The sequence below is a fragment of the Polypterus senegalus genome, chromosome 10 (assembly GCF_016835505.1).
Source record: "Polypterus senegalus isolate Bchr_013 chromosome 10, ASM1683550v1, whole genome shotgun sequence".
NCBI classification, from domain to species: Eukaryota; Metazoa; Chordata; class Cladistia; order Polypteriformes; family Polypteridae; genus Polypterus; species Polypterus senegalus.
In genome coordinates, this window is record NC_053163.1 from 174,968,320 (window position 1) to 175,112,498 (window position 144,179).

Sequence of the window (144,179 nt, forward strand, 5' to 3'; positions counted from 1 at the left end):
CCATAAGATTAAATAAAGGTATGGTCTGCCAGAGACCACCAATGCTAGCAGCAAGAAACCCAAGCAGTTACTCAAGTCCAAGATCATGGAAGGCGAGGATGCAAGTAGAAGCCCCAGCATGGCATGGGGAGTTCCTGCCCACCTGAAGAGCTCTTGGTACTTTGTCTATTTTCTCTTCATACATTTTCCTGTACAGCTGAGTTAATCCCAGGCATCACGAATGCGCTCTGGAGTGGGAGTCAGCCCCGTGTCGGTCGTGGTCTCTCTCTCACACACACTCACTCACTCACACACACACACTGAACCAATATGAGGCTCCGGTTATTCTAACATTCGTGTCTTTGAGGTGTGAGATGAAACCAAAAGTGACCCTTTGATGCAGAGTGAAGGTGTGAATGTTGGGAGGCCTTTGTTCCTTCAGTTTGTGAGCTGCTTTTTCCTTTAGTTCACTCTCTGGTGCTCAGCACTCAAGCTGGGGTCTCCTCCAAGCGTTTATTGTCTTCTGAGGGCTTTCCTGAGATCCCCTCGATTGACTGACCGTGAGTTTAGTGTTTGTCTTCAGATCATTTTGAGAAGAGCTGACAGGGCTGAGGGTGGGCTCAGGGGTGGCCCAGTGGAGATTTTCAGTGCACCACCTTGAAGACCTGAACTTACTGCGTTCATCTAAATGGCTCAGTTTGACAGATTGACAGCAGGGCTGATGCCCACCCATAATGTCCTCGCCCACCTTCCCTCTCTCTGTACTTGAGAAATGGGAACTTTTTACTTTCTGTGTGGTTTCTGAAGATTGCATCTGCTCTCAGCGTCTATTTTTGGAAAAGGGAGTAACATAACTTGCAAAAAGTAGAAATGGCAAGTACAGTAGTTCTAAATGTGCAAAATGAATTGCGTTGTCGGGCTGAGCACTCGGTTGTATAATTAATTGTGTTAAGGAAAATAAGTCAGGGAGTTTGGAAAAGAGCGTGAGAGGGAGCCGGTTACACCAAGTAACAAAATGGAAACTTTTTTTTATTTGGGGAGTCTTACCGGATTTTCCATACTGGATTCAAATATCTAATCAGACTTTCTTTATCACACAAGGATTTCAAGTGACACGCAATTCAAATTTACATTAAATGTTGTGGTTGTGGGAAGACATGGGTAGGCCCAAAAAAATGTTGCAGTGCCAGTGCAGGCAGACACGGGGGCAAAACTAATGAAGACAATAGGCAAGGATTGGACAGACTTGTTGGTGAAACAAGAAGAACCCACGATGGTCTCTGCAAGAACTTGAAACTGACAAAAGTAATGGGCACCCATCATTGTTCATTCCCTATTCAACAAAAACTCAGACTTTGCTTTAGAGTTTTGATTCAACAGAATATTTCAAATAATAACACAAAAGAAAATGATGAGACGAAAATGATGGGAACCTTAACCTCATAAGTTGTTGCACAACCTTTAGAGGCAATCACTGCACACAAGCGATTCCTGGAGCTCTCCATGAGACGTCTGCACCCGTCCACAGGTCATTTGACCCACTCGTCCTGAGCAAACCTCTCCAGTGGTGTCAGGTGTGAAGGGGGGCTTCTCCAGACTGCAGGTTTCAGGTCTTTCCATAATGTTTGATGGGATTCAAATCTCTTGGAAGGCCACTTCAGAGTAGTGCAATGCTTTGTTCTTAGCCAATCGCGGGTGCTTTTAGTTGTGTGCTTTCGCTCCTTGTCCTATTGGAGGGTCCATGACCTGCAACTAAGATGGAGCTTTCTGACACTGGGCTGCCTGTTAAACTCCAGAATGTCTTGATTGTCTTGGGATTTCATTGTTCCTCACACAGACTCAAGGCACCCAACGGCAGACGCAGTGAAGCAGCCCATAAACATCACCAGGCCTCCTCCATGTCTCAGAGTAGGTCTGGTGTTCTTTCCTTTGAAGGCTTCATTTTATTGTCTGTGCACATTGTCTTGACAAGAAGCTCCAGGTCTGTCTCATCTGTCCAAAGGACATTTTCACAGAAGCATTGTGTCTTATCAATATGCATTTTAGTAAATTCCAGTCTGTCTTTTTTATGTGGAGTCTTCTTCCATTGGGGCGGAGTGGTGCCTCTGAGGTTAGGGATCTGCACTGGCAATCGGAAGGTTGCCAGTTCGAATCCTGTAAATGCCAAAAGGGACTCTGCTCTGTTGGGCCCTTGACCAAGGTCCTTAACCTGCAACTGCTCCATCCTGGGTATGACGTTAATCTTCATGTAGGCCCTCCAATCTGCAGGGAAAAACTTGGGGGTTCAAATAAGACTTCACCTCACACTGTTCCATTCCATCTGAACCAGTGTGGTGCTGAGGTGTCACCCGCTGCATGGCTGCACTCGGGTCCTAATCTGCGATCCTGAGTTGGTTTGTTGTGTGGTGGGTGCGGCAATGCGCTGTATCAGCGTGTTCTCCTAATGTCTTCTTCCGTTGAGCCCACTGTCACTCAAAAAGAGACAAATGGTGCAATCAGACCCTGATGGACCTCGACCTCGGAGTTCAGCTTGTATGTCTTTGGAAGTTCTCCTCTGCTTTTTGTCTCCCATTCTCACTGTTCTTCTACCCGTTCCGGGGTCGATTTTCCTCTTAGGGCCGAATCCAGAGAGGTTGGCCACAGTCCTTCATAATAATATTTGCAACTGTTGTCACCAGAACATCAAGCTACTTGGAGATGATGGTCTGCTAGCCTTTGCCTTTAACTTCTTTCTGATCTCCTCAGCCGACTCTCTCCTTTAGTTTGTTCAATATGGGATACACGATGACACCAAACAGCAGAGTGAAGACTTGTCTCCATTTAAATCGGCTGATGACTGACTGCACGATTGGAGACATGTGTAATATTAAATAAAGAAAACAGCCAGTTTGAAAAATCACTCAAAGCCAACTATTGGTGACCTTTTCTAGGGCTACCAATGAACATGTCCAGCGCCATTTTAGAAGATCTTTGTAGAATAAGCAACGTTTAATCTCTTGTCACAGTTGCTTTGTTTTACTCGATGACCTGGTGTGGTGGAGCTCCGTCCTGCAGTCAGCTCTGGTCCAATTGAGACGCCTCCTTCTTGGGATGGATGACTTTTATAAATGACGTGGGATTATTGAAGCTAATGTATAATACTCCTTTGTTTCCAATAATTCATGTTAAGGTTTCTGCAATCAACAAAATGTAACTTTGCTTACTTCATGCAAAAATATCTGAAGCACTACACACAAAACCAAACTTTACTCTTCTATCCATTTATTAGATGGCACCACTGCCTACAATGCTCATTCATAAACAGTGAAATAAGGTTAAGTTGGAAATAATTTAAGAAACATTAATTATAATAAACATATGCAATTTAAGTATAATGAAAGGGATTCCGTTTCTTTAATCCTACACAAAGACATTCATTTAAATTACCTTAACTCTGTTATGTTTCCCGAACACAAAGTAAATGCATCGAATTAAAAAGAAAGAATATTTCATTAAAAAAGGTACTCAAAGTTAAGTCACATAGCTAATACTTGTAATGTCACAGCAGATGATGTGAGACTCTGCTGATGGAAAAAGAGTTGTTACTGACTTTAAGAGGAAGAAAAGTAGAAGGAGGCGTGTCACACCAGTCGACCAAAAGCGGTGAAGAAAGAACAAGCGTAATATTATCGTACGTGGGGGACATACAGTACATGATGGCCAGATGTATTTCAATGTCCTCCTTGCATTCTAAAGACCTGTTGCATCACATTCAGCCCTTTGTTTATCATTCTGGCACCCGCATAACCAGCCTCTCCTTGAAATTCAACATTTTGGATACACGGTCGCCTTGTCCCCTGCATTGCTTAGTCAAAAAAATTACTGTTACGAAAACATGGGGCGTGTCTTCAAATTTGACGTCATGTTCGCCACACGGCCCTCGCGCTCTGCTTGGATACGTCAAGTATGAACTACTTTAGGCTTAACCGTGTGGAGCCTCTGTCCTTGACTGAATTATGTTATTTCATAATGCCTTAAAATGACAGATTTGATTTAATTTTGTTTGTTAGCATTAACCTAAATAATTATATAGTGCCTTTCATGTCTATCTATCTATCTATTTTATAGTGCCTTTCACATCTATCTACAGTGGGATGCAAAAGTTTGGGCAACCTTGTTAATAGTCATTATTTTCCTGTATAAATTGTTGGTTGTTACAATAAGAAATGTCAGTTAAATATATCATATAGGAGACACACACAGTGATATTTGAGAAGTGAAATGAAGTTTATTGGATTTACAGAAAGTGTGCAATAATTGTTCAAACAAAATCAGGCAGGTGCATACATTTGGGCACCACAAAAAAAAGAAATGAAATCAATATTTAGTAGATCCGCCTTTTGCAGAAATTACAGCCTCTAAACGCTTCCTGTAGGTTCCAATGAGAGTCTGGATTGTGGTTGAAGGTATTTTGGACCATTCCTCTTTACAAAACATCTCTAGTTCATTCAGGTTTGATGGCTTCCGAGCATGGACAGCTCTCTTTAACTCACACCACAGATTTTCAATTATATTCAGGTCTGGGGACTGAGATGGCCATTCCAGAACGTTGTACTTGTTCCTCTGCATGAATGCCTTAGTGGATTTTGAGCAGTGTTTCGGGTCGTTGTCTTGTTGAAAGATCCAGCCCTGGCGCAGCTTCAGCACTGGCACTGATTCCTGGACATTGGTCTCCAGAATCTGCTGATACTGAGTGGAATCCATGCGTCCCTCAACTTTGACAAGATTCCCAGTCCCTGCACTGGCCACACAGCCCCACAGCATGATGGAACCACCACCATATTTTACTGTAGGTAGCAGGTGTTTTTCTTGGAATGCTGTGTTCTTTTTCCTCCATGCATAACGCCCTTGTTATGCCCAAATAACTCATTTTAGTTTCATCAGTCCACAGCACCTTATTCCAAAATGAAGCTGGCTTGTCCAAATGTGCTTGAGCAGACCTCAAGCGGCTCTGTTTGTGCTTCCTCTGCATCACTCTCGCATACAGCATCTCCTTGTGTAAAGTCGCCGAATGGTTGAACGATGCACAGTGACTCCATCTGCTGCAAGATGATGTTGTAGGTCTTTGGTGCTGGTCTGTGGGTTGACTCTGACTGTTCTCACCATTCGTCGCTTCTGTCTATCCGAAATCTTTCTTGGTCTGCCACTTCGAGCCTTAACTTGAACTGAGCCTGTGGTCTTCCATTTCCTCAATATGTTCCTAACTGTGGAAACAGACAGCTTCAATCTCTGGGACAGCTTTCTGTATCCTTCCCTAAACCATGATGGTGAACGATCTTTGTCTTCAGGTCATTTGAGAGTTGTTTTGTGACCCCATGTTGCTACTCTTCAGAGAAAATGAAAGGAGGAGGGAAACTTACAATTGACCCCTTAAATACTCGGATTCACCTGTGTATGTAGGTCAGGGGTCACTGAGCTTACCAAGCCAATTTGAGTTCCAATAATTAGTTCTAAAAGTTTGGAATCAATAAAATGACAACGGTGCCCAAATTTATGCACCTGCCTGATTTTGTTTGAACAATTATTGCACACTTTCTGTAAATCCAATAAACTTCATTTCACTTCTCAAATATCACTGTGTGTGTCTCCTATATGATATATTTAACTGACATTTTTTATCGTAACAACCAACGATTTATACAGGAAAATAATGACTATTAACAAGGTTGCCCAAACTTTTGCATCCCACTGTATCTATCTATCTATCTATCTATCTATCTATCTATCTATCTATCTATCTATCTATCTTTGTTATATAGCGCCTTTCACATCTATCTATCTATCTATCTATCTATCTATCTATCTATCTATCTATCTATCTATCTATCTATCTATCTATCCTGTCATTCCTAGCTAATGTTACGTAGTCCCGTCCATATCTATCTGTCTGTCTGTCCAAGCTGTAGCCGAGATAAGCAGACCTGATTTAACGCTCAAGTAAAGTGCACTGTAATAACCCAAGCTTGATGTAATAAAGGCACAAATGGTTATCTCTTAAGTCCTAAGGTTTTTTTTGAGATGATAAAAGCTGCTCCTGACAACTCAGTTCAGTTGAGCAACTAACTTGAACTCCAAACTGGGAATAAAACCCAAGCTCTTAACAGTCTTGTTTTGTATAATGCATTGTAGGAATGAAATCCGAAAGATCATGAAGATTTGAGTGCTGATGTGCTCCCCATATAACTGAAAGGTCTTAAACAAAAACAAAGTAAAAACGAGTCTGTCTTCTTCAGACTGAGGTCGATCACAGACTGCTTCAAGATGGCGGAGAAGCCGTTTTTTTACCATAGACACAGAATTACTAGACGGCGCATGACCAGCAGCATTGTACGTCAACATCGCCGCCATATTGCGAGTGGCACTGCTGTGGAGTGAATTAATGAATGATGTGCTGCTTGGCATTGTACAAACCGCTGCACGCTCCGAACCAGATCCCGGGGGATTACATTTCATAGGTAAGGCTGAACAGTTGTTTTGGTTATATTTGGCCATTAGAAAATGCCGTTTTATAATCTTAACTTTAGCTACGCCAGGCTAAGCTAGCAAAGCTATGCATTTATGTGCTCAAGTGAGCCTCCAAACAACATTTTGGCTAAACGTATTTAGTCACTAACTATGTAGATTGTTGTTAGCTGTTAACATTTCTCAGACTTTGAAGGTTTCCCAAAGAAATCCACCTCAGGAAGCAGTGGGAGGTCAGGTAGCCCTGTTTGAGAAAGCTGTCCTGTGACGTGTGCCGTGCTGGTCTGGTAGGAGGTGCTGTACCGGCATCATATGATCAAAGCTACCACTCGCTCACATTAAAACACAAAGGAGGTCTGGTGATTCCCTCTGAGGGTCCAGTCAAGGTGGTCAAAGCAGCTGAGCGTGTTATTTTAATGTTGACTTATGTTTATCTTTTATTGTGTCTTCTATTACTCTATTCATTTTGTAAAGCACTTTGAGCTACATTTTTTTGTATGAATATGTGCTATATAAATAAATGTTGATTGATTGATTTGACAGTCGACATGAGGGCAAGCTGTCAGTGTATCTTTGATCAATCAGTTTGTTCAGGCTGAGATTGGTTCAGATGAACGAGCACTTTGAGGAAACACAGTTTGAAATTGACAGCCATCACTTTTTGCTCATGTCTTTAGCTGTGTCCGTCTTCCACAAACTAAGGCTGAATACCAGACGGCTGAATTGCCAGACTGAATACTCTCAAATTACAGAGTGGCAACACACGGAAAAAGCTATGGAAGATAGTTCTGTTGCAAGGATTTGAGATCCTATCCTGTATATATTTAAGTAACCACATTGTGTGTGTGTGTGTGTGAGAGAGAGAAAGAGAGACTGAGAGAGAAATGTTTTCAGAAATTATTAAGCCAATTTGTATCCAAGAAAATTGTTTATTTTTGTCATTGAGTGCAACATTTCACTGTTAAAAGAAAGACCAGACTGCCAGTTGCAGTCTTACTATTTTGACTTTCAGACATTGGTCAAGTTTTTGTCTCAATAATTAATAATAATAATACATTTTATTTAATAGGTGCCTTTCTTAACACTCAAGGTCACCTTACAATAAAATTAAACATCCATCCATTATCCAACCCACTATATCCTAACTGCAGGGTCACGGGGGTCTGCTGGATCCAATCCCAGTCAACACAGGGCACAAGGCAGGAAACAAACCCCGGGCAGGGCGCCAGCCCACCGGAGGGCACACACACACACACCAAGCACACACTAGGGACAATTTAGGACCGCCAATCCAACTAACCTGCATGTCTTTAGACTGTGGGAGGAAACCCACGCAGACACGGAGAGAACATGCAAACTCCACACAGGGAGGACCCGGGAAGCAAACCCAGATCTCCTAACTACGAGGCAGCAGCGCTACCCACTGCGCCACCATGCCACCCTAATTGCATTAAACGATTCGCCAAAATCTGTTGTATGTAAACTGTTTTAAACGTTATTGTTTTTTCATCAGAAAACCCGCTCTCCACGTCTTCCTGTATTAGTTTAAATGGCACTTTTGCCACTCGCAATATGGCGGACGCTGACGTATCGTGTCGACTGAGCAATACAGTGAATGCGGTGTCCACCTATATATGTCTATGGTTTCTACAGGCTGGGAAGTGGAAGAGGCGGGTTCAGGTGGCCAGAAACTGGAAGTGACATCATCAATGGTGGGCGTGTCAATCACACTTTCTGCAGCGGGAGGACAAGTTAAGGTGTTAAGTGACAGCATCAAGCCCTGGTTCAATCAGATGAGCCCCTGCGTGTCCCCCAAATGTAGGTGTGTGGCAACATCAAACGCCTCAACTGAAATTCACTTTTGATTTTCATTAAGCTGAAGAAAGTCACTAAAACACTCAGTAAGCGACTCAGGGTGGTGAGCATCCTCAGAGGTCAGGGAAACCCACATCTGAGTATCCTCAGCAGCAGTCATAAGTGACCTTGTGCTTCTTCAGGGTAGTTGCCAAGGGGGGCTGTGATGAGAGGGGTCCGTGACCGTGGAATCCTTTTAGTGGTGGCAGATCCCGCTGAAGAGAACACACAAGGTCACATTTGAGTGTGATGAGGAGTATCGAAGGGAACAAGTTAAATACAGAAGGGGGGGGGGAATGGGAAAGGGGGGCCAAAGAGGCAGGTGAAGGAAGGGGGTCCTGATGTGATGGCATCTAGACAAGGGAACAGTGCACACAAAGAAGTTGTGGTGACCATCAGAGGTGGCAGCTCCTGATCCGTGTGTACCGACACAGGTAGAGGATTAGAAGGAGTGCGGTGGGCTCTGTCCAGGGGACCCCTGATCCTGATGTGGACCAGGAAATAGCGGCAAGAAATGTGTTAAAATCCCCATCCTGTGTTAACTGTTTGGATTATTTATTGTGACTTTTACTCTGCACTAAAAATCACTGGATTTTATCATGGGGTATTTATTGATTTATTTATTGAAATGCATAGCACAGTTTTGCCACTTGTGTGAAAATGAAAGCTGGAAGCCCTTCTGCACCGTAATTTTGTTGAGTTATATGTCCTCATTGCCCGGCTCGTCTCCATACTTGACTATTGGGGGTCCCGGGTTCAAGGACGTTATGGAAGCTGTAGCCAGCTTGGACCATCACAGAGGCAAATGAAGAAAGAAAAATACCAAGAGCAACTCCAGACGCCAAAATGTTCACAGACTTTAAAACACCATTAAACATTAATAAAGGTTTAGATAATAAATATACCCAGAAAAATAAATATTTAGTATGATAAGTAAAAGACCCCAAACTCTTAAAACTCTGGGTGATAAAAAAGATTCAGAATGTATTTCTGAAACCAGAACAGAAAGTCCTGTACTTTTAAAACACGCCTAAGTTGTTCTCTGACAAAATCTTTGTTACGTGACAGGAGGAACTTCTTTCGGTCACGTATCTCAGTTTTGCTCCTCTCGACTTATCTCGAGCTATAAAAGCGCCTCCTTTTCAGCTTCTGTGAGTGGAGGTCTCACTAAACTGCAGACATCATCTGCTTAGCTTAGCGACACTCCGACTTCAGGACCTTCACGTACGCACATTGCTACCTGCCGGGCGGCGTCGTCTCGCTGTGGTGCTGTGCAACCGCGAATGTCACGTCAACTCTGCGCACTGAATTAGAGCAGAAGCGCCGGCGGGAGGTTTGCACTGCACATTAGCACAGGAAACGGCGACACGCTGAGCTAAGTGGCTCTGAAAGCGCAACACACAGAGGAGCGACATGGACGAGCTGGGTGAGTCTCAAAGCTTCATTGTATAGCGCCTGGCGAGGCGAGCTGGCAGGTGGGCACAGAAGTGGAAAGTGCGGAGAAGCAGCCCTCACCAGGAGGGGGCTTATGTGGTCAAGAGAGGAGAAGGGAGACGTCAAACCAGCAAAGAGCTGAAACGGTAGACCGCCGCTGTAGGACGTGTTAAGTGACAGGGGGGCCATGGGATTGACAAAACTGGCAGCTAAGGGCATCGATACATAAAGAGAGACATAGGCTGGAAAGGTCATTTTATTAAGAATATGGCTCTTTTATACCGAGCGTCTCCTATTTTATTACATCGTGCTTTCCACACCTATCGATCTGTAATATTGTGCGTTTTATTTGATGTAGTAGAGTACGGAGCAGCTTTCATATCATTGTGTTATGGTGTGTCTTCCATATCTATCTATCTATCATATAGTGCTTTTCATTCCTAGCTAAATTTTATATATTGCCTTTCATATCAATAATAATAATAATAATAATAATAATAATAATTTTTATTTATATAATACCTATGCTCAAAGTGCTAACTATATTTTATATAGTTCATTTAATTCCTAGCTAAATGTTATATAGTGCCTTTCATATCTATCTATCTATCTATCTATCTATCTATCTATCTATCTATCTATCTATCTATCTATCTATTATATAATGCCTATCTATCTATCTATCCTATCTATCTATCTATCTATCTATCTATCTATCTATCTATCTATCTATCTATCTATCTATCTATCTATCTATCATATGAATCATTTCAGATCTTTTAATCTGGTAAATTGCACATTTTGTTTCTTCTTGTATTATTAGTACAGTGATGTGTCTGTCACCTTTCCTATTTATCTATATCCTTCTCATTTTTATATTTTACTTATTAGGCATACAGTGCAGGAAACACACTTCTCTCTTAGCTGAGGTGAGAGAATGACATAGATAGATAGATAGATAGATAGATAGATAGATAGATAGATAGATAGATAGATAGATAGATAGATAGATAGATAGATAGATAGATAGATAGATAGATAGATAGATAGATAGATAGATAGATAGATAGATAGATAGATAGATAGATGTGAAAGGCACTATATAATAGATAGATAGATAGATAGACAGACAGACAGACAGACAGACAGACAGACAGACAGACACTTTATTAATCCCAAGGGGAAATTCACATCTTAGTTTATTAAAATGATAAAGAGGTCCCTTGGACAGGGGGCCTTCACAAATCCTGAATCTCCTTTTGTGAATGTCATGGGTTGGATTTCTACCTCGGCCCCCCGCTGCTCCACATCATGTCCTGTGTGCAGAAACCTCAGACAGAACAGAAATGTCACACTTTGATCAATTCAGTTAAACAGCATGTCCTACTAGTAAAACACATGGAGCTGGAGTCCTACAATAAAATGCAAATTAAAACAAACCTAAAGATAAGAAGCTACTGAGAATTGTTCCATTTTCTAAACAGGTAGTTCATTATTAGTGTATTTCATTACCTCTGGTGGCTCATCTACAACAAGCAGAACTTCTCTATTTTGTCGACGTGTTTTTGACATCCAGGTTGACGTGACTTTGCTAAGTGGTGCTTTTCAAAGAAACACCAATGTGATGATGCAAAAGTGATACTTTCATGGTGTGGGACGTTTTGACAGTTTGTTCGATGGTTGCCATACGTTTCTGCCCATGGTGGGCATTCTTGGTTTGTGTATCTTGGACTTTGTCTTGCATGCCGTGTTTGTCTTCTGCTCCACCGCTCCGTGTTCAGGATTACTTCTTGCTTGGCATTGGCTTTCAGCATCTTATCTTCTTATTCTTTCTCATTGTCTGTCACTGAATTACCTTTGCAATTTGTTTGACACTCAGCAGATGTTGCTGCTCTTATTTATTTTATACTATTATGGTGTTTATTCATTTGTGGTTATTGTTGTTATTCGTGGTATTTCATTCACTTTGCCATAAACACCCTAAGTATTTTTGGCCACCAGTTTGATGAATGAAATGAATGAAAATTTGTAGATATCAATAATAGGTGAGTTTGTTTCCAAGCTTTCAGGGTGCGTCTTTGTTAAATAACCTGATTTAGAAAAACCTCTTGTGTGACACTTCTTGATTTACGTTTTATTCTGCTCTTGTTTTGTGCTACGTAATGATTTTATTTAGACTCATTATGGAATTTCTTTCCTTGTAAAATCCATTTTGACCACCACTTTCTGTTTAGCCTAAGCTATTATAAATTTGAAAATGTATTTGTAACACATCAGTCACCATTTGGGGTTTGTCACAAGCATCGCCATCTTGGGAGATTCTTGAAAAGCTTGTCACCGTGAAGTGTGATGTCACTAGCGTCACAGGATAAAAATTCATACTTTACGTCAGAGATTATGGTTATAATTCTAATAAAACAAACCGTTTATGTTTCATTTTCCGATTTTTCTTTACTACTCGCTTTGTTCACCAACCCCCGGATGGGCGCCATGCGCTAGTCACTTCATGGATCTGCCGCTCGCTTATGTGGATGTGGATGTACAATTTAAACAGATTGTTACTTTCATGGGAATTGTTACATATGCATAAAAAAGCTAAGTATTTTTACATTACAGCGAGTAAAAAAATAGTAAAACGTAATAAATTGAAAGAAAATTATGTTTCATGTTGCGTTAGAGGTTTTTGTTGCATTATACGTTTACGTTCTGTTTGGCTTTGAAATTAAAACGCAAATACTTTTTAAACGTACACGTTTACTGTAAAACTTCAGTTAACACAATATTTGGAATTAAATTTTCATCAATTTCACATTGAATTTTGATTCCGTGTTTGGACTGACATCTTGACAACTGCCCGTGAGTGAATATTGTTTGTGAATTTCCCCTTGGGATTAATAAAGTATCTGTCTGTCTATCTCTCTCTCTTTATCTCTTTCTCTCTTAAAAATAAACCGAGTTTTTCAAATGTTTGTCCCTGTGATTTGTTAATTGTCATAGGAAAAGCTATTGTTAAAAGCTAAATGTTTTAATACGAATGACATATCAAGATCTCCTTTGGTGTCTAATGTTATCCGTGGAATTTCTATACTAATAAAAGGCAAAGCCCTCACTGACTGACTGACTGACTGACTGACTGACTCACTGACCTGACTGACTGACTGACTGACTGACTGACTGACTCACTGACTGACTGACTCACTGACCGACTGACTGACTCACTGACTGACTGACTGACTCACTGACTGACTGACTGACTGACTGACTGACCGACTGACTCACTGACTGACTGACTGACTGACTCACTGACTGACTGACTGACTGACTCACTGACTCACTGACTGACTCACTGACCGACTGACTGACTGACTGACTGACTGACTGACTGACTGACTGACTCACTGACTGACTCACTGACTGACTGACTGACTGACTCACTGACCGACTGACTGACTGACTGACTGACTGACTGACTGACTGACTCACTGACTGACTGACTGACTGACTGACTGACTGACTGACTGACTGACTGACTCACTGACTGACTGACTGACTGACTGACTGACTGACTGACTGACTGACTGACTGACTGACTCACTGACTGACTGACTGACTGACTGACCGACTGACTCACTGACTGACTGACCGACTGACTGACTGACTGACTGACTCACTGACTGACTGACTGACTGACTGACTGACTCACTGACCGACTGACTGACTGACTCACTGACTCACCGACTGACTCACTGACCGACTGACTGACTGACTGACTCACTGACTGACTGACTGACTGACTGACTGCACTGACTGACTGACTGACTGACTCACTGACTCACTGACTGACTCACTGACTGACTGACTGACTGACTGACTGACTCATCACTAATTCTCCAACTTCCCATGTAGGTAGAAGGCTGAAATTTGGCAGGCTCATTCCTTACAGCTTACTTACAAAAGTTGGCCAGGATTCATTTCGAAATTCTACGCGTAACGGTCATAACTGGAACCTACTTTCGACCATATACTGTATACGGCCATGGCCAGCGGCTCGGTCGGCATGTGAGGCGGAGTTGCGTCCCACATCATCACGCCGCCCACGTAATTGAGTGCCTGCCCATATAAGGTAAATATTCTCGGGTGAAGGACTGTGCTTATGCAAACGGAGATGAGATGGTCTACTGTTTGGCACAAACTCAGCGAAAGTGCGAGAGAATCATTTAAGGGCCGGGTCTTAGCTAACATTAAATAAAGCCGTGGACATCGCAAGATTGCATGAGATAGCACAAGCACAGCTGAGAACCTTCGATGCATGTACTCCGAGCGGCTCACGTGAACTGACTTGAACGCAGTACGTAGAGAACAAGGAAGAGCTCCAAAGAGTGCTGAACAAAAAACGCATTACACAATTGAGAAGGCAGCAAAAGAATATGAAGCGAGTGACGCATACAAACATATTCATAAGTGTAGCTACTGTGGAAACAAAGCACGGTGTAAACCTTAAGTTTAAATTAAGTTCATAGACACGCTGCCGCTGGTGTTTGTCATGCCTACGAAGAATAGAATATTCGCGAGATACAAGTTTAATGAGAAGACACGAGGTATGAACAAGACTTTTGATCACTGTCTAACTAATTTAAAATTGCTGGTGAAGGACTGTGCTTATGCAGACGAAGATGAGATGGTCAGGGATAGACTAGTGTTTGGCACAAACTCAGCAAAAGTGCGAGACACTTTTAAGTGCCGGGTCTGAGCTGACATTAAATAATTGCTGGTGAAGGACTGTGCTTATGCAAACGAATAGAAAGCAAATGTTGTGTTATTTTAAAAACGTTTCCTTTTCTTTTTCATAACTTCTTTAACGCACTTCTTCTCCGCTGCGAAGCACGGGTATTTTGCTAGTATACTATATTACCTTTCTTGTCGCCTGTTAAAATTATACATGTCAGAATCGTTCGACCAATTTTAAACACAACTAATCTTGTCCGATTGCAAAGTTCATCACTCAGACATAAATTACGCAATAACATCACGATACGTCCTTCTTTCAACAGTAATTCAGTGGGCGGAAGACTGGACGGTGTTAACGGTTGTAGATATTCCACAGGATATTATAAGTTGGTGTTTTCATCTTCCGCATGATCACCACCAACTGTTTCAGCAGAGTCTATTGATACACATTTAACCAATCTGCCATGTAACCAATTGACAATTTTCACATTAATTCGTTTGACTTCATCGTTTCTTGGTGCTAGGATTGTCTGTGTGCTCATTTTTTCTGTTGATAACTATTTGGGATGAAATTCTTCATTAAGATTTGGACATAATACGTCTTCTTTTATTGGGAACTTAATGTGAGGAAAACATAACAATTTATAAGAGCTTGTATTGAGCTTTCATCTTTCATTTCGAATACAGTGGTGTGAAAAACTATTTGCCCCCTTCCTGATTTCTTATTCTTTTGCATGTTTGTCACACAAATTGTTTCTGATCATCAAACACATTTAACCATTAGGCAAATATAACACAAGTAAACACAAAATGCAGTTTTTAAATGATGGTTTTATTATTTAGGGAGAAAAAATCCAAACCTACATGGCCCTGTGTGAAAAAGTAATTGCCCCCTGAACCTAATAACTGGTTGGGCCACCCTTAGCAACAATATCTGCAATCAAGCGTTTGCGATAACTTGCAATGAGTCTTTTACAGCGCTCTGGAGGAATTTTGGCCCACTCATCTTTGCAGAATTGTTGTAATTCAGCTTTATTTGAGGGTTTTCTAGCATGAAGCGCCTTTTTAAGGTCATGCCATAGCATCTCAATTGGATTCAGGTCAGGACTTTGACTAGGCCACTCCAAAGTCTTCATTTTGTTTTTCTTCAGCCATTCAGAGGTGGATTTGCTGGTGTGTTTTGGGTCATTGTCCTGTTGCAGCACCCAAGATCACTTCAGCTTGAGTTGACGAACAGATGGCCGGACATTCTCCTTCAGGATTGTTTGGTAGACAGTAGAATTCATGGTTCCATCTATCACAGCAAGTCTTCCAGGTCCTGAAGCAGCAAAACAACCCCAGACCATCACACTACCACCACCATATTTTACTGTTGGTATGATGTTCTTTTTCTGAAATGCTGTGTTCCTTTTACGCCAGATGTTCAACTTTTGTCTCATCAGTCCACAAGGTATTTTCCCAAAAGTCTTGGCAATCATTGAGATGTTTCTTAGCAAAATTGAGACGAGCCCTAATGTTCTTTTTGCTTAACAGTGGTTTGCGTCTTGGAAATCTGCCATGCAGGCCGTTTTGCCCAGTCTCTTTCTTATGGTGGAGTCGTGAACACTGACCTTAATTGAGACAAGTGAGGCCTGCAGTTCTTTAGACGTTGTCCTGGGGTCTTTGTGACCTCTCGGATGAGTCGTCTCTGCGCTCTTGAGGTAATTTTGGTCGGCCGGCCACTCCTGGGAAGGTTCACCACTGTTCCATGTTTTTGCCATTTGTGGATAATGGCTCTCACTGTGGTTCGCTGGAGTCCCAAAGCTTTAGAAATGGCTTTATAACCTTTACCAGACTGATAGATCTCAATGACTTCTGTTCTCATTTGTTCCTGAATTTCTTTGGATCTTGGCATGATGTCTAGCTTTTGAGGTGCTTTTGGTCTACTTCTCTGTGTCAGGCAGCTCCTATTTAAGGGATTTCTTGATTGAAACAGGTGTGGCAGTAATCAGGCCTGGGGTGGCTACGGAAATTGAACTCAGGTGTGATACACCACAGTTAGGTTCTTTTTGAACAAGGGGCAATTACTTTTTCACACAGGGCCATGTAGGTTTGGATTTTTTTTCTCCCTAAATAATAAAAACCATCATTTAAAAACTGCATTTTGTGTTTACTTGTGTTATATTTGACTAATGGTTAAATGTGTTTGATGATCAGAAACATTTTGTGTGACAAACATGCAAAAGAATAAGAAATCAGGAAGGGGGCAAATAGTTTTTCACACCACTGTACATCTCATCTTCTGATCCTAAAAACCAATAGCTGAATCTTCCATCTCTGTGGTACATTAACATCAAAAGTTGCCCAAGCCGCTGGACCTCGAAGTTACATGAACAAATGTGGCCAGACTTGCTTGACAGACTGAGGACAGACTGAGCTTCCTCAAGTTGGATGTTCTTCCACAATCACATGTGGTGTCTCTCATATCTGTCTTAATGTTATATAGTGTCTTTGAGCATGAGAAGGCCGCTGTATAAATAAAATGTATTATTGTCAGAGGTGGGTAGAGTAGCCAAAAATCATACTCAAGTAAAAGTAGCGCTACTTCAAAATAATATTACTCAAGTAGAAGTAAAAAGTATTTGGTGAAAAGACTACTCGAGTACTGAGTAACTGTTTGATCATAATAAATGATTTATTTTTTTAGAAATGTAATAAGACAGACAAAAATATAAAATAATGTGCAAATTCTGCTATTTCCAAATAATAAAATAAAAAATGAGTAAAAATAAATAACATCTTTACAAAATAAAGATGCACAAATAACACAAAGTTCCAAATCTCAGTATTTCACAACAAAGCTTTTGAAGCCGATACCTCAGTAGGTGACATGGATGTCTGAGCAGTGCAGACTACTTACAGTGACGAGATCTCCTGTGCACTGACAGTATAATACTGCGTATTCACGTGCCCTCCAAATAGCACAGCTGATAGAAAATAACATCAGAACAAGGCAGCTTGTGCACGTGCAACAAGTCTCACTTTACCAGGACTGTCTGTGTCTGTGCATGTCTGGTTCTTCAATCAGTGAAGTGACGTCTAAGCTTCAGTTGGCTCTCAAGGTTCCTGCAGTGAAGCTGTGACCGTTTAGCAGAGATCAGGAGCCCTGTATGACCAAAAAGTCTCTCACAGGCTGCAGACGCAGGAAGTTTGTGTGTGGTCATGTGACTGCATGGCTACGTCTGATTTGTGAAACGGGGTCATGTGATTGTTGTTGCTACATCTGATTGGTGAAACGGAGTCATGTGATTATTGTTGCTACATCTGATTGGTGAAACGGAGTCATGTGATTATTGTTGCTACATCTGATTGGTGAAACGGAGTCATGTGATTATTGTTGCTACATCTGATTGGTACAAGCGAGTGAGTCATGTGATTATTGTTGCTACGTCTGATTGGTGAAACAGTCATTCAGTAGATCCACTGGCGACTTCTCTCTGACTAAAATATAGCGTATATAAATGTGTAATGAAAAAAAGTAACGAGTCGAGTGTTACCCAATGTAGCAGAGTAAGAGTAGCGTTTCTTCTTTACAAATGTACTCAAGTAAAAGTAAAAAGTATGGTGCAGTAAAACTACTCGTAGAAGTACAATTTTTTAAAAAAGTTACTCAAGTAAATGTAACTCAGTAAATGTAACTCGTTACTACCCACCTCTGATTATTGTTATTATTATTGTTATTTTTATATCAGCCATTTTCAACCTGTCTTTGAGACCTCATCTGGCTTCTGGATTTTGTACCAACCAATGTACTGTACAATACAACCCAACTTGTTTTTGTATAGCACTCTTCACTAAGTGCAGGCGCAGAATGCTGCTGGCAATTCTCAGTTAAAAAACAATAGTAATTACTAAATACAGATGCACATTAAAATGTAAATTTGCTAAAACACACAATGGACAAGGGAGAAACTGATTAAACATAAATGGACACCAACAATATCTGTCCATTAATTAATGGATTACCTACAGCCAGTTGACAATGGTGGGGACTAAAATCATACAAGAGAAACTCAAAAATTAAGTCAGTGTCCTGGAGACCTCAGCCAACTGGCTGCCCACCTAATCCTGGGTTTTCAATAGTGGAGTCTGTGCTGGCCATCCAATCTGATGAAAGAATCCTTCCATCTGATGATTCCAATTCTCTTTTATCCGAGATGACTTTTCTATAATCAGGAGAGCAGCCTGGCAGTAGAGGAGTGGCACCAAGTGTCACATCCAGACACAGATAAGAGAAACAGAATAAAGGAGGGTTAGTAATGGCTTAAACACATTATATTACTGATGATAAACTTCAAAAAACATGAATGTTAAAATCACCTAAGATCAGTATTTTATCAGACATAGTCATGACCAGCGACAAAAAAATTAGAAAATTCCCTAATAAAATTTAATATAATAATTTCGAAGGTCTAAATGCAACGTCGATGAGCAGCACACATCTGAACTCAGCTCTTAATCGTTGTATCTCTTATGTTGAACACATTTCAATAGGAGGTACGTGACATTTAAAGGCATTTTTATAAACCATGGCCGCCCCGCCTGCCCTACCAGTAATCCTCGTCATGTTCACAAAGCTGCAGTCAGCAGGAGAAACTTCTAACAGTGGCCTGGACTCACCAGCTTCCACCCGCGTCGCTGTGAGAAATCCATGAGATGCAAACAAGTTGTGCTCTTGAGTGATCTCACATTAAACAAATCCATCTTCAGTGAAGCGGTCGCTACAGTAGGGGTGATATTTATTCAAGTTTACAAAGATTACGACGATCGATCCCTCATTTGTGATCAAGCCTGGGGGACAAACAGTAGCCTCTCCAAGCGTACAAGTAAAAGTGAGTTTTCCAGTCGACGAAGGTTACACTGATCAGTTGTCACAACCACAAACATGTTGCCTCGGTGATGGACAACAAGGAACTAGTTATGGCAGCAATTATAATTAGATTTTAAAATGGTTTATTGGTTATGCAGACTCAAATAGGGAGACTCTATTTTTAAAGAGATGGACCAGGAATTTAGATGTAATCAGAAATGCACACCAGCCGCGCTTTTGCCAAGCCAAAAATAAAACCCGGAAATAGAATTTGAAAAATATTGTCAAAAATTCATATCTCTGAGACAAAGAAAAGAAAGAATCTCAGTGATCCTCTTTTAGGAAGTTATCCGGAAACTCGGATGCTAAATGGCTGACCATTAACCCATCATGTAATTGACATCAGAGGCCACAACTTCTGAAATTCCATGTCCATCTGGCAGCCGGGAATTGCGTCTTGATGCTGGGTCTCGTGAAATGACGGCGCTCATAACAAAACAAAATGTACTCCAAAATGGGGTAAACATGAAGGTAATGAATTGAGTTTTCTTATTTGAAATGTGAATTAGGTATTTTTTTCTCTTCGGGTGAGTTTATTTTTTATTTCCTTTATTTAGTATAATTTGTACATTATTTGTTGATTGTTAAATTAATAAAATTCAATTCAAAGCTCAATGAAATGCAAGGGACTGTGGGTTGTCACCACCTTTATAGGACAGTCCTTGGACAGGCGGCCCCAACTATAGGGGGATCCAACCAAAATGCACCCAGAACCCAACAGAATACACAAGGATATGAACTAACACAGAATATGAGCAAAAATAAATATATCTAAATACTGTATATATAGCCATGGGGGAGATCCCTGGTGAAAGCATAACAATAAGATTAGCAACCATTAAGCAAGTCGGACAGTCCCCGCGGCTATAAGTTGCCAAATGTAACATCAGCTTTAGTTGACTCTCAGCTGTAGATGACCAGTTGAAGTGCAGCTGTCCACATTGATAAGTAAAGGCTGGACAGCTTGCAGTGACTCAGAAGTTTGTAGTCTGTGTCCATTAGGGGGCGCACACTCCCTGGGATTGTGTTCTTTTAAGAAATGCAGCTCATACTTTGAGCCTTCATGCTTTATATATATATATATATATATATATATATATATATATATATATATATATATATATATATATATATATATATATATATATATATATATATATATACACACACACAGGGTGGTCCAGATCTAATTATGCAGATCCAGATCGTCTGCAGGGACAATTCCAGTTCGGCGCGAAGACGATTCTTCATGTCGTCAGTTTGCACACTTCTCAATGGTCCGGGATTGTTAAGGTGATTTTCTATGTAATAAACTTAATAAGTTATAGTAATATGAAAATTGCATAATTAGATCTGGACCACACTATACACACACATATATATATATATATATATATAAGGTCCTGTAGTGTAAATAAGCGCAGAACATCATAAGAATGAAGAGTTACACCAGAGGTGACGACTTTAATTTAAAAGACCTGAAGTGTTGCCTCAAATTGACTGGAAACATTTACTTAAATCATACAGCGATCACAGGTGACATGGTGCCCCCCTTACAGCCCCTAGGACAGATGAGGATTCATATCTTGGTGTATTTCTGCACGTTCTCCCAGTGCTCCTGGTTTTCTCCTGATGTGTCAAAATACTGTTGGGTTAGCTGCCATCTTTACATTGATTTGCGCCCACGGGGTTGGTGCCACCATTAAGGTGAACTAGGCACTCTCTTAGGGTGCAGATAATAAGGTGGGGGGCATCTGCACAAGTTATCTAACAAGCAGTTGGTTGGCGCACCAAGAAGCTTGGCCTAGGGTGCAAAATAACCTAGGTGCCCATTCAAAATGCAATTCTTGTCTTTATTCAATGTTGGAACCCTGGAGTGGCAGAAGCACACTTGGTAAATATGTGAGTGGATGGATAAATTTATGGTACATGAAATTCATCCCTTATCAATGCCTACCAATCAGGTTTTTTCACCTGACTCTGACAGCCACACATACCTGTATCTAACCTGGCAGTGGCATACAGACAAGTGACATACCAATCATGTGGGCAGAATGATGATGGTGGACACCCCCAAAGGTTTCAATTTGTAGAGTGTTGGGAGTCTGGAGTTAATCTAAGTTCATTATCAGCAAAGGCGATGTAAAAATGGGTCAAGTAAAAGGTGGAAAGGAAATACAGAAAGGGGTCACCACAGGAGGGCTTTTAAGGTGGGCTTTCTTCAACACTTCCATGATGCCAGACACCAAAAAAATCTCAAAAACCTGATAAATACAAAATGATGCTCCACATGATGTCTACCTTCAAGTGCCCATACAAAGTAACAGGCTTTTACTTTTAAAGTTTCAGAGTTTTTATTAAATATATAAATATGAATATTTAATTTTGTTGTGTAATTAATAGTCCTACCTTATACTATGCCAGCCGGGGGGCTACGTCCACTTTTCCACTTTTGTTTTTATGTTTTTGTGTAAGTGTTGTGCGTTCTTCTAACAGGATGTGCTGAGGTGACCGCTAGCTTCATTTCCTGTCACGTCGTCATGGCAACAGTGGGCTGTTCAGAAGTCAGCCGAGTTTCGTTTACAAGTCTGATTCAATTAAACCCAAAAACAGCATAGTCACGTAATACGGATGTCGAAAACATATGCAAATATCTTTCAGTTTTATCATAAAGTCTGTGAAAACTTCTAGAACTTCTAAATTTAAGAACTACAGCCTGGTGACAACACAGAAATGTTACCAGAAGTTTTCAACTTCATGTTTTCAGATGGAATCAAACCTCAAGCGTGTGTTAATATTCGAGATTTCCTCTTCTCTACCAGCACTGATAAGAGGGTTTTACTCCTACGTGTTCACTTTGTCATGGCAGGTTTTTGAAGTATGGCTTCACCCCGCACCTGTAGCCAACCTAGCAGTGGCATACAGACCCGTGAAAATGTGCGGATTTATTAAAAATCAGAATCTGAAATCTTTCATTCACATAAGTATTCGGACCCTTAATTCAATGTTTCATAGAAGCCCCTTTGGCAGCAATTCCAGCTTTGAGTTCTCTTTTGTAAGTTTCTACAAGCTTTACACTCCTGCTGTGGAACTCAGAGGGCCGCGCAGCTCCCCAAATACCTGACACAACAGACGCCAGGACACAAGTTCCGCACAACACACGTTTATTCAGCTGTGGGAAACGCTTTTGTCTCATTCCCCACCCATGCAGCACAGTACAGTAAGCACTGTCACTACAAAGACGTTCTTCCTTTCTCTCTCTTCTGCCTCTTGTCCACCTCCACTCTTCCTCCTGCAAGCTTTGTCCTCCACCTCCCGACTCGGGCTTCTCGAATGGAGTGAGGCGGCTCCTTTGATAGGACCCCTGGAAGTGCTCAAGATGTCCCATATTCTCCTTCTGGCCACACTGTTCTCCATGCCCCCCTGGTGGTGGTCAGCAGGTTTGAGCTTCCATGCTTCAAAACCTGTGGCACCATAGTAAACTGGGGGCTGCGCTTTATTATCTCAGGGGAGGTAATGCCCTGTGCAAGCTCCTTCCCTTACGAAGGCGTCCCGGCTGTCCATTACACTGCATTTGGGCGGTTTATCCCATTCTTTCTGGCAGATCCACTCAAGCTTCGTTAGATGGGATGGGACACATCTGTAAACTGCAATCTTCAGATCTCTCCACAGATGCTTTATGGGGTTTACAGTAAGTCGGGGCTTTGGCTGGGCAACTCAAGACCACTCAGAGACTTGACCTGAAATTGTCCAGAGGAAGGCAATCCAAACCAACAAAGTCACAAACGTTCTCTCAGCTGTACATTTCTGGTCATTGTATGTTTGAGATGGTGTGTAGGGTTTCTTCGAGGACCTCTCTGTATTTATCTGCATTCGTCCTTCTTTTACTTCTGACCGGTCCTTCTGTCCTTGTTGCCGAAAAGAGCCTCCACAGAATGATACTGCCACCACCTGGCTTCTCCGTAGGTTTTGTATTAATCAGTTGATGAGCAAGTGCTTGGTCTTCACCATGAAGTTCCATGAACACACAGACTCTTCACCCTCATGCTCTCAGAGTCTTTCCGGTACATTTTACTCAAGAATGGCTTCCGTCTAGCCCCTCTATCATAAACGCCAGATTAATGGAGTGCTCCTGAGATGGTCATCCTCTTCTCAGCAGAGATCACTTTAGAGTTACCATTAGATTCTTGGTTACCCTAAGGCCGTTCTTGTTCGGTTACTCCGTCTGGCTGAATGGCCAACTGGAGGAAGAGTCCTGGTGGTTCCAAACTTCTTCTGTGTCACTGTGCTGTTGGCAACACTCAAAGCTTTAGAAATTGTTTCACCCTCTTGCCCTGATCTGGGCCTCCCCACAATGTGATGACGGAGGTCTACAGAGAGTTCCCTGGACTCCATGGCTTGTTTTTGTCCTGACATGCAGTGTGAATTTTGGGACCTTCTACACACCGATGTGTGTGTGTGTGTGTGCCTTTCTTAATGATATCCAGTTAATTCAGTTTGTCAGAGGTGGGCTCCAATCAAGTTCTAGAAACATCTCGAGGAGAACTAAAACAAACAGGAGGCACCTGAGCACAACCTGGAGTGCCACAATAAAGGTGCTGAATATGTAAACGGATAAGAGATTTCAGTGTTGGATTTTTGATAAATTTGCAAACTCTTTTCAAAACGGGTTCTCACTTTTTTCATCATGGGACACCGAGTGTTGATCAATGGGCAAAAATGGTAAATGTATCTATTTAAAATGAACTCTACAACACCATAAAGGGCATACAAAGTGACAGGGCCTGAGAGCACCATATGATTAGCAGATGGAGATTTTCCTGGCTTGCATTGCACAATTTCCTGTCCAACTTGTACTTTGGTGAGATGAGGTCATCACAAGCTACAACGTGAGCACTGCAACACACTGCTGACCTTTGTACATTTGTTTTTTTGAAAAACCACAGTAATGACCCAAAAGCAAATCTAATGCAAACCAGTGACCACCATCACAAGTGACATCAATACCTTGTATGTCGAGAGGCATGGGGCTGGCTGGACTTGCTACCAGTGACATCACTTTTGTTGTAGTCACCCAGTGTGGTAACCACAACTGGATGAAGAACTCAAAAGATTCTTGGATGACTTGATGAACAGAACTCCTTAGCAGAGACTTGAACAATGCAGAGCACGGACAACTGGTTGTTTAATGCAGCCCTGTAATGTCCACAATTAATGGACTCAACCATTGCAAGAAGCGAGAAGTAGAGGTTCATCCCCCTGTGAACATTAGGGGTCGCTGTTGCACCTTTAACCCCAACAGACAGTCGCTCAAGACATAAGATAAAAGCAACAAAAAGTATTTTAATAATCGTTCCCAAAGCAACTCCCCCACTAATACACAATCAATAAGCACAATAATACAATAATCTTCTCCTCCATACCTCCCAGCGAGCTGTGTCCTGCTCCTACCGACTCCGGCTCACCTGCTGGGTTGTCAGCAGTCCTTGATATAGTGCCTGACCTGGAAGTGCTTCTGTTCTTCCTTCCACATGACTTGCCAGCATTTCCGGGTCAGATGGAGAACTCCAATTCTTTAATCAGCCCGGAAGTACTTCGGGGCTCCTATGCACATGATCCATAGAGAAAGTACGACTCCCCCGCTCCATCGACAGCACTCCCTGGTGGCACCCACGGCATCCAACAGGGCTGTGAAGCCGCACTCCATGTCCTAGGATGCCCTGTTGGAATACTCATGGGGAGCTGCCATCTAGCATCTTGGAGACAGTGTCCAAAAGTTGCTGCCTTCCCCCATCTTTTCCTTCTTGGGACGTCTTAGCCGGGTTGAGCTGCTGACTGTCCGTCACACCCCTTGGTAATTTCAGCCTGTAGAGACTTGACCGTTTTCATTGACTGGTGAAGACATTTGACCTTTTCATCGAGCGGTGGAGTGGGAGTGGGGGGCACTTGATCTTTTCATCGAGTCGGGGGCAGAGTCTCTTGATCTTTTCATTGAGTGAGAGGGGAGACACTCAGATGTTTCATCAAGCAAGAAGAGAGACACTCGACCTCTGCATCAAGTGGAGGGGGCACTCGATCCTTTCATCGAATGGGAAGAGAGACGGTATTTTCATCGAACGGAGGGGAGACTCTCAATCGTTTTATCTAGCAGAGGGAGTCATTCGATCGTTTCATCAAGTGGAGGGGACACGTTGGTCATTTCATCGACGGGAAGAGTGACACTCAATTGTTTCATTAAGTGGAGGGGGGTTACTCGATCTTTTCATCAAGTGGAGGGGACACTCAAAGGTTTCATCAGAGGGAAGGGGTCATTCGATCGTTTCATTAAGTGTAGGGGGCACTCAGTCATTTGTGGGGGGAGTGGGGGGACATCCTGGTGTTTTCAGCACAAAATATTTTATAGACAGTCATTTGTGTGTCAGCCCCTTTAATGGTGTCACCCAGTGTGGTCCGCAGCCCCTAAGCTCCCCTAGTGACGCCACTGTAGACTACCAGGGATTGTGGGAATTTGAGACATTAGTGCTCGGTTTGCAGGTGTTGTATTTCAGTCAGGGTCCCAAAATCAGCTGGGGTTCAAATTCTTATTTCATTATTATTTTTGTGTCTATATATGTAAGCTGCTTTGGTTGTCTGCTGTGTGTTTTGTGGGTGAGTGAGTCCCCAAGTGGTGGGCCCACCTCTGGAATTGCCCTCCATACTGTAAATCTGGAGGGTCTCCCACAGTTCCCGGTGGTTCGTTTCAAATGCGCTAGGGTGTTTTGGGGAGTTCTTGTGTTTGGCTGTTTTTGTTTCTGATTTTTCTGGATTCCCGACCTTTTTTTTGCTCTGTTTTCTGACCATTCTCTGGATTTGTGACTTTATTTGCTTGGTTTGTCTATTCAGTAACTCCATTTTGCCATTGTGCTTTTTTGAACTTCACAGAGCATCTTTTGTGGAAATTAAACTTTCTTTATTTTTATAAAGTTTCTCTCTTGTCCATTTTTATTAGAAGCAATTCCAGCTTTGAAGGTACATTGATCCTAAATTGTCCCTAGTGTGTGTGCTTGGTGTGTGTGTGAGTGCCCTATGGTGGGCTGGCGCCCTGCCTGGGGATTTGTTCCTGCCTTGCGCGCTGGGATTGACTCCAGCAGACCCTCGTGACCCTGTGTTAGGATATAGCGGGTTGGAGACTGACTGACTAAATACATACTACTGACTAATACATACAAAACTGAAATTTTGGTAATTGGCAATAATGGATTCAGCGAGGTTATCAGAAATAAACTTAATGCACTAGGATTAAAAGTTAAGACGGAAGTAAAAAATTTAGGGGTAACCGTTGACTGTAATCTGAATTTTAAATCGCATATTCATCAGACCACTAGGACAGCATTTTTTCATTTAAGAAACATAAGTAAAGTTAGACCTCTTATATCATTGAAAGATGCTGAGAAATTAATTCACGCTTTTGTTTTCAGTAGACTAGATTACTGTAACGCACTCCTCTCAGGACTACCCAAAAAAGACATAAATTATTTGCAACGAGTGCAGAATGCAGCTGCTAGAATCCTAACTGGGAAAAGAAAATCTGAACACATTTCTCCAGTTTTGATGTCACTACACTGGTTGCCTGTATCATTCAGAATTGACTTTAAAATACTGCTTATGGTTTATAAAGCCTTAAATAATCTCGCCCCATCTTATATATCGGAATGCCTGACACGTTATATTCCAAATCGTAACCTTAGATCTTCAAATGAGTGTCTCCTTATAATTCCAAAAGCTAAACTTAAAAGAAGTAGTGAGGCGGCCTTCTGCTGCTATGCACCTAAAATCTGGAATAGCCTGCCAATAGGAATTCGCCAGGCTGATACAGTAGAGCACTTTAAAACACTGCTGAAAACACATTACTTTAACATGGCCTTTTTATAACTTCACTTTAACATAATCCTGATACTCTGTATGTTCAATTCTTCATAATAACTATTCATGGTGGCTCTAAAATCCGTACTGACCCCTACTCTCTCTTCTGTTTCTTTTTCCGGTTTCTTTGTGGTGGCGGCCTGCGCCACCACCTACTCAAAGCATCATGATGCTCCAACATTGATGGACTGAAAGCCAGAAGTCTACGTGACCATCATCATCAGGTCCTTCCATGAAAATATGATGATTTATGTTAGGTAGAATGCCCAGAGGGGACTGGGCGGTCTCTTGGTCTGGAACCCCTACAGATTTTATTTTTTTCTCCAGCTTTTGGAGTTTTTTGTTTTTCTGTCCACCCTGGCCATCGGACCTTACTCTTATTCTATGTTAATTAATGTTGACTTATGTTTATTTTTTATTGTGTCTTCTATTTTTCTATTCATTTTGTAAAGCACTTTGAGCTACATTTTTTTTGTATGAATATGTGCTATATAAATAAATGTTGATTGATTGATTGATAAGTAGTATGCAACAAAAAACAGTTTGTAATAGACTGAATCATTTGCACTCACATATCATTCAATTAGGGGTGGCACAGTGGCACAGTGGGTAGCGCTGCTGCCTCACAGTTAGGAGATCTGGGTTCCCGGGTCCTCCCTGCGTGGAGTTTGCATGTTCTCCCCGTGTCTGAATGGGTTTCCTCCCACAGTCCAAAGACATGCAGGTTAGGTGCATTGGCGTTTCTAAATTGTCCCTAGTGTGTGCTTAGTGTGTGTGTGTGTGTGTGTGCCCTGTGGTGGGCTGGCGCCCTGTCCGGGGTTTGTTTCATGCCTAGCGCCCTGTGTTGGCTGAGATTGGCTCCAGCAGACCCCTGTGACCCTGTAGTTAGGATATAGCGGGTTGGATAATGGATGGATGGATGGATGGAAGTCTTCTTTGGTAAAATCTACAAGCTTTGGTGGTTTGGTATTGGAAGTGTTTTGGCAACTTGTGGGTTTTGTGGGCTTTGCAGCTCCTAGTTCACAATAACAGGCAGGTCATACTGTGTTGTGTTGCAAATTCTCAATTTACTTTGGAACAAAAATCCGTTCCAAAATTTGCTTGATCACTCAATTTTAGGGGTCTGCAGAGTTGGTCCTGTTAGGGTCTTAGTGCCTGTCGGTTTTTGTTCCAACTCAGTTGCTTGATCTGGAGTTCTTGGCCACGGCGGATCTTATTTAGTTGTATGGCTTATTAGTGTTTTCCTTTTGCCGTGTCAGCTCAATCTTACCATATCGTAGATTTTTTTTCCCTTTCTCAGGATATCACCTGTGGTAGAATAAACGTCACAAATACAAAAATAAAGTTTTGGGGACCGTCCCCGTATATTGTCATCCAGACAATATGAGAAAATGCAGTGATTCAAAGTCTTGAAAGTACAATGAATGAATTAACTGATACAAAATGGCGGTTATATAGCAGAACAAAACATGTGACAGGAAATGGTTGGCATTGCAGCAGGAACCGGAAACAATGTCATTCTGATGAGTCGGAAGTGAGGTGGTTTGTGGGTGCCGGAAGTGACGTCATAAAGGTTGGCCGGAAGTGACGTCATTGCGGCCATTTTGGAACTCGGAAGTTGCTGGATTATTTCTCTTCTTGTTTTCTGTTGATGAAAGAGAGTTCAGGTAAGCACCACGTGACAACCCCTTATCTCGCGATGTTTTACTCACCTTTAGGCTCTTTGACTGCCTCCTGATCGCACATGTCTGACACACCCTAATGCTTTCTAGTCTGAAACATGTGAGTCGTTTTCTTTTTCCACTTCAAAATATTTTATGAGACCAGATCACCCAAGAGGAATACATACAGGTGGAAAGGGAAACAGCTGACATGGAGAACTGTTAGTTCTTTTGCCATTTTATGTTGTTACCAATAAGGAGCCTTTCAAAACAGCGAATGCAGCTGTTTATGACTACACTAAGTCATTACACGTGGGAAATCTGAACAAGCGAGACCACTAAAATGAAGCAGGAGCAGGACGGGCTTCAACAGCAAGAACTGACTTCTCATTTAGAGATTGGGTTGAGGCAACAGTCTGCCTGCTTGTCCCTGCAGGACCGACATTATCACAATTATACTCACAACCTCCACTAGAGCAGGGGTCTCCAACTCCGGTCCTGGAGGACCACCGTGACTGCAGGTTTTCATTCGATCCCTTTTTTTTTTTTAACGAGTTCCCTGTTTGTGCTGCTAATTAACTTCTTGTGAATTCACTTAAATTGAATTGCTTTTTTAAGATTTCTTCATCGTTCCTCTGAGTTGCTTCATTTCTTTCCTTAATCGGCACTCAAACAGAAATGAAATGTGAAGTGAGTGAGCCAGGAGAAGACCAACAAAGTCAGGGCCTCAAACCCCAACCAATTTCACTCCAACCAGTTGCTTCATTAGGTGCTGATTCTTGTCGTTAATTAAACCCGTTCTTTAATTCCATGGCTTGTTGCTGCTCTCGTGGTGCATTAGCAGGCATTTCTGAAATTGTTGATTTTCTCTTTTCTAAAAGCTCTGGTCAAATGTTTTAGAGACCTGAGCAGACCAACATTCCTGAGACCATCTTCATCTTTCTTTATTTTCAGATATTGTGTGATGGACACCAGTTGTTTTGGCTCATTTTGTATCTCATTATTGTTTGGCTGCTAATTAAGAAAAAAAAAACAATTAAGGGGTCTGAGTCTTCAAGAGCAAGTCAATTAAAATGAATTAAAAAGAAGTTAATTAGCAGCAAAAATGGGACACTAATTAAGAAAAGGGTGAGAATGAAAACCTGCAGCCCATGGTGACATTGGGACAGCTGCACTGCCACAACAACATGGAAAGAATGGCAGAGTAGCACAGGCTGGTCAGCACTAATTAGCACATGAGTTGAGTTGAGTTCAGTTTATATATAAAGCATATTTAAAATGACCACCGTAGACCAAAGTGCTGTACATCACCATACAGTAAATAAGGTAAATAGAACTACATGCCAAGAAAGGATAAAGTTAAACAAATGTATTAAACATAAAAGTCTGCACAAATATTAAAGGAACTAATTCTAAATAAAAGCCAAAGAGAAAAGATGTGTTCTAAGTGTAGATTTAAAAATGGCCACAGTTGGTGTAGACCTGACATGAGCCGGAATATTATTCAAAAAGCTTAACGCTTTAGATAGATAGATAGATAGATAGATAGATAGATAGATAGATAGATAGATAGATAGATAGATAGATAGATAGATAGATGAAAGATAGATACATAAGATAGATAGATAGATAGATAGATAGATAGATAGATAGATAGATAGATAGATAGATAGATAGATAGATAGATAGATAGATTAGTTTATTAATCCCAAGGCGAAATTAACAAACTCCAGCAGCAGCATACTGATAAAAAACAATATTAAATTAAAGAGTGATAACAATGAAGGTATAACAGACAGTAACTTTGTATAATGTTAACATTTACCCCCCCGGGTGGAATTGAAGAGTCTCATAGTGTGGGGTCTCCTCAGTCTGCCAGTGGAGCAGGACGGTTACAGCAGTCTGTCGCTGAAGCTGCTCCTCTGTCTGGAGATGATCCTGTTCAGTGGATGCAGTGGATTCTCCATGACTGACAGGATTTTGCTCAGCGCCCGTCGCTCTGCCATGGATGTCAAACTGTCCACCTCCGTGCCTACAATAGAGCCTGCCTTCCTCACCAGTTTGTCCAGGCGTGAGGCGTCCTTCTTCTTTATGCTGCCTCCCCAGCACACCACCGACTGATAGAACATCTGCAGCATCTTATTGCAGATGTTGAAGGACGCCAGCCTTCTAAGTAAGTATAGTCGGCTCTGTCCTCTCTTGCACAGAGCATCAGTATTGGCAGTCCAGTCCAGTTTATCATCCAGCTGCACTCCCAGGTATTTATAGGTCTGCACAGTCACCTCTGATGATCACGGGATCCATGAGGGGCCTGGTCCTCCTAAAATCCACCACCAGCTCCTTGGTTTTGCTGGTGTTCAGGTGTAGGTGGTTTGAGTCGCACCATTTAACAAAGTCCTTGATTAGGTTCCTATACTCCTCCTCCCGCCGACTCCTGATGCAGCCCACAATTGCAGTGTCGTCAGCGAACTTTTGCACGTGGCAGGACTCTCAGGTGTATTGAAAGTCCGACGTATGTTGGCTGAACAGAACAGAACAGAAGAAAGTCCAGTCCCCTGCGGCACTCCTGTGCTGCTGACCACAATGTCAGACCTGCAGTTCCCGAGACCCCTAAGAATACGTCGGCAAAAGTTGTGATATAACAAGACATAAAAGTTGGAAACTTCTTAAAGATAAATTTAGCACAAATATTTAGAAGTTTTTCTTTGCTTGGAATAAGTGACCAAGTAGTATGGTAGATGTTTTGTCTTGGTAGAGTAATATTTTACTCTACGTTCCCCTTTTGTATTATTAATAAGTAGCTTTTGTCAGAAGGCCTCAAACCCCACAGACTTACCGCTGTTTATAAGGTATTGTACTTGATAACTTTCTCCCCACCTTCCTTTCTACATCTACAACCTCGGGTAATTACACAGAGAAAAAGACAAGCAGGAATTAAGTTACAACTTTAAATAATGTATTATTGGTAATATTCATAAAATAATAACTAATAAGCAAAGTACATGTGAATAGTGGCAACCATACAACCTGATAAATGCTGATGCGTAGTTCCAGACGGCACACAGACTTGTAGTTACTCAAAATGTCTGCAGTTAAGTCATTATTTTTAATCAGCTTTCATCAGACCGGCCCGCATGCCTGTCTCAATATGGCTGCCGAGTTGTGCTTCTCAGTGTGGCCTTCATTTCGGTTCATGGTGTGTGAGATGCTCCTTCATCATGATGGTGTGAGAGAGAGTGAGTGAGGGGTAAAGCAACCACATTTATTCATTCTTTGTCCAAATCCCTACACCAATGGGATGTCGTGTTACAGAATGGCCTCTGATTCTAACCAATCCCAAACAGCCATACTTCAGACTAGTGGGGGCGCACAATACCTTTGACACCTGCTCCACCCCCCCCAAAAAAAATCATTTGTTGAGCTGATGCTTGCCAGCCAGTTAGGCCATCTGGCTTTCCTGATTGAGAGAATCACTTGCCAAACTGGTTTGAGGCAATTCCCTCACTGTTGTTCTTATCAATGATACAATTGATTTGTCAAAGTTACAAATAAACAAATAAACACATACAAAATATTTAACAATTTGTATACGACAGTAGACAAGAGGACTTTAGGGGCCTTCAATCTCGATCTGATGTTATTTTGGAAGAATTAATAAGACCGGCGAGATTTGTTGAGCTGAATGGCCTGTTCTTGTGTAAATTTTTCTAGTGCTCTAATGTTCTAACATGTCTTCCGTGTTTCCGATAAAAAATGGGAACTGGGGGTAATTATTTTATCACATATTCCCTGTTACTATTCTTCTCTAGATAAAGATGCATTTTCTGTTGGCTTGTGTGACAGCAGTGACTTTGTGGGAAAGGTTCTTACATACATATGGAAGTCAACACGATACCAAGCACACAGCAGGAAAAATTTACTGTGATTTGGTCTTTGGGCCTGTTTTGCTGCATCTGGGCCAGGACAGCTTGCCTTCATTGATGGAACAATGAATTCTGAATTATAAATTTAGAGAATTCAAAAGGAAAATGTCAGGACATCTGTCCATGAACTGAATCTCAAGAGAAGGTGGGTCATGCAGGAAGACAACGACCCTAAGCACACAAGTCGTTCTACCAAAGAATGGTTAAAGAAGTATAAAGTGAATGTTTTGGAATGGCCAAGTCAAAGTCCTGACCTTAATCCAATCGAAATGTTATGGAAGGACCTGAAGCGAGCAGTTCATGTGAGGAAACCCACCAACATCCCAGAGTTGAAGCTGTTCTGTACGGAGGAATGGGCTCAAATTTCTCCAAGCCGGTGTGCAGGAATGATCAAAAGTTACCGGAAATGTTTAGTTGCAGTTATTGGTGCAAACGGGGGTCACACCAGACATTGAAAGCAAAGGTTCACATACTTTTGCCACTCACAAATATGTAATATTCGATCATTTTCCTTAATAAATAAATGACCAAGTATAATATTTTGTCTCATTTGTTTAACTGGTTTCTTTTTATCTACTTTTAGGACTTGAGTGAAAATCTGATGATGTTTTAGGTCATATTTATGCAGAAATATAGAAAATTCTAAAGGGTTCACAAACTTTCAAGTATACCTGTAGGAGGCATGTTACCTGGCTGGTCTCCAAACCCTTTACATTGTCTAAATATAATGAATATATGTATACAGTGATCCCTCGCTATATCGCGCTTCGACTTTCGCAGCTTCACTCCATCGCAGATTTTAAATGTAAGCATATCTAAATATATATCACAGATTTTTCACTGGTTCGCGGATTTCTGCAGACAATGGGTCTTTTAATTTATGGTACATGCTTCCTCAGTTTGTTTGCCCAGTTGATTTCATACAAGGGACGCTATTGGCGGATGGCTTAGAAGCTACCCAATCAGAGCATGTATTACGTATTAAATAAAACTCCTCAATGATATACGATGTGCTTCCCGAGGGGTGCTTGATTGTTTGCTTTTCTCGGTCTCTCTCACCCTCTCTGACATTCTCTGCGCCTGACGGAGGGGGTGTGAGCAGAGGGGCTGTTTGCACAGAGGATATGGACGCTACTCTAAAAAATGCTGAAAGACTACCTTCACATTGCTCCCTTCTTTGCGGCTGCTTTATCGCGGTGCTTCGGCATACTTAAAAGCCCAACAGCACGTATTGATTTTTTGATTGTTTGCTCTTCTCTCTCCCTCTCTCTCTGACATTCTCTGCTCCTGATGGGGCTCCTTTGAATTGAAGATATGTTTGCATTGTTTTAGTTGTGAGAAAGAACTGTCATCTCTGTCTTGTCATGGAGTACAGTTTAAACTTTTGACTAAAGGGTGTTATTTCATGTCTAGAGGGCTCTAATAATGTTAACAGTGTGGGAGAGTTTATAAGGGCTTAAAATATATAAAAATAGCCATACAAACAAATGATTTCTACTTCGCGGATTTTCACCTACCTCGGGGGGTTCTGGAACGCAACCCCCGCGATCGTGGAGGTACTACTGTATACTTTGCCCTGCGGTGGGTTGGCGCCCTGCCCAGGGTTTGTTTCCTGCCTTGCGCTACGTGTTGGCTGGGATTGGCTCCAGCAGATCCCCGTGACCCTGTGTTAAGATATAGCGGGTTGGAAAATGACTGACTGACTGACCGTATATACTTATACGCTAGCCACATTAAAGGTAAGAGAATACATTTCAAAATAATTGATACACGATATGTCTTGCCCTGAAGTGTACCGCCATCCTAGTCAAGGAGATTTTAGCAGATACTGATGACTTCCACGTGTAACTCCATTTTGGACCATTGATCGTTCATTTTATAAGCAATTTTCACTTGTTTTCTGTGTTAACTGAAGCACCTTTTTTGGCACAGCACATCCATTTATTCTTCATTCTCTGCCAACACTAAAACACAACTGCAATGGGACCACTCGGAGAGTCCAAATGGCTTAACTGCTGGTCTTTGGACCATGGAAGGAGGCCGGGAAAGCAAATTTGAACACAGGAAGGACATGGACATCCAACACAAAGGGCATTTTAGTTGGGAACCAAGGAAGATCCTTCTTATACCCTGATAGTCGTGCACTTTAGAGATCAAGTAAGGGTGGAGTTGAAATAAGTAAGTGGCTTATGATATAAAAAAGCAAACATTTCTAATGAGGCAGCAATACAAAAATTCTCTGCATGCGTCAGTTATGAGGAAGGCAGCTGCAGTTCCCATTCTTGAAGCCCTCTGTGCTCTCAGCCCAACATGTTAATGCCACGCTCAGTTCTCGGTTGCAGCTACCTTTAGTTTAGTTTCTAAATCTGAGTCATTATGAGGGCTGGGGGCAGCAATAACATCCCAGAAAGGCAGTTTGTGTATTTCCAATGACAGCTGAGAAAATGGAACTGCGTACAGCCGTTAGAAATTAAAAAAATAGTAACAATGACCTCAGAGTGGTCAGACATCTCGAGATCTATGTGAGGAGCGAGTCTGCTGTGACACTGGAAGGCCACACGTGACCCTTACAAAACTTCACCAGTTAGTGCTGAGTGTCGGTCTTTTCTCTCTTAGTGGGAAGAAGGTTTCCCTTCCTGTGGTTGTCTTCACGGAATTGGGAAGTGAAACCTCGTCTCGTGTTTGTCAGACGTGTCCCTTCTGGCTCCATCACATGAGGCTCTGGAAACAACTCTAGCATGTTGTATATTTGTGAAAAGTCCAACCTTATAAACAGGACACACCCTGGTCATCATCATCATCTACAAAATGATCTTTCTCACAGATTTAATTCTAAATAACACGGTCGGGAATTCTGCGCACTTTTCGGATTGCATCCACATGTCCCTCCTTCCCTCAGTTCAGTTCAGGGTCACAGGGCTTGAGGCTACAGTAACTGTAACATGAGGATTGAGTGCACTGGAGCTGAGATAGCGGGGGTCTGCTGCTGTATAAGAAGCCCCTAACTGGCTAATATTCCAAAAGGAGTTCCTCTTGAGAGCCACAGGCTTGAAAGGCTTGATCTGTAATCCCAAGGCTCTGAGTTCATGTCCCACTGCTGTTCATGATCCGGACTTGTGTAATCAGAATGTAAGTTTAATATGTCACTGTGCTCTGTGCAAATATTTTAAATCTGCTTTTCTTTTCTTCTCACATGTACTACTAACACAAAGCCAGATTTAGTACACAAGGGCCTAGCATTTAGAACTTCTAGGCAAGCATCTTAAGACAAGACAAGTTAAGGACAACTGCAAAATGGGCAACGTGTGTCAGAGTCAGCATAACATTGGATCTTCTTTTCCTTGTTTGGAATGGCATGATTCTCCTAAGTGGGGTCTGCACATGGAGAAAGAGTATAAAGCCTTGGAACATTGCCCGGCACACCTTTGAAGCCGATGGACGGATGGGAGATAACATCATCCGATCCGGAAAATCCATCCAACAGCACAGTGAAAATGGCAGACTCTATACATCGGGCTCCCACTTCGGTGATGGTCTTGTCATGACTTCCGCGTAAACCGTTATTTCTTCCATGTGATTTCTTATCGCCGTATCACTAAGGGAGGAGTATCGCTTTTTTAAAATTATATCTATATTATTTCGGGTTATGTAACATGCTGTAATTATAAAATAAGTCATTCCAACAAGGGAGCTGGCGCCCCCTGCTGGATACAATTTGGTTTTGTAATTTTTTTCGCCTTTCTCCTTGGCTACTAAAATAATGGACAGCATGTCACATGGAGGTCAAGGAGTAAAATGGTGTGATTATCCATCTATCCATTATCCAACCCACTATATCCAAACTACAGGGTCACGGGGGTCTGCTGGAGCCAATCCCAGCCAACACAGGGCGCTAGGCATGAAACAAACCCCGGACAGGGCGCCAGCCCACCACAGGGCACACACACACACACACACACACACACACTAAGCACACACTAGGGACAATTTAGAAACGCCAATCCACTTAACCTGCATGTCTTTGGACTGTGGGAGGAAACCCATGCAGACACGGGGAGAACATGCAAACTTCACGCAGGGAGGACCTGGGAACCCAGATCTCCTAACTGTGAGGCAGCAGCGCTACCCACTGTGCCACTGTGCCACCCCTAATTGAATGATATGTGAGTGCAAATGATTCAGTCTATTACAAACTGTTTTTTGTTGCATACTTCTTATGTATTTAGTCAGTCAATCAGTATCCAACCCGCTACATCCTAACACAGGGTCACGAGGGTCTGCTGGAGTCAATCCCAGCGCGCAAGGCAGGAACAAATCCCCAGGCAGGGCGCCAGCCCACCATAGGGCACTCACACACACACCAAGCACACACTATAGGGACAATTTAGGATCAATGCACCATGGTGTGATTATTTACTTTTTATTTTTTTGGTTTTGAATGTTTTTGAATAAGTTAATTTTGAAATGCCACTGGCGCCATTTGTTTTTTTGTTTTCATTGTTGCTAGTGAAGACAATCAGGAGAGTGCGACTCTCTCATCATGGTGTTAGTTGAACTCATCAAGTTCATTATTGGATTGGTCTTCTCTCACACCCTAAACTTCTCACACACAGAAAGACACACACACACACATAACCTATCCACACAAATCCATAAGAGCGATGTCTACAATGCCCGTCACTCCATACAGGACTCACTCCCACCATTTGGGGTGTCCCTGGATATAACCCCTGAATAAATGCTGCTTTGGTTCCCAACAATATTCTTGACCCACATGAAGGCTCTTTGGTTATATGCCACTTACCATCTAATGATTTTTTTTACTTCTACTGCACTGTTCTTCCACTGGAGCGTCCCCTACACCGGGTGTCATGTAGTTACTTTATTATTTTAGTCACTTCTGAGTACTGTGCTGGACACTTTACCTGAGGGGTTACCCAGTCCAGGTGGTTCATCGTGTGGTGATGCGGCAAAGTGCTATCAGTGTGTGCTCCCAACCAGTATAAATATACAGGGACTGGCAAAACTAGGTTTACAGTTGTTTGTATGGAAAATGACATGCAGGTTATGATTATTAAAACAGCTTTATTAACTCAGTAGATTTATTAACTTTATTAACTCAAAAGATTATCACAATGGCACAGTGCACTCAAAAGTGCTGAATTTACCTAAAAGATATGTATGTTTTGCATACTCCCAGCTATAAACCTACATTGGCCAACCCCTGCATACATATAGTGAGGTCCATAAATATTTGGACAGAGACAACATTTTTTCTAATTTTGGTTCTGTACATCACCACAATGAATTCTAAATGAAACAACTCAGATGCAGTTGAAGTGCAGACTTTCAGCTTTAATTCAGTGGGTGAACAAAACAATTGCATAAAAATGTGAGGCAACTAAAGTATTTTATTAACACAATCCCTTCATTTCTGGGGCTCAAAAGTAATTGGACAATTGACTCAAAGGCTATTTCATGGGCAAGTGTGTCTTATCAATGAAGCAGATAAAAGGCCTGGAGTTGATCTGAGGTGTGGTGCTTGCATGTGGAAGATTTTGCTGTGAACAGACAACATGCGGTCAAAGGAGCTCTCCATGCAGGTGAAAGAAGCCATCCTTAAGCTGCGGAAACAGAAAAAACCCATCCGAGAAATTGCTACAATATTAGGAGTGAGAAAATGTACAGTTTGGTACATCCTGAGAAAGAAAGCAAGCACTGGTGAACTCAGCAACGCAAAAAGACCTGGACGTCCACGGAAGACAACAGTGGTGGATGATCGCAGAATCATTTCCATGGTGAAGAGAAACCCCTTCACAACAGCCCACCAAGTGAACAACACTCTCCAGGGGTCATGATCGATATCCAAGTCTACCATAAAGAGAAGACTGCATGAAAGTCAATACAGAGGGTGCACTGCAAGGTGTCAGCCACTCGTAAGCCTCAAGAATAGAAAGGCTAGATTGGACTTTGCTAAACATTCTTTGGACAGATGAGACCAAGATCAACCTCTACCAGAATGATGGCAAGAAAAAAGTATGGAGAAGACGTGGAAGAGCTCATTATCCAAAGCATAGCACATCATCGGTAAAACACGGTGGAGGCAGGCAGTGTGATGGCTTGGGTGCATGGCTGCCAGTGGCACTGGGACACTCGTGTTTATTGATGATGTGACACAGGACAGAAGCAGCCGAATGAATTCTGAGGTGTTCAGAGACATACTGTCTGCTCAAATCCAGCTAAATGACGTCAAATTGATTGGGCGTTTCATGATACAGATGGACAATGACCCAAAACATACAGCCAAAGCAACCCAGGAGTTTATTAAAGCAAAGAAGTGGAAAATTTCTTGAATGGCCAAGCCAGTCACCTGATCTTAACCCAACTGAGCAGGCATTTCACTTGTTGAAGACTAAACTTCGGACAGAAACAAACAACAACTGAAAGTAAAGGCCTGGCAGAGCATTAAAAAGGAGGAAACCCAGCATCTGGTGATGTCCAGGAGTTCAAGACTTCAGGCTGGCATTGCCAGCAAAGGGTTTTCAACCAAGTATTAGAAATTAACATTTTATTTCCAGTTATTTAATTTGTCCAATTACTTTTAAGCACCTGAAATGAAGGGACTGTGTTAAAAAAATGCTTTAGTTGCCTTACATTTTTATGAAATCTTTTTGTTCACCCCACTGAATTAAAGCTGAAAGTCTGCACTTCAACTGCATCTGAGTTGTTTCATTTCAAATTCATTGTGGTAATGTACAGAACCAAAATCAGAAAAAATTTGTCTCTGTCCAAATATTTCTGGACCTAACCGTATATTTAAAACACATGTAGCCCCTAGAAGACAGCTAGTAAGGGCACTTTGAGGGTAGCGATACGATTAACGCACAATCCAATTGAGAACTTGTGGCCAGAGCTGACAAAAGCTGTTCACTCGCAAACAACATGACACCTGGCAGAGCTTTTGAGCAGTTTGGCAAAGTATAATGCCTGAAGGCTGTCATGGTTGTCACCTACTCTATACTGACTAAAAGGGGTGGAATACTAATGCAATTGATCATTTTGTGTTTTATATTTGTAATTGATTAAACCACTTTGCAGAGATCTTTTTTCACTTCAGATCTGTGTCAATAAAGCCAAATGAAATCCACTGGGATTCAATGTTGTATAACATGAAAATGTGAAGACTGCCAAGGGGGTGAACACTTTATATAGGCGCTGTACTCTGATTTCCTAATCTGTTGTTCCCTTTTCATGGGGGTCAGAGTTAATCCCGCTTCTTGTATTTATAAACTGCAGGACTCGGCTCACCTGTTTGTTTTCCCCTCTTCCCAGATGCATTACTAGAAGAGCTGGCAAAGACTACCCACCATGCAGCTCCAGAAGTCACACCTGATAACAGCGATCAACCTGTTGGCACGGAGCAAAATGCAGCTACGGACGGTGGAGCAGCCTTCACTGGACAGGTACAGGATGGCTCAGCAGGTTGAGGGCTCTGCAGGCACATTGGGGCACTCAGAGCTGAGAAGTGGTAGTCGTCAATCTCTGGGTCACTGGCAGCATTCTGTGTGACTTACTCTTGATCACTGGGTGGTCACTTTGAATGTCCTGTTCTTGTCTCCCAAGGTGCAACCAGTTTACACAACACGATTCCCAGTAAAAAAAGAAGGTGATGAAGACGAGGAGCACGTATACAGGTAAGATGGTTTATCTGCTCGAGCTGCTCATTCAAAAGCTGTGAGCCCATTTATTGTAGACTGACGACAGCTTATAAGTCATTAAGGAAGAGGACATGCCACCCAGACGGGTAGGGGGTGACCCAGTGACGTGGCACAGATTCTGAATTGGTAAAAAAAAAACAAGACACGGAAAAGTCAAGGAGTCCCAGAGTTGTCCTCAAATTGGGAGTTTGGAAAGCAATCATGCATCATGCATTCAAACAAGTTTCATAATTACAAATCTAACGGGTCATTAGTGCTTTCATTCCTCCAGGACAAATCTTTATTGCATTATAGATTTTGCATTTTCTGAGAAATGTATCTACATGTTTTGGGGTCCTGAACAGATTTGTACTCCTTGATCCTTAACTTCCCTCTCATTTTATTTAATAACATTTTAGTAACATGGGAACTTCGTGATGCATACACACATTTTTAAACGGAAGCTGCAGAGCTGGTGGCTCTGTTGTTATTTGCACCTCATTGTTAACTGATGGCTGCTTACGAAAACAGGAGAAAATTAAAACCCAAATTAGACTGTCAAGGATTCTGAGTTAACTAAAACTAAGCCCTCTAAAAACATATTGCTTTATAGTAAGTAAATCCATCCATTATCCAACCCGCTATATCCTAACTACAGGGTCACGGGGGTCTGCTGGAGCCAATCCCAGCCAACACAGGGCAAGGCAGGAAACAAAGCCCAGGCAGGGCGCCAGCCCACCACAGGGTGCGCACACACACACACACACTAGGGACAATTTAGAATTGCCAATGCACCTAACTTGCATGTCTTTGGACTGTGAGAGGAAACCCACACAGACACGGGGAGAACATGCAAACTCCACGCAGGTCTCCTAACTGTGAGGCAGCAGTGCTACCACTGCACCACCGTGCCACCCTTGTAAGTAAATACATTCTAATTAAGAAATCGATACAATAGAAAACCTGCAGCCACTGTGGACCACCAGGACCAGAGAACCCCCTCATGGGTCAAGAGTGCCTGTGCTGCTCTCTTTATTGAGGGCAGCATTTCAACAGTTATAAGACGAGGACCTAGTGGAGTGGTAGAGATGCTGCTTTACAGCTGAAGTGTCGTGGGTTCAGATCCCACCTTGGTGACTAACACTCAGGGATTTATATGTCCTCCCATTGTCTGGGCTTTCTCTGCATCCTAAGGTTAGTATGACTCTAACTTGTCAGAGCCCATAGAGTCTGCCAGTGATTTGTTCCATCTTCGGTGACGTGCGTGTTTGACATCAACCCCATAATCCAGATACACATACATGCTTTGACTAAAACTGGCGTCACATTACACGACTTCAAATTGGAGGGGATGTCAAACTTGATGACTCTCGTCGTCTACAGATGTCAGAATACATGACCAGAAAATGCAGGGTGTGACACATGTCACTACACTGTGATGACTTTCCAGCAGAGTTCCACATTTCCATAGTACTGCCAGATGGTCCCTTTTTCCTGGGAATCCAATAATGTGCTGTTAGATGGCAGCTTTCCAGGTATGTTGAGCACAGCCTCAATCTCAGCCTTTTTTGTCATTTTTTCTATAGAACACTAGACATCAGAGACACAAGCTGGTTGGTTGGGTCCAAAACCCCCATTACTTGTCATTATATTATGTACCCTGTGCTTCCAGCTGAGCGCTCATTGGTTCTGTCACACATAGATTGGTTAGACTAAAACACTGGGGAGGTCAAACTACACGACTGATGACTCACTAAGGTATGTTAATGAAATCAGTCAGTCAGTCAGTCATTATCCAACCTGCTATACCCTAACACAGGGTCACGGGGGTCTACTGGAGCCAATCCCAGCCAGCACAGGGCGCCAGCCCACTGCAGGGCACACACACTAGGGACAATGTATGATCGCCAATGCACCTAACCTGCGTGTCTTTGGACTGTGGGAGGAAACCAGAGCACCCGGAGGAAACCAACGCAGACGTGGGGAGAACATTCAAACTCCATGCAGGGAGGACCTGGGAACCGAACCTGAGTCTCCTAACTGCGAGGCAGCAGCGCTATCACTGCGCCACCATGCCGCCCATGTTAATGAAGTCTGCAAGTAAAAATTGGTAGAAATGCCATGTAATCTGACAAGCTTTATTGTATATAGTGTCTTTCATATTGAGTACTATACAATTTAACAAATGACCTACTGGTTCACACTAGTTCCTCACAGCTCTACTCCTGTCTTGATTACTGTCTCTGTGCAGTTTGTATTCTCTCCTCCATGTCCATATGGTTTCCTCTCTCTGGGTCAGATTGATGGAGTTCGTCCTGGGTTGGTACCTCCGTTACTCTTAGTTTGTCTGATAGGATTTGCCCACGCCATGGATCTAAAATTGAATGAACATTTAGACATAGTAACAGCTTAGTCAACCATCTCTTGCATTGTAACTTCAAAGCTAAACACTCTTTTAGAATGCTCTTGCTATGAAAGTCACTATGAAAGCATCAGACCCATTGAAATGCTCCAGTTTTGTGTTTCTAACTCCATCTCCCCCATGTCAGTGAGCTTCCAGAACCGCAGCCTTGTCTTCTGAGCCCAAACTCAGCCTCACGAGAACTGGATGACATCATGAAGGGCCTTTTACAGCTGGATTTAGAGGTGAGTGACGTTACACTTGCATTATCGAGCCAGACTTGTGTTCTTTTTTTTTCTTAATAAAGTGTGTGTAGTGTGTGAAATAATGTGATATGTTATTAGATTTATGAATAATTAGCATGAATATTGATATAATTTAAGGCAACTAAATGGACTGGCGCTCTGCCTGGGGCAGCTTCCTGCATTGTGTCCAGTCTTGCCAGAATAAGTTTTGACCTTCCAAGACCCTGAATTAGATTTAGTGGGTTTGAGAATGAAATAAAATCACATCATTAATATAAATTACTATTAGATATATATAAATAAAAGACCTGTGTGTGTGTGTGTATGGAGCAGTCTGCTCTGCTCACGCTCAACCACAGCCCCTAGATGGTGCATGCATGCACTTTTAAATTTTTCAGTGGCTGAATGCATCTCAGTTCTCACTTTGGAAGACCTGTGTGTGTGTGTGTGTGTGTGTGGAGTGGTCCACTCTGCTCGCGCTCAAGCATAGCCACGGGAGTTGGTGTGAATTCTACAGAAGATGAAGAAGCTTATACAAGTGTGAGCTTGTATGTGGTGAGATGGCACCTGCAGGCACTATTAAATGCACCTCACTTCTCATTTAACCCAAGCAGACACACTCAGCTTTGTGGTACATGCATACTGTACGTTCACACAACGAGCTACCATTTGTTTGCCTGAGTCAGGTTCCGGCCTGTTCAGCTCAATTTGTGCCACAGCTGCACTCGACTACACGTCCGTCTCGGATGAGATACCACCTCTCCTGGGCCACTTAGCTGACGCCTCTGCAAGTTCACCAAGATAGTAAAACTGCTAGGCAGTCTTCAGGTTGTTTTTTTGTCCTGAAAAGCACAGACAGCTAGTTCATAATAATTATTATGATCATAAAAACCGTTAGTCACAATAGTATGTGCTGCTGCCCTCCAACTCCTAGGACTTCATTTTAAATGCAGGTCTCTCCTGTGTCTGTGAAAAGTTTGCAGGCTTCAATGGCGACCCTTTGCAGAAACGTTTCACCACATTGCAAATCTGAGATACTTTGTGGGCTGAGTTCTCTGCAATTCATTTGCCAATGAGGATGGGATTTGCACTCTGGAGAGGTGGAGTGAAGCGGTGATGCTGCAATGAAAAGATGGAGGCTGATAGAGAGAGGTGGGCATCAGCTGATATCACTAGCTCTCAGTATTTAAGGATGGTCTAAATGCAATTGTTCTCAGAAATTCTCCATTTAGTTCACTCTGTAAGGAGATCACTTCTAAGTAGATGTCGCAGGTTTGTGGCTGAGCACCAGCAGTTCACCACAGTGCAAAACTGTGAACTGAGATGCTTTGTGGTGTGAGGCCTCAGCATGACAACGAGGATGGGATTTGCACAGTGGCAGGGTGGAGTGTACTGGTGACACTGCAAAGAAAACTTGGGATCCGGTTGAAAGAGAGAGAGACAGAGAGAGATCAGCTGACATCACCAGTAAGTGCTCCGCTCTCAGTTTTCACAGGTGGTCTTAGCACATTTGACTAAAGGAATTCTCCCCACGTTGTAAGGAGACTGCTTATGAGCAGACCTCCTAGATTTGCAGCTGACTATCAACGGTTCACCACAGTGCAAAACTGTGAACTGAGATGCTTTGTGGTGTGAGGCCTCAGCCATACACTTGGTGACGAGGATGGGATTTGCACTGTGGCAGGGTGGAGTGTAGTAGTGACGCTCTGAAGAAAACATGGGAGCTGATAGAGAAAGAGAGAGAAAGGGGGAGAGAGATCATCTGACGTCACCAGGAAGTGCTCCACTCACATTGTTTAGAGATGGTCTCAGCATAAATTCTCCTGTTAGCTCACACTGTAAGGAGATTGTTTCTGAGCAGACATCGCAGCTTTGTGGCTGACCACCAACAGTTCACCACAGTGCAAAACTCTAAACTGTGAGACTACAGCAATATACCTGGCGACGAGGATGGGATTTGCACTGTGGCCGGGTGGAGTGCAGAGGCTCAGCTGATGTTACCAGGAATTGCTCTGCTAACAGTATTCAGAAGTGGTATCTGAGTTTTTCTATTAGCTCATACTGCAAGGAGACCACTACAGTAATCCCTCCTCGATCGCGGGGGTTGTGTTCCAGAAGTAGAAGGGGTTGTGAATCCGCGAAGTAGAAACCATGTTTGTTTGGTTATTTTTATATATTTTAAGCCCTTATAAACTCTCCCACACTGTTTATAAATATTCCCCACACAGTTACAGCATAAACCCTTTGTATTCTCTTAGATATTAGGTAAGATTCATTGAAATTATGTATGTAAACACACTGTTTATATACAGTAAAACCTAAATATTATTTTAAAGGTATCGAGTGTCTCCGATATCACATATGCTACAGCCATTACGATAGACAGGCCACCAGCAATAAATACGTACAATGCAAGAAAAATAGCATACAGTAAATGTGTGTACAGTGACACTAAACGTACGTACATGTACTAAGTACTGTAAGCAGAAAATTAATTATGGTTACTCACCAACAATGACACAATGACTTGTCCGATAACAATGAGTTTAATTTCTAAAGGAGCCACTTCAGGTGATTGTGTAGCACTGCCGTTGTTCTTCTTCAATCCAAATCCCTAAAGCAGATTCCATCCAGACTACTGCCTTATTACATCCACTTACAACTCGTTTTGCACCCTGGTTGAAAGGACACTGCGGCCGTAGATCTTATATTCCTTTCCTTCTTTTTAAATAAAAAGTATCGTAGCCTCATTGATGCCATAATGGTATTCCAACAGTGGTGTAGCTGTTCCCTTCCTTCAACGTATCCAAAACTTTTACTTTTTCGGCAATCGTTAACATCTTCCGTTGGCGCTTGGGCACGGCCCCTGAAGCAATAGCAGGAGCAGATCGTTTTGAAGCCTTAATGAAGGGCTTGACTCTGCACAAAGATAAACACAAAAGAGCACAAAAGTTTTACACAGCGGAACACGTTGATGCTGAATGAGCGAGACGAGACTTCCTGGTTAACGCCGCAGAATCGAATCGGCGCTCCGTCGCTGAGCCATTCAGCACACAGGAACTTAACTGCGTGCGCTGATTGGTTAGCTTCTCAGCCATCCGCCAATAGCGTCCCTTGTATGAAATCAACTGGGCAAACCAACTGAGGAAGCATGTACGGGAAGTAAAAAGACACATTGTCCGCAGAACCAGCAAAGAAGCGAAAAATCTGCGTTATATATTTAGATATGCTTACATATAAAATACACGATAGAGTGAAGCCGCAAAAGTCAAAGCACGATATAGAGAGGGATTACTGTACTGAGCCTGATGTTGCGGGTTCAAGCCAGCACAGAGCAAATCTTTGAACTGAGAATCTTTGTGGAGTGAGCCCATGGCGAGGTATAGCTGACAACTGTTTGCTCTACCTTGTGCCGAGGTAGTATGTCAGTTTGCTTGAAGCAGCTGTATACATACAGATAAGGCGCTATAATGCAGCTATATTAAAGTACAGATGCATTTCCATGATAATATACATGCTGTCCCTGTATCCATGTAGGCTTTGCTGTTACATTTGAAGACATGCAGGTTATGTTCACCAGTATTTCCACATCAGCCTTTAAGAATGAGTGTAGAATCCCATCCAGGGTTGGTGTCTGCCTCGTGACCCTAAACTGGATTAAGTAGGTTCAAAAAAATGAATGGACGGATTTTAATGCCATGTTACATAAGTCTGGGTGGCGTGGTGGCTCTGAGGCTAGAGATCTTTGCTGGAAATTGGAAGGCTGCCGGTTCAATTCCCATAAACACCAGAAGGTGACTCTACTCCATTGGGTCCTTGAGCAAGGCCCTTAACCTGCAATTGCTTCATCCTGGGTATGATGTTAATCTGTATCCAGTCCAGCAAGCGGGTCCCCCAACTTGCAGGGAAAAACCAAGGGGGTTGGTGGCAGGATTGGCACTCCAGCCACTGTAAAGAAACTCACACTGGACCAGTGTGGTGCTGTGGGGTCCCAATCCAGGTGGTTTGTCATGTGATGGGTGTCAGCACATGCTCCCAACCGTGTCACATAAGTTTGAAAAGGACACTCTGGTCTTGTGCAGTGTGACTTTATCATTATTTACCTTTGAAAGACTTAAGACCAGGCCTAATCCGTACACCCTGTTAGCCTTTAGTTTTACCAGTTTTGAAGTTTGGGGGTCAATGGTATCCTTTACCTGTTGTCAGGTCAGACATTAAGGCTCAGTTGCTCCATTATGAAGTAAAATATCTGAAGGCACAAAGGCTACTTCGTAATTTTCGGAACTGACGAACAGCTCTTTTAATTACTAATGGGCAGTTCAAAAGAACGGTGAACTTAACGTAACGTGAAGTGAAGTGAAGAACCTGAACGTGAGCTAGTTCGGTTTTATGTGATATTCTGGATCTGGTTTCGGTCCAGATTAAACGTTTTGCCTTACCCTGCAATGCAGTGATGGAGTCGAATCCAAATACAGTATTCAGGTAAGCACAAATGGTGGATTTCTATAAATATTTATTTCATACAAACTTTTTGCCATTTATTTGTATTCAGTAAAAATAACATCAAATCAAATTGGCACTGTCTGTGTCTGCCAGCTTGTGCTTAAGCGGACCCCTGCTGACACGAGCACACGGTGAAGCTCCGCTTTCGCTTTTAGGAAAACGTTGTACTTCACGAGATTCAACTTTATATATTTCCTCGTTGAACATGTAATATGTGACGTGAATTTTGACCGGCAGTGTAATACGTTAGTTCACCTACACGCTGGTTCCACAGCCACCATTTGTGTCACACGGTTGGAAATAAAGTGGTAATTTCTATATACTGCGGTGGGCTAGCGTACTGCCCGGGGTTTGTTTCATGCCTTGTGCCCTGTTTTGGCTGGGATTGGCTCCAGCAGATCCCCGTGACCCTGTGTTTGGATTCAGCGGGTTGGAAAATGGATGGATTTACTTATATAAATCAATATGTTTCTTAAGGGGCTTAGTTTTAGTTAACTCAGAATCCTTGACAGTCAAATTTGGATTGGATAATGGATGGATGGATGAATTTATATATATACTTGCATCATTTAATTTCTTTTTTGACCAGGAGCATATCAGCATATATGGTTATACGCATTTATTTAAATTAAAAGTCTTGATTATTATTGTATTTTTTTCAAGAACACTGTAATAACCTAATATAAGGCATGTACAATTGAAGAAAGTAAACTTGTGGGTCATTTATTCTCACTCCTTAAAGAATACAAAATGAACTAAACACGAACGAGTTCAAAATTGAACCGGTGAACTATGAACGTGAATTGAACTGAATTTTCAGTGAGTTCTTGTGAGGTGTGAACTTGCACCACACTGCTAATGGGAATATTGATTGTTTTCAGATTGGTGAAAGCCCCGAGTCCAGCTGTTACAGTGTCATCAGTGGGAAAAAGCAAGCAAAGGGTGAAGACAGCAAGCCACCAAAAACCACAGTTCATTCTTCTAAAACAAGCCAGGAAATTGACGACCTTCTTGGTGACCTCAGCTCTGGCATGGAGAAGATGGGCGTCAAGACGACTGTGATAGGTGACTGTGCGGCTTGTGGAAAGTGCATCACGGGGAAGGTAGGTGGTAGCGCTGGCTGATGGATATGTCTGCCACTCCACTAAAGGAAAAAAAACAAGGGTCCTAGTGAACATCAGAAAAATAGGGGGTACAGTTCTTCAAAAGTTCTAAGCCTTGGCGTAAATTACTTTGAGTTTTATCATTTCAGAAAAGTGATTGAGCTGATTCCAGTAACTGTAGTTCAATAACCATAAGATACATTACTTGTAAATAAATCAAATGAATTATTAAGGAAAAGATCGAACAGCACGTGTCTAGAACAGGTGTGTTAGTGAACAGCCAACATGGGTTCAGATGAGGAAGGTCGTGTTTCACTAATATGTTGATGAAGAGCAACAAAGGCAGGCAATCAGAGAGGTGCCTATGATATTATTTATCTGGATCTCTTATCAGCAGGCTTTTCATAAAGTCGCACATGAGAGGTTAGTGATCAGACTCACTCTGTGTGACACACTAACAATGAGTACTTTCAGCCATCGAATCATTAAGCAGAAGTGTGTCAAGAAACGGCAATGTGTCTGCATAAGGCCTCACCAGGACTGGGACAGCCAAGGCACAACTTTTCTTTCGTTCAAATTTTTCTTGCTTTATAGTCATTCCAGTTTTTTTTTTTTATTTAATCATTTAAAGAGCTTTTGTAAAAAGACAAAATTAACTCTGGGCATAAATAAAGTTTGATTCACACATGTTATAAACAAAACCTTTTCGGGCTCCTCCTTAAATTAATCAGAAATTAATTATTTATTTAATGACAGAGTATTATTCATATTTATTCAATTGTATATTAACATGTTTTTAATTCATGCCTATTAGAAATATGATAATATAATGGAAATCTCTCTATTATATAGAAAAATCCTGAGACGAGACCAGATTATTTTGAAGAGATTTTTTTAAGTCCCGCGAGATGAGACTTTTGCCATAAGATTTTTTTCAAGTCACCGTTAACACCGTGCGTTCTTCCACCGGCTGAATTACTGATGAAAGAAGGATGTATCGTAATGTTATTGTGTAATTTATGTATGAGTGATGGGCTATGCAATGGTACAAGATCAGTTGAATTAAAAATTGGTCAAACAATTGTCAATCGGTTACACAACAAATTGGTTAAATGCGTACCAGTAGACTCTGCTGAAACAGTTGGTGGTGATCGTGCAGAAGAAGAAAACATCAACTTACAATATCATGACGAATATCTACAACCGTTAACGCTGTCGAGCGGCAGAAACGCAAAGTGGCTAGCGTGCAGCGCCGGCCCGGGAGTTGGCGAGCGAAGTCAGCAGGGGGCGAAGCTCCCTAGTATATAATTAAAATAATACACTAAGTGCAAGAATGTGACTCGCTCTCGGGTAATGACTCAGTTCATGAAATGAATGAGTGAGAATCTTGTGACTCGTTTGCAAATCCAATAATCTTCCACCTGAGTGTAAAGGAAGAGAGCAGCCCCAGCAGCACAGATATCAGGGTGGTCAAAACAAAAGGGACAAAAGAAAGTACACAATAAATACATACTAAATAATACATCAGCATAGCAATGTTAACCAAATGTAGATAATAACAAAAAACACATTGGTGTTGAGAAAGAACATTGAGACAGTTGTGGCAAGAAGAGATCCTTCAGTCCAATAAGCTCACCAGTGCTTTTCCTCTCGACTCTCCAAAATAAGATCAAGTCGGTCAAGTACTGAGAGAGTGTTACTTTACGGACCTCCAGACCTCAACTGGAGAGTAGGATTGATGAGCAATGTTGAGCTTATAAGTGTTCTTATTTCCTGGCTCAATGTGGATGAAACTCAGTGAAGGTGAAGGGGGAAGAATTATGGGTTGTTGATCATTTATTGTATACTTGTGGCTTGTTATTGGGAGAGAATTTGAGAAAAGTGAGGAGAAGAGTTAAAATCGATTCTATTAATGTGTGTTGTATTGCTGGATCTGTAGTTTGGGGCTCTCTGGCGCTCCTGTCTGGTCACATAGCATAAAAACAGCATGAGCTCCACATTTATAATCACGTCTCTATTTTTGTTTCAGGTGGTAACTGCTCTGGGGGTAACCTGGCACGCTGAGCATTTTGTGTGTGCCCACTGTGGAGTGGAGCTCTGCTCAAGGGGATTTTTCGAGCGGGATGGGAAAGCCTACTGTGACACCGATTACCACAACCTCTTCTCACCTCGGTGTGCCTACTGCAGTGGGCCCATTCTACAGGTGGGTTCTTGAATTGGTGTCTCTCCTCGGCTCTTAACTCGATTTTAAGTGCATTTCTGGGGTCTTTTTGCACTAGCTTTAACTACAAAGTGTCCACTACCTTTCAGTTCTCAAATTCAGTAAAAAGCCTTGCCATAGGATATGCCGTTAATGACGCTATATTAAATAAAGAAGAGTGGATCCATTTTATATCATTCATGTTCACCTAGTCATTGGCACTATTAGAGGAAATTTATTTTTTTCTGGCCATTGCAATACAACATTAGCTTCTCAGCAAATATGAAGAACTTGTCAGCAATCAAATGGCTGTTATGATTTACTACCAGAAGGAGAGGGGAAACCACTGTGACAACCCTGGCCACACTAAGAAAACATTTAATAAAAGGTGTTGTTAAGGGAAAAGCAAGAAACCACTAAATGAATTAGTAGAAACAAAGACAAGGAACGAGAGAAGAGGAAATTAACCAAACAAAATGCTAAAGTAATTCTGAATTAGAACATCTGTGTGGGGTTTTCTTCTGGTGCTCTAGTTTCCCTCCCCCATCCTTATTTTATGTCAACTGGTGACCCTAAACTGACACCATGTAGTCTCACAGTGCCAGACATGATTCGTTACTGAGAATACACGTGTGGGGACAACACTTTCAAAGGCCTTGCGAAGAGCGGCGAAATCTGGCGCTGAAAAGGCTACGCCCACAGAGTTTCTTCTTTAAACAACACCCCAGTTTCCTCCAGGCCATGCATTTTAAAGCTTTGGGGTTGGTTGCAGTGTCCCATTTCTTCTCATGCATTAGACAGCTATGTAAATACTGTAAATATGGAAAGACAGGGGGGAGAAAAAGAAATCAGAAAGGAAAACGTGGTGTTATCCATTGAGGAGCTCAGTAGCACAAGGTAACTGAAGCTAAATAATTAATTTGTACAGACACACATGTGTAGAACACTGCAGGTACTTGGCCCCACTCGTTTGATAAGTGCTTCTATCTACAAGGGTGGGCCATTTATATGGATACACCTTAATAAAATGGGAATGGTTGGTGATATTAACTTCCTGTTTGTGGCACATTAGTATATGTGAGGGGGGAAACTTTTCAAGATGGGTGATGACCATGGTGGCCATTTTGAAGTCGGCCATTTTTGATCCAACTTTTGTTTTATCAATAGGAAGAGGGTCATGTGACACATCAAACTTATTGGGAATTTCACAAGAAAAACAATGGTGTGCTTGCTTTATTCTTTCATGAGTTATTTACAAGTTTCTGACCACTTATAAAATGTGTTCAATGTGCTGTCCATTGTGTTGGATTGTCAATGCATCCCTCTTCTCCCACTCTTCACACACTGATAGCAACACCGCAGGAGAAATGCTAGCACAGGCTTCCAGTATCCGTTGTTTCAGGTGCTGCACATCTCGTATCTTCACAGCATAGACAATTGCCTTCAGATGACCCCAAAGATAAAAGTCTAAGGGGGTCAGATCAGGAGACCTTGGGGGCTATTCAACTGGCCCACGACGACCAATCCACTTTCCAGGAAACTGTTCATCTAGGAATGCTCGGACCTGACACCCATAATGTGGTGGTGCACCATCTTGCTGGAAAAACTCAGGGAACGTGCCAGCTTCAGTGCATAAAGAGGGAAACACATCATCATGTAGCAATTTCGCATATCCAGTGGCCTGATGAGGCAAACTTTTATGTGAATGGTGAAGTTAACAAAAAAAACCACCGCTATTGGTCTGACACTAACCCACATTGGATAGATCCCTCCAAGACTGTTGGAACAAAAAAATTGATGGTATGGTGTGGTATATGGGGTACAAAGATAGTGGGGTCATTCTTCATCAATGGAAACCTCAAGGCCACTGGATATGCAAAATTGCTACATGATGATGTGTTTCCCTCTTTATGCACTGAAGCTGGCACGTTCCCTAAAATGTGCTCATGGTTGTCTCCAGACAAATGTATTAAACATCTGGTTGTGCGAGACTAGGCACCATGTGGCTGTGGGAGAGAGTGTGTGTAATGGTGAATGGACGGGCACTCCATCCAATGTGGCTTCTTGGTCCTGCAGACAACACTGCTGTGATTGGCTCTGCCCCTTGTGATTCTGAATTGATTAATGAGGTTGGAGAATGTTATGTTGTGTAACTAAAAGCAGGTGATGCTCTTCGACACCTTGAAAGAGGTGAACTATGTGTTACCTGCAAATTTAATGTATTATCAAAGTCTGTTGATAGAATACCAATATTTATAAGGGATATTGGCCACTGTTAGTGCCTGTAGTTCATCTTCTCAATAAAATCCATTCCTCGATTATCCAGCCTTCTTAATCTAATCCAAGGAACCTGAGAGCACCTGGACAGGGTGCCAGTTCATCAGAGGGCCAACTCATGCATACACCTACACACTCACAGAAGGTCAATGCAGGATCACAAGTTAACCTGACTGGCGCATCACCGATGATGTGAAGAAAACAACTCATGCAGGTGGTGGATTGCCAGATGATCTAGAATCCATTGCATCATTACAGAGAGAGAGGACATACAGGCTTGTGCTGATTTGTGGCAGGTGAAATTTAATGTAAGTAACTGTAAATTATTAACACATAGGAATATACTAGGGATGTCTGAAGGTTGAATGTTTAAAGTACCCTTTATGTGAAGGATTTAGGAGTCGTAGTGGGCATATCACTGTCAAATGCCAGGCAGTGTTCAGAAGCCATTAAGAAGACTAACAGAGTGTCAGGTTATATAGCGCCCTGATGTGTGGAGTACAAGTCCAAGGAGGTGATGCTTAAACTTTATGACATCACAGGTGAGGGCACCTGGAGTATTGGGTGCAGTTTTGGTCTCCATATTAGAAAAAAAAAGACATAACAGCTCCAGAGAAAGTCCAGTGAAGAGCGACTAAGCTGATTCCAGGGCTACAGGGGATGAGTTATAAGGAAAGGGAGCTGAACCTTTTCAGTTTAAGCCAATGGAGATTAACTGGTGACATGACTGAAGTGTTTAAAATTATGAAAGAAATTAGAAGAGTTAGGTTGTTATGGTAAAATAAGTTCAACAAGAACATGGAGATAGAGATGAAAGCATGTTAAGGATAAATTTCACACAAAAGTCAGGAAGTTTTCCTTCACACACAGAACTATAGACACATGGATTAAGAGACCAAGTAGCCTGGTCGGAACATTTAAAACTCAGCTTGATGTTGTTTTGGAGAAATTATATGGACAGGATTGGCCATCTTTGTTAGGTTGAATGCCTTGTTCTTGTCAAAAGTTGTTCTAATATTTCTAAAGATAACAACCAGAAAATGGATTTCAGGATGCTGGATCCATGAGCCGGGGTGGCACAGTGGCACAGTGCCTCCCTGCCGGGTCCTCCCTGCATGGAGTTTGCCAGTTCTCCCCGGGTCTGCATGGGTTTCCTCCGGGTGCTCCGGTTTCCGGTTAGGTGCATTGGCGATCCTAAATTGTCCCGTGTGTGTGCTTGGTGTGTAGGTTTGTTTGTGTGTCCTGCGCTGGGCTGGCGCCCTGCCTGGGATTTGTTCCTGCCTTGCACCCTGTGTAGACTGGGATTGGTTCTAGCAGACCCCCGTGACCCTGTGTTAGGATATAGCAGGTTGGATAATGGATGGATGGATCCATGAGCCAGCCATTGCACCACTATGCCACCCCTCACTCAAATGTCAATAACTAATGAAATATCTTTTTGTCCTTCTTTTGCCAATGCTCACATCACTTTTCAAATAAAACTCAACATTCATTTGACGAGGACCATAACATCCACTGTTCACAACTCGGGTTCATTTATTGTCAAGCTACTACATCCCATGTTGGATTCTGTGGCTTTTGGACTGCCTCCCCCCTTTGTGGTTCTCTAATTTGATCACTTTGATTCCCCACAGAAAGTCCTGGCTGCTCTGAATAAGACGTGGCATCCGGAGCACTTCTTCTGCAGCGAGTGTGGCAGGGTGTTTGGTGATGATGGTAAAGTTGATCTTGATTCTTCTCCCAATTTTTGTTAACAGAAATGAAAAAAAAAGAAGGTGGCTATATGTTCTGGCTTTTAAAATTTTGAAACGAGGGTAGATCCTGTGCCAGTGCAGCAGATGCCACATGAAATGTCCAACAACTCTGACCAGGAGGAGACAAGGGGGTGCTTTTGAACATTTCACTGTCTAACTGGCTCTGGTTTTACAGATTGACTTTACAGTGTATATAGACAGCACTGTGGAAAAGTCTTCGACCAGCAGAGAAAAGTATTTGTAAAGCTAAGTTATTGGGGTGGTAAGCAGTTATTTGTTTCTGAAAGTACAATATAATGTCAGAATAAACAAAAAGTAACACTGATATAATAAATACTGCGTTCACATGCTCTCAGACATTCAAGTTTCTGAGTTGGAAATTCTGTGTGAACGCACTACAGAATCGGCGCTCCAGACAAATCTGGACAAAACAAAGCTACCTGAATTGATCGAGTTGTGACATAAGACTGAACTTTCACCTTAATCAATTATATAAAATAAAACACTGTTTTGTCATATAGGGTCCTACCTCACCCTATTTTCCCCTTTATACTCTTTACTGTGTAGATTTTAACAAAATGTCTTGAATCCCATACTTTTAGCCTTCATATGTGTCATCAGGTTTAATTTTTGGGGTTGTGTGTTTACTTCTAATTCAATGTAGTAAATTTAAAATTTTGAATCCATCATTAGGGTCACGTCTCATGTTCCCAGAGATGTAACCTATAAGATTACGACCACCGGTTCATCGATGCGATGGATAAAAGTTCAACTACGAGCTCATTTCTTTATCTAACCCATAATAATAATAATTCTTTGTATTTGCATAGCGCTTTTCTCACTACTCAAAGCGCTCAGCAATTGCAGCTTAAGGGCCTTGCTCAAGGACCCAACAGAGCAAAGTCCTTTTTTGGCGTTTACGGGATTTGAACCGGCAACCTTCCGATTGCCAGTGCAGATCATTCGCCTCAGAGCCTACAATGCATGGGTACAATACCTTAAAAAACAGCTCTAATTACTACTCTCTTCTTCACGTCTTTCTTGGTTTTGACTTCTTGCCTCGTTTCTGACTTCAATTCTTGCCTCTCTTCTGGATTTTGATTGCTTTTTAATTTCTATTTGTTTTGTTTTGCTTTTATGTATATCTCCTGGTTCTTCTTTGAAAAAGTTCACGTCTGTTCTGAGGCAGGACAGTACATTCCACTGCCTGTCATACTTAAAAAATGGGAGAGAGAGATTGAGTTACACTTTTAATTAATTACCTATTATAGATTAGGGGTGTAGCTAGGATTAGATTTTACAGTGGGCCTGAGTAAAAATGGGTCTCCTAGTTTTTAGCAGACCAAACAATACATCTATTCATACTGTGGTACATTCACATAAGTGAATTATTAGGATCATGCAAAAGTTGAGCAAAAATTATCAAGGCAATCAAATGTTATTTTGCCACACAAAATCAGTTCCTACCTGTCCGATAAGTTTTATGCCAGACACAGGCATCGGGACTTTAGATTGAACTGCTCGATGATTTTGTCACAGTCTAGATTTTCTGCAAGATCATGTTCAAATGATAAGATAGTTGCTGAGATGAACTTATGATATGTTTGATCTTAAACGCACCTTGATCCAATTTACGGATGAAAAAACTCTCTCGACACTGCAAGTTGTACTTGAAAGTGTGACCATCACTCGATTAGGGAACATATCCGCAGGGCAGCTGTCAAGCACCTCCAAAACAGAGGACAAGTTTTGTTGTCTTGTTTCCACTTTTCTGTTAATTTGTTGGAAAAGCCCTGTGTATTCTACAGGATGGTAGTGAGGCCAGCTATGTTATACGGGTTGGAGACGGTGACACCGACCAGAAAGCAGGAGACAGAGCTGGAGGTGGCAGAGTTAAAGATGTTGAGATTTACACTGGTTGTGATGAGGATGGATATGATTAGAAGTTAGTACATTAGAGGGTCAGCTCAAGTTGGACAGTTGGGAGAACAAAATAAGAGAGGCGAGATTGTGTTGGTTTGGACATGAGCAGAGGAGAGATGCTGGGTATATTGGCAGAATGATGCTAAGGATAAGGCTGCCAGGGAGAAGGAAAAGAGGAAGGCATAAGAGGAGGTTTATGGATGTGCTGAGAGAGGACATGCAGGTGATGAGGGTAACAGAACAAGATGACGAGGACAGAATGATATGGAAGAAGATGATCTGCTGTGGCGACCCCTAACAGAAGCAGCCAAAAGATGAAGAAGAAGATTCTGCATCCTGGATATTTATTAAATATAGCCGACATGGTAATTTCAGTAACTCATTTTTGCCAAAAGAGTTGAATAATGGGTGAGAGGCAGCAGCAGCACACATAATGCCATACGTGTCATCCTTAAAACCTGCTGTGCAGTTCCATAATCTATCAATCTAAAACGTCATTCCAAATTTGTCTGAGGTCTGCAATGCTTTTAACGCTAGATGACTTACCCAGTGTGGAAGTTAACAAAGTGTTTGTCAACTTCTTCTTACGTGAGAGAGTGACATCCCACTTATTAATCTTGTGTTTGTTCATTAACTCCTCTGTTAATGTTATCATTTCATCCAAATCGCCATTCGAATATTCTCTGAATTTGGCAAAACCCGCCTTGAGAGTCTCAATCAGATCGATACAGTCTAACACTGACAAGGCTGAAGTGAACTGATTGGCTGGGCCTATACAGTAGCCTGCTCATCCAGAAATGCCATTTTTTTGCATTTGGAGCAAAGTGATGCAAATTTAATATGTTTATTTAAAAAAAAAAAACGCTGTTTACTTCTAATTGTTTCTTTTTGGCTGACTAAGTAACAATTTGCTTTGAATGGTTCAACTAAAAATCCACATGAACGTAGTGCAGTGTGAAAGTAAAACATCACAACTTGGAGCTCCACATAGTCTGAGAGCATGTGAACACAGTAAAGAAGCTACAAGGGAGCCCCATGTTTTTTTTTTTTCTTGTTGAACAAGTTAGAATTTTGTGTGGTTTCCCTTACAGTGCATAACTGAATCCATTCACATTCCGACATTTTTCTTTTTTGTCCAGTCTTTCCTTTGATAAATTCATCTAAACTTCTTGTGGGATTTGCCATAACTATTTCCTTTGGTTTTGGCTGCTTTACAGGTAACTTTAAAGCAGTCTTAAAGAGAACCCCCTAAACCCCCCAAACACATTGTTAAGTCTTGTGGACAATCACAACTAATTCAAGTCAAAAATCAGTTTCCTGTTTGGTAGGCTGCCCTTGCCTGCCACTCCTTCCTCTTAAATGTTATCTTTAGATAGATAGATAGATAGATAGATAGATAGATAGATAGATAGATAGATAGATAGATAGATAGATAGATAGATAGATATTAATGTGTTGTGGAAACCGTACCCCCAGACACAGACAGACCAACACCAGGATGTCCAAAACACTCTTGTTTATTTATTTTTCCACTGCAACCACAATGCCTTCTCTCAGCAACTCTCTTTCCTTTCTTCTTCTTCTTTTTTCTTTCTTTCTTTCTTTCTTTCTCTTTCTCTCTCTCTCTCGACCTCCTTCCTCCTCCTCACAAGCTTCGTCTTCTTCCTCCCAACTCTGGCTCCTTGTCTGGAAGGAGGCAACCCCTTTTATCCTGACCCGGATGAGCCCCAGGTGCTCTCCTTGACGTCACTTCCTGGTGTGGCGGAAGTGTCAGGAAAGCACCTGGAAGCACTCCGGGTCTTCTTGGAATTATTTCCGGCAGCACTTCCTGGTGTGGCGGAAGTGCTGCCATCCAGGATTCTCCAACTGTCCGGGCGCCCCCTGGCGGTGGCCACGTCCTCTCACGGGCATCCCAGCTCCGTCTCTGTGGCCCCCAAATAGACCCGGGCCGCTGCCCTCTCGTGGCCGAGGAGAAGTATTGTCCTAGTTGGGGACTGTCCAGGTATCCCGGCTGGGCAGTGTCCCCGTACATCTGTGACACTGTGGTATAGTAGGCAGGATTAGATAGATAGATAGATAGATAGATAGATAGATAGATAGATAGATAGATAGATAGATAGATAGATAGATAGATAGATAGATAGATAGATAGATAGATAGATAGATAGATAGATAGATACTTTATTAATCCCAAGGGGAAATTCACATAATCCAGCAGCCTATTGATAAAAACAATATTAAAGAATGATAACAATGCAGGTATAACAGACAATAACTTAGTATAATGTTAGTGTTTACCCAAGGGGTGGAACTGAAGAGTTGCCTTGTGTGGGGTCTCCTCAGTCTGTCGCTGAAGCTACTCCTCTGTCTGGAGATTATCCTGTTCAGTGGATGCAGTGGATTCTCCATGATTGACAGGAGCCTGCTCAGCGCCCGTCGCTCTGCCACAGATGTCAAACTGTCCAACTCCGTGCCTACAATAGAGCCTGCCTACCTCACCAGTTTGTCAGCAGTGAGACATCGCACCACATCTTACTGACTCAGAGTTCCTCAGGTTCATGGGCAGCCCCTCTGAATACGTGGACATGAAACGTAGAGGAATGATGCCCTGGGTGATTTGGTACTGATGACATTTGGGGGCTTCTTTATGATTGCACAAGGCATTGGTTAGAATGGCAAGAGAGAGAGAGAGATTAGATGGGAGAGACCACCATTTAATGTGACAGCTTTGCTTGTGCAGCTATAAGTCATCTGGAAGAGGTAATTCCCACTAGCTCATCTGGAAAAGCTGCCGCTTACTTAGTCGGAGGCCTCATATCTGGAATGAGCCTATTCATGTGAAACAGATAGGGCCGGTTTATTGAATGATTTTTATTGATGACATTTGGCGTCTCCTATGGGATAGCTCAGGGTAGAGGCAGGTGCTGAGAGAGAGACTGTGGAATATGAAAGCCTCGCATTTCTAGTATTGAGTCACTTTGGGGTGGTGATTTCTTTCAACTCAGCTGGAAAAGCTGCCATTGGAGGCTTCATATTCATGGCCATCCTCTCTATGTGAAATATGAACTGGAGAGTAATGGAGCTTTGAGCAATTTCTTACCAGTGGCACCCGTATTTTTTGTGTTTTTTGCCCCTACTCCTCCACTATGGGGAATGAAGCCCAGTCAATCCCTGTTCTAGAGAATGGCTTCTCGTTAAGGGAGAATAGAACTTACAAGAAAGAAGGTCTCTGAAGACGAGGCCCCAGACAGGAGTATAAGGCTCAAAAGAGAGGGAGTGCTTGCATTGTAAAAATGAACCCCCATGTGCCACAGGTGTATAGATTTCACCAGGGAAATGTAACTAAACTAAACTGTCTAGGGTGACAGAATTTGTTGGTTTTGTGGCTTGTGTTACCAGCTACCACCAATTTTTAATGCTTCTTCTTTTCAGGATTTCATGAGAAGGATGGGAAACCGTACTGTAAGCCTGACTTTTACCGTCTCTATGCACCAAAGTGTTCTGGGTGTGGTGAGCCAGTGAGAGAGAATTACTTATCGGCTGCAGGCGGCCAGTGGCACCCCGATTGCTTTGTGTGTGCGGTAAGAGCTGTGATTCTATGTATTTTCTTTTACTAAATCAAGTGATGGACATCCTAAAACAATGATATATTCCAGTAAATGTCTCATATAAGGAGAAAAGATATCCTTTATTCCCTGACTCTCCCACATGAAGTCCTCAGTTTAAGCTTCTAAAGCTATTCCTAAATAACCCGTCTTTACTTCACTCCAACAAATTTCTTATTGATTTACAGAAACCTATGCAGGCATTATACTGTGCCCACTGGTGTACATAGATCTTCACTAGCAGTACATTGGTGTGCTATGTTTCAGTACCAGCCACCCTGGTTTCATTCTAAACCGACACAAGATGTCCAGCGATTGTGAAACTCATGCTTATGTCGAGGTGCGCGTTGGTAAGACAGCTCACTTTAGAGGAGTCCGCACCTAATGAAAGACACTCCTCAGACACCATGTGTTAAATACAAGAAAGGGTCCTAGAGGGTGAGAGACAAATGATTAGAAATGTGTTTATACTCCAGTACACCAGCAGAGCCCAAAATCAGATAAAATAAAAAAGCAACAATTTATATAGCTCACTTTGCAGGGTTCTGGTGTATTTATTATCTAAATCCAATACATTGATTAGGCAACAACCTCCACCTTCATTTTCTTTAGAAACGGATTAAACTGACTGAACTGATTGAGTCTTATTTAAAAGAGAGTTTTCACACCTACTTATTCAAAATCACTTTCATAGAGTAGTTGAGTCTGTGTGATATGATATGATATGATGCTCTCAAACCTACTTAACTTCAGAGTTGAAGGTGTTATGACCTATAGGTCATCTATACTAATAAAAGGCAAAGCCCTCACTGACTGACTTACTGACTGACTCCCTCACTCACTCACTTATCACTAATTCTCCAACTTCCCGTGTAGGTAGAAGGCTGAAATTTGGCAGGCTCATTCCTTACAGCTTACTTATGAAAGTTGGGCAGGTTTCATTTCGAAATTCTATGCGTAACAGTCATAACTGAATCCTACTTATGTACATATATACGTCCATAGCCTGCAACTCGGTCGCCGTGTGAGGCGGAGTTGCGTCCCCTATCACCACGCCTCTCAAGTACTTGGCTGCCTGCCTATATAAGGCCGTCCATCAGCAGCAATCCAAGCTGTGAGAAAACAGTAAAAAGGAGGCGTTTCAGACGTCGTGGTACATTTTCTGATGCAGCTAGACGGAAACAACATTGTGACGCTACCACCAAAAACTCGCAGAAAAATCCATAAGTTAATAGACACGCTGTCGCTAAATACTCGCAGGCAAATCCACAAGTTCATAGAGACGCTGCTGCTAAATACTCGCAGAAAAATCCACAAGTTAACAGAGACGCTGCCGCTAAATACTCGCAGGCATTTCTACAAGTTCATAGACACACTGCCGCTAAATAATCACAGGCAAATCCACAAGTTAATACCGGGAATGCCTGTTAAATATCTTAGATTCACGAGTAGCGATTTGGGTGATGAGATGTCTTATCGGGGTGATTATCATCGATCAAAGAACTGTCACTTACCGAGTGGTTTCCATGCCTGGAGATGCCGTCTGCCTTTTCCATTCTCTGTGTTACATATTGCACAGCCATATCAGGCTCAATCTTGATATCCAGAGGAACATTGTGTCTTATGTATTGAATGACTGGGACAGGTTCAAGGTGTGGACTGATGATTGTACAGGAGATAATTATACTACACAGGAGCACTAGAAGAGTGAAATGCTTAAGCCCTTCACCTATGGATCTGCATGGGAGTTGATGGCTGCCGCTGAATTGTTCAGTTGTCGCTTTCAAGTGTTCCGAAATGGCCAAATATTTTACACCTTTCGGCAACCGCCAATGCCTCTTAAACATCTTAGATTCACAGGTGACGATTTCAGTAGTGGACACTTTGATGTTTATGAATGTTTAAACTCTCAAAAGCTGGATGCGAAGTTTTCGATGAAGCCGCTTGTATGCTTACAACGCTTGACAGATGCCGAATGTCTCTTCAACACAAGTCCTACAAATACTAACGTAATTGAAACAAACCATGAAACTCAAACCAATAATGACAGCAGCAATGCAAGCTGTGAGAAAACAGTAAAAAGGAGGCGTGTCAGACATCGTGGTACATTTTCTGATGCAGCTAGACGAAAACAACTCTGTGACGCTGCCGCCAAATACTTGCAGAAAAATCCACAAGTTAATAGACATGCTGTCGCTAAATACTCGCAGGCAAATCCACAACTTAATAGAGACGCTGCCGCTAAATACTCGTAGAAAAATCCACAAGTTAAAAGAGACGCTGCCACTAAATACTTGCAGGCAATTCCACAAGTTCATAGACACGTTGCTGCTAAATATTCGCAGGCAGATCCACAAGTTAATACCGGGAATGCCTGTTAAACATCTTAGATTCACGAGTAGCGATTTGGATAGTGAACACATCGATGAATGAAACCTGTTATCTTTACAACGGTTGACAAACACGGAATGTAACTTGAACACAACACATCCTCCAAATACGAACCTGATTGAAAGAAATAATGATAATCAAATCCTTGATGACACCATCACTCATAACAGTCACAAAACAATTACATTGACAATCATGTTACGTTATTTTTAAAATGTTTCCTTTTCTTTTTCATAACTTCTTTAACACACTACTTCTCCGCTGCGATGGTATTTTGCTAGTATATTATATAACAAACCTGCTTAATCCATCTCAGAGTTTTAGGAACACAAGATCTAGGTGATATGATATTATATGCTATGCTATGCTGTGATATATGATATGATATCATATGATATGATATATGAGACTACATTTTAAAACCTGCTTAATCTACAGTATATCAGGGTTGTAGGAAGACAACACTTAAGTGATATGATATGATATGCTGTAATGAGACAAAATATTTTGAAAGCCACTTATTCCAGTTCAGGGTAACAGTTAGACAGAGCTGAAATTAGATATATGATATGATATTAAATTTTAAAACCTGATTAATCTACATCAGGGTGTTACAGTGACAACACTTAACAGCAGGTGATATACTAAGTGATATATGATATAATATTTTATGATATGAGATGACATGATATGATGAAGGGTGGCACTGGGGCGCAGTGGGTAGCACTGCTGCCTTGCAGTTAGGAGACCTGGGTTTGCTTCCCGGGTCCTCCCTGTGTAGAGTTTGCATGTTCTCCCCGTGTTTGCGTGGGTTTCTTCCGGGTGCTCCAGTTTCCTCCCACAGTCCAAAGACATGCAGGTTAGGTGCATTGGCGACTCTAAATTGTCCCTAGTGTGTGCTTGGTGTGTGTGTGCCCTGCGGTGGGCTGGCTACCTGCCCGGGGTTTGTTTCCTGCCTTGCGCCCTGTGTTGGCTGAGCTTGGCTCCAGCAGACCCCCATGACCCTGTAGTTAAGATATAGTGGGTTGCATAATAGATAGATGGATATGATATTGTCAAACCTTTTTAATTTCAGGGTTGTAGGTGATAGACCTATGAGATATGACATGACCTAAGTGATATTATATGATATGACAAACTGCTGAGTTGTAGGAACACAAGATGAAGGTGATATGATATTTGATACGATATGATATGATATGATATTATACGATACGATATGATACGATACAATATGATATGATATATGACAAATCTCCTCAATCCAATTAAGGAAAGATGATGCCAGTCTAACACAGTGCACACTTACACTCACACACACACACATCCAAGCAGGCCATCTTTGGGAGAATGCGTAAACATCACATAGTGAAGACCAGGCCTTGGTTTGAATCCTGTCTCCTGGACAGCTGAGGTTCGAGCTCTAGCCACTGCACCGCCATGCCACCCAAATGAAATACTGGATGTACTTGGGTGAAAATGTGATTGCATTGTCTTTGATGTTTCCATCCTTCTTTGTCTTTATTTTTCCCCCAGATTCCATTTGGGCCCCTTACCGATTGTCTGTTGTTTCTTTTTTGCAGGACTGCATGTCACCATTCTTAGATGGCTGTTTCTTTGAGCTAGATGGGAGACCTTACTGCCAAATCCATTACCATGCTCGCCAAGGTACCCTCTGTGGGGGGTGTCAGGCTCCAATCTTGGGTCGCTGTGTGTCTGCCATGGGTCGTAAATTCCACCCAGAGCATTTTGTCTGTGCCTTCTGCTTGCATCAGCTGAGACAAGGAGTTTTCAAGGAGAACAACGAGAAGCCGTACTGCACCAAGTGCCATGACAAGCTCTTTCTTTGAGTCAGTGAACAATCGTACAAAGTCATCAAGCAGTCTAAAGTGATACAAATGAAGACAACACATGAAAACAAGGTGGACGACAAGAAGATTCACCACATATGTGTTTTGTCCAATATGAGATACAAGAAGGTCATTTCTGGCGATAGTTCCAGTGTGCTTCCATTTCAATGTATAAATCTTACGTTTGTGGTAAACACATCAGGGCAGATCTCTGACATACCCACTTGCACATTTCACTGTTTACTTAGAAATAAAAATCATTATGAAAGTTTAGTTTTATTAAGAGAAATATCCTGAGGTAAACTTGTCTTCTACACAAATCTGTTTGCCCATCTTAAGGGTCACCTCTGACTGGATAAACACATGAAGATAAAAGCCCAAAATTAATTTTCTTGCATAATTTTCCCCCAGTAACATAACACTTTGTATCACCGACTGATTCATTCAACATGCAGGCTTTACAAACACATTTAATATCATTGACCAACAGCATTGTGCTTTTCTGTTAAGACCTGCTATGGTACATCAAATAAAATATGTATTAAAGAAATATTGTTCAGTTCCTAATTACTACAGCCTACCACTTCCCGTTCATAGAAAGAATGGTAAATCTCCCAAATGGCACTCACTGGTTCCTGTTCTTACTGGCCTTCTGTGTTTTCACAGCAGTTGAGAGGCAAGTTAAGACCATTAGAATGACTTTGATGAGAACAGGCTATTCAGACCAACAAAGCTCAGCAATTCCCGACAATTCTATTCATGTAATGTTTCCAAACAATACCAAGTCAAGTTTTGAAAGACCCTACGGTGTAATTGTCTACCACACTACTTGGCGATTTATTCCATGTGTCTGTGGTCCTTAAATGCCACACCTCTACATTTTAACCAATCACAGCAGTTTTTCGGCAGAGTAGATACCACCATCTAGCCCCCTTAAAACATGTCTTCTGTACATGATATTCATTAGGATGGTGTAGTAATATGATAAAATATATGCACTTACTTAATACAAGTTAAAACTAGTAATGATAGAATCACACAAACTGACAGATCAGCTAGCCTGGGGATTACAGGTGGGCTGAGATGAACGGCCATTAATATTGCCTGCAGTGGAAAGAATAGGTCAAGTTTAGTACACCACTCCTCCTGCAGGAAGAAAGAAGGGGCTGAAATGGGGGCCGAATCTACCGAGCCGTGTATGAAGTATGGAGTCAACGCATCCTACTGGTCCGAGAGGTACATCAAGGAAACCGGACCAACATACAGTCAGGGTAACAAGGAAACTCTGCCTCTCTCTCTCTCTCCCCTATCTCTCTCTCTCTCTCTTCTCTCTCTCTCTTCCTCTCTATCTCACTCACTCTCTCCCCTATCTCTCTCTCACTCTCTATCTCTCTCTCTCTCTCTCTCCCTCTCTCTCTCCCCCTCTCTATCTCACTCACTATCTCTCTCTCCCTTATCTCTCTCTCTCTCTCTCTCTCTCTCTCTCTCTCTCTCTCTCTCTCCCTCTCTATCTCACTCACTATCTCTCTCTCTCCCTCTCTCTCTCTTCCTCTCTCTCTCTCCCTCTTTCTCTCACTCTCTATCTCTCTCTCCCTCCCTCTCTCTCTCACTCATGCTGTCTGTGATAAGACATTTTGATAAAGTCGACATAATAAAGAGTATAAATCGAAAAAGATGGTCTCCAAGAACTCTATACAACAAAACACTGATCTTCAGTAATATGAAGAAACCAAATGTTACAGGTATGACTAAGGTTATGGTGCAGGTTATCCATTTTAACTTCCCATGAAGAAATATGTTTAATAAAGCTTACACTTTTTAGATGGATGCTAAACTATGTTTATCTCCCATATAACAAATGGTTGCTTTCACAAGCATTTCATTGTTGTTTTTTTATCTCATATACGGAATATCTGCTGCTTTAGGTAAAGAGGAATCATATATAAGGCATTACATTTCAAAATTGTTATATATGTAATAAAATAACTGAATATTATCTGAACTAAGGTTCTTAGTAACTAAAAAAGCAATGAATCTATCCACTTCACTATAGATCTGTTAATACAATTTCTGTTAAAAATCAATTCACATGTATATATTCATTCATTCATTTTATGGAATCACTTCAATAAGTCTTTTCTGTCCATTTATTTCAATTTATTCTTAAACAACAGCTTTCCATTTACAAGCCCAGAGCTCTGTACACCTGTACATATACAGCAGTATTAAAATTCTAACAAGCATTGGACACAATGCACTCCTCACAGATTACCCCAGCATGTCCATATTTAACAGGCTCTGCTTTTCAAAGCATCGGAGAGTCATTCTTGATTTCTTTCTGCTGCTTCTCAGCCTCACTTTCCTGCTTGATGCCAACAGTGTGTGCTGAACAGGCAGGGCTGACAGCTTTAAAGAGGTCAAAGGGCAGTGGAAGAATGACCGAAGCCTTTTCATTGGACAGATTATGCAGGGTGTGCAGGTACCTCAGCTGTACCGCAGTTGGGGAGCCTGAAAGGATGTCGGCCGCCACTCGTAACGCCTCCGAGGCAGCTTTTTCCCCTTCTGCGGCAATGACCTGTGAAGAGTAAATAGAAAAATTGAAGTTTAATTAAAATAAGGTGGGATAAATAAATCCTGATGTGTGACCAACCTGGTGAAGGGCAAATCGGGCACCAAACAAGTGTTAGGAAGGCTAATGAGTTATCTGTTTCGAAAGAGAGCATTAGAACAGCTGTGATGAGAATAGGAGGTTTAGTCAAACGAGCTGACTAGTGTCGGAGATGGCTGGGGTGGCGACCCGGCCGGGACACCCAGGAGGACCTGAGGAGGGCTCACGCCTTCTCCAGACCATGTGGGGGTGACCACCCTGGTTCCTTTAGGGGCCACAGGTACAGAGCTTTGAAGCTCAACCCTGTAGGGGCCCGTGGTCACTGCCAAGGGGTGCCCCTCTGCCTTTGGAGCCCTAAAGGTGTGTTGGAAGTGCTGGGGGGGAAGAGGACTGGGGCCACTCAGAGTGCTTCCGGGTGTGCAGCCGACACTTCCGCCACACTGGGGAGTGCTGGTGGAAGATTGCCGGGAGGCACCTGGAGCACATCCGGGGTTGTATAAAAGGGGCCGCCATCTTTCGTACAGGGGCTTGAGTTGGGTGGAAGACGGACGAGATCTGGAAGGAGGCAAAGAGGCGGCCTGAAGAGAGAAGGCATTGTGATGTAGTGGCCAGGACTTTGAGGACTTGGGGACTGTGGAGCACTTTATTGTAAATATGCACTTTGTTAATAAACGTGGGGTGATTTAGACGTGTCTGCCTGTCTGTGTCCGGGTCATGTTCCATACTAGTCATTTCACCTCCATTGTCCAAAATAACATCAAGTTGAGATCTGAATGTCCCTAAAGCAATAGATTCTAGCTGCGGACCTCCAGAACTACACTCCACTGAAGAGACTGTCGCTTTATATCAATATTATATATATATCAATTTGGTTTAAGTTTTTTTGTTTGACACGCACGGAATTTAATGTTGGATAATTGTAAAGTGTTAGCCTTTGTGATTGATGTTCTTTATTTCTATTAGTCTAAGTTGTGTTTTGTGGTGTTTAGTTTGAGTGGAGTCGCTCCAATGGTCCTGAAGTCGGATAGATGGTAGATCCCTAGGCGAGGGTCGCTTGGCGTGAGAATTGGGAATTGAACCTTCTTTAAATGGCCTGCGAGGGACCGTAGAAGGTTTTTGGCCAGACAATCGAAATGAGACAGAAGGAGTGAGAGTGAGGGCGAGGGGCTACTGGTGTAGGAGGGCTTGTTGATTGAGGATTTGGCTGCATAACAGGAGCAGACTGAAGCTCCAGAGTATTTGGGACATCATCTTATTATCTTCACGGGTTGATTCAGAGCCCAGCATTTGTTGGACCGACTTAGCATCCGGGTAAAAGCATTGGATTTTTTTTTTCATTTTGTTTAAATTAAATCATATTTTGGATTTTGTGTGTATTTGTTTCTTTTGAATATTTTTCACTATATTTGTCGCATCTTGCACTGTAAGTTCAGTTTTTAAAATCTACTTGCCATCTTTATTGCCTCTCATTGTCCTCCATGCGCTATGTCAGGTGTAGACCATATACTGCTCATCACCTGCCTAATACAGAGCATAGTGTTGGCTATTCAAGGTGCTTCTCAGCAGCAAGGACAAGGAGACAATTCAGGGTTGCAGGAAGGATTCATTCAACCAGAAACAGACAGCTATCTAAAATTTCATCTGATATCTCACCCTTGTCTTGGCCAGCCTTTGGGCCTCAGCCTCCATGGCCAGAGTGTGTCTGAGTTCATCTGGCAGCTGCAGATCCTTTCTGTGAAAAAAAAAAAAAAAGAATTGTCAGTATTAGAACCCTTTCATGAAACTGGAAAATCTTCTGAGGCAGGGTAATGCGTTCATTTTCAAACATCTCTCAACACTGACTAGCTCCTTGCTTTGCCACTTTGGCATTTCCTATCCCTGGTGATTCTTTGGCATCTCATATTTGTATATGCTGCCAACAGTACCACTTCAGCATCACTCCATAAAGGGGAACACTTGCCGTATATATTCGCGTATAAGTCAGATCTTGAAACCTGAAAAATTGATCATAAAATCAGACCCCGATTTATACACCTGTTCAAAAATGCGACACTTAATTTACTTGCCTCCTCCAATCTCGCATCAGAATTTCTTTCAGTACTTCAACAACTTTTAATTTAAAACCAGCTTCATATTTTCTTCTGATCGAACGCTCCTTTGTAGATAAGGGATGCTCTTACGATAAAGGTGTATGAGGGTGTGAAATGCAAAAAACACAAATCAGTGCAAATGGCACTTCGGAATAGTTTGGGTATCACCGTGTGGTCACGTAGGCACAACAGAGAGATAGAGAGAGAGAGAGGTTAGGAGCACACGCATTGCCGTACCCAAATAGAAAAAAAAAGGCAGTGTGCTCCGTGGTTACTCTCTCAGGTGGGTGTAAGCATGTCATAATCTCTTGGACCAATAGCGTGAGTTTTCTGCATTCGACTTATACGACCAAAATTATTAAAATACCAGAAATTATACAATAAAATCAAATCCAAGATTAAAGTGAGGCTCCTGTCAATCATGGAGAATCCACTGCATCCAATGAGCAGGATCAGCTCCAGACAGAGGAGCAGCTTCAGCGACAGACTACAGTCACCGTCCTGCTCCACTGACAGACTGAGGAGACCCCACACTATGCGACTCTTCAATTCCACCCGGGGGGTAAACGTTAACATTATTCAAAGTTATTGTCTGTTATACCTGCATTGTTATCACTCTTTAATTTAATATTGTTCTTTATCAGTATGCTGCAGCTGGAGTATGTGAATTTCTCCTTGGGATTAATAAAGTATCTATCTATCTATCTATTATATGGTGCCTTTTATCTATCTATCTATCTATCTATCTATCTATCTATTAATTATATGGTAACTTTTATCTATCTATCTATCTATCTATCTATCTATCTATCTATCTATCTATCTATCTATTATATAGTGCCTTTCTATCTATCTATCTATTATATAGTGCCTTTCTATCTATCTATCTATCTATCTATCTATCTATCTATCTATCTATCTATCTATCTATCTATCTATCTATCGTGTATTCTTCACCTTGCCACTAACAAATGGGCATCTCTGGCAGATGCTTCATTGTGTCTTGTGCCATTTCACCCCATAGTACTTTTTTGAATCTTCTGTTTTTTTCCTGTTTATTTTCTGATATCTCTTGATCCAGTCTCGTGAATTCAGATTATTGGACTGACTTTGTTTGTTATGGTTTACCATTTGATCTTTTTCTTTGTAAATAAAATTTCCTGGCAATTAAAAGTAGGCAGACTTCTTATGTATTTCCATACACACCAAAGCTAGATGGCAGCTCATTTCTAATGTCTTCTTTGAGTTGTACTTACACATCAGCCCTCTCCACCTTGATTCCCCATTGACAAGTGACGGCATCCAGGGCAATCTAGAAAACACACAGAGAGATGACATCCAAAGCAGCATTCAGAATGATTTCAGGACAAGAACAATTGTACCTTTATACCTTGACAACACACACTTGCCCCAGTAGAAACTGACAGGGAGACCCTCCTACATTTAAAAACAGGAAACATTTACTCAGGAATCAGATATATCAGAATATCCTAATCCACTTCAGTGCCACTGGGGCCAATGCTGGTGGCAGCGTGCACAAGGCAGGGGCCAACTTCTGTCCATCACTGGGAAAGGGATAGGCTCCAGAACCCCTCAGACCACGAAGTGTTTTCAATAATGCATGAATTAATATATGCAGTATTTAGAGACACTGCACTTCAGAGTGTTTCAAGTTCGGCACATGCTGTATGTTTCACTACCTCCAGGAATTGAATGACAAAGTGAAAACAGGATTTTAAGATAGTTTACAAATAAAAAATTTAAATGTTAGAGTGACCCAAGTATTTAGGCCCTTTGCTCTGAAACATGAAATCTGGCAGAGGTGCATCCCATTCTATTGATCATCATTGAGATGTTTCATCATCTTGTTTGGAGACCACCTGTGGTCATTTTGATTGACTGGACAGGATTAGGAAAGGCATAACCCTGCCTACAGAAGATTCCACAGCTGAGCAAAAACCAAAGCCATGACGTCAAAGGAATTGCCCGCTGAGTTAGGAGACAGAATTGTGTCGAGGCTCAGATCTAGAGAAGACTACAAAAAATTCCTGCAGCATTGAAGGTTGGGCTCTGAGGCTAGGGTTCTGCACTGGCAATTGGAAGGTTGCCGGTTCGAATCCCGTAAATGCCAAAAGGGACTCTGCTCTGTTGGGCCCTTGAGCAAGGCCCTTAACCTGCAACTGCTGAGCGCTTTGAGTAGTGAGAAAAGTGCTATATAAATGCAAAGAATTATTATTATTATTATTATTATAAGGTTCCTTAGAACATGGTGACCTCCAGGACCTTCTTACACTCCATTGAAGCCAACAGCATTATGGAAGACCACTTTCACGCTCCCACTTCCTACTTTAATCTGGCAGAAGGTACCATAGAATTTAAACTACTTCTGCCAGGTTCTTCAACAGCTTTAGCTCCTTGGCTGTCCACAATGCTTGATTAAGACCCCCCAGATGTCCCAGGGTGTCCAAATTTAAAACCCCTACAAATCACTACACCCAACAGGCACACACGTATCCAAAACTTCATATCAGGCTCTACAAACACTAATGATTTGATCTTTGTCAGATTCTGTGCATGTATTTTTACTGGGTTTGTTCAGCAGAACAAACATCTCATGGCCACCATAATCGGACCCTGTCTTGTCTTTTCCTTTTCATGGTAGGCCCAATGTGTGGCCCTGTAGTGGTAGTTGTGACAAATACATAAACCTAGTCTTCCACATTCCCATCCACTTTGACCACCAACAAATAGTGAGTAGAATTTTTTTTTTTGTCAAAAATTGTATTTTATTAATTGCAAATACTTCCATAAATTATCTCTGGGCAGCCCATAAAGAAACAGAAGAAGGAGAGGGTGTAGCACAATTTAAGCTTCATACCTTCATTTCATCCGTGATGCTCTTCCTGTTCAAGAGAACATCTGCAAAGCAGTGATGAGCCAAAATGGACTTCATGGTTGTCTGGACGAGCGTCTGAAGTGCACTTGGTGCATCTGATACAGCAGTAAAGGAAAGCGATGCATTCTCTAGTCGGTAATAACAGACAGCGTTCAACTGCATGGTGACCATGTCCTTCGTCACAACCTAAGGACAGGAACACACTTTACATGGGGTAAAGGATTCAGAGATGTACACTCTGCCAAGAAAAAAACACCTCCATATGAACTCTCAGATCTAGATAAGTTCCGGTAGAGCAGCAATTCTCAATTTACTAAGTAGGAAACACGTTAACACACTCGGTAGTCAATATGAGAGGAAAGTCTGGACTCCTGACTAAATCACAGAGGTTTTAGAGACCTCATGCTTTCTCAGTCATCCCATGTATGGACCATCTGTCAATTAGTAACACAGATTGAGGTTCGAAGTCGTATGTTCTGTGCACTTGGGGGCTAGCAATTAATGGGGAGGTCTCAATCTAAGGTTGTCTTCTCTTATAAGCCTTGCACAGTAGCCCTCCATATGGATGATGGTAAAGAGCTCATTCAGTATACGCTCCAGTGGAGGACTTGTTACCTTTACAACTTGTGCAGGAAGTGAAATCTTTCAAATTGATTTCTTATTGTAATGACATTACTGATTTAAATAGTGGATAATCCATACTTTTAAAATTTGATTTTTATGAGTCAGGGTACGTTCTGCAGAACGTTCATCTGTACTCAGTCCTTATTTAGACTTCACATGTTCTTCCTATGTCCTTATGAGTTTTCCCACATTCAGATATTTAAATAAACAAATAAATAGTTGATTTTCATGATGAGCAAAATACAATGAAGATTTGGGACACAATCATAATTCGGGTAGGACATACTGTACAGTGAATTTAGAAAGTGTTGGACCCGTTGCACTTTTTTCCCATTTTGCTGTGTTGCAAAATTGTTTAGATTCATTTGTCCCCACATCAAGGAACATTATGTACCTCAAAATGACAAAATAAAAGCAGGATTATAGAAATAGAATAGAATTTTTTGGCAGATACATTAAAAATATCACATTGACACAAGCATTAGTGTCATGCCTGGAGGAAACCAGGCACCGTTCATCACTTGTGGGCCATTTTTCTCCACATCAAGGAACATTATGTACCCCAAAGTGACAAAATAAAAGTAGGATTATAGACTTTTTTTTTGCAGATTTATTAAAAATACCATATTGACCCAAGTATTCACACCCTTTGCTATGGGACTTAACATCTGGCTCAGGTGCATCTCACTTTAGCGATCATCATTGAGATGTTTGTACATCTTGTTTGGAGTCCACATATAGTCAATTTAATTGATGGGACATGTTTGGGAATGACACACACCTGTCAATAGAATGTCCCAAAACTGAGCAAAAACCAAGCCGTGAAATCAAAGGAATTGCCTGCAGAGCTTAGAGACCGGATTATGTCAAGGTACAGATTTGGAGAACACTAACAAAAATTCCTGCAGCATTGAAGGTTCCCAAGAGTATAGTGGCCTTAATCGCTCTTAAATGGAAGAAGTTTAGAACAATTACAACTCTTCCTAGAGTTAGCCACCCAGTCAAACCAAGCAAATTGCTGAAAAGGGTCATGGTAATAGAGGTGACCAAGAACCCAATGGTCACTCCGGAGAACCCGTACAGAGATGGGAGAACCACCACTGCAACACTCCGCTGATCCGAACTTTGTGACAAAGTGGCCACAAAGAGGCTTTCCTCAGTAAAACACACATGGAAGCCCATTTGCTATTTGCAAAAAGGCACCTAAAGAACTCTCAAACTTGTGAGAAACATGATTCTTTGGTCAGATGAAACTACAATTATAATCATTTCTCGAGGAAACCAGGCACCATTGTTGTTCACTTGTGCAATGGTGAAGCATGGTGGTGGCAGCATCATGTTGTGCGGTTGGGGACTGGGAGATTAGACAAGGTTGAGGAAAAGCAGAATGGAGCAGAACACAGAGATATCCTTAATGAAAATCTACTCCATAGTGTTCTAGACCTCAAACTGGGCCGAAGGTTCACCCTCCAACAGAACAATGATGGTAAGCACAAAGCAAAGAAAACACAGGAGTGGGTTAGGGACAACTCTGGGAATGTCCATGAGTGGTTCAGACAGACCGTGGACTTATAGTCACTTGAACATCTCTAGAGAGACTTGAAATTAGCTGACCACTGACTTTGTCCATCCAACCTGACAGAACTTGAGAGAATCTGCAGAGAAGAATGGCAGAAGATCTCCAGATCCAGATGTACCAAGCTTGTTGTATCAAACCTCAGAAGACTCCAGGCTGGAATCACTGTCAAAGGAGCTTCAACAAAGTACTAAGTAAAGGGTCTGAACACTTGTGTCAGTGGGATATTTCAGTTTCTTATTTTTAATAAATTTGCAAAAATTTCTTAAGAGATGTGTTGAAATCGATACAGTATTTACACCAAAAGGAAGAAACAAATACCTCATGGAATGGGATTTGAAAGGTTTTAATCCGAAGGTCAACTTTGTGACAAACATCCAAGCAAGGCAAGTAGAAGCAGAGCCCTAAATTCAGAGAAGAATTACAAGGAAGTGTAGTAAGTATTAATTAGTCATCTTATTGACTGAAGAAAATAGTTCATAAATCATTATACAGCACTTCAGCATGTGGTGATACCTGGTCCTCTTGCCTTCCCTGGCCTTAAATGGCCCAGTCTGAAGATTACAGCTCTCTCATACTCACGAACAATCTGAAAAACCAGGACAATTAGAAAGAAAGAGTCACTTAACCACCTGCTAGAGTAGAAGCCCATTTGCTCTGCTGAAATGCTTCAGATGTACATCCCAGGACGCATTAGGGACTCCATTGAGTCTCCGGCTCCTAATTTTTTTGAGTTATAATAACTAGCTCCTTGGTTTTATGTGGAAATGACTTAAATTCAGTTCATAGTTTTTAGATGAGCACTACCCTGACATGTTAAAAAAAATCGCTGTCCTTGTAGCACAGGTTCTTAGCAATGGGCTTTCTGGAGGAACCCTTGAGCTCTCTGGTCATACCATGTTGTGTTACCCTGTGAAGCACAACCAACACTTGAACAATTAAAAGCAATTTTGGGTCTGTAAAGGATTTAAAAACTATAGGATGAGTTTAGGCTGCCTGGAGTGAGGCCTGCTTCTGAGGTTGACCTGTAAGGTCCTAGTTAGGTTTTGGGTCATTCTGAGGCCCATCATCCATTTTTGATCATTGTGTGCTGGCAGCTTTAGGCCTTGTTCACACGGGCGTTAAAATCGGCGTTTTTGCGTTAGTAGCGTCCGGTGAGCGGATCAAGCGCCGAGTGTTTTCTACACATAGGAGTCAATGAGAGCGTTCACACGGCTTTGGTGACGTGCGTTTGTCCGGCTGCGCGTTTATACGGCATCAAAAAAACGTTGCATGCAGCTTTTTCTTGGCGTTCAAAACCCAACGAACGCAAGGAAACCGCTTCTAGTTTGTTTTTTGCGCGTCTATTTTACGCTTCGGAGGAGCGGGGTGAGGGTTATTTCAGTGTATAACACCGGTGTAAGCGCACACTCGACTACTGTTTCCTTACCTCAAAGTGACAAGTAGTCTCTCTTCGGGGCTAACACCAAGTCGCATATTGGTTGATTGGCGTGCAATGTGGCATTGCACCAGCTGCAGCAGACAATCAAAAGTGGAAACCGACATCCGAGAGTAATTAAAAAACTTGCGCGGAAATTTTCGCATTTCTTCATAAAGCACAAAAAAACTTCCTTTAACCCGACGTTGTGCAGTCAGAGCATGAACCCAGTAGCGGGGCGATTTTTTCGCCGTATTACGAGTATTTTTAAAACAAGAAGATTAATATCTAACATAGCAAAATGGTCCATATTGAAAGGAGGCACCTCAAATAAAACAACAAGGGCTTTCATATCCAGTTCCCGACACTGCCTCCACAGGTTAACACACAAACTACAATTTGGGCTGCAGGCTGGCGTTAGACAGAGACAAATGAACGCCGGTGTAGAAGTCAATCGATCGCCACCACAAAATGCAACATAAACCTCTAGGACGTTCAGAGCAAGTTCGTTTATCCAAAAACTTAACGCCCGTGTGAACAAGGCCTTACAGCAAAGGCACAAGCAAAAGGAAAGATAACTTCAGAAACACTCAGTAAAGAGCATTGTGATGATGTCATCAAGCAGTTCCAGAATAAAGTCAAGGAAACCCTTAGAAGGGGAAGACTACATATTAATATTGTATTGGCCATTATACCTCCCATTAAACGTCATAGTCAGTTCTATACATTAAGTATGGAAGCTTGCAGGTAAACATTCATGTGCCTGCAATTAAACAAAGGTGGCTCCCAGGCCCATAATCCCAAACTTAATCTAAACCTGGCTTTCTGTCGGTGGACACTAGTCAATACGAATTTCCATTACAGCATATGAAATAGAATAAATCCTAGTTTAGGTTCTGCAAGCTGTGTTAATAAAGCACTGATCTCAGAAGAATTTGAATGAATAGCAGCAATGCTGACACACTATTCAGTCAAGTACTTGATTGACAAGAAGGTTTGTAACAAGAGGGCAGCACCACTATGAGCAGACATCTTACACTTTAATGGGCAAACTCATATCTACAAAATGGACCTCTTTCTTAGAAAACAAACTAGAGTTAACCAAAGAACAGCATTTAGTAGGGGCCACCAAAACTGTGGATAGATGTGTTAAAGGCTTTAAACAGCACAGTGCATGTGTATGAATCCAATGCTACAGACCACATTTGTTAAGTCACAGCCTGGATTCCCACCCACTGGCATCATTGTGTCATCTGTGTTCATTATTGATTCTTTAGTTTGTGCTAATATTTCTATTTATTTCATGCATTATTCGTTGTTTTTAATTTTGCCTATGCATGTATGCCTGTGTTATATTCCATATGTTTTATGAGTGGTTCCCCAAGAGACAGGGCCCTTGAGTCCAACAACAGTGGAGGGTATCCCAACCCTACCATGCGGTTCATTGCAAATGCTCTCTGGGGTTGGTGGGTACTTTGATCTTTTCCTGTGCTTTGTGCTTTCTGTGATGTTCTGGATTTTTGACCTTCACCATTGGATTACTTTATTGGAACTTTATTTACTATCAGATTGCCTTCGTTACAGGCAATTCCTTTTTTCTTTTGTGCTGTATGTACCTTTATTCAATGAAGTAAGAAAAGAATGCAGAACTAAGGCTTATAGTCTATCTATCTATCTATCTATCTATCTAATAGTGCTATAGTGCCCTTCACATCTATCAGTCTGTCTATTGCAATAAAGGGCAGGACTGGACTGACTTCCCAAATGAGATGGATGGACCCTTGATGGACCCTTACCTGTCTGAAAGGCCCATATAACACAAGGACAAGGGACTCCTTGACCCTATACTCTCTTAGGGTTCTAGGTAGCAATCTTTCTTTGTGGAAGCACTCATGTTCATACCTGTGGGAACTGTAGGCCCATCGGGCCGTCAAACAGGATGCCATGGGTGCCACCAGAAGGAGCTGTCAAGAGTAGTTTTTATTTTTTCTGAGGGGTTTCAACCTGGCCCAGAATTGCCTCCTCCATGCATTGTTGTGGTATCAGAACAACTTCTGGGTCCAGTGTAAAGGGATTTCATTGCGCTTGGGGAGTCATAGTTGGATAATGCTTGCTTGGGAGGTTTGAAAACAGAATAAGAAAAAGAATTGTGTGTTGAATTATGATGCTTGGGAAGAAGAGACCCAATGGAAGGTATTGTGTTAAATAAAAAATAAGTTTATTTGAACCCAGCACTGCTGTGGTGTAATATGTCCAAGGTTTAGAGCTCTGTCTCACCCCTTAAACAATTTACACCTAACTATCATTAAAGTTATTATTTGGTAGAGAAATAAAAGTTTGGAAATAAAGCAATGGGCAGAACCATATTTTATAGGTGAAGAGAAATGAAGTCACTGCCACAAACAGTATGGCATCACCCATAAAACCAACTCACAAAATGGCATCAACTGCAAACGAAATGCTCAAAATGGTAACAGCAGTTGAAAAAATGAATGAAAAAATAAAAACCAAATAACATCATTGTCAAAATACAACAAATAAAAATGAAAAAGAAGTCACATAAAGTGCCAAAATCAGGATGTGAAACCTTAAATGTCAACCATAGACTCCCAACAGTGTATTATACCAGACTGAGTCTGTAAGGAGTGCTACATTTATTAATCATGATAAAAGAAGCCTGTAAAGACTTGTTTTATCATTAAAAACACAAAATGGCTTCCAACTGTTTGATAGTCTGAAATGCACTGGTTACTTAGGTCAACTTGAGTCCAAATAAAGCATCAGAAAAAGTTTTCTTACCTTCAAGCAGAACCAGATGGAAATGGGAAAGGATAGCAAAATAACCAACATCATGGCAAGTGTGAGGATCCACTCACAGAAGTTCAGCTTCCGATGTTTGATTCCTGGTAGGATGAGATGAGGTGAGTCTATTAAAGGAGCGCATCATTATTCTAACCGACCTGTAATGGATTCATAATCAAAATTATTTTTAATATTTGAAAGGCACATCTAAAATTCATGACTGATTTGGCCAGAAGTGGTGGAGCAATTTCAGTCTTTTTTTGTGCAGCACACTGTAGACAGTCCTCATGATGAGAAGTCAGAGGAGAATGTACCTGACCAAGAGCTCCTTCACCCAACCATGTAACCCACACTATCTCAGCTTGTTCCACTCTGCCTGGATGCAGCAAATGAAAATGGACACCAAAGAAAGTGACACCCAAGAGCAGGAAGATTCCCAATTGTAAAACAACCTCTATGGTAGCCTTTATGTTACACAGCTGAATGATCTGTGGAATAATGCTGACACAAGCAACATATATATTCTTGCTCTTTAAGACCCAATCATAAATTCACTTATTGGGAATTCAAAACATCCACGCATCCAAAGGGCGACTCTACAATGACCTAAAACAGAAGAGGGCACGGCACTACTCAACTTTCAATTGCATTACTGGGCAGCAAACATACAAACTATAAAGACCTAGACATCAACACAAACTGATTAATATCCAGAAGCCTAGTCGGCAATAGAAATAAAATCTTGCAGTAATTCTTTATATTCCCTGCTTTTTGCCCCAGTTAATACAAACTACTGTCATTACACTAAAAATCCAATTACTCTTCACTCTCTCAGAATATGGAACCAATGTAGGAAGCACGCAGAAAAGCTTTAATCTGTTGCATCTCTACATAACAACCACCTTTTTCCACCCCCTTAAACATATACATTATTCAATATCTGAAAAATGGGCAGCGCGGTGGCACAGTGGGTAGCGCTGCTGCCTCATAGTTAGGAGACCTGGGTTCGCTTCCCGGGTCCTCCCTGCGTGGAGTTTGCATGTTCTCCTCCCACAGTCCAAAGACATGCAGGTTAGGTGCATTGGCGATCCTAAATTGTCCTGTGTGTGTGTGTGCCCTGCAGTGGGCTGGCACCCTGCCTGGGGTTTGTTTCCTGCCTTGCGCCCTGTGTTGGCTGGTATTGGCTCCAGCAGACCCCCGTGACCCTGTAATTAGGATGTAGAGGGATGGATGGAATATCTGGAAATTGTCCTAGATTAAAACATTTAGAGAGCTGTACATAGATAATGTCTTTGCATCCTACGAACAATTATGCTTCAAATACAACTCATTAACATAATTCCTCTACTAGTTTCAAGCCAGAAACTTTGCTAAAGAGAACCTGCCCAATTTTCCTCACCTTCCACCTTGTTCTATTCTAGAAGAATTACTGATCAGTCTTGAAGACTTAAATAGCATCTCAACAATATGTAAAAATATTTTAGTCTTTTCCTTTCAAAGACCCCAGAGTACATTGAGGAAAGGATCTGTCGCTTAATATTTCAGAAAAGGAGTGGAAGGCAGCCATGCACAGAATACACTTAAGCTCAATATGAGCAAAGCATTCAGACAATTAACTTAAAATCTTTTATCGAGTGCATCTGTTTCATTTAAAATTATCCAAAATTTTTCCATTCCAGGGCAAGATTCAATTTGTGAACGTTGCAATCTAGCTCCAGCCTCACTGAAACATATGTTCTGAGTGTGCACCAAAGTAACAAATGTTTGGGCAAAAAAAGCTTTGCATGCTTATCAGATGGCTTTGGTGACACAATCCCTCCAAAACCATCAGCGGCTGTGCTTGGTGGACTCCCAGATGACATTAAAGTGGAGAAGGACAAACACACTGTAATTTCCTTTAATACACTAATAGCATGTAGACTTGTCTTGCTCCCACCCCACGATTCTTAAGTCAGTGGGTAACCGATGTTCTATACTACTTGAAATTGGAAAAAAATCAAATTCACACTTTTTTAAATATGGCAGGATCTGATCAATAACATTTTAGAATAAGCTTCCATTTTGAGGAAAGGATACCTTTCTTTTCTTGCTCCTTTTATAGAGGAGCTGAGGTTGCCAGCTCCTTCTCTTGGTTGGGGGTTGATGTTTTGCTTTGATTTATTAAATTTGTCTTGTCTGTATGGAATGTTATCAGTTTCTAACTAAAGTTAGTAAAAAACAATAAGACCAAAGTACACCTTTTGACACTATTTAACACAGTATTCTCATAAATCATATTAGACAATGGATGGGTATTGCTGGTATTGTCTTTAATCGGTTACAGTCCTAAGAACCAGGTAGAAAATTACTTGATAGCTGTGGTGATTGTAGCTTGGCGGTCCGTGATATTGTACAAGGGGTATCCAAGGATCTTTTCAGGGCCCACTGATATTTTCAGACTACATGCTCTCGTTAGGTGAGATTATTTAAAAACACAAGGTGAACAAACACAGTTATGCAGATTACATACATATTTACATATCTACAACATCTATTGACCCTGAAAATCTGGGCCCTGTTGTCCAATGTCCATCCATCCATTTTCCAACCCGCTATATCCTAACTACAGGGTCACGGGGGTCTGCTGGAGCCAATCCCAGCCAACATAGGGCGCAAGACAGGAAACAAACCCCGGGCAGGGTGCCAGCCCACCGCAGGGCGCACACACACACACACAAACCAAGCACACACTAGGGACAATTTAGAATCGCCAATGCACCTAACCTGCATGTCTTTGGACTGTGGGAGGAAACCGGAGTACCCGGAGGAAACCCACGCAGACACGGCCAATGTCATACTTGCATTTCAAAATTAATGAGGAGTAAGTTCTTCAAATTAAACAACCAACAAAAACAGAAAACAGTTGTTGGCAAAAATAGAAACAGTGAGAGTCTTAGAAATAAACTTGAACCCTTAACATTAAAAATCAGGCAAAAGTAAAGAATTTAGGTGTTATAATGTACTCCGACCTAAATTTTAAATTGCATATTAACCATATAACTACAATTACTTTTTTTCATTTAAGGAATGTACAAACATTAGACCTCTTATTTCTGAGAAATTCATTCACACTTTTGCTCTTAGCCGACTAAATTATTTTAATGCTCTCCTAACTGGACTTCCTAACCACCCATCCATTATCCAACCCACTATATTCTAACTACAGGGTCATGGGGGTCTGTTGGAGCCAATCTCAGCCAACACGGGGTACAAGGTAGGAAACAAACCCTGGGCAGCCCACCGAAAGAAGGCATTCATTGTGCTGTATGTAGTTCAGAATGCAGCAGCAGGAATCTTAACCAGGAAAAGGAAATCTGAGCACATCTCGCCAGTCTTAGCATTGTTACATTAGTTACCTGCGTCCTTTAGAATTGATTTTCAGATACTATAAACTTTATATAAAGCTTTAATAATGCTCCTTCTTATATTTTGAAATGCCTACCCCCTTATATTCCCTGTCATAATCTTAGATCATTAAATACTGGTTTGCTAATTACACTAAGAGCAAAGTATAAAAGAATTGAAGCATCCTTTTGTTAGTTATGCTCTGAAAATCTGGAGCACTTAACTGATAAAGATATGCCAGGATATCACCATGAGACATTTTTAAAAAAATTTTTAAAAATTCCTAAAACCTGTATTATAGTTCTAGTTCTAATAGATTATGTATGTGTATATATATATATATATATGGATTTCTAGCTACAAATATTCAAACCGTATCACAGACCTTTGTTTTTCTATATACGTCATAAATTTTCAACCATTGCCAATGTCTACTTTTCTCTGCTTTCATTTCTGTTTTTTCTGAGGTAGCTTTTTGTGTCACCACCACCTGATCCTGTGCAGCCACCTGTAATGCTGGAATGACAGTGGATACTGAGCTGTTGACGAGATCCATTACATCAAATGTTCTTGGACTAAGCTCAAAAATAACTGAAACAACTTGAGCACATTTATGTTTAGTAGAATTACATGTGTATTGATTTATTTCTAGTTACTATTTTTGGTGTTTTAATTATTCATTTTTATTTTTATCTGTTTCTAATTTATTTTTCTTTTTTGCAACTTTGTCTTTAACAGCTTGTAAATACTTTGATCTGCACTCTTTGTATGACAATTTCCTATTTAAGTAAATGTTGTTTTTATCTCGTCATGGACCACCATTTCCCCCATTCCTCAGCAGTCCCTTACCTTCTTCATGGGCTTCACTCTCCAGCAGTGCCCCAGTCTCCTCTTGTTCTTCTATGTCCGAGTCCACTACATTATCCACATCCACCACGGTGGAAGTTACCACATTGCTGTCAGCATTCAGAGGGCCCTTGACCTCTGTTGCTGGTTTATCTTCCATCCTTCTTCTTTTCGAAGACGACCTTCCTCTGGCCTCACTGGTCTGCCTCTGCCTATTCTTCTGTGGCAGATGTATACTTGGTGGAGCCGGGAGATCTTTTGCCTTTCTCCCTGAGCTTCTGGATGACCGAGATGTGCTTCTGGAGCGCCTCTCCATCTGGTCCTGGGGTTGTGTAGTCAAAAGCATGTGCAATATGAAGTTAGTCCAGGCAAAAAAGGAGGAGCAGGTTGAGCAGTTCCCATTTCTAAGGAGTTTATATATGGTTGTAGGAGGGATGGAGATGTGCTGCTGAAGCAGAACACGGCATGGTCAGCCTTCTCAGCTTCTCTGGAAGCAGCAATGGGGGTGGAAAACTAATTAGTGAGAAGATAAAGGTCATCAAGGGAGGCACCCATCAACACACATGGATTTACTTGTGTTTTCTGGAGACCTACTTAAATGTACTAATTTGTGGAAGTTTAGCTCTTGGACAACCCTACATTGGAATAAGTGTGCTTAGAAAATTAATTAATAAATGAAAAGTAACTACTGGCTGGGACAATTGCTAATTTTGCTGTGTCATGTATCCAGTATTCTGAGTTTGAATAACACCCCGGGACATTGTCCATGTAGAGTCTAAATATTTTCCCCAGGCCCATGTGAGGTTTACGTAGGTTGGTCCTCTTTTCCTCTCATGTCCCCAAACATATGCAAGTTGAATACTTATTGGAGCAACACTGGGTAAAGGCAGAGACTGTCCTTGAATCAGTCCACTACATAAGCTGCTCCCATACACATCCACAGAGCCAGTTAGGAATCACCAGCTCACCTAACAGACTCATTATTGGGTATGTAGAAGGAAAAGTGGAGTATCTAGAGAAATGTCCACAGCGAAGATTGTAGAAAAGGAGTCAGACATTCAGCGTCCTGGAGACCTCGGCCAACAAGCTGCCTCTACCCCTACTGACCATTCTACAGCTGAGTCAGTGCTGGGCCAGTCAATCAGATGAAAGGACCCTTCTACTTGATAATTCCAGTCCTCCTTAATCCGATATGACTTTTCCATAGGCAGGGAAATGGTTTGGCAGTAAAGCAGTTGAGCCAAGTGCCACACGAGGATACTGAGAAGAGAAACAGAATAGAAGAGGGTTAGTAACAGTTTATAAATATCATATTACTTAAATTTTAGTACTAATGACTAACAACAGAGATGCAATATGCACAGCTAATCAGCAGCTCTAGACAGGGTATGCTAAACTGAAGTTGTGAGTCTTCAGCTGGGATTTAAAATGTGAGACTGATGGAGCACCTTTTTAATTAGCAGGCAGACCATTCCATAGCATTGGGACCCTGTAACTAAAAGCTTGACCTCTCACCATTATGGGAAGACTGTAGACTACATTATATTATCAAAAGTATTGGGACACCTGCCTTTACACACACATGAACTTTAGTGATACCCCATTCTTAATACTTAGGTTTAAATATGGAGTTGGACCACCCTTTGCAGCTAGAACCGCTTCAACTCTATTGGGAAGGCTTTCCACAAGGTCTAGGAGTATGTTCATGGGAATTTTAGATCAGGAGGGCATTTGTGAGGTCAGGTACTGATGTTGGACGAGAAGGCCTGGCTCGCTCACAGTCTCTGCTCTGTTTAATCCAAAAGGTGTTCTGTTGGGTTGAGGTCAGAGCTCTGCACAGGCCAGTCAAGTTCCTTCACACCAAACTTGCTCATCCATTTCTTTATAGACTTTGCTTTGTGCACTTGTGCACAGTCATGTTGGAACAGGAAGGGGACATCCCCAAACTGTTCCCAAAAAGTTGGGAGCATGAAATTGTCCAAAATGGCTTTGTGTGCTGAAGCATTAAGAATTCCTTTCACTGGAACTAAGGGGCCAAGCCCAACCCCTGAAAAACAACCCCACACCATAATCTCCCCTCCGCCAAACTTTACACTTGGCACAATGCAGTCAGGCAAGTACTACTCTCCAGGCAACCACCAATCCCAGACTCATCCTTCGGATTATGTGATTCGTCACTCCAGAAGACACGTCTGCTCTTGAGTCCGGTGCCGGTGGGCTTTACACCACTGTATCCGACACTTTGCATTGCACTTGGTGATGTAAGACTTGCATGCAGCTGCTCGCCCATGGAAACCCATTCCATGAAGCTCTCTATGCTGCACTGTTCTTGAGCTTTTGGAGGTCTGAAAGCTGCCGACTTCTGCACACCTCAGCATGCGTTGTCCCCGCTCTGTGATTTTACGCGGCCTACCACTTTGTGGCTGAGTTGCTGTTGTTCTCAATTGCTTCCACTTTGTTATAATACCATTAACAGTTGACCATGGAATATTTAGTAGTGAGGAAATTTCACGACTGGACTTATTGCACAAGTGGCATCCTATCATGGTACCAGGCTTGAATTCACTGAGCTCCTGAGAGCGACTCATTCTTTCACAAATGTTTGTAGACGCTGTCTGCATGCCTAGGTTCTTGATTTTATACACCTGTGGCCATGGAAGTGATCGGAACACCTGAATTCAATGATTTGGAGGGGGGTCCCAATACTTTTGGCAATATAGTGTATTTTGAGACCCAAACTTTTGATCCTGGGGGTACTTTTGGCTAGATCTACTTTCTTGTCCTTCAACACAAGCAACAATCTCGCTGGGATCCAAATCAGATTCTCAAAGCAGTAAGGCAGCACGGTCAACTACTGTGCCGCACATCTAAAACAACCCATCTTAAACATCAATTCATTTTCAAATGTAGCTTAACCCAGAATGGGGTTGTGGGTGATAGAGTGCTTAAACCGTGTTCAGACTGGACAAGGTGTCAGTCTATGCACTGACCTGAGACACAAGGGGAATGTGTAAAAACACAGAAAGTGACTGGGAAAGGATATGAAGCCATTCAAAACAACATACTATCAATTTAATAGAAACGATCAATTATAATATCTGATCATGAACAAATAAATATTTAATATTTTGCGTGGTTAATTTAAGGCAGGATTGGACAATGGTAATGATGCAGAATGTGTTGGACAGACAGCATGAATGCAGGGAAAGCTCCAAACAGTAGTCTTCTATTTACTTTCCTGAAATAGTGTTAGTCAGCACAAGGAGATCACAGAGCATGATTGAAAAATGAATGCAGTGGGAGTCAAACACTTCTGATGCACACGCAAAACAAATGGTCACACTACTGCATTGCTGAGTAAGCCTTTCCTTCTAAAGCTTAATTAGAAAGCTTTTACAAATGTTTCTGTTAGCCTCCCACGTGGATGCCGTCACCCGCACTGGACCATGAAAGTTGAAATGCTGCAATAAACTACACAAAGAAGTGTTGAATTCCAAGTGTGTCCAACTGCACTGGCTTGGGGTGGGGTGGGCTATTAGGGGGGTGGGTTTGTTCAGACAGAATCAAGTAACCCCCTTATCGGAATACTCAATTTAATTTAAAGGAGGTCATCCAGGTCATTCATTCACAGAACCACTGTGAGTGTGATGATTACTGCATATTAGGTGAGGTGACTTACCAGAATGGGCGGCATGGTGGCGCAGTGGGTAGCGCTGTTGCCTCGCAGTTAGAGGACCCGGGTTCACTTCCTGAGTCCTCACTGCGTGGAGTTTGCATGTTCTCCCCGTGTCTGTGTGGGTTTCCTCCGACAGTCCAAAGACATGCAGGTTAGGTGCATTGGCGATTCTAAATTGTCCCGTGTGTATGTGTGTGGGACCTGCGGTGGGCTGGCGCCCTGCCCGGGGTTTGTTTCCTGCCTTGTGTTGGCTAGGATTGGCTCCAGCAGACCCTGTAGTTTGGATATAGCGGGATGGATAGGTATTATGTTGTTTCAGCATATGTTTATTAAGCATAATTGAATCATTTTTGGGGTGGCGCAGTGGTAGCGCTGCTGCCTCGTAGTTAGGAGAGCCGGGTTCGCTTCCTCCCTGCGTGGAGTTTGCATGTTCTCCCCGTGTCTGCGTGGGTTTCCTCCCACAATCCAAAGACATGCAGGTTAGGTGGATTGGCGATTCTAAATTGGCCCTAGTGTGTGCTTGGTGTGTGGGTGTGTTAGTGTGTGTCCTGCGGTGGGTTGGCACCCTGTCCAGGATTGGTTCCTGCCTTGTGCCCTGTGTTGGCTGGGATTGGCTCCAGCAGACCCCCGTGACCCTCTATTCGGATTCAGCGGGTTAGAAAATGGATGGATGGATGAATCATTTTTGATTAAAACAGTTTTATAATATGGAATCGATTTTTCAGTGATTGCCAGTTGTGGCACACTGTAGGCTATAGAAGTCAATTGATAGCATATTTCCATAGCCTAAAACACATTATTAAAAGTACAGGTCAAAAACTCCAGGGTTCGTATGTAGAAATCTGGTTTACGATTTGAAACATGCATAAGCCACTTCTAAAACAAAACTCGATATTTATTAAACACGTTTGGTGTGGAGTCTGGCTTATCGTCATGGCCAATTCTAACTATCCATAAGTCCTACACAGACACTTTTACTGTGATTTTAGGGAATTCAGGTGGCAGAAAAATAAAGTGAGCAGAAAATCTTGTTTCATTGCAGGTTAGGTGTGTTTGCTGTGTGTGTGTTTGTCTTGTGATGGACTGGCGCCCTGTCCAGGGTTTGTTCCTGCCTTGTGCCCTATGCTAGCTGGGATAGGCTCCTGCACCCCTCCTTGATCCCATTCAGGACTAAGTAGTTTAGAAAATGATGATGAGGATGATGTCAGCTGAACACGACTCATGTCTTTAAAACATAATATTTTAACAAATTAAAAAAAAAAAATGCACATCATAACTTATGTTACCAAAACCTATTTAGTTGCTCTGTTATACTTGATTCATATCGTATTAATATACTGATTTTACAGTTCATGGAAATGGGTTGCATATGCAGATATTTTCCAAAAACACTAAATCAACTATAGATAGTATTGATAGGCAATGAATCATTAATTTTACTTACTCTGTAATCTTAATAATAATTCTGATGTCGTGTATTGAAATTTTGCTTAGGTTTGTTAAATTTGACTTGTCTGTATGGAATGTTATCTGTTTCTAATTAAAATCAATCAATCAAAAATAAATAAATAAAAATTCTGATGTTTAGGAGGCAAAGAAAAAGATGCTTTTCTCGTGTAGGGTGGGCAACAAATTTGCTATCGCTTCAGCAAAGAAAATATCATAAATGAGCTTCCACAACCACACAAAACCAACAACGTTCAGAAAAAATGAATTTAGTAAAATTCTTATAACTTTCTTTCCAACTGAACAAAGGTGTGGTGATGCTTTGGACCACAATGCAGTAAAAGGGTGCAGAATGTCATGCAAATATAGGATATTAACAAACATAAAATATGTGTATTTTACATTAAACAAACTTAATACAACTATGGATAGTGAAAATGACATTCCATGTTTCGAGTATTAAAAAAGTGTTAATTCTAAATGTTAAGTTTAACTTAAAATAGGTGAGAAACCACTACAAGCCTTGACGCTGGCTACACTTCTGTTAAAAGAAAATAATTTAATGGTTTTGTTTCAACATGATTTCATTATGTTAATTTGACTTCTAACAGAATTATGTCAAAATAACTAGAACAAGCTATGTAATATTAACAAACATGATGACTTTATGTTATATTAAATTAAATAAACAAAGTGAACAAACTCTGTTCATTTTTTTCAGTGATAAGTGCAGTAAAATATTGCTAACAAAATTTACGGATAAGACATTAGAATATAAAAAATATGATACCCCGGGGCTGATATTTATGAATAAATTACAAGTATGCTTCCTATTTCAATTTACTTGTGCATTTCCCAATAAGAGAAACACATCAATTAACATATGGCACTTAAATGTTGTCATTTAATAAAAATAAAATTGTAATTGTATGGTTAAAAGGACCATAGAGAAACATTTCAGTCAAAACAGTATAAACTATTCTGTGGAACAGGGGTCGCCTAGTCTGGTCCTGGAGGACCACGGTGGCTGCAGGTTTTCATTCTAACCCTTTACTTAATGAGTGACCTGTTTTTGCTGCTACTTAACTTCTTTTGAACTAATTTTAATTGACTTGCTCTTAAAGACTCAGATCCCTTAATTGTTTGTTTTTCCTTAATTTGCAGCCAAACAATAATGAGATATAAAAACTACTTGGGTCCCCAACAATGAGGATCTTATGAGCTGGATCACCCTCGGGGAAACGCACCACATGGCCGTAGTGCCGTAACTGATGCTCCCTCACAATGCAGGTAATGTGCCTCAATCGGGACTCCATGAGCAACCGCTCATTTAACACATAGTCAAACCAATGGTACCCAAGGATTTTCTGGAGAGATAAAGTACCAAAGGAGTCCAGTCCTTGCCTCAGGTCACCGGATAGCGTCCATGTCTCACAACCATATAGTAAGGCAGGAAGCACCAGGACTCTAAAGACTTGGACCTTTGTCCTTTCGCATAGATATCGGGAGTGCCACACACCCCTTTCCAGCGACCTCATGACCCCCCATGCTCTCCCAATCCGTCTACTGACTTCACAGGAAGAGTCACCAGAGAAATGAATGTCACTGTCAAGGTAAGTAAACCTCTCAACGAGGTCGACACTCTCTCTGCAAACAGACACACTGCTGATGGCTGTGCCCAAGAGGTCATTAAAGGCCCGGATCATGGTTTTTATCCAGGACACTCACAAGCCCAGACACTCAGACTCCTTGCTCAGTGTCTCAAGCGTCCTGATCAAAGCCTCCATTGACTCAGATCACAGCATCGTCAGCAAAGTCAAGATTCGTGAATCTTTCTTCACCAACAGATGCCCCACGACCTTGCCCAACACCCAGTCCATACAAGCATTGAACAGAGTAGGAGCAAGGACACACCCCTGACAAACCTCAGAATCAACTGGGAAAAACGCAAAGGCCCTGCCTCCACTCTGCACAGCACTCACAATACCAGTGTACAGGTCAGCCATGATATCCAGCAACCTCGAGGGGATCCCGCGAACCCTCAGGATGTCCCACAGGGCAGTTCGATCAACTGAGTCGAACGCTTTGCGAAAATCGACAAAGGCTGCAAAAAAGCCTACCGATATTCACGTTTACGCTCTATTAGAACCTTCAGTGCCAGGATGCGGTCGATGGTAGACATTAAGCGTAAAACCAGACTGTTCCGGTAGCTGGTAGGTAAGCAAGTGATCACGGATCCTATTGAGGACGACCCTAGCAAGGACCTTACCCGGCACCGAGAGCAGTACTATCCCCCTGTAGTTGCTGCAATCCAGGCGATCACCCTTCCCTTTCCAGATAGGGACGACAAGTCCCGTTTTCCAGTCAGTTGGGATGATGCCAGTCTCCCAAATGGAAGCAAAGATTGCTTGCAATGCCAGGAGGACAGCCTTACCACGAGCCCGGAGAAGCTCACCCCGGATACTGGTACCACAGATCCCTGCAGCCTTTCCTCACCTCAACTGGTTCACCACCTGTGCTAAACCCGTCGATGAGGACAAATTGGTCCTGCATTGTTCACATTTAAAAACTCCAAAAACAGAAGTTTTATCCACAAAGTTCAATGTTTTTTCTTGAAAACAAAAAAACTTCGTTGTTCTTTTCGCTAGAATTTATTTGTACAGCGTGACTCTTCGGCATTAAATTCACCTCTCTCGACAGGACGAGCGTTTCCGAACAATAAACGGGTGTGATAGGCGATCTGAAGTTCACGCCCACCTGCTGGAATAGAACGGAATAGGCGTGGTTAAGGTAAGACACGCTCCGTTCTGTTTTTTTTTTTATTTTTAAGATTGACAAGCGAGTTTTACTGGACGGAAGTACGATTGACAGGCATATTCGCTAATAGAGATCGATTTGATTAAAATGATTGACGTTTTCTCCGCCCATATCCCCCAGTTCCCTTTTCCCGCCCTGCAAGCGCACATCTTTCTCTTCTTAATACTCTTGTAACAGCGATAGCGAATCAATCAATCTCGACATCAGTCATGTTCAACGTGGGAGCGTAATTGGAAGGTATCTGCTTTACTATAGTTTTGCGTGCTACCATTTAACATGTTTAATGTCTCAAATATCACGTTTAATTCCCCTGACGCAGTTTGTATTTTACAGCAAAGTTTGCGTACGCTCCGTTTTGTCGTCGTAGAGCGGCCTTCATTTTGCCGCATCACTTTGCAAACAGCCCGTTTGGCTTTTTCACGTATGCGGAGTAATTAAAGTTGTCCTACTAAAACTACAAAACAAACGTATTAATGTTGGGCCTGGCGATTTACACAATAGCGAACACTTATAATGAGCAATCTACGGAATACGTTGTTAGACTCTGGGTTGAGTTCTTTGTTAATTATTCATTCAAGTTTCTCATCGCGTTTTTTCTTGCGACATGTAGTGCGTAACTCGTATTCCAGTTTTTCTGCAAACTAATCTCGAAAAATTACCATTTTTTTTTACTGCAAGTAAGATCGTCATGGGGGACAGTAATCTCTTTTGGCGAATTGAACCCCTGATTTAAAGCAAAGGGCAAGTGTTAAGCGACGATCTGCGGAAATTAAATCGGTTTTTGGACACGTTTAGTTTTACACGTGTGCAGTAAGAGCGATTCCCCGTTTATACTGCAGTCGTTTTAAAGTTTAAAATGTCATTTGAGGGAAGGGTGATTCTACTGTCGCCACTGTATCGTATATTATTTTACTCCTATTACAGTTTTCTTCATTTTACACTTGGACACGTCACATACCCTTAAATCACTTTTATACACTAGCACTCTACAGAAACCTGATCAAGAGAAAACATGGAGATGTCATCAATATCAGATCCTGTACTTCAAAAATGTATAACGTGTACACTCTCAAATGTGCAAGTTTTAAATTGGTTGCTGTCAAATCCTCTAAATATGTGTGTATAGCTATAAATTCTAAGTGTTGTCCCAGGCTAGGAAAAGCGGGTCGCATCTGATGGTTGTTAGGTACACTAACATGGAGTAATCAATTCAAAACGTAGCAGAGAGATTCCTAGTTTCTATATACATCCTGTAATTTAAAGGAATACTCCACACAAAAATATTTTACTTGACCATGTGGACTGTAGTGAAAAAAATGTAATCTCACGTTTTCATGCAGAACAGAAAGAAAAAGGTTTATGATGGAATAGACTCCAATTGTGTCCAATACTGTCCAATGCCAAAATGGTGTGGAAATTTTTTTTAAAAAAGATTACATATTGCCTGAAGAAGGGGCCTGAGTTGCCCCTGAAGCTTGCATATTATCTTTTTAGTTAGCCAATGAAAGGTGTCATTTTGCTTGGCTTTTCTCTAAAAAAGGAAACTAAAAGTCTCCCGTTACTCATGTTGCATAAACTGTGTCAGTTATCCAGTCATATCACTGTTGGGTGGAGTATTCCTGTTAAACTGTCCACTTGAAAGTTTCCATAGTCACATAAACTGGTTTTTAAGGAATTGGAGTCTGTTCTGATAACATTGGGCACGTGGCTGGGACCAAACCTGGCAGAGGTGCCAGACCATTAGAGGGCAGCCAGTCAGCCTAAGTTCTATGTCTTTGGGATATCAAAGGAAAGTCAGAAGGCCTGGATGAAGAACTTCACACAGACATCAACTTGGCTGGGTTTAAATCCTGTCTGCCTGAGCAGTCGGGCAACAGAACTAACACTATGCCGGCATAATTTTACTTTTTGTGTTACATTTTATTACATGTACTGCAAATAAATGCAGTTGCTGTGCCTTAATTCAGAACAGTTAAAGACGCTTACAGATTGGAATCTTAAAATTGATGGTTTTACCCTGCAAGTCATTGGTAAAGTACTTTTTGCACAGATTGGATTTGTCACAGTCTGTCCAGTTTAATTTATTTTTAAGTAATGCAATAACAGTTACAAACTCAGATTGCTGTACACAAATGTCTTGCCTTATGCTCATAGGAATGTATATATTTGTTTTTTTATTTTATTTTAATTTTGACTTTGAGAGAATGGATTGTGATGGGCTGGCTCTGTGTCCAGGTTTGTTCCTCTCTTGCACCTGATATTATTAGGATAGGTTGTCGGGTCTGTAACTCTGATCTGGACATGCGGGTTAAAAATCGATGGTTAGTGTTTTGATATTAAAAAGTAAACGAATGTGAAAACTGCCAGTCTAACTTTAAGTCTCCATCATACCACATTTACAGTTATGGACAGTTGCAGTAGATAATCGTGACCACCAGTCATGTAGTGTGAAATCTCTTCTCTATTCTGTGTCTCTTCTTGGTAGCTGGATATGGCCACTGCTCTACTGATAGGCTGTTCTGCATATGAAAAAATCATTTGGGATAAAGAAGCACTGGAATCATTGGAGGAATAAAATATTCTCTAACCAGATTGGATGGCCCAGCACAGACTCCACCACAGAATGCCCAAATGGGGTGGGTTACTAGCTGGCCGAGATCTCCAGGACTGCGACTGTATTACACTGTATTTGTTTTTGAATTACTCCTTTAGAATTTTAATCTCAATTGTCAACTGGCCATAGTTCATCAATTAATTAATGGACAGATATTGTTGGTTTTCATTTAAGTTCAATCAGTTTCGACTTTGTGTTCCTGTGTGTTTTAACAGATCTATGTTTTTATGTGTACTAGATCTGTATTTAGTAATTAGTATAATGTATATTTGTTTTTCATCTGAAAATTGTTCCCAGAACTCGGTGAAGAGTTGTATGTAAAAATAAGTTGTAATGTGATGTAATGAAATCTCCAGTAACTCGGTCAAAGTGATTACAAACTAGCCACAGTGGTTGACTCTGCTCTGTATGAAAGTTTACAACCAGTGAAGACTCAGCCTGAAGTATATAAATCTTCATGAAAAAGCAGAACAGAGAAGAGCTGATGCCTGAGTGAACAATGAAAACCTTGTATCTAAACAGGATTTGGAAAGTAAGTAGATTCTTCGTGTTGATTGGCTACCAAAATGTGTGGACCACACAGTATTTTCACAGCTCTGTAAGAAATTTTAAACTGTACTGAGAAGTGGTGAGTCGTCTTGTAATCTCTCATCCCTTGGGATTTATAGCCATGTAATCAGACATACACAAGACAAAGAGATCCTGCAACTTAAGTCACTGTATCATGTTCTACACTACACTAGTTTTGTTGGTCAAAGGGGAAAAAAGAAATGCAATTATAGGTTCCACATGGTCGACCTCTCTGTGGCAAGCAAATTATCAAGCCTCTCCCAAGGCATTGCACGACCTGCTATAGTGGACAAATGGCAGTGTATTTTTGCGGTCTTTTATTGGTAATATCTAATCTGGTCTAAAATTTCATTCCATGATATGGAGAAATAATTTCATGGTGTCATTGAACCCATGAGTCACTATAGACTGCTGAGAGGAGAATGAACTTAGAAAGGAGTCCGATAGTTGGTCACATGCTCTGAGTAATGTTATTAAAATTTCTGTTATATATGTTTGTGGTCTCTGAGACAGTTTACATGTGAAATGTAAGATTTTAGAATATGCACTCTGTATACCTGGCATTTGATATGGTTAATTTAAGGACTTGTTACGTGTTTGTGTACGGGAATCGCCAGGGACACTACAGTACACGTTTATCTTGGCTCCTGGGGCACAATATTATAATATTGCAAGTTTATTTTTTTAAATGTTTTTCAGTACAGTAGAACCCCGCTAATCCGAAAATCCGCCTAATCCAAACAGGACTAGGGGAAAAAAAAATAATTTTTATAAAGTTTCTGAACTGGGAAAAGTAAAGAAAACAAGTTTTTTCAAGTTATGTCGTACGTTTAATGTACATTTAAGAAACTTGTCATTTTTCAATTTCGCTGTCTAACTAAAAACCCAAAATGCAGCCTTACTTAAAATTGAAACAAGTTCGAATTTACTCACATATGTAGAATCCATGTTCTGTACAGCATTTACACAAAATGTAAAAAGCAAACCATTATCTAAGAGATAAAGTCGGTGATCTTCTGCTGACGCAACGAACTAAAACGGCTTGAAGAAGCAATGTTTCGCCAACGCCGCATAAACATAACATCTGTTGAGGTTGCATCGGCGTGTTGCTCAACGTAGCGCAAAGCGAGATCAAGGGCACTGGCTGCAGCAGTGTGTGGAACAACATCAGTCGGCGCGTCCCCTTCCTCCTCACTGTCGTCTGCGTCGAGATCAGCTGACGTTCCCTGCACAGCTGCCACAATGTCCTCATCTGTGTATTCTTCATGGCCATAGTCGTCAACGGCCATCCACTCTTCCACGCACTCTTCTTCTGCATTTTCACAACTTGGCATTCTTTTCACCAATTGAAGAAGTTCGCAGTTTTCTTTTGTCGGGGGGAACTGTTTGAACAAACTCTAGCTCAGGCCAGAGATTTTTCCAAGACTTCTGTAAGGATTCCTTGCGTGTGTTTTCCCAAGCTTCAGCAATCCAGTAAATAACATGTTTGTTGTTCATTTTCTTGAGTTTATCCAAAATTGTTAGCTCTTCATTATCTTCAAGTAGGCTACGAAGAAGCATTTTACTATAATTCTGTTTCAAAGCCTGCAAAACCCCTTGGTCCATTGGCTGCAAAATTGATGTGACATTTGGTGGGAGAAAAAGCCTTGATATCATCGCAAACAAGTTGCATTTCTTCTGGATGTGACGGAGCATTGTCTATAAGTAACAAAGCACGAGGAAGCAATCCATTTGCTTTGTTAAACGCCTTTACTTTTGGCACAAATTGCTTGTCAAACCATTCTTAGAACAAGGCACGATCCATCCAAGCTTTCTTTTGATTTCTGTAAAAAACAGGGAGAGAGTTCAAGTTCATGTTCTTAAAACAGCGTGGTTTTGCCGATAACCATCAGTGGAAGCTTATTTGGGGCAGAAGCATTGCTGCAGGCCAACACAGTTAGTTGCTGTTTATCCATTTTAAACCCTGGTGCAGATCGTTCCTCTTGTGATGCAAGACTTTTGGTAGGCAATGCTTTAAAGTTAAGTCCTGTCTCATCTGCGTTGTAAACTTGCTGGGGCGAGTAGGAAGAAATGATGCATTTGAACTCCTCAAGGAATTCAACAGCTGCTTAGTTGTCCGCTGACAATTTCTCCCCAGTTATTGTAAGCTGCCTGATTCCGTGTCTTTTCTTCCATCGGTCTAAGAAACCACAACTAGCCGTAAATGATACGTCACCGTCCATGAGCTTGTTCAATTGAAGCGCCTTTTCTTGAATTAGAGGGCCAGTGATAGGGATTCCTTTCTGTCTTTCTTGTGTAAACCATAAGAAAAGTGCTTCGTCCAATTTTTCGTAAGAAGACACTGTCGTCTTGCTACGTTTTTCAATTGTTTTTTTCACTTGTGGTAGTGCAAAACTGCTCAGTTGTTACCTCTGTTCTTTTTGCAATCGGAAATTGTTGCTTTCCCGACACCAAATTCCTTCGATAACTGAGTGGCACTTTCACCTTTGTCAAGTCTTTTCAACACTTCCAGTTTTTCTTTTAATATACACGAGTTATGTTTACGTTTGCTTGCCATGATGATTAACAGCAGGGACAAGCACAGAATGTAAAGAAACCGCACTACACACCACTCACAAGGACTCACAAAACACAGGGCAAGTGCGCGCACACAAACAATAACATTGCACAAAACACATCACTCAGCAGTAGAAGGTGGCACACTGACTCAGTGACTCATAGTTTGGGAACGGAAATCAAGAGGAATGCGTAGGTCTAGGCGGGAGGTCTAGGTCACTGCCCTTCCGCTACTACTCACGTACCGCCCGTCATATCGATTTTACCTCCGATCACAGTCCCACTACAGTGCAGTTTAAATTTCAGTGTACTAGAATGCGTAATTTCTTACCTTTAATTCTTGACACATCGGACGCTTAATACGCCTCATAAAGTCAATATATGGCATTATATGACAAAACTCCACCTAATCCAAATTTTTGCTAATTCGAATAGGGTTCGGTCCCAATTAGTTTGGATTAGCGGGACTCTACTGTATGTTAAATATTGTAAATCAGTTTTGCAGTACTTTTGCAGTTATTTATGGCAAAAACGTGAGTCAATGTATTATACCTTATAGAATGAGCTCTTAATTCATCCTGCTTAATTTTTTTTTCAAAAAGTGAAGTTGATTTCAAATAAAATACTTTGCAGAAATCTTAGGCACAACTGAAGGAATTATGTAAAGTGAGGAACTTTCCAAAAACATTGGATAACGTTTTTCTGAATGTCACACATGTACAGTAAAGGCAATATTTGGCATGACCACCTTTCCCCTTAAAACTGCATTGATCTTAGGTCTGCTATCTGTTGTGTAGTTTTGTAATAAACTAAGCTGGTTGTTTGCTCCCAACCGTCTGAGCGACTTTGCTCTAGCAGTTTAGTAGACTGGCTGTCATCTCACTTGCTTCACGCTGTGTTTCATTTGATGTGAGAATTCGGAATTTCTGAGTGCCTTGTCAGAATTTTCAACTGGAATACCCCCCCCCTGTAAATCAGAGTTCTAAATCAGAAATTCGGGGCTGGTCTGTCAAGTCCGGGTTTGTCTGACTTCTTCAGATCATCATATCAATCTAATATGATAACATACACAGCAAACTTTAGTGAAAACTGCACAATTATCTGTTTATTAACACTTATGTATGTTTGTGTCTCATTACATCAATTGTACATACAGTAACTCCTGTCTATGTTGCTAGGGTGTTTGGATACGGAAAATGCGTACAGTGTAATGAGTTGTTTTTAAAAGCTATGTATTCTAATGGAGCAAGCACAACAAATGTTTTCCTGGACACATCCATATTGTTTTTTTTTTTTAATGTTTTACTGGAATACGGTCACCTAGTCTGTGATGTCATTTCCAGCTCTGACTTCTTAGGTACATGGAATGCAGCATCAATCTCTCCAAGTAATTCTTGACTATGTCAGTGTTGTTGAGATCAGAACTCGGTGGAGGACATACCATCTGTTGCAGAACTCCTTGCTATTCTTTTTGCTGAAGGTACCGTGGTTCTTTATTACCTTGGCTATGTGTTTGGGGTCATTATCCTGCTGCAGACTTATCTTTTGATCAGTTGTAAGCCTTCCTGATACTACTGCATGATGTTTACGAATCTGTTTGTACAGTAATTCTCGGCTTTGAATATTCAATTACAGGTAAAATTCTGTTACAACGAAATTTTCATTACAACAAAGTATTTTTATAGTCCCGACAGTTTCCCCATATGACACGAGTCTATAGAAATCTCGTTACTGCGAAGTACATTCAGCAGATACTTTCATTACAACGAAGTGCCCAAAAGACCTTGAAATGCCTGAATGAATCATCCACAGAGCAGTTAGTTCTGTGGCTGCAGCTCAGTTGTGCACAACGATACCCCAAACAGAAACATAGTAATTTTGTTTTCTTTCTTCGAACTTTCCTTGTACTGTTTTTTTTTTTTTTTTATATTGCCTTGTTTGTTTTCGGTGGTTTTCAGTTATACCTTTTGCTTATTGCTCGTCACCATTTGAAAAACATCCATTGGAATTTAACTCCTTGTCACCCTCCTATAGAAACGGCAGACACGAAAAACGGTAACAAGACTGTTTATCTGTTGCCAGGGCAACAGCAGGCTCAAAGCTATGCTGCGTCTCCGCCAAAGCAAACAGAAAAGATATGGGTGGGTAATGCAAGGTACATTGTAAATGCAGATAACAGGTTTACTTGGTTACTGATCTGGCCACGACCCTGCCTGACCGCTGTGTCTGTGTATAGCAGAGTGGCAGATCACGCTACAATAAATAAGTGTGCTGTTCCTGTTTCAAGCTGAATAAAGCTGGTTTTGCTAAAGTACTGAGACTAAGCCTCGTGTTTTGGGGTGTAAGGAAGGAACTTATAATGCAACCCCGATATTTTATGATTTGCTTCTGTGTCACTTCACTGCAGCGCTATGAGCTTGTTTTTGCCCTGCCCCGGCAACGGGGTGGGTTGGGTCTCAAAAGAGTTTAGAAACCTCACAATAAGAAGGAGGAAAGGGTGATTCAGCACAAGTTAAAGAAAGCTCCTTAGTAACAAATACAGAATCTCATTACAACGAAATGTTTGTTACAACAAAATATTTTTTAGGTCCCTGGGAATTCGTTGTAATGGAATTTTACCTGTAATTCTGACATGATTACCACCTTCATGCAGGGAACCTCTGCCATGCTTCACTCTTGATTGCAGGCACTCATCTCTCTTCTGTGCACAAATTGCCTTCTGTCAGATCCAAAAATCGGGAGTATGATCCCCTCGACTTTCTGGTATTATGAGACAGAGGAAAGGGTCATCGGAACGACTTCCAGTTACGCAGTATTTCTCAAATATCATATCTCTTTGTTTCTCATCTAAACTAACTGATAATATCGATACACATTCATTTACCTCTATAATCAAACTTTATATTAAAATGGTATTTTTGCACTTAAGGAGGTTGAAAATGGTGGTGGAATTTTTTCATGATTAAATATGCATTATCTATATTACGTGCAAAGTATAAAGAGTTATAGTCCGTATTATATAGTATTTGTTGCAATAAATTGCTATGAGTAAAACTACATTTTGCTACATTTAATTATGATAATCATGGCGGAAATAAAAAAAAAAAAAAAAATCTAAATTTAAATGTATTACCAGGAACACGATGGTGAAGTAGCAGCTTATTGTTCCCACTACATCTTTATATTTACATAGCATGCTTAATGTTTACACTTTATTGTTAAACTGGTGATGTATAAATTAAAGTAAAATTAATGATAGTTATTGAAAGAATATGCGTTTTATTGAATAGTTTTTAATATTGTGTACACACTTATATTTCCATGATACAAAAACTTCAGACGGTTGTTTACTCAATCGGAAGTAGTATTTAATTAATTTTTCTCAAATTTCATATCTGTTTGCTTTTTATCATTATAAATATCTGTATAAAATTTATATCCTTTATCTGTAATTATAACTATAGCTTACTAACTTTACTGGAAGTGGCCCAAAAGTTGATAGGATTCCTTATCTATACTAATAAAAGGCAAAGCCCTCACTGACTCACTCATCACTAATTCTCAAACTTCCAGTGTAGGTAGAAGGCTGAAATTTGTCTGGCTCATTCCTTACAGGTTACTTACAAAAGTTAAGCAGGTAACAGTCATAACTGAATCCTACTTATGTACATATATACATCCATAGCCTGCAGCTCGTTCACCGTGTGAGGCGGAGTTGCGTCCCCCATCCCCACGCCTTCCATGTAATTGACTGCCTGCCCATATAAGGCCGTCCATCAACAGCAATCCAAGCTGTGAGAAAACAGTAAAAAGGAGGCGTGTCAGACGTCGTGCTACATTTTATGATGCAGCTAGACGGAAACAACTTCGTGACGCTGCTGCCAAATACTTGCAGAAAAATCCACAAGTTAATAGACACGCTGTTGCTAAATACTCGTAGGCAAATCCAGAAGTTCATAGAGACGCTGCCGCTAAATACTCGCGGGCTAATCCACAAGTTCATAGAGACGCTGTCGCTAAGTATTCGCATGCAATTCCACAAGTTCATAGACACGCTGCCGCTAAATATGCACAGGCAAACCCACAAGTTAATACCGGGAATGCCTGTTAAACATCTCATATTCATGAGTAGCGATTTGGGTGGTGAGATGTCTATCGAGGTGATCACCATTGATCAAAGAACTGTCACTTACCGAGTGGTTTCCATGTCCGGAGATGCCGCCTGCCTTTTCCATTCTCTGTGTTACATACTGCACTGACATATCAGGCTCAATCTTGATATCCGGAGGAATGTTGTGTCTTATGTATTGAATGACTGGGACAGGTTCAAGGTGTGGACTGATGACGGTACAGGAGATAATTATACTACACAGGGGCACTATAAGAGTGAAATGCTTAAGCCCTTCACCTATGATTTTGCATGTGGGTTGATGGCTGCCCCTGAATTGTTCGGTTGTCGCTTTCAAGTGTACCGAAATGTCCAAATATTTTACACCTTTGGAGAATCACCAATGCCTCTTAAACATCTTAGATTCACAGGTGACAATTTGAGTAGTGGACACTTGATATTTATGAATGTTTCAACTCTCAAAAGCTGGATGCGAAGTTATCGATGAAGCCGGTTGTATGCTTACAATGCTTTAAAGATGCCGAATGTCACTTCAACACAAGTCCTGCAAGTACTAATGTAATTGAAACAAACCATGAAAGTTAAACCGATTATGACAGCAGCAATCCAAGCTGTGAGAAAACAGTAAAAAGGAGGCGTGTCAGATGTCGTGCTACATTTTCTGATGCAGCTAGACGAAAACAACTTCGTGACGCTGCCACCATATACTCGCAGAAGAATCCACAACTTAATAGACACGCTGTTGCTAAATACTCGCAGGCAATTCCACAAGTTCATAGACACACTGCCACTAAATATTCGCAGGCAAATCCACAAATTAATACCGGGAATGCCTGTTAAACATCTTAGATTCACGAGTGGCAATTTGGGTAGTGAACACTTCGATTATTGAAACCTGTTATCTTTACAACGGTTGACAAACACGGAATGTAACTTGAACACAACACGTCCTCCAAATACGAACCTGATTGAAAGAAATAATGATAATCAAATCCTTGATAGCAACACTCATAACAGTGACAAAACAATTACAATAACAATCATGTTGTTTTTGAAATGTTTCCTTTTTCTTTTTCATAACTTCTTTAACACACTACTTCTCCGCTGCAAAGCGCTGGTATTTTGCTAGTTTATGATATAAAGCAGGTGTACAAAATCTCATTGGCCTAGGTTAAAGCGTTTTCGAGTTATGTTTATATACACACACACACACACACAGACAGACCCAATTTCAAAAGTGCTATTTTCGGACTTGGGAAGGTCTAAAATGTCCAGATTCATCAAAATCTCGAGGTCAATTTTTTTTGTGATTGCTATACTTTCTCCATACTATGTATGTGAGAAAGTAAGAATGAAAAATTTTAACTTGTCAGTCCAGAGGTTTTATAAGTTGAGTGTCGGAGTCCTTTTGTTTAGTTGTGTGTATGGGTGAGTCTCGTAGCTTTGTTTCCACATGTCAGGAATGGCTTTCTGGTAGCAACTCTTCCATGAAGACCACTTCCAACAAGACTTCTGAATACTGTTGTAGAGGGGTGTTTTTGGGTCCCCAGTGGTTTCTTTGAGTTCAGAACTGGTCACCGTATTGGATGACTTCTGGATTCAACAGGACATCAATTTTATGCATCTTTTGTCAGCTGCCCTAAAGTTTCTGTTGTCTTCAACTTGGTTTATGTGCTTGTATTTCGTCAGAAGACCTTGCATCTTGAATCTCCCCTCCGCATGGGAGAAGCCTTGCTGATAGTGGATGATTACATTATGTCTAGTTGTTCTGTGCACTCTTGTCATGGTGTAAGAATCAATGATTTGAAGATTTAACTGTCAGATTTACTACACCCTCACCTTTAAGTTTGTCTGTCCTCCTTTCAGTTTGATTCCTTCTACTCCTGTTTTTTAATCAGTTTGGTTTCTTTCAAGCCATTATGATATTGATCATAAGCATGTGTTTGTTATCTTTGTTTAATATTTACTAACTTAAAATCTGGGTGTCGACGATGTGCTAGTGAGAAAATTTAAGGAGGTTAAGATTAATGACTACATAATTCCCATCACTAAAAAATCTTGGAAGATAATTGTTTTATGACATTTTCTTAAAACAATTTGACATATACGTGCCAATTCTCTTATCGTGCGTGTCTAGCATAAAGCAATGTAGTTTAAGGAACTGGATTGTTCCCCACAAAGGGCATTAGAATGGTGTTTCCTGCAGAAAGGTTATATATAAAATAAAGGTTATTTGTTTAGAGCAACAATGCCTTTAGACTTAATTTTGTCAACAAGACGTGTGTGCGTCTTGTTCTTCTAAGCACATACACACAAAATGAAACAAAGTTGCTAAATTATAATAATAATAATAGTAGTAATAATTCTTTACATTTCTACAGCACCTTTCTTACTACTCAAAGCGCTTTAACAGTGAGTAAGGAGCCACTTCAACCACCACTAATATGCAGCACCCACCAGGATGATGCAGTAACAGCCATTATTGTGCCAGTATGCTCACCACACATTATCTCTCACCACTTCTCCACTTAACAGCTAGTTAACCAGTTAAAGACAGGGAATGATTGGGGGCCAGAATGACTGTACTGTGTTGAGCAATTTAGCCAGGAAACCAGGATACATCCTACTCTTTACGAAGGATGCCCAGGGATGTTTAATGACAGGGTGAGCACCCCCAGCTGGCTTTGCTGACTCCGCTTCCCTCAGCTATCCAAGCTTTTCCTAGATGGTCTCCCATCCAAGTACTGGTCAAGCCCAAACATGTTTAGCTTCAGGTGGATAAAACAAATTGAAGAAGCTTTGGCCCACTCCTTAAATTTCCTAGTTTTTGATAATATATCTTGTTCCTTTTGAGTAATGGACGTTAAATTAGCTTTTTTCCAGTTGAGTAATATAAATTGTAATGTACAATTTTACAATAGTCATTTTATTGCATAATTTTATCCCATCTGGTGTTGCTCCAAATAATGCTATGGAAGGATCTGAAGTAATTATAAATCCAGCTCTGACAGATAAGCAATTATTGTTCGCCAGAATGGTCCAAGTGCGGTGCATTTCCAAGACCTTGACTGAGTCAGGCTGGTGCTTGATTGTACCTTTTGCAGTTAGGATCCTGGTCCTGATAGATTTTGAAATCATTTTATTTGAGAAGGATGTGTGCCATGTACGATTTGGGATGAACCTCATCCAGTGTCATTCCTCTGCATATGCAAACTATAAATAAGTTGCATAGGGCACCTTTTTCATTATTTATCATTTACCATATATACTCGCGTATAAGCTGGGTCTTGAAACCCGAAAAATTGATCATAAAATCAAACCCTGACTTAATTTTTTCTCCAAACTCGCACCTGTTGCTGAGACACATCAGATTTTGTTGCAGCAGCACAGTTACCAATTTCTTTCGCCACTTCAACGACTTTAATATTAAACCAGCTTCGTATTTTCTTCTGATTGAACGCTCCATTATAGATGAGGAATGCTCTTACAATAAAGGTGTGTGATGGTATGAGATACAAAAAACACAAAACAGTACAAATGTCTGTTCGGAGTAGTTTGAGTATTACCATGTGGTCATGTAAGCCCACTACATAGAGAATAAAGGCTGTGTACTCAATTGTTACTCTCTTAGGTCGGTGTTAGCATATCAGAATTTCTTTGTCCAATAGTGTGAGTTTTCCGCATTCGACTTATACGATGACATTATAAATACTGGAAATTATACGGTAAAATCAAGCCCTGACTTATCCGTGGGAGAACTTAAACGCAAGTATATACGGTAGCTAGGTTTGTTACCTCTTAGCTGGTCAGTGCCTGATATATTTTCAGATGTTATTAGTTTATTATGAAGTCTCATTATGAATGATGCTGTTTTTGGCAAATTGTTGACAGTGAAGTTTTTCTTAGCCTGTTTCTGAACGAATTCCGAAATGTCCTGCATTGAGGAACATCCCCTATATTTTGCAGTCTATCTAGAATTTTCACAGTTACTTTAGAAATTAAAGTTTTTGTTCTTAATTACAAAATTTGAGTAAGTTCACAATGTACCGCAATGGGTGCCAGCAGTCCTGCCCAGAAAAGACTTTTAAGAAATGTGATGGGCATTATTTCATTGCTGTTACACTTTGGATGTTCATTCTGTGCGTGTTTTGGTATTCACCTTTGACTGGCGGTCATTTGGTATGGTCCTTTGTACTGGCCGCTCTTTATTTTGTTAGGCGGACAGGGTTTCTGTGTTGTACACGCCCAGCTTTTTGATTCACTCTTTAGGTGTCAGTGTGTAGTCTTGACTGTGCTATCAATGTAGAACTAAAGTAATTTTGCTTCTGTATTCTCTCATAGGATCAAACTCAAGTTTGGAGTTAGAGCTAGTAACAAAACTGAGCACAGTACTAGTGAAGCGACATCAGGCAGTATCAGCACAAACCCCGGGATCATAGAGACGGAGAGAGTCAGCCAGAAACAGCAGAGATGCAGGTGTCTATTCCTCTAATTGATTTATGCTCCATACTTCTTTAATTGTTGATATTTAAAAAGTTTTTTTTTTTTATGTATCAAAGTGATTTTTATTAATTTATTTGTATTGTGTAAACTTGTAAATGCTTAAAATTTTTTTAAAAGTTTATATTTGTGTCATTGTTCCACTTGAAAATACCACAATTTGTTTAAATCACAACTCAACCTTTGTTTCTTCACAGGCAGATGGGTAAACAGTGCAGTTACAAGAGAGGGGTGCAGAGAAGACAGCTTTATTAAAGCAGTATTAAATGAAGAGAAAACATCTTAAGGTGCGTTTTGATGAGTAATTTTTTCATTAAATTATTTTTTGCATATTTTCAGATATTCTGCTGTTGTTTAAGAAAAAGGATGTTTTTGAGGGCTGAGAAATGGCCTAAATTGTTTTTCCATTTAAATTGCTGGTGATGATGATCTTGTAATTGTGTTACAAAAGTCTATCTTGCCAAGAAACTTCAGGAATAGATTATTTTAAAAAAAGCAGGGGAAACCTGTAGTCTGTTTTTAGATTTTAACAAATTATATTTTCAGTTGAACAAAAGCATCATAAAGATAACTGCAAATCACTTTTAATTTGATTACATTTCAGATCTTTGAAACACTCTGTCATTTGTTTCGAAGTTCTTGCAAAAGGTAAAAAAAAAAAAATGGTTGCATGTGTTTGCAACAAACTTCAGGACTTAAAAGTCAACAGTTTTCATTGTTGTCTTCCAATTGTTTTCTAGAGGTCTTGCACAATAACCAACTCCATTATGTTTACAAAACTAAAGATTACTTGGATTCTTTTGGTTTATAAAGGTTAATGCTGTGTTCATTTATTTTGTTTAGGATTCACAATGAGTCATCAGGAGGAGCTGTTAAACAGATTGAAAAAAGATCTGAGATCTCTCCTGATCGCATCCAAAATGGGAGTTGCCATTGAGCATCTTCAACGTGACTATAAGGAAATGCTTGGCCATGCTATTCCACTTCGTGATTTGGGATACCATAGTGTGATAGACATGGTCAGCAGCATGCCTGATGTGATTCAAGTGGAATATACAAATGCAGGCTCAACCATTCTTAAAGGTGATCTTATTCGCTTGGATTTTTATGTTTAATATTATTTTAGATATGTTTTTATAACCAATAATTTGCTTTGCTCATTACCACTTAAGACATTTTATAAGACATAAATCAACTCTTAATTTGGGAGAATTTATGTAGATATTTTTGCAAGTTTAGAGAGGTGGATGATTTACCAATGGCAAGTTTGCTGCATTATATCGTGCACCTTAAATCATTTTTAGTTATTTACTTAAATTGCTACCTGCTTATTTATTTCATAGTTATCGGGACACAGAGCCTGTCCATGCTCACCCATCCAGTGTTCAGTTACCCATTTATGTTGAATTCATTTATCTCTTTGGGTTAGGGTTGGCCCACTTGGACACAGGCAAAAATGGTAAACTCCTTATAGGCAGTTACTAGATCAGGATTTGATGCCGGGACTCAGCAACTGTAAACACAAGTGCTATTCACCACCCAGCATTTTAGTTATTTCTTTCTTTACTCATTAAAGACCTATTTATTTGCAGACTTTGAGCTGACTAATTTGAATTCTGATTTTATTCATACTAGATAATAAGCAATATATTTTTTCTTAAGTGTAAATATGAAATCATAAAAAGCGCAAAAAGGTTTTGGTAAAAAGAAAAAAAAACTATTATTTTGTATGTAAACGTCTACACGTGGAAGTGTGTGTGTCTGTCTGTCCGGCCCGGAAGTGCGAGGCTATAGCATGAAGCTCATAGAGCCGGCAAAGCGTCCCCAAGTTGACGAGTTGGAAGAAGAAAAGTACGAGGCTACAGCATGACACTCGAAGAAAGCGACTCCATCGCCAAAGTGAAACCGCCGACGAAAGACAAACGAGAGAGAAACTCGCTTAGCCGCTGAAAGACAAGGGGGGCGAGCACGTCCACAAAACAAAACCGCCAACTCTGCATTTCAATTATTTTTGCTGATGATTTCAATAGTTTCTAGGAGCCCGGGCTTTTTACACAGCTAGTTGCTAAATATTGATATTTAAAATTATAGTAAATCGCAATCAGTGCCCAGTATAAGACACTTTCTTGTGTGTTAAAAGTTAAAACAAAATAGAGCAGAGGCCTAGCCAGGCTATTTTAGAAGAAAATTAAGAAATTTCTGAAAAGGCTTTTCACTATTCTTTTAGTTCACTATGGATGTATTATAGCATAATCTTATCCCATTTGCTTCTGTTCTAAATAATGCCATTAAGGTATTAGGAGTGATTGTATATCTAAGTATTTAATAAATTAGTAAAATGTTCAGAGTTTGTGTTAATACCTTTAAACTTATGATCTATTTTTTTTTTTTTTTTAAACATAGTTTACATTTAGGACCCTTTATTTTAAGACATGAGATGTACAATTTTAAGCTTATTTTACCCCATTATTTGCACATACTGAAGAAAAGTGAATGCTATGAATAAATGAGCTCAATTGCTTGTGTGAAGAAAGCTACAGAGATCACCACTTAACATCTTGTTTGACATTTTCAATGATATTACTGAAATTATATTTGAATAAACCTCCTTTGTGACTGTAGCTCCTAGATATCTTAGCTGCTCTTGAACAATCAATGAAAAGTGATCTAAGTTAGTGTGATGTGCATCAGAATTGAGAACAAAAGTATGCTCATATTTAGCTTTTCCAGAAACAGTGTTAAGGTCATGCAACATATTTAATACGATTTATAATGAGGAGGTTGGATCCATAAGGAGAAGTGACACTTTTTTGACCAGTTTTTTTTTCCCTTCATTTTTAGGTGTTGGCAATGATTTTACCAGAGGCATAGAGGATTTAGTTGCCAAACAGAGGCCTCCCACCAGAAAAACAGGACGCAATAATAGAGGCTGCAAAATGCATAACAGTACATTGCCTAGGCTGCACAGAAGAGCAAAAGTGACCCCAGCACTGCCTGCTCCTCTCCGTTCCAAGTTAAAGCAGCTGTTATCTTCCTCTCCTGTCCTCCTTTCTCAACTGGAAGATGCCTTCCGTTCAAGGTTTGGCCATCCTTTGCAAGTTTCTCATTATGGTTTCTACTCAATCATGGAAATTTTACAGAAGATGTCAGATATTGTGGTGGTGGAGCAAACCAGAGCAGGCTCTTTGTTGTGTCTAAAGAAAACGCCACAAACAAATTATCTTCAGGCTGGTTTTTCTTGTAAAGCACCCTCTGGTAAGGTTGTTGGTTTTTTTTTTTTGTTTTTTTTTATATAAAGTTAACCATTAACTGTTTCTTCCTATTTTTTCTTAATATTATAATGCCCAGTGATAGTAAAGTTCTTATGGTTGAGCTACTTTCTGGTGTTTTCCATTTATAATTGCATTACTTAATTGGTAATAACACTTTTGCTTACTAGTAATAACTGAATGAGAATGGATACCAAATTCTCTTATGCATAATAGAATGCTATAGGTACTTTGCCTACAGTTTCAGTTTTATACATAAAAGGTGCATGAAACAGGATAAAGTGAAACAAATCTGCTGTCTTATCATTGAGAGAATAGGGCTGATTAGATTCATTTTAGTTTGGCCTACTCTTGTGCCCTCTAAGCTTATCAGACTTTCTCTCACACACACACACACACACACACACACACACACACACACACACACACACACACACACTCGCACTCACACTTACTGTCCACTTCAGCACTGATGATGAGTGATGCCTTTATAGTCTATCACTCTCCAGTACTCTACATGGGGACTCGGTAGCTTTGGCTTGAGCTTAGTAGACTGGTGTCCCCTAGACATTGGCGGCTGATAACACCTCCTCTATGGATGCCTACCAAGTCGCATTTCTCCTTTCTGTGCTGGTCATTATTTGATGTGTCCCTTCCCAGACTCTAACCCTGTAGATAAGAACTGGCAATCTACTCACACCACATGCCTTGTATGTACTGTATTACTTCAGCTCTACTCATGAAAAAAATACTTAGTTATACTAATAAAAACAAAAATTACCCATGTTAAAAATGTATTATTAAATCAATTACTGTATATTTTGAGTTAACTTGAGGTCCATATTTGAATAATCGCCAAAATTATTTTTGTTTTTATTACATGTGTAATATCTTAGCTTTAATATGCTAATTTGCCATCTGTTAACATCTAAAGAAAAAAATCGTGATTGTGCTCCCTTTGACTTTCTCGTATATTGAGAGAGAGAGAGGAAAAGGTCATCAGAACCACTTCCAGTTGTACAACATTTCTCAAATATCATATCTAATTGATAATATCGATACACAATAATTTATCCCTACATATAAGCAAACTTTATATTAAAATTATATTTTCACACTTATGGAGGTTGATAATGGTGGTGGAATTTTTTCATGATTACATATGCATTACCTAGATTAAGTGCAAAGTAAAAAGAGTTATAGCCATCTAAAAACATAGAAAAAGTGTTAGTATATAATATTTGTTGCAATAAATTGCTATAGGTGAAACTGCATTTAGCTACATTTAATTATGATAATGATGGTGGAAATACTATAAAAATTAAATGTATTACCAAGAACGCAATGGGGACATGGTAGCTTATGGTTCTCATTACATCTTTATATTTACATGGCATGTTCAATGTTTACACCTTATTCTTAAACTGATGTATAAATTGAAATAAAATTAATAATAGTTATTGAAAGAATATGCATTATTTTGAATACAGTTTTTAATATCGTGTACATGTTTATATTTCCATAATACCCAAAATTTTGGAAGGTGGTTTAAATAAAATACTACTTCCGATTGAGAAATTTTTCTCAAATTTCACATCTGTTTATAATTATCTATGCAAATCCCCTATCTGTAATTATAACCATAGTTTACTTGAAAATTCGCAAAAGTATTTAGTTAAAGTACCACTTCTAGTTGCCAGAAGTGGCCCAAAAGTTGATGATAAAAATAGGATTCCTTATTTTTGAAAGTAAAGCAGGTATACAAAATCTCATTGACCAAGGGCAAAGCATTTTCGAGTTATTGTGTTTGCACACCGACAGACATAATTTCAAAAATGGTATTTTCAGACCTAAAGGTCCAAACGTCAAGATTCATCAACATCTTGAGGTCACATTTTTTTTCACGATTCCTATACTTTCTCTATACTATGTATACGAGAAAGTAAAAAGAAATGTTATTATTTTGTTGTGAGATCAACTGCTATAGCGTCCAGTCACTGTTATTTGATTTTTAACAGTTTCTGTCTTGATAGCATCACATCTTTTTAACATTTCTTTCTCTTCCCATTTTATTTTATGTCATCTTCAAGCCAGTGTTACAGAAAATACAGCAAGCCAGTATAAATCAGAATCTGTACCAAAGAAAGAAGTTGTTCGGCTTACACCGGAGTCTACAGCTTCCAAGCCTAGCAGTGCTTCAGCAAAGGTTTCTGAGCCGAAATTGGATCACTCACACAAGATGCTTTCACAGCTGCCAACAAAAAGTGAAACATTTGAAAACGAAATCAAAATGGTGGGAAATCATTTTCCTTTCTAACATTTGGGCTCTATTGCAGAATTTTATCTTGGAAACAAAATTCTTCTTTTTATATGTTTTGTGGAATGTTTCACCCTATTACTTTGTTTATAATTGTGTCCTTGCATCCTTTGATGTACCAATATAGCACAAATGTATTTTATTATCCAGCTTTCAACTGTTGCTCCCCTGATAAACTTCTGCCTCTTGATCTAAGAAGAACAGTAGAGCAATCTAGATGAGAGTAGGCAATTCAGCCCGACAAAGCTTGCCAGTCCTAGCCACTTAATTCTTGTTAAATAACATTAAGTCCAGTTTTGAAGGTCCCTAAAGTCATATAGTCTACCACACTACTTGGTAGCTGCTTCAATGTGTCTAGGGTTGTCTGTGTAAAGAAAAACTTACTAATGTTTATACAACATTTACCCATAACAAGTTTTCAAGTGTGTTCTTGATGAACTCATTTTAAAGTAACCATCTCAATCCACCGGACTTAATCTCTTCATAATTTTAAACACTTCAACCCAGTCTCCTCTTAATTTACTTTTGCTTAACCTGAAAAGGCTCCACTCTCTTAATCTCTTCTCATAACTATTCCCCTGTAGCCCTGGAATTGGCCTAGTTGCTCTTCCCTGGACTTTTTCCTACTCTTTGTAGTTTTCGTAGCTTGGAGATCAAAACTGCAGACACTACTCCAGATGAGGCCTCACTAGTGTATTATAAATGTTCAGCATAACCTCCTTGTACTTGTAATGTACGCATCAATGCGATATATAACACAAAATCCTGTTAGCCTTCTTAATGGCTTCTGAGCATGTCTGGCATTTAATAGTGTCAAGTCCGCTGTTCCTCCTAAATCCTTCTCATAAGATGTCATTTTGATTTTCAGGCCTATTGTGTATTCAGACCTAACATTTTTATTTCACACATTTAAGAGGTTAGTGTAATTTTAGGACGAGAGAGATGGTTTTATGTTTGGGATACCTACATAAAATAATACTGGGTTATGGTCTTGTCTGTTTTTTTAGGAACCTTTATCTTCAGGGCCATTTGGTTTGTTAAATTCTGTTAAACGGGCATAACATGCTTGATAGTGCATTGAACAGCTCAGGCAAATGTAGGTGAAATAAAGTGCTGTGAGAGACTAGAATAATGCATCATGCCTTAGTACAGTAGGTCTTGAGACACCATAATGGCTCTGTAGTCCATCACAGATGGAACTTACATAGGAGACTTAATCTGAGAGCTTCGGTTCCTTTTTAAACAAATACACTCAAGCTTGGTTTTCATTGTAGTTGGCAGTAGCTATGAGTAGTATATTAATGTGCATACGTTGCGACAAAATGAAAGTGCAAAAAGTGGCTTGAAGGTAATTGCACCAAAAAGTGGTGGATTGTAGTTGTTTTTGAATTATGGAAGGACACAAAGAGGAATGCCATTCTTATAGGCTTTGCTTCTTCTGCACTCACTCATTAGCAAAGCATAACTTGCTGACGTTCTCTTGTAGAAATTTTCTTTTTCCACCAGCTGTAGAGCAACTCTTCAGATTTCATAAGTTTCTTCAGCAGATTATTTTTATCGTAAAACTAAAAAAATGGGCGATAGAAGCTTGAAATTGCCACTTCAATTGACAGTTTGTTGTATGCCATACAAGTGTATGGGGAGCAGGAGGTAAGGAGAAGCAGCTCTGGGCTATTGGAGTTGGAACAGTCAATTGTGAAGCATAAGCTGATGAAAGCCTCGACTTGTACAGTATACAGTTTTGGCATAAACTGATGCAGCCATCATAAGGAAAAACGATTAAACCAATTAAAGTAATTTATCTTGTAGAAGAACAACATATACAGGTACATTTGCCTGCTGAATGACAAACAGAAGGCTGTGTATTCCACATACAGTATACATATAAAAGTATGAAATCTTAAAGTTACACAAACGCACACTTTTAATGTCTGTCAAATATGTTGAAACAACCTTAAGAATAGCCATACTACAAAAACGAAAGTGGACATGATACTATTTTATATTTCTGAAGTATGTTAGCAGCAGCCATATTACATATTCCACCCAGTACTCGCTGTCAGAAATGTGTGCAGATGGAAAAGGAAAGCCTCCTGACAGGCAGACAGTGTGATGTTGTGCTTAAGGTTTGGGACTTCAGACCCTGCGGTTGTGAGTTCAAATCCCGCTACTGACACCGTGTGACCATGAGCAAGTCACTTGACCTGCCTGTGTTCCAGTTAGAAAACCAAAAGAAATGTAACCAATTGCCTCAAATGTTGGAAGTTGCCTTTGATAAAGGCATCAGCCAAATAAGTAAATATAATGATAAAATACAAAATGATTAGGTGCATAATTTATTCTTCTTATTCAAATCTTCTGAAAGCTGTATGTATCAGCTGTTTTTTTTTTTCTTTTCTGCTTCACAGTTGGAAGAGCAAATAAAAGCTGAAATAGCAAAATGTGGACCTACAGGTGGCGTAAGCCATGAGCTGAAAAAGAAGATAAGATCAGTAAGAACTAACATCATTAAAAATAATTCAAACAGTGAATGTGCAAATACTACTTTGAGGATAATTGTGAAACTGAGAGAAACTTGTTTTTTTTTTTTTTACCCTTATTCTTCTTTTTATATCTTTAATGAAGTAGAAAATACCTTATGCTTCTACTTCTTTCCCCATAATTAATGTCTATGCTTACATTGTGTTTCTGTGTTGATTAGAAATCAGTTTTTATTTGGTTTCATTGTTTTGGGTTAGCAATGCTTGAAACAGGCAGATTGCTGGTAAATATTTGCAGTTTCCAAGTGCTTATTTCAAAGTAAGTCTCACAAGATTTGGTTTCCCAGGGTCTTGTTACAGACCATAATGTATACCTTATAAACTGTAACACATTGAAAAAATCACATAAATACAGTAATCCCTCCTCGATCGCGGGGGTTGCGTTCCAGAACCCCTCGCGATAGGTGAAAATCCGCGAAGTAGAAACCATATGTTTGTATGATTATTTTTATATATTTTAAGCCCTTAGAAACTCTCCCACACTGTTTATAAATATTCACCGCACAGTTATACAGTAAACCCTTGTTTATCACGGTTAATCCGCTCCAGACAGATAAATGAATTTCCACGAAGTAGGATTCTTTATTTATAAATCTAATATTTTCGCAGTTGGAGCATAGAAAACCTGTTTACGACCTTCTAAATACGTTTTTTAACATTATTAGAGCCCTCTAGACATGAAATAACACCCTTTAGTCAAAAGTTTAAACTGTGCTCCATGACAAGACAGAGATGACAGTTCTTTCTCACAATTAAAAGAATGCAAACATATCTTCCTCTTCAAAGTGCGCGTAAGGAGCGGAGAATGTCAGAGAGAGAGTAAAGTAAACAATGAAAAATCAATAGGGCTGTTGCGCTTTTAAGTATGCAAGCACCACGATAAAGCAGCGGCAATGAAGGGATCAATGCGAAGGTAGCCTTTCAGCATTTTTTACAGGAGCGTCCCTATCTTCTAAGCAAACAGCCCCTGTGCAAAAAGCCCCTCTGCTCACATCTCCTCCGTCAAGCGCAGAGAACGTCAGAGAGAGAGAGAGAGAGCGCGAGATTAAAGCAAACAATCAAAAAATCAATAAGTGAGCTTTTGGACGCACCTCGATAAAGCGGCATTTCTTAGAGGAGCGTCCGTATCCACTAGGCAAAAAGCTTCTGTGCAAACAACACCTCAGCACACACCCCCTCCGTCAGGCGCAGAGAACGTCAGAGAAGGTGAGATAGAGGCAGAGACAAGCAAACAATCGAGCACCGCGCAGGAGGCATATCTTATAGCATTGAGGAGTTTTAGTTAATATGTAATACGTGCTCTGATTGGGTAGCTTCTAAGCCATCCGCCAATAGCGTCCCTTGTATGAAATCAACTGGGCAAACAAAATGAGGAAGCATGTACCATAAATTAAAAGACCCATTGTCCGCAGAAATCCGGAATCAGCGAAAAATCCGCAATATACGTTTACATATGCTTACATATAAAATCCGCGATAGAGCAAAACCGCGAAAGTCAAAGCGCGATACAGCAAGGGATCACTGTACTAATAAATGGTATGAAAAAGATTATTTACTTAAATTACTTGAATCATCATAACTACAGTAATTGATAATATTGATAAATGATATTAAAATGATATTTTCACACTTAAGGAGGTCAAATGGTGGTGGAATTTTTTCATGATTACATATGCATTATCTAGATTAAGCGCAAAGTTAAGAGTTATAGCCATCTAAAAACAGAAAAAGTGTTAGTATTATATAACATTTGTTGCAATGAATTGTCGTAGGTGAAACTGCATTTAGCTACATTTTAATTATGATAATGATGGTGGAAATACAGTAAAAAATTAAATGTATTACCAAGAACACAATGGGGACATAGCAGCTTATTGTTCTCATTACATCTCTATATTTACATGGCATGTTCAGTGTTTGCACGTTATTGTTAAACTGATGTTGTATAAATTGAAACAAAATGAATAATAGTTACTGAAAGAATATACGTTATTTTGAATATAGTTTTTAATTTCGTGTACACATTTATTTTTCCATAGTACCCAAAATTATGGATAGTGGTTTAAATAAAATACTACTTCCAATTGAGTAATTTTTCTCAAATTTCATATCTGTTTATAAATATGTATGCAAATCCCCTATCTGTAATTATAACCATAGTTTACTTGAAAATTCGTGAAAGTATTCAGTTAAAGTACCACATCTGGTTTTATTACATAAATACTAATAAATGGTATGAAAGAACAACAACATTTATTTATATAGCACATTTTCATACAAAAAAATGTAGCTCAAAGTGCTTTACAAAATGAAGAATAGAAAAATTGAAGATACAATAAAAAATAAAAATAAGTCAACATTAATTAACATAGAATAAGTAAGGTCCGATGGCCAGGGTGGACAGAAAAAACAAAAAAAAAAATACTCCAGAAGCTGGAGAAAAAAAATAAAATCTGTAGGGATTCCACACCAAGAGACCGCCCAGTCCCCTCTGGGAAAGAGATTAATTACTTAAATTTGTGAAATTGGATTGCAGCCAAACACCTTACGCAGACAATATGTAATTTTTAGTGGGATTATTTTATTTCTTAGGAATTTTGTATTTCTTTAGGAATGTTAATAAACCAGGGCATACAAGATTCTTAATTTTCAACATTGTTGAGTAGCCTGATAAAATGTAAAATTCCTTATAGAACTTTATGCTTATTTTGAATGTATCAGGAGTTTAATCGGGTTGAATGTTTTCAGTTTAAGGTATTCATTAAAGTTTTGGAATATTTTAAAGTGTAATTTTTGGGTGATGGTGTCAGTTGGTTGAACATTTTTTTTTTATCTTCCAGGTGGTATCTCAACATCCCAAAGGTTTGCCAGTAAATAAATTGCCTCTAGAATATAAGGTAAAGTGGAGACAATTGAGCGATTCTTTTTTTTCTCATATTGAGTGCTAACTTTATAGAAGATGGAATGATTGATAGCAAATCATGTTATCTAATGAGTGGTTCATTAAGTCTAGAGATGGTTACTAATTTTTATATAATTTTATCGTTTTCACCAAATAATGTAAAAGTTAAATTCCTTTGACTTTATTTAGTCGCATCACCAGTTGTACTGCTTGTTATGCTGGCCCACTTGGATCGAATTTCTTACCATAACTTTTCACAAGTCTTTCTGAAATGGCCGGAATCACATTATCTCCCATTGAAACGTGGGACTAGTCAGCCACCTTCCAATTTGTCAGTTTGGAAGTACATTCATGTGTCGCACCTGACTTTCTCCATCCCCTGGTCAATCCATCTACATCCAGGCACTACCTAGCTACCTACTATATGAAATTATTATTTGTTTTGGTCAGCATGGTAATATTTATGTAAAAATGATAAATGGTCCTGTCTTTTATAATAAGCAGTAACTATGTTTATACAGTATAATCGTCATGTTTGTCATAATTTGCATTTTTCTGTTTCTTAAAATTTGAGTACTTACCTTGATTCATCTCATAGCTGGGACCCTCTTCTACAGCTAAAAGTAAGGTAAATAAAACTGGAGTTGTACCAAATTCATTAACTGACAGTTACCATTGTGTTATGCAACACAGAGCACTGATTGGTCGGCATCTAAATACATTGCTCCTTCCTGATGAGTGGAAATCTAAAATGTCACCATTCATCTTGCTAAACTGTAGTAATTGAAGTATGACAAAATGGTCAGAGAGCAAAATTATAACGTGGTGAGTGGCGAGAAATAATTTGGTTACTTTCCAGTTTTGAGATTTTGCTCTGAAGCTGCTGAAATCTGTTTTTACCTTTTTTGTTTGTGTCTTTGTTTCATCAAATTCGCCGTCTTACGGGAAGTAAGATGGTCAAAGGTGACATCACATTGGTGAAAGGTACTACCAGTACTAAAGACTGGTTGGAGATTATGCTTACTTGGAAAATAATTCATAATTAGAATTTTATAAAGCACACACCACACAATGAACCACCTGGATTGGGATCCAAGTGCATTGGTGACACCTCAGTACCACACTGGAACAATCCCACCAACCATCCCCATGGTTTCCCTGTAAATTGGAGGACCTGCTCGCAGGGTTGGATGCAGGTTAACGTAATACCTGGGACAAAGCAATTGGGGGTCTTGCTCAATGGTCCAGGGGATTAATTAAGAGCCTTGGTTAAGGGTCCAACAGAGTAGAGTCACTTCTGGCATTTACAGGATTCAAACTGGCAACCTTCCGTTTGCCGGAACAGCTCCTTAGCCTCAGTGCCACCACTCCGCCCAACCTACACAGAGAACTATATTGAAATACGTATTAGAGAGCCTACCTTTTGTTACATTAAAATTCTTAAAAAAAAAAAAATGTCAGGGAGCAGTGGTAAATACAGATTACCATACGTATGTTATTTTTGCTGGCGGAGAAAAGAATGTTAAAAATATAATGCTTAAGTATAATACTTTATAATGAATTCAGACTTTGAGAAACGAGAAGCATCATTAGGAAGAGTTTCTGGTTAAGAGTTCAGTTGGAACAAAAACCCACTGCGATTGTGACCCATCAAGAGTTACATTTGTCTCCTTTCCTGAAGCAAGGTAACTTTTTTTATATCATAGGTTTACTGATTGGATTTCTTTCTTTGTGATTTGATTGTGTTGGTGTCTGAACTCAGCAAGCATTGTTTGAGATTTGAGGTTTTTTTTAAGTTAATGGTCAAACATGAACTCTCATTGCTACACAAAATCATGATTTGTTTTTACTTCCATCTTAAATCTCTGCACTTTGTTGCTGCACAGTTTTTATCGACAGAATGGGGCTGCCTTCAGTATTTCAACAACAACAACAACAACAACATTTATTTATATAGCACATTTTCATACAAACAGTAGCTCAAAGTGCTTTACATATTAAAGAATAGAAAAATGAAAGACATAATTATAAAAAATAAATCAACATTAACATCGAATAAGAGTAAGGTTCAATGGCCAGGGGACAGAAAAACAAAAACTCCAGACGGCTGGAGAAAAAATAAAATCTGTAGGGATTCCAGACCATGATACCGCCCAGTCCCCTCTGGGCATTCTACCTAACATAAATGAAACAGTCCTCTTTGGCTTTAGGATTCTCACGGAAGGGCTTGATGATGATGATGGTCACGTAGACTTCTTCCTTTTAATCCGTCCATCATTGTTGGAGCATCATGAAGCTTTGAGTAGGTGGAGGTGGCGCAGGCCACCACCACAAAGAAACCGGAAAAAGAAACAGAAAAGAGAGTAGGGGTCAGTACCGATTTTAGAGCCACCATGAATAGTTGTTATGATGAATTGAACATACAGAGTATCTGGATTAAGTTAAATTACGATTAAAATGAAGTTATAAAAAGGCCATGTTAAAGTAATGTGTTTTCAGCAGTGTTTTAAAGTGCTCTACTGTATCAGCCTGGCGAATTCCTATTGGCAGGCTATTCCAGATTTTAGGTGCATAACAGCAGAAGGCCGCCTCACCACTTCTTTTAAGTTTTGTTCTTGGAATTCTAAGGAGACACTCATTTGAGGATCTGAGGTTACGATTTGGAATATAAGGTGTCAGACATTCCGATATATAAGATGGGGCGAGATTATTTAAGGCTTTATAAACCATAAGCAGAATTTTAAAGTCAAATTCTTGACAAATATTTGACAGTGACAAACATCATCAGCAGCATTGCTTTGAGCAGTTCATGGCAAAACCTGAGGTTATATAAGCTTGGCAACTACGTTTTAATACTTTGCTTTTCCCAGGTCAGTAGTTGAATTTCTACCAATGCTGCAAATCATTTCTTAATTCCATCCCCCACCCCCGAAAGCACATATGATGTGTTTACCAGAACAAATCTAGTATTTAAAACCTTTATATGAGATGATATCATTGTAGAGGTTTTCATCAGCCAAAGAATCATGTAGGTGTTATCCTCTACTCATTATGGGTTCAATTAAAAGCTCGGGTGTTTGAACAGAAAATGTGTGGTCATTGTATCTCTTTTGTCAATGGTGAAAAAAAATTCCCCCAGGGCTCTACCTCTCTCCATTTCACGTCACGGAAAGGTTGGCTGCAATAAGGAGCAACTTATCCAGTTGAGCTTTAGGAAGCATTGGTAATCCCAAGTGGGCTTCTGACTTTGACTACAACTGCAAGGGAGTCCGAAGCAGCAGGCTCTCTCTCTCTCACGACCTTGCAGTCTTCCCTTCCTATAAAGCAGAACTTGAATGTTTGTTTAAGCAACATTCATAATCCAGGCTTTCTACACTATGCATGGTTAGTCTTATTTTCCTGTCACTTCTGACCATTAATATTGTTGAATGTTTTTTAAAAAATAACACTCCAGGAAGTTTAGCTACTGCATGTCAGGCACCTGTATGACTTTGGTGGGGTTTTTTTTTGTCTTTAAACAATATATGTATATATATTTTATTATTAGAAAATGCATAATGAAGATTTGCCAGTCAGTCAATTGGGATTTATAAGTGTTATTGATTTAGTCAACACTTTGAGCGACACCCTGATTTTGGATCGTGGCAAAGAGGATTTAAACATAAATTGGCTAGTGTTTGACATCCAGCAGGCTGACACAAAGTCTGGTATGTAAATCCTTGCACCACTTTTTTTTTTTATATTTACTGAAGATTACTAAAAAGTGTTCTTTTTAATATATGTCATTTTTGTGTGCTTATTTTCACAGCTATCGCAGATCATTTTGATTGTTCGCAAATTCTAGTATTTTTTTCTAAGCATTGAAGAGTATTGGTTTACAACTGGAATAACCTTTAGTAATGATTTTCATGTCTGCAATGTACTCTTCTTAAGGTGTGAAGAACAAGAATGAATTTCAGTCCTTAAATCAATCTAATGAGAGCTGTCTTTTGTCTAATCAAACATCTTTGTGGGAGGACAAAAACATTGAGAAGCTGACTGAGAAAGTAGAGAATGATTTTAAAATTGTAAAAACAAAGTTCCAGCAGGTACGAATGTTAATTTGCTTATTATCTGTACAGGTATGACAAAAAACGTAATCAAACAAATATAGCTTTCATTTTTTTTTTTTACATATATACATACACTTTGCTCTGCATAGAGCATTGTACACTGCAGAACTAGATGTGTAGAATATCTTAAAGAGCAAATATATTGTGTATAGTATTGAGGCAGTAATGTAAAATGTGGCGTTTTTGTAATGTTCTTAAGTAATTTGCACTTAGGTTGAAAAGAATAATATGATGTAAAAACATTGCATACCATTTTGTATTCCTGGGTAGCTTTCTGCATTTGTTTATGTTTATAAAATAATTGCATATTTTCTGTTTAATCCATCTGTTTTAAGGAATTAAAATTAATGGTAAAAATAAAATAATATAGCATAGAAAGTTGCAGTTTTAAGCATTGCAGAAGTTGGAGGCGGTAAGAACCCAGAGAACCAAAAAAGATTTGGGGCGGCAGTCGTGAAATTCTCCCAAAATAAGCACGTGGTGGCACAGCTGAAAAAGAGGCTTAATATATGCCTCTTGAGCCTCAATGGCTTCTCTGAGTAATAAGCACCATCGAGAAGGTCGGCATCAGGAAGCTTGTTTATTCAGGACAAAGTTCCATCAACTGAGACCCCATCCTCCATGAACCCTCAGCTTTATAGTGTCCTGACCTTAAGGGGCGAGGCTATCTTGGGTGGGGGCATAACTGAGTTGCCCTCCATGGACAGTTTCCCTGGGCTAGGGTAGAGAAAAGAGAAGATAGGATTATTTTTGGTGCCCCGTCCTGTCTTGGTGGGTTATTCCATGCCTTGTTTGGTCCTGGAAGGTGATCCTCAGATGCCCTTGCTTAACAGCACATAATATCTACAGTATATTAGACATGTGATTAACTGACTTTTATCAGGCTTTTGGTTTCTCCTTCAGCCATTTTCAGCAGCTATTTTGGCTGGGGGACGAAGATCTGATTTGATCCTCATTTGGAACAATCGAAATGTATGACTAATTGAAGTTAAGCCTGGAGATTTACTTAAACTGGGGAGCCTAATAAGCTCTTTGGTGGCACTGGGTGTTTTCTGTGGCTCATTGTCATTTTGTGCAATGAAATATCCAACTGTTTAGCACACTGCTTGGCAACTTATTCCATGTATCTATGGTTCTCTGTATAAAGTAAAAAGTTCTAATGTTTGTAGAAAATTTTACCCTTACCAATATTCCAGCTGCGTCCCTGTGTTCTTGTTGAACTCACAGTCTTGATCCTCCATACAATTTTCCCTTCATAATTTTAAACATTTCAGTTGTATCACCTCTTTAGCTTAAACTGAAAAGGCTCTTTTATTTTTTCTTCATAACTCATCCCCTCTCAGCCTAGTCGCTCTTATCTGGAGTTCTTCTATCACTTCTTTATCTTTTTTGTGGACTGGAGATCAAAACTGCACAAAGTACTCCAGATAAGGTCTAGCCAGTGCATTTTAAAGCTTGAGCATAACCCCCTTTACCTTGTACTCTACACTTTGTGATATTTAACCTAGCATTCTGCTCAAAACTGATGTGGCGCTTTATCAAATGCTTTCTGAAAGTCCACATAAATGAATGTGATTGTTTTCTTTTATTGCTTCCTCATAGAATTCTAGTATGTTAGTAAAGCACAACCTCCCCTGTCTGAACCCATGCTGACTGTTCAGTAAAACTCCTGTTCTTGTCATATGTTGCTTAATCTTTTCCTTAATTCATCTGTTATCTATAACTACTTGCGGGAATGCCAGGCTGTCACTCGGGTTGGAAAAAGGTGAATTTCCATTTATTATTTGGCCATTAATCTATTATTCGAATATTGTTCAAATGTCAAACTGCTATTATTAACATGTAACATTATATTTGCTATGAAACATTTACAGTGCCTTATGACACACAACGTTTTTCATTTTGCGATTAGGATCAAGAACGTATAAATTCTGTCCTGATCCTTCTCTGGAACATGTGATGTATAGCTGGCCATGTGAAAAGCATGGTTCTTTGAAGTAACTTTTTTGATTGTCCTTGTGCTTTATTTATGGGCATCGCAAATGAAACACGTACTGCAAATTGAAGTCGTTTGAATTCGAAAGGGAGTTCAATGGAAATCATAGGTATATGTAGAATGAAAACATCCTCTGCCTTTCTGATTCCAGTTAGAATAGTAGCCTCGATTATGTGTGGATGATATAATCGTGCTGCCACATTTTTCACAACCTTGATAAGATACAAATTTTTTTTCTGAAATTAAATTAGAATTTACTGTTTTAGGGTTTTCCTTCATTTTTTGAATCATGTTCACGCATTAAATTTTTTTTTTTTTATGAATTACTGTAGCGTTTGGATATTTACTCATCCTCTCACATGGTGATTGCGTTGTGGCGAACATCGGGACAAACAAACTTTTTTTTTTTTTAAACTGTTAAGGTACTTTGTTGAATGAGTTAAATTCAAAAACACTATAGTCGCATCATTCTCTGTGTTGCCACGTCTTTCTTAACAGCAGTTTTGTTCTTTTTAGCAAAAAATTGCCTAATTTGCTACTGAAAGGTCTATGGCAGCTCTACAGTATATGTAGATAGATAGATACTTTATTAATCCCAAAGGGAAATTCATAAAGTACATGTAGTACATTTGGCTTCAGAGTCATGTATCCTGATCAATTTATTTATTTTTTAACTTGCCTGATAATTTATACATTCATTTGGGCATCTTTTGTAGTTGGTATTTGGTAACTGTTATATACTCTTAGCTACTCCTGGCTATCGACAAATTCAAGCTACTAAGCATGCTTTCCTTTAAACAAACCCTTGCTATGAATCCTAGCAAAGCACAGTATCATATAAGACCAAACTCTGGACCAGGAGTTGTGCTGTATATTCTGTCTGATCTTACGGATCTTGCATAGAGTGAATCTTCAGGACCACGCGACTCTTGCACCATGGTTGCTGGGCAGCAATCACCACCCCAAGGTTGCGTTCCTACTTGGTGAATGTTAACAACAATGAGCCAAGCTGAACAGAGAAGGTGTGCTGTATTGATGGATGAGCTGGTATAACAAGGTCTGTCTTTGCCAGGTTGAGCTGGAGATAATGTCCATAGTGGAGTAAAACTGTGACAAAAAACGCAAGAAATTAATGGCGCTTTTATTGTACTAAATCTGAATTTAGAATGGAGGGGTTACTGAGACATATGGTGGTGATTTAAAATCCGAGTGTATCAATTTTGTATAGATTTCTTAATGCATTCTTAACATTTAAACAGTCAAGAACTAGTCATATTTATTTTGATTGTTTTGTAGACTTTGGACATTAGTGAGGATGAGATCTGTAAGCTGCAAGCTAATTCCAGGGGACCACTAGATGCATTCCGAGATGGGAACCTGCAGCTACCTCCAGAAATGGAAGAAAAGACTATGATTTCTGTGCTAGTTGAGACGGTTATTTCTCCTAGCCAGTTTTATGTTCGCTTTAATGAGACACAGGACTGTAAGCTGTTGTTAAATATGATGATTGAGATGAGGTAAGAGTTAAATTAAAATTGTTTCTTGTTGTTGAGTAATTTCATCGATATTCTTTGTAAATTTTCACAGCTGTACTGTATTATAGAATTTGCAGCGGAGTAATATTGTTGTTAATGGTAGGCTGTCACAGCTTCAGAGTCTTGGGTTTCAGTCACTAATCTTCCAAGTGTGTTTCTCTGGGTAATCCATTTTTACTTGCATAGCCAGAATATGCACTTATTAAGTAAATTGGCAACTCTGATTTGGCTGTATATGACCAGATATGGCTGTGCATGTTTGGACCGTAAGATGAACAGGGACACTGTCCAGGATTTGTTTCTCCTTTGTTCTTGATACTTTCAAGTTGGGCTCCAAATCTGACAATCCTGAAATGGATCAAACAAGTTAGATAAAGTTTTGTATTTTTATAGCCTCCTTTTTAATTTTCATTACTCTGGTAAATTTGTAATATACTGTATATGACTTTCTCCACATAAAGCTGTAGTATCCTGGAAGTAAAATAGTGCGGGCCAGGCAGTGTTTTTGAGTTCTTCTGTCCATAGACTCTAATCCAGACAGAGACATACACACACTCACAAAATCTGAAAAGCGGCAATATCATGTTCAAGGATGTCTAAAAATTGTACATTACATCTTGCCTGAAGAAGGGGCCTGAGTTGCCTCGAAAGCTTGCATATTGTAGTCTTTTTAGTTAGATAATAAAAGGTGTCATTTTGCTTGGCTTTTCTCTAAAAATTGTACGAAAGTCAAAATATTAACCGTCATTTTTTCTTATGTACATATATTACGCATGTAATTTTTGTCTTGCATATATCGTAATAAGCTGCTGAATTTGGAAAAATGGAAGTAGGACACCGTGATAAAACATTTAGTGCAAGTGAACTGGTAGCCTGTTTATCGAAAACAGTATGAAGAAAAATAACAACACAATTCAGCAGAAGCTTGAAACTATTTAAATTCAGCTTCTACTTTCTGCTGTTCATGCCATTACTCTTTTAGCCCTAGTATTTAAGGACCTGGAGCATGCCACTGTTTTACAGTCAAACCACCCCAGAGCATACCACTCTTAGTGATGAGGCTCCAGCTCACCCCTTTGAATTACTCTAGAGAGGTCACCGATGACCCCCAGTACACTTGGACAGCAAAAGAAACTGCAATAATACATGTCCTGTACCTTTAGCTTCTGCTCCTTTCACACTGCCCAAGAGTTAGCCTCTCTCACTCCTTCATCACATTTTATAAAAGATTTATCTAGTAAGTTTTGTTAATGGTGTTCTAGGTTTTGCTTATGGCAGTGCCAAATGTTTAGGTATCCATGGAGGCCTGGAGCCATTTGTATTTTCTGTAGTGCATTTTTTCATAGTTCATGTTTTTGATGATTTCCTGTTTGTGTTTGCTCAAGTGGTAGTAGATCTGAACAGCTCATTCTCGATTAATTTGTTTGATGGTGGGAGTAGATGTGTGTCAATGAATCTGTATGTTGATTTCCAACTTAGGAATATTAAAGTATTTACAATTTGTTTTGCATTCTCTAGAAGGCTTGGATGTGGCTGTTTGCTCCAGGACCCCAAACTGGAGCTGCATATAAAATTCGGGCACGCATAGTGGTTCTGTACAATTAGATTTTTGTAATTGCTCATTGTTGAGGACAAGGTAGTTGATTGCAGGTGTTTTTGGCTGTGGAAAAGTTAGATTTGATGTGTTGTTTCCATGGCAGGAACTTGTCCAGTATCACTCCTAAGGTATTTCACAGTTCTCCCTGGGATGTCCTTAGTGTAGTTTTACCTGTTGGTGACAGCATTCTTTTGCTCAGTAAAATTGCCAAGCTTTTATTGGGATTGATCTCAAAGCACCAAGTCTGCAACCAGGTTTCTGAGGTGTCCATGGCCTCTTTGTAGTCTTTAAGTGATGACCCAAGGTTCTCTAGATTTGTAAATAATTGCTTTGTCATCTGTATACTGAACCATCATCACTCCTGCTGATTTGAGAATGTCACTGAAATATATATTGAAGAAGAATGGAGAGAGGAACCCCAGCTGTGATCTTCTTCACTTTGTCCTTACTTCATGTTTTGTGTTGAAGGATTAGTCCTTCAGGGCATGTATTGTTATGCTTCAGAAACATCCAGGAAGATGACAAATGTAGCTCTTTCACCGTTAAAACCCACTGTGACATATTCTTGGCAGAGCTCCAGACTGCAACTGGAAGGATCGCAAATGTGACCCAAAAATAGGTTTTGGCGATCATCGTTTCTATTTAGTTCGCCAGTGCCAAATAAAATTATTGAAACGTTCATCTAATTTTAGTGTAACTACAAAAGGCCATTTTTTTAGTTGTTGAGAGGATAAGCTATTAACATGTGTCGTTACGGGGTGTTATCCCCCGCACATTACAGTAAAGGCTGGTTTATACCTGACATGCCTGCATTGAGCACACGGGCCTAGCGACTAAAATGATGTCAGAGTTGGAGATGCACGTGTGCAAATGCTTTTCTAACTATGAAAATTTCCAAATGGCGAATTTCAAGGAGAGGTTAGTTACGCTAGTGCCAGAATGATGAACGAAGGGCTGATTATGAGACAACGGCTCATAAAAATGCATCGGAGACATGCAGAACATTTGAAATTCCTCTGCCCTTCATGTAGGGTCCCCTTTTATGAAGATATCTGTGCCCCGTGGAATTCAGTGTTCCTTCTGATTTGGTGCAGGTGCTTTAAGATAATGTTTGTCCCGGATCTTTTCATGTTCATGTATCTTTGTGTGCTGTTTCTCTTTTGATTTAACGCATGCGTTGTACAAAATACCAGTCTGTCCATCAGTAAACATGCACATGTAGCTGCCTGTCCGCAGTTTCCTCCCGCTCAGTAAAGTCATGAAATCTGTGTTTTAACGTTGCAGGTGTATTACATGTTCTTGTCGTTTTACCGGGGTGCTCCGTGATTGACAGCGGACGGTAAATTTTGTTACAATGATATCGAAAAACGCCTCTTGTTAGCTGTTTCATCAGTCATTTGTGCGTGTGCACTGTATGTTTTTACCAATAAATATTTGAACAGGAGCTAATCAACAAAGAAACGTGGAAGAACAGATTTAGTAAAATAATGAATCATTATTTATAATTATTACTATTACTCACATCTAAGAACTCTGTACAAAGACATTTAAAAGACAAGTCATTAAAACGGATGAATTAAGCTACTTTCACTACATAGGTGGTATCTTGCTCTTAAACATTTACTCACAGTTTTTTTCTGGTGAAAGAAGAGGAAAAGAAAAACATTTGCATAGGAAAGGCTTTGTTGTGGAACTCAAATTTCTCTGTCATATGAGAAATTAAAATTGAATTGTGTGAATGAAATAGTTTAAGTTCTATAAAAAAAATAAATCTCTTGCCTGTCATGACTACCCATTTAAACTGAAGGAGTATCTCATTTTCACAGCAGGTGTTATTTTCTTATAAAAACATGTTTGCCTGTCAGTTACATGCACAGCTGATCTTGGCAAAATATAATTTATGAAATGTTTTTACAAAAATTGTGTATCTGTAGGTTTGAGGAAACCTGTCTTTGCCCGGTTTTCAAAGGACAACCACGTCTGCTTTTTTTTTTTTTTTTTTTTTTTTAATTCAGCTCTTGAAAAGTTAGCCTCCTTTTGACTTTCTTCACCAAAGAGTACCAAAGCAGTGCCCTTCTAGTTTGGGAGTACAGTAATTGTTATATGTTTGACTATTTCTGAGTCTTGTAGGAATTGTTGTTTTATTAGGTAGTGCACATGTCTTTTAGTTTGGTGTTTGGGTTATTTTCTAGATTTGTGAAGCATTTAGTAGAGAGTTCTACAATGAGGTTGTGGATCTTTGGGAGTTTGTGTCTTGATTAATTAATCACTCCTCTCACCGTTTCTAAACAGTTCCATACATGGATTGCCACTTAAATTGTCATGCAGTCAGCTCCTGTAGAACAGCAGATCCTAATGGTGACTATTCCATGTCCCCAGAAGTAGGATCATTTACTTTTTTTATTTTTGAAGATAATCTCTGTGAAACATAATACCCTTGTTAATCTATTCACAGTACCTTCTTGTTCTTCTCAAATGTTTTGTCTTGCTTGGCTAATCACTCTTCTGTAGTTGATTTTACTTCTTAATCATTATTATAGTGGAGATAGCCCTTCATATTGGGGTGCAATTGGTAGTCACCTGCTACCAGATCTTGAGGATAGGGTGGCTGTGGAATTTCTTTGATTACGTTTTTTCAGCTTGTTCACACAAAAAGATTTTTACATTTTGAAGCGAATCTTATCAAAGCAGTGTTGATAACATCATGCATTTCTTTTCCAGGGTGTGCTACTCTTCTAAAGAGACCTCACAAAGGTACCAGCTCCCTGAGCACTTCTTTAGAGTCGGTCAGGTGTGCTGTGTGGAAACTAGCACCTTGTGGTTTTATCGTGGAATTATTCACCGGATTATTAGTGAGCAGTATGTGGAAGTATATTATGTTGACTTTGGAAATTTTGAACAAGTGGAGAAGAACAGAGTAAAGTTTCTAAAGTAAGTTTTTGGTTTAAATAATACTTTTCACCATACGTCAAGGTATTAACTAATGTACAATAGATTAGCTCTGTTGCTTGTGATTTTTAACTGATTTAATGCCTTACATGTTTTAAAATTTGTGTTTTGTACTCTACTGTAAAGTCTTCAGTGTTACAATGAACAAAAAGGGGTTATGCTTGGAATTTTCCTTTTTTTTAAATGTATATTTAATCTTGTGTCCACCGTAGCAATTCATTGGATTACGAAAGTAATCAGACCCCTTCACTTTCTGCACATTTTACTGCATTTGTAGATTTCATTTTAATCTTTATCGAGGAAAACCTAAACTGTGAAATTACATGAAGGAACAAATAATAAGGAAATCCATCTTCATTAAAAAAAGACAACAGAAAATACTGTCTCTCATTCATAATACTATGATCATATATGGTGGATTCAGAAAGCATTCAGACACTTTTATGTTCTTCACACTTTACTGTGTTTATAGATTTAATTTTAAATGGATGTATTTGCCACTTTTGACCATTAATCTGCACTTATTATCCTGTAATAGATTACACACTTTAGTTTTCCTCTATAGAGACAACCCATAACATGTCTTCCAGAGCTCAAAGTTCCTTGTGAACCTTTTCTTAGAAAGAAATAATACAGGTTCTCTGTTGGCTTGTCATTATCAATTTTGGTCTAATTTTTTTTTCCTCATTCCTACTTGTAACACCTTTATTTTAATTATAACAGCGTAACAATAAACAGCATTTTTTAGACATGCTTAATCCAATTCAGAGTCATTTGGAGAGTGACTGCAGTGGAGACTATTCCAGCACTTTTTGATGCTGCATCTGAGAGTTGGCATTGCTAGCTACTGCATCACCCAGATGTTAATATGGGATGCTAATGCTAACAACAGTCAAATATTTGAGTATGATTTAAATTGGGATGCTGTTAGAGGAGAGGGTAAGGGCGCAGGTCAATGTGTTGGAGGCAATTTTGCTAACTGTGGACTTGCAGTCAGTGGTCTTTTCATAATGAGCTAAAACAAAAAAAAAGACCTCACATTCATCTAACCAACAGAAAAATTTTGAGACGGCGACACATCTGTTGGTATGTCGGTTTGTAAGGAGCTTGTGGGCATAGTACTAAAATATCACTGCCATTGCTACTTGCAACTTGTTTTTTTTTATCTGCAGTACTGGTATTATGCTTTTCTTGATCTACAACAGGGGTCTCCAGCCTTTCTTTCCCTGAGAGCTACTTTTTACAAAATGAAAATGGCTGAGAGCTACTCATGTTTTCTAATGTTTATTGTCATAGCTTATTTCAAACCATTCCAACTGAATGCACTTGTTTTGCCTTAACATTTACGAAATGTTGGTGTCCACAACTCACATTTTGCATTAAAACATCACAAAAAATATTGAGTTCACCTCCAAGTGCATTTTGTACGTCTGTATGCATTTTCTAGTGTATATCACACTATTGAATTAAAACATGAATGCTGTCAAAACAAATCAATGCAATTACAAATACACAGATGTCTCTTATTCATTTGTCATTTTGTTACATGTCACTGTGTCACTTTATTCACATGTCCAGTTGTATATGTCATGTGTTTTTTAGTTAGGCAGATGACTGGCACTGAGGTGTATGGTGGAGCGTAGCCACTTAGGTTCACTCTTATGGAGTCATTTAAATGTTCATCTGTCAGTCTTGTTCTGAACTTTGATTTCATAATATTCATGTCAGACTCAAAAGAGGTATGGAAACCCAAACAAAGCAGACATTTTCAGAGCTGCTTGGTGAAGATTCTTATAGTTATCTGGCTTTACTAAGCTCCAGAAATGCTGAGAATGCTGTTGAAACTTTAATTGCGCATTATTTTGAAGGTTTACTAATATATAATATATAAAATCCAATGTCTGTCTGTCCGCTTTTCACGAGAGAACTACTTCACGGATTTAGATCGGGTTTTTTTCTATAATTTACTTGAACATTCCGGTTGATTTTAGCGACTTCTCTCATTTCGCTGTGTATCATAGTTCGCTTGTGGTACCGATTTATTTGTGCAAATCCAAGAAACACACCGCTGGCCGAGGGGAGGGCCTTCCTCACTCAGTCGCCAGCTTTGGGACGTGGTCCTTAACTCAGTTTAGCTAATGAATTAGAGAACAATTGAATTCAGCTTTGTTTGATATTTTAAATAAAGTGTTACTTAGGTCTTGATGATTTTTGAGTCCAGATATTCTGTTAAGTGTATGCCACATTGAAAAGATAGATTACAATTCAGATTGTGGATTGTGATTTTGTGTTTAAAGTATTGTGATATGATTTTTTGGAAAGATCACCCACCCCTAATTTGACTAATCAACTTTTCAAGTTTATGTAGGATTCATTAACCCTTTGGCGAGCTACTTGGAAAGGCGTTAAGAGCTACCGGTAGCTCATGAGCGATGTGTTGGTGACTCCTGATCTACAATCTATTGTTTGGTCTCCTCTTCCATCCTCTTAGTCTCTGCAGTCTTTCTACACGCCTCACCCCATTTATTTATTATTATTGCATTTAAAAGGTCAGCAATTTAGCTAATTAAATCCTCCCAACTACCATACACCAGAACTCCCCATGTTTCCTTATCAGTCCTGTGTTCTTACTGTTTGCATTATCTTGTTTGCTGACAGTCTTTAACTTGCTAATAAGGACTATGTTCTTTTGCATGAATCATTCGGTGGGTTGTTAAACGGTCAATTTTCAGGGAAGGCACATGTTTTAGCACATGGTCTTACTACCAACTAACCAGATTTCGTTTGAATTGATTCCCCTGCTGCCCCCAAAATATTGCAAGCTATAACTTTTAAAAGTGGCGAGGCAGATGTTCTCCGTACAAAAAAGTGCTTTTGAAGTCTATATTTGAAGAAACCTTTTGGTACAGCATCATTGACTCATGATTCAGGTAAGTGATGATATTTAAACGAAATGCTTTGGTATGAATACATAAACTGCTGCATCTAGCTAGAAAGATTTGTCTCTCCAGTGAGAAGTCATGGGGTGTATTTGAGATACTGGAAAAATATAAACTCTTACACAAATTAATGATAAAGTTATTGCTATTCATAAAAGTACCACTGCACCTTTAAGTTAACTTAATTTTGTTTGTACCATCCAAGCTTAAAATTCCTTTGTAATGCATACAAATTTGTATTGTATTTCTGAACATATTATTTACACCAGGCTTTACCTTCTGTTCTTTAAGCACTTTAACATAACTTTGTTTGAAATCTGCTGTTAATTTCAAACCTTAAACTGTTTATATTCATTTTGGATTTACATTCTTTTAATGTTTAGTTTTTTTTTTTTTCTTCAAATTCCAGATGTGTCTATTCAAAGCTTCCGGCTCAGGCAGTACCAGCCACTTTGACGTGGATCAAACCATTTAAGGTTTGGAGCATCAGTTTTGAAATTTCCATTTGTGTATTTGTATAAAGAATTGGTTATTCCTTCGAGTATTTTCCTGTGATAGACTCTATACCAGTACCATATCTTTATTGTACTTGCACACAATTCTCCTGTTGTACCTTACAAAGATAGTGCAGAGGCGTAAAGCTGCTTGAAGTCACAGAGCAATCAAACTGTCAAGAATTTTAAAGAGGATGCCATGTTGTTGAAAGGGAGTAATGTCAGGGACAGAGTAAACCTGTAGGGAGGCTGCTAATCTGCTTATTAGGAAAATAATTGCTAATAAAGGGAGTTTGCAAGTGACTGTATACTTGTACAGCAGTTTATTAAAAATAAGTTATTAAAACTTTAAAAATATATGTGAACTAAATAAAACACTTCTGTAGAAGCATATGGGGAAAAGGAGGTGAGAATACAATTATAGAAGGTAATTCACTCTTGGAGAGACTGAGACTTTAAAAAGGCAACCTACAGACAACATAACTATACATTTTTTTGTAAGTAATTTCTTTTTTTATTATGTACTTGATAAAATATTTTTTGAGCAGGTTACTTGGAGTGAAACTGCAATCAGTGTTTTCCAGAAACTTTGCTGGGCAAGACCTTTGGTTGCTCTAATTCACAAGTATGTGAATGGGATCCTTCACCTTTTCTTGTGTGATACCTACACGCAGGAAGATATTTACATTCACACTGTTCTTCAGATTCAAGGTTATGCTGTGCCATGCAATCTTGAAGATATCGGCGAGGTATTGAAATCACTTTTCTTTTTTTAATTGATTTTTTTTTTTTTTTTTAAATTTAAGATCAGAATGTAGGTCAAAGCTGGAATATGACTTCATTTTCATTTTAGTGGCCTAGCCTGGTAAACGTTGTAGTAGCAACACACTAAGCTGAACAGAGCAGGGCACCCTATGCTTGGCAACTTCCAACTGCTTCTGGACAGTTCTGAGATATTCCCAGGCTAGTCAACATGAGGATTCATCAGCCATAGTTTGAAGAATGAGGGTTGGGTGAAATGCCAGTCATGCACATATATTCCACAAGAGAGCAAACTCGATTATGGGATGTGTTTTACTACAATTATTGGGCAATTACAGTATTATATTCATGTTTTAGAAAATTACAAGATAAGAGGCAAATAATGCAGGACTGTATTCGTGCTATTAGTTAACTCCAGAGGTCAGAGCAATAACTCCTAAATAATATTTGTTTAACTTTAGAGTCTTGGTTAAGAACAATAGATGTTCTTGTAATGCTTCTGTAAGTTGCTGTATCAAATGTAGGAATTTTTTACATTTGTATTGCAGCTCTGTAGCACAAATTTCCAACAACTACAAAAAGCAAGTTGAAATAAATGGCTTATAGCTTTTCCAAAATAATTTCAATAAGTGAAATCTTAGATTATACAGGTGGCTAGGAATGCAACCACATTCTCTAGTATGTAATCTTTTGAAAGTTGCCAGTTAGCCTAATATGGATGTCTATGGGATGTGGGCGGGAAACCGATGCATGCACAGTTGGGACGTTTCAGACTTAAAATAAATGGTAATAGGATTTGATCGTGGTCTTCTAGAATTGTCATCATTACCCATTGATCCTTCCCTTCACTCAGATACTTGTCTTTTTTTTCTGTAAATAAACCAGCTACACTCTGATAGGTAGCATAGATAATCACATTTATTGTGTATTTAGGATTGTCATTAAAATTGAAATTCTCTGGTTTTTTTATGAAATCAGATAATAAGTTAATACTATACAAGATTTAATTTTAATATTTTTGTTTTACTTAGTTATTTACATCGCAAATAACTATTTAGAGACATTAAATGAAATCTGCACTACAAAAAATGCATATGCAAAAACCACACACAAAAAAAAACAAACTTTTAAATGGGAGTTGTTTTGCTTTTATTTAGCAAAAAAAAAAAATCTGCCAAGGGGGTAAAATTTACTTGACAAGGTTTCTTAAAGTAAGCTAAATAATCATACAGTAAATATACTTTTTTTTGATAATTTAATAGTTCTTACAATAAGGAAAACAAGATTTAATGTCATGATATAAATACTTTAGATTTCATTTTTTGCTGTTTGTAGATGTCAGTTTTAATAAGATGCACTAATTTCTTTCAATATGTTTAGTAGTTACAAAAGTCTTTTAATGTTTTAGTGTTTTGGTCACTGGAACCCAGTGAAGCTCTTTTTGAAAAAAGTGGGACCTGATGAAAAACCAAAGAATGCTGACCCTTCTAGTGTTAAAGAAAATCCTTCTGACCATTTCAGAAGAAATCTGGTAACTGACTTGTATATAAATATATTTGAATTGTTGTTATAGTATTTTTGAACTAGGTGTGTGTACTCTACTTTCATCCACAGGGTTATAAGTGCTTTTAAAAGTGGAAGGAGAGGGGGGGAAAGTGTTAGATTTCCAGTAGGATAGTAAGAGCAAGTTTTGTTACAATTGTTCCCAAGGGTTGGTTGGAGCTAAATGAGGTTGCAATACTTGGCATATCTGACCTGCATTCCTAGGAGTAGTGCTTCTACTTTTAGACAAACCATAGATGACCAAGTTTTAGCTTTTATGTATACTGTATATGTATACAGTAAGACCCTTGCATACAAACGAGTTCCGTTCACAAGTCCAATTTGTTCATAAGTCCAGCAAAGTTAGTCTTGGCACCCAATGAACACAATGCAACCCCCAACCTTCAACTCCTTTAGGAAATAATTGCATTTACAGCTATTTGTACATAAGAAAGTGCTTTTAAAAGTTAAAATGTACTATAAATCTATATCAAATACACAAATATTAACAACAAAAAACTGAAAGTGAATTTTTATTCCCATTGTTTTCCATCAGTTGATCTTCATATAGTAGACGTGCTTACTGCTTGCGAACGAGCCTACATATGCAGACCTAGCATTCCTTTCCCTCCTCTACTCTTATCTGAAACATTATTTGTGCTTTATGTACAGTACATATAGCTTTTAAAAGTTAATATTTTTACTGTGAAATTTTTAAGACCCTGACAACCTTCCAACTGTGCTTTGTGCTGAAACTCAGATAGGGATTGCTTGTCTGCCTCAGGTGCAACTGCAAGTTCAGAGGATTACCGCGTAATGAGTCTGTCACCCACTGGTTAATGCGGGGAACATTTAAAACCAGCTGCTGACTTGGCTGTTTTGTCACTTGTTCTTGAAGTCTGTCTACTCTTTTAATCTGAGAAGGAAGCGACTACAGGATGACGACAGAGTCGCTACATGTATGCTGGAGTTTCTGAAAGTGCTTAAGAGACAGCTCCCATTTGGATAACTTTGAGATGACTGATTTCTTTTTTGTGCAAGTCTGTGACCCACATATTATTTACAGATAGTGCTTTTGTGTTGATTTTGAGTGCATTTTAACAACAAACAACCACATTTTTTTTCCCTCCCTCAGTGTTTTCAGTCAGCTAATCTTGGTTGGCTTGCTTATGGCTAGCGAGCTGGCATATGTAGCAAACTTATGATCATGTTCCATGATCTTGTCCTCGGGGCCGGTGCCTCCATTAAGGCGAATTACGCATTCACATGGAGAGAAGATCATACGGTGTGCGGGTTGGGTGTTGGGTTGGTTGGGGTAGCTACCAAACAGTTGGTTGCCGCACTAATAACCTACCACCTAGAATTGTGCCGATGGTTGAATGCTTCGTTATGTAAACGAGCAAAATCAACCATCTTTTCGCCTCGCTCTACCCTCAATTATTTTCACTTTTGTTTCCATCGCTATCGCCTGGCGCTTCTTAGCAGTACATCACTGTTTCTTTTATTCTTAATTCCTTAAATTCTTGGGCTTGAAATAAAGCATGTTAACTCAACATAAGTAGAGATATAGCCAAAAGCAAAACCACTTGTGAATGATGCATGCATGTGACTGAGAATGTAAGAAATAATAGCGTGCGTTTTCGACTCCACTTAGCAGCAGACATACGAACTAACTTGTGTGTTGCCTTGAAATTTGAAGTTACAGTACAATATTTAACTTTTCCCTTATTTAAATTTTAATTTATTGGACATGCATGTACGCATCTTTTAAAGTTTGTAACTTGAAAGTACGTATGTAGGGGACTTGCTGTATTTATAATATGGGAGGAAATCACAAAAAATGGTACATGATTTTTAGGATCATCAGGCCCAAATCCATATGATACACTCAAGAGTGTGCAGGAAGCAAAATATTCAGTTGGTCACATGAATGGATACATTACAATGACATTTTGTTGACATTTCTTAAAGAAATATGTGAAAAAGTTATCATAAATGCAGGAATCTATGTGCTGTTGGTCATACTGAGCACAGACTACCAGAAAGCAAAAGCTGTAAGAAAAAATAAATTCTGGGTTTATGGAGTCCTTATTGTTGTGTACAAATTCAGTGTGAAGGTTTAGATTTTCTTCCCTTCAAACATTGAATTGTACTCTTCCCACACTTTGAGACGACTGATAGGTATATTTTGTACTAGCTGAAAGTGTGTTTTGTTTGGGGAATTAAAAAAAAAATGGTGAGGCTGGTAGTTGCTTAAAAGACAGAGAATAGGAAAATATAATTAAGAGTAAGTTCTCACAAGAAGCTACAAGTGAAGGAAATAAAGAGGAAGACAACATTGTATTAAATAAACCAGCATTTCCCAAACTGTGCACCTATAGAGGTGCCACGAAATATTTCAATATTAGACATGTTTTGCCACCGTAATGTAACAAATACAAAAATAATTAAAAATATATAAAAATAATTCCACCACAACAATAACAATATCCAGCCCTGGAGGAGAATGAAGATGCAGGAGAGAGAGAGCGAGAGCGCAGGCTTGCATGCAGCTGAGAGCGAACGAGCTGCTGAGCAGGGATCCTGGGTGTTTGTCTCAGTGTTATTTTTAGTTTTTAGTTTACTATTACACTGTGCATTCTATGGTATAATTAACTATATTTGTGCTTAAAAATCTTTAAAGAAAATATATTTACATACAGTTTGTACGGTCTGTAACGGATTAATTGTATTTACATACAGTCCTATGGGGGAAATTACTTAGGGTCACGACCAGAGTTTTTGAGCGAATTATGGTCATGACCCAAGGTTCCACTGTACTGTGGTTTGACGTGGACTGTCATGCAAAAATCTTTAAACATTAAGTGTGCCGTGAGAAGAATGTTTGGGAACCACTGAAATAAACCATAAAATGGCTTAGCTGTGCCAAACGTGGGCATAGCCCCCTGGTACGTTTTTACAATTTTCAGAACAGTTTACAAACTGACACATGTAGGAATATTGTGATTTATTTCATTTGCTCAAGTGTACAGTTTTGCTTGATGTGTACATTTACATGCGGATCAGAGAGGACATAGGCCATGCCTAGGATTGAAATATGTTTTATCACAGTTGATAGAGGAAAACAGCCATTCTAGGTGACAGAATGGGACAGGACACCCTCGCACCAAGTAATTCTTTACTCTGAAGACTTTTTCACGTTTTCCATCATACTTTCACCTAAACATCTAATTATAAATTGCATTGCCTCTGCCATTTTCTCCATCTGCTTATGACGTTGCGACTGTCATCTCTTTTTCATGTTTTTTACTCCTGTTGACACAAATGAATGTTGGCAGGTGCTTCCTTAACTATTTATTATTAGTGGATCTCCAGTTGAATAAAACTTGATGGATTGCATCATCGGGGTACAGTAACAGGTGTGTGGTTGTTCTCATCCATTTATCCCATCCATTCATTTTCAGATAGTCCCATAATAGTTGAAAAACAGTTTCCAAAAGTGTTCCTCGGTCTCCTTAATTTTGGCAGCTTTTATTTTCTCCACAGTAATCAGTTTGGTTTGAGTTCTGGGTAGTAGGTTGCTAAAACATATTAACAGCATTTAGCACAAGCTGAGACTGCATTCTGAGTGAAGTAATTACTTTAGTAAAATGGATTTGTAACTGAACACAAAGCCTAACATCCAATGAAGCAGTGTTTGATAGACTGCAATTTTTTATCCCTATTTTGTAGCTCACTCCTCCTGAAAAACAGCTCTACTCACTATGTCAGCCTTTAACACCAGATGGCACTGATGCTACTGATGACTTCAGTGATCTTCCAGAGCTTGAGCTCATAAGTGAGCAAAATGACCTGCAAGATGAGGTTAATTTTATTATCTTTTGTCTTAAAAATATTTCTGATAAACAGAAGTTTTGTATAAAGAATTTGAAAAATATATATTTTTGTTTTTAATAAGGGTGATGAATGTAGTATACAAGGTTTACTGCCTGCACATTTTTGTTATTCATGTGAAATCTTCACCTTCTCCCCATACTTGAATAGGTTGTACTCCCACAGCCTGGAAGATCTAGTATGTAGGTTTAGTTAATTGGCAAGTGTAAAATGGATCCATGAGATTGCAAATACGAGTGACTGTCGACGGATTTACAGTCATTTAAAGGTTGTTTTCTAGTGCTCGGTAGTTTTGGTTTGTGAAATTTATGTGCCTATATAGTTAAGGCCATAGGTTTATCTGCATCTTGTGTAAAAACTTTCCAAATCAAAATTCCCTAATTTCACACAAACAATGTTACTGAGACATTCATGTGTTAAGTCGATTAGCTTATCTACTTCATTTCCAGAGGTGATTTTTCTCCTGCAACTAATTGTCCGAAGCTCCCTGAGTGAACCAACAATTAATGGTACATCTCCCTGCATACGGAAAAAGATGTTAAACGTGCTCACATTTATAATATAGATTGTGTATCTATACCGTACTGCCGATTAGAATATCTTCATAAAGGGATCATTTTCCTGCAGATCATCTAATGTGGTCTAGCTAATTCTTTGTGTGAAATGTCCAAACACTGCAGTCTGTGTGGAAGAAAGTGGACAAAAACTCTGCCAAAGAATGAATTTGAACATTAAGCATGGCAATAGTGATGTTCTGTAGGAGCTCACAGCCATGGACACTGTGAGAAGGACTTCGAAATCGCAGTGCTTATGAGCAACTTCAAAACACAACAAGCGAGAAAGGAATGGGAAGTTAAACTGATAATGTAACACATTACGACATGGTTTACAGACAAGTTTTATCACCATATATGAGGATTATTTACATCTCTCTGACTGACCCAGACAATCTGACTACAAATCTATATTGTATGCAAAAACTCATCAGAAACTTCCAACGACTATGTTGAACAGTTATCAAAATATCTTGATTATAAACTGTTCTCCTCTCGCACTAAATGAAACTTTTAAAATGACCCACTTAAAGGTTTTCCAATGCAGTATCTGCCCTGGAATTTATACAAACACAGAGAATTCCAGTTTCTACATTATACAAGCTCATTCAGGAAGTGGTCCCCTGAGGCAGAGCAGGATCTGAGAGACTGCTTTGGAACTATGGACTGGGATATCCTGCAGTGATCACATAGTGAGAACATTGAGGAGGTTGTTGACTGCACTACTGATTACATCAACTTCTGTATGGACATTGTAGTTCCAGTAAGAACAGTACGCTGCTATGCTAACAACAAGCCATGGATTACAAGTGACATCAAGGGCCTTTTGAATCAGAAGAAAAGGGCTTTTAAAGGCGGTGATCAGCATGAGCTCAAGCGCATGCAGAAGGAACTCCGAGTTTAGCCCAAGACGGCGAAGGAGCAGTACAGGAGAAAGCTGGAGCAGAAGTTGCAGAAAAACAGCATGAAGGAAGTGTGGGATGGGATGAAGATCACTGGCTGCTGCTCGAAGCAGGGTGCCACCATCGAAAGAGACATGGAGAGAGCAAACCAAATGAACAACTTCTTTAACAGATTTGACCACCCTAACACTCTCACCTCGGAGTATTGCACCCTCCACCCATCCTTCTGCTGATAACAGCATAGGAGAGACTTCCCCACCCATAATTACAGAAGCCCAGTTGAGCAGAGAGCTGAGGAGACTTTGTGCCAGCAAAGCAATGGGTCCAGATGGTGTATCGCCACGACTGCTGAAGGCCTGTGCGCTGGAGCTGGGGAATCCTCTACAGCGCATCTTCAACCTGAGCCTGGAACAGGGGAGAGTCCCGAGGCTTTGGAAAACATCTTGTATCACCCCAGTCCCAAATGTATCACGTCCTAGTGAGCTGAATGACTGTCACTCTGACGTCACGTGATGAAGACCATGGAGCAGCTGCTGCTTCACCACCTAAGGCCACAGGTCCACCACTCCCTCGACCCTCTGCAGTTCGCATACCAGGAGAAGGTGGGAGCAGAGGATGCCATCATCTGTATGCTACACCGATCCCTCTCCCACTTGGACAGAGGCAGTGGTGCTGTAAGAATTATGTTTTTGGACTTACCTAGCGCCTTCAACACCATCCAACCTCTGCTCCTTAGGGTCAAGCTGACAGAGATGGGAGTAGATTCATACCTGGTGGCATGGATCGTGGACTATCTTATAGACTGACCTCAGTATATGCGTCTCGGGAATTGCAGGTCTGACATTGTGGTCAGCAACACAGGAGCGCTGCAGGGGCCTGTACTTTCTCCGGTCCTGTTCAGCCAACATACATCAGACTTCCAATACAACTCGGAGTCCTGCCACGTGCAAAAGTTTGCTGACGACACTGCTATTGTGGGCTGCATCAGGAGTGGGCAGGAGGAGGAGTACAGGAAGCTAATCAAAGACTTTGTTAAATGGTGCGACTCAAACCACTTAAACCTGAACACCAGCAAGACCAAGGAACTGGTGGATTTTAGAAGGCCCAGGCCCCTCATGGACCTCATGATCCTCAGGTACCTATAAGTACCTGAGAGTGCAGCTGGATGATAAATTGGACTGGACTGCCAATACTGATGCTCTGTGTAAGAGAAGACAGAGCCAACTATACTTAGAAGGCTTGCGTCCTTCAACATCTGCAGTAAGATGCTGCAGATGTTCTACCAGACGGTTGTGGCTAGTGCCCTCTTCTACGCGGTGGTGTGCTGTTGAGGCAGCATAAAGAAGGATGCCTCACACCTGGACAAACTTGTGAGGAAGGCAGACTCTATTGTAGGAATGAAGCCGGACAGTTTGACATCCGTGGCACAGCGACGGGCACTGAACAGGCTCCTGACAATCATGGAGAATCCACTGCATCCACTAAACCGTGTCATCTCCAGGCAGAGGAGCAGCTTCAGCAACAGACTGCTGTCACTGTCCTGCTCCACTGACAGACTGAGGAGATCGTTTCTCCCCCAAACTATGCGACTCTTCAATTCCACCCGTAAACGTTAACATTATTCAAAGTTATTGTCTGTTTTTACCTGCATTTTTATTCCTCTTTAATATTTTTTTTTTGTATACGTATGCTGCTGCTGCATTATATGAATTTCCCCTTGGGATTAATAAATTATCTATCTTGCCTATCTCCGGAAGAATGGCTTGAGCTGCCTTGAAAACTTGCATATTGTAACCTTTTTTTTTTTTTTTTTTTTGGTTAGCTAATGAAAGGTGTCATTTTGCTTGACTTCTCATTGTATCCATAATGGCTAACACGGTACAACACCCAATTACTACAGACCTACAAGACACCGAAATATACTGCTACTACATGGAATTGAAGACCTGGTGGAAGAAACTAGCACACCTCCACAGTGACATCTCTTCTTAGTGAAATGCAAAAAAGGAAAATCTTGTCCCAAAAGGCATATTGATAAGGAATCCAACCAATCCAATCCACACTTTGAACTAGGACCTCTGAAAGGCTGAGAAATCACCTAATCAAAATTTTCTATAACATTGAAAAGAACACACAAGGAGAGGTCCAGGACCTCATCCTGCTCCTTAGCAGTGACATGCAGGATATGGTAAAGGAGCTACATCTATATTACAGAAGACGCCAGAAACTCCTTATTGTCAACTAAAAGAAAAAACTGCTTAGACTGTGAGAGAAAGCTGGGCAGTTAATAGCAACAAATAGAAAGAACAGACCTGTACTGTTAATCTCTCCTCACACCAAACGAAGCAGAGATTTACAAAGAGACTCTCAGTCTGCCCTGCAAAGCTCATTGACAAAATCAGACTCTGCAGTGAGGTGGAGTAATTCTTCAGAAAACTGAGACTTAAAAGAATTTCCACAAAAAAGAAAATGGCAACCATGGACACCAGGACTTGGCAGAAACTCCACCCTGGAGAGTTACATAGATTACTTTCGACTGAGTCAAAACGGGTATCCTATATGGACAGCAAGATCGGGTACAGCACATCACTATTCACGAGCAGTGAGACATACATTCACTAAGGGAAAATACAGAGATTGTTATTAAACCAGCAAAGGGGGTGCCTTTGTTATCATGAACACACCTGACTATATACAGGAGGTACAAAGGCAGTTGCCCAATATAATGTATTATTACAAACTGCAGGAAGATCCTACAGATCTCTACAAGAAGGAACTAAAGACAGTAAATTTCCTGTTGACATCAGGAATCATGTAAACAGTTTAATTCCTGAGAACCCAGAAATGGATTACTTCTACATGCCTCCTAAGATCAACACTAAAGGGAACCCAGAAAGGCCTATATCATCAGGATTTGGTTCACTTACAGAAAATGTTTCAGGATGGAGCACATCCTTAAACCACTCACCCGCAATACAACTAGCTACATCCAAGACATCACTGATTTCCTAAAAAAACTGTCTGCTCTTGGCCCCTTACCTAAGGGAACCTTTCTTGCCACTCATTTGGACAGGACTTCTACCTGCAACAAATGGGAACTGCAATACTGTTGGTTGGCAACTCACTACACAAACCTATTTATGGCAAAATGTTATGTCAACATGGGTCTTAAAACCAGTGTTGTATCTCCATTGGGTCTTAAAACCAGTGTTGTATCTCCATTACATAGATGACATCTTCATAGTCTTGGCTGCCAGAGAGAAGGACCTCCTCCATTTTCATAACGAGTCTTTCCACCTCGACCTAAAGCTGAAGCTTAATTATTCAAAAACAGAAGCCTGGCTCCTTCACACCACTGTTCAACTGAAAGGTAACACCCTTATAAATTCTGTTTTTCACAGACCATCAGACAGACGGACATACCTGAGAAGTGAAAGCTTCCACCCCAAGCATATAAGGCGCTCCATCATTTTCAGCAAAGCAATAAGTTAACAATCGTATTTGCTCATATCCAACAGGCCAGGATTAACATCTGTAGGATCTTAGAGAAGATTTCATTAGTCAAGCATATACTCTGAAAACAACAGAAATTCAAATAAGAAGAGCTACCATAGCCATAGACAACCTTCTGGAATATAAAAACAAGGACAACAAGAACTGAATCCTCCTTGTTTTTATCTATAACCCACATGTTTTGGCACTTTGAAAAGTTATAAAAACTTCAGCCAATACTAAATAATGACAACACACTGAGAGATGTATTCCCAGAACCTCCCCTCCTGCCATACAGACATCCACCAAACCTGCAGCAACTAATTGTCCAAAATTTCCTGAGTCAACCAACAGATAATGGTACACTTCCCTTCCTACAGAAAACATGCAACACATGTACTTACATTTATAATACAGACTGTGTAGTTATACCACACTGCTGGCTGGAACATTGCATAAAGGAATCATTTTCCTGCAGATCATCTAATGTGGTCTACCTAATTCTTTGTATTAAATGTCCCAACACTGCACTCTTATGTGTGAGAAACTGGACAAACACTAAACAAATGAATTAATTTACACAGGTTCCACATTAAGCATAGCAATAGAGGTGTTCCTGTAGGAGGTCACTTCAGCAGCCATGGACACTGCAAGAAGGACTTTTAAAGTCACAGTGCTTATGGGTAACTTCAAAACACAGCAAGTGAGCAAGGAATGGGAAGTTAAACTGATGCTAAAATTTAACACATCACAACATGGTTTAAATAGAGACGAGAGTTTTATGACCAGACATGAGGATTATTTACGTGTTTCTGACTGATCCAGACAACCTGACTACAGATCCACATTGTATGGTAAAACTCATCACAAACTTCAAAAGACTTTGTTGGACAATTTATCAACAGATCTTGACTATACATTGTTCTCCTCTCCTGCTAAATGAATTTTAGCCTGGAGAGGACTATTAATTTTTTTACATGTAAGATGACCCA

The 144,179-nt window shown here is 40.2% G+C and overlaps 3 protein-coding genes across 4 annotated transcripts in view; 2 read left to right on the forward strand and 1 right to left on the reverse strand.

The window, feature by feature from the left end:
- Positions 1-9,414: 9,414 nt before the first annotated feature.
- Positions 9,415-65,390, forward strand: lpxn (leupaxin). Its single transcript, XM_039767747.1, has 9 exons — positions 9,415-9,760; positions 40,224-40,354; positions 40,515-40,585; positions 43,138-43,234; positions 48,619-48,840; positions 50,870-51,043; positions 54,952-55,033; positions 60,427-60,575; positions 64,574-65,390. Exons 1-9 carry the CDS (start codon positions 9,748-9,750, stop codon positions 64,838-64,840), a joined length of 1,206 nt encoding a protein of 401 aa, XP_039623681.1. The 5' UTR covers positions 9,415-9,747; the 3' UTR covers positions 64,841-65,390.
- A 1,755-nt stretch (positions 65,391-67,145) lies between these two features.
- On the reverse strand, positions 67,146-84,100 carry nphs2 (NPHS2 stomatin family member, podocin). Its single transcript, XM_039767776.1, has 8 exons — positions 83,087-84,100; positions 78,851-78,954; positions 75,151-75,223; positions 74,956-75,038; positions 72,417-72,620; positions 70,795-70,850; positions 69,102-69,180; positions 67,146-67,415 (listed from the first exon to the last, which is right to left on the reverse strand). Exons 1-8 carry the CDS (start codon positions 83,427-83,429, stop codon positions 67,146-67,148), a joined length of 1,212 nt encoding a protein of 403 aa, XP_039623710.1. The 5' UTR covers positions 83,430-84,100.
- Positions 84,101-91,152: 7,052 nt separating this feature from the next.
- Positions 91,153-144,179, forward strand: part of tdrd5 (tudor domain containing 5) — a 60,393-nt gene continuing 7,366 nt past the window's right edge. Inside the window, exons 1-16 of one of the 2 annotated variants that reach the window (XM_039767750.1) lie at positions 91,153-91,259; positions 105,233-105,367; positions 105,589-105,678; positions 106,235-106,474; positions 108,233-108,646; positions 110,751-110,953; positions 113,386-113,469; positions 116,358-116,414; positions 119,967-120,126; positions 120,353-120,507; positions 123,824-124,044; positions 128,381-128,590; positions 131,957-132,023; positions 132,590-132,790; positions 134,212-134,334; positions 138,078-138,209. In XM_039767750.1, the coding sequence (XP_039623684.1) occupies positions 106,243-106,474; positions 108,233-108,646; positions 110,751-110,953; positions 113,386-113,469; positions 116,358-116,414; positions 119,967-120,126; positions 120,353-120,507; positions 123,824-124,044; positions 128,381-128,590; positions 131,957-132,023; positions 132,590-132,790; positions 134,212-134,334; positions 138,078-138,209 (2,259 nt within the window). In that variant the 5' untranslated portion in view covers positions 91,153-91,259; positions 105,233-105,367; positions 105,589-105,678; positions 106,235-106,242. The remainder of the gene's footprint in view (positions 91,260-105,232; positions 105,368-105,588; positions 105,679-106,234; positions 106,475-108,232; positions 108,647-110,750; positions 110,954-113,385; positions 113,470-116,357; positions 116,415-119,966; positions 120,127-120,352; positions 120,508-123,823; positions 124,045-128,380; positions 128,591-131,956; positions 132,024-132,589; positions 132,791-134,211; positions 134,335-138,077; positions 138,210-144,179) is intronic. The other variant, XM_039767751.1, reaches the window with a different exon arrangement.

Excerpts from the sequence above, each read along its gene's own strand:
- lpxn (XM_039767747.1), top strand. Across the intron at positions 40,355-40,514 it reads GAGCAGCCTTCACTGGACAG|GTGCAACCAGTTTACACAAC; the intron begins GTACAGGATGGC and ends TTGTCTCCCAAG. Across the intron at positions 55,034-60,426 it reads CAGGGTGTTTGGTGATGATG|GATTTCATGAGAAGGATGGG; the intron begins GTAAAGTTGATC and ends TCTTCTTTTCAG.
- nphs2 (XM_039767776.1), bottom strand. The coding sequence starts at position 83,429 with ATGCTTTTGACTACACAACCCCAGGACCAGATGGAGAGGCGCTCCAGA. Across the intron at positions 72,621-74,955 it reads TTCAAATCCCATTCCATGAG|GTTGTGACGAAGGACATGGT; the intron begins GTATTTGTTTCT and ends TCCTGTCCTTAG. Across the intron at positions 69,181-70,794 it reads AAGGTGGAGAGGGCTGATGT|AAAGGATCTGCAGCTGCCAG; the intron begins GTAAGTACAACT and ends TTTTTTTCACAG.